The sequence below is a fragment of the Oncorhynchus mykiss genome, chromosome 7, assembly GCF_013265735.2.
Source record: "Oncorhynchus mykiss isolate Arlee chromosome 7, USDA_OmykA_1.1, whole genome shotgun sequence".
In the NCBI taxonomy this organism is placed as follows: domain Eukaryota; kingdom Metazoa; phylum Chordata; class Actinopteri; order Salmoniformes; family Salmonidae; genus Oncorhynchus; species Oncorhynchus mykiss.
Window position 1 is genome coordinate 4,882,810 of NC_048571.1, and position 125,037 is coordinate 5,007,846.

The window sequence follows — 125,037 nt, forward strand, 5'->3', positions numbered from 1 at the left end:
AGTAGTTTTAGTTGCGAAACATTTTCCGTTTGCCCAAGGTTTTGCTATGGTCCAAAACCTTATGCTACGGTGTGCTTTAAGGACTCTGATCTTTAGCACAGTTATTGGAGAAAAAAACCTGACCTGGTTGGTTTAAAAGACTAATTACTGAAAAAAAGAATACACCCAGGATCTGCTTTGACTGCCATTTACCAGGAACCACTGCTTTGACTGCCATTTACCAGGAACCACTGCATTGACTGCTATTTACCAGGAACCACTGCATTGACTGCTATTTACCTCATGGAACCTGGTAACCACTACGTTACCAGGTTCCAGGAGGTAACAACACATTCTTAGAAGCAACAACCATGAAACCACAGGTCCCTCAACCCCCAAAAAAATATATATACAAGGTGTCAAGTTACTGGAGAAGCGCCCTAACGCCTACAAAACAGTCCCTCTGTCCTGGGTGTCTGTGTGTCTGTCTAACAGTGTCTGTGTGTCTGTCCCAGTCCCACTCTGGGCTGGCATGGCCTTGTGGAGGGATCTCCAGAACCGCGATCCAGAGCTAGTTATCATCCTTCCCTGGTCCTGGGGGGTCCAGTGCAGAGCAGGCAGGACTCTGATGGCCCTCCGAACTAGTGGGGGCATCGGTGAGGCTGGAGTCACCATGCCCAGGGTGTGAGACAGGGGTAGAGATAGAGGCCTGCTGGTGGTGCTGGGGCTAGGACTGAGGTTGGGGCTGGTGGGGCTAGGACTGGGGCTGGTGGGGCTGGGGCTGGTGGGGCTAGGACTGGTGCTGGGGCTGGTGGTGCTGGGGCTAGGAATGAGGTTGGGGCTGGTGGGGCTAGGACTGGTGCTGGGGCTGGTGGTGCTGGGGTTGGGGTTGGGGCTGGTGGTGCTAGGGTTGGGGCTGGTGGTGCTGGGGTTGGGGCTGGTGGTGCTGGGGTTGGGGCTGGTCCAGATGAGGATGAGTCTGAAGTGTGGGTCTTGTTGTAAGGCTCTGATGCCTGTCTCCAGTTCAAACAGACAGGTACTGGCCAGGTAGTCAGGACTCAGGACACACACCAGTCGCCTGCTGCTGCGGATCGCACACACCACATCCTCTGTATACGCTAAAGCACAGAACACACAAACACAAACACCACACAAGTGTCATGCTTGGCAGGCTGACATGATAGCTATGCAGACTGTCCCAATCTGACAGTAGAACAGTGACTCTGAACCACACATTCTTCAGAATACATTTCATTTCAAAGCTGCCATCTCTAGGCCAACTGTCAACGGTAATGTTTTACAGTCTACTCTGGTAATGTGACTGTTTCTATTCACATGGCCTGCTCAACTGTAACCTGAACCTAGATCAGTTTGTGCAGTATAGCCAACTCCTATGGGCGTTGGCTGGCTCTACAGCACAAACTGGTCTGGGATCAGACTAATATGCGTCCTAAATGGCAGCCTTTCTCTATATGGTACCCTACGTTTTAGTAGTACACTAAATAAGGAATAGGATGCAACCTAGAACCCACCTCCGCCCGGCAGCAGGTCTCTCTCTAGCAGAAAGAGGTGGTAGCCCCACTGCCCCTCCAGAACCTTGGGCAGGAGCACCTCCAGCGCCTCCTCTCTTCCTCCTCTCCCCGCCTCCTCAGAGGAAGAGCTGGGCACGTAGGACACAAAGGCATCATATTCCTTGTCATCTACAGAGTCAATACAGGGAAGGAGAGAGAAGAGACATTCATCTACAGAGTCAATACAGGGAAGGAGAGAGAAGAGACATTAATCTACAGAGTCAATACAGGGAAGGAGAGAGAAGAGACATTCATCTACAGAGTCAATACAGGGAAGGAGACAGAAGAGACATTCATCTACAGAGTCAATACAGGGAAGGAGACAGAAGAGACATTCATCTACAGAGTCAATACAGGGAAGGAGACAGAAGAGACATTCATCTACAGGGTCAATACAGGGAAGGAGACAGAAGAGACATTCATCTACAGAGTCAATACAGGGAAGGAGAGAGAAGAGACATTCATCTACAGAGTCAATACAGGGAAGGAGACAGAAGAGACATTCATCTACAGAGTCAATACAGGGAAGGAGACAGAAGAGACATTCATCTACAGAGTCAATACAGGGAAGGAGACAGAAGAGACATTCATCTACAGAGTCAATACAGGGAAGGAGAGATAAGAGACATTCATCTACAGGGTCAATACAGGGAAGGAGACAGAAGAGACATTCATCTACAGAGTCAATACAGGGAAGGAGAGAGAAGAGACATTCATCTACAGAGTCAATACAGGGAAGGAGACAGAAGAGACATTCATCTACAGAGCCAATACAGGGAAGGAGACAGAAGAGACATTCATCTACAGAGCCAATACAGGGAAGGAGACAGAAGAGACATTCATCTACAGAGTCAATACAGGGAAGGAGAGAGAAGAGACATTCATCTACAGAGTCAATACAGGGAAGGAGAGAGAAGAGACATTCATCTACAGAGTCAATACAGGGAAGGAGAGAGAAGAGACATTCATCTACAGAGTCAATACAGGGAAGGAGACAGAAGAGGCATTCATCTACAGAGTCAATACAGGGAAGGAGAGAGAAGAGACATTCATCTACAGAGTCAATACAGGGAAGGAGAGAGAAGAGACATTAATCTACAGAGTCAATACAGGGAAGGAGAGAGAAGAGACATTCATCTACAGAGTCAATACAGGGAAGGAGACAGAAGAGACATTCATCTACAGAGTCAATACAGGGAAGGAGACAGAAGAGACATTCATCTACAGAGTCAATACAGGGAAGGAGACAGAAGAGACAGTCATCTACAGAGTCAATACAGGGAAGGAGAGATAAGAGACATTCATCTACAGGGTCAATACAGGGAAGGAGACAGAAGAGACATTCATCTACAGAGTCAATACAGGGAAGGAGAGAGAAGAGACATTCATCTACAGAGTCAATACAGGGAAGGAGACAGAAGAGACATTCATCTACAGAGCCAATACAGGGAAGGAGACAGAAGAGACATTCATCTACAGAGCCAATACAGGGAAGGAGACAGAAGAGACATTCATCTACAGAGTCAATACAGGGAAGGAGAGAGAAGAGACATTCATCTACAGAGTCAATACAGGGAAGGAGAGAGAAGAGACATTCATCTACAGAGTCAATACAGGAAAGGAGAGAGAAGAGACATTCATCTACAGAGTCAATACAGGGAAGGAGACAGAAGAGGCATTCATCTACAGAGTCAATACAGGGAAGGAGAGAGAAGAGACATTCATCTACAGAGTCAATACAGGGAAGGAGAGAGAAGAGACATTCATCTACAGAGTCAATACAGGGAAGGAGAGAGAAGAGACATTCATCTACAGAGTCAATACAGGGAAGGAGACAGAAGAGACATTCATCTACAGAGCCAATACAGGGAAGGAGACAGAAGAGACATTCATCTACAGAGCCAATACAGGGAAGGAGACAGAAGAGACATTCATCTACAGAGTCAATACAGGGAAGGAGACAGAAGAGACATTCATCTACAGAGTCAATACAGGGAAGGAGAGAGAAGAGACATTCATCTACAGGGTCAATACAGTTTATTGATGAATCATTGAAAATAGGTGTTCTTTTTACAATTTCAGGATACTTCCCGAATTGACTGATTTAGGACAGTGATGACCGTTAGGACAGTGATGACAGTGATCACAGTGATGACAGTTAGGACAGTGATCACAGTTAGGACAGTGATGACAGTTAGGACAGTGATCACAGTTAGAACAGTTATGACAGTGATCACAGTTAGAACAGTTAGGACAGTGATCACAGTTAGGACAGTGATCACAGTTAGGGCAGTGATGACAGGACAGTGATCACAGTTAGGACAGTGATCACAGTTAGGGCAGTGATGACAGGACAGTGATCACAGTTAGGACAGTGATGACAGTTAGGACAGTGATCACAGTTAGGACAGTGATGACAGTTAGGACAGTGATCACAGTTAGGACAGTGATGACAGTTATGACAGTGATCACAGTTGGGACAGTGATCACAGTTAGAACAGTGATCACAGTTAGAACAGTTATGACAGTGATCACAGTTAGAACAGTTAGGACAGTTATGACAGTGATCACAGTTATGACAGGGCAGTGATGACAGTTAGGACAGTGATCACAGTTATGACAGGGCAGTGATGACAGTTAGGACAGTGATCACAGTTAGGACAGTGATGACAGTTAGGACAGTGATGACAGTTAGGACAGTGATCACAGTTAGGACAGTGATCACAGTTGGGACAGTGATCACAGTTAGAACAGTGATCACAGTTAGAACAGTTATGACAGTGATCACAGTTAGAACAGTTAGGACAGTTATGACAGTGATCACAGTGATGACAGTTAGGACAGTGATGACAGTTATGACAGTGATCACAGTTAGGACAGTGATGACAGTGATCACAGTTAGGACAGTGATGACAGTTATGACAGTGATCACAGGACAGTGATCACAGTTAGGACAGTGATGACAGTGATCACAGTTAGGACAGTGATCACAGTTAGGACAGTGATGACAGTGATCACAGTTAGGATAGTGATCACAGTTATGACAGTGATCACAGTTAGAACAGTTAGGACAGTGATGACAATTAAGACAGTGATGACAGTTAGGGCAGTGATGACAGGACAGTGATCACAGTTATGACAGTGATGACAGTTAGGACAGTGATCACAGTTATGACAGGACAGTGATGACAGTTAGGACAGTGATCACAGTAAGGACAGTGATCACAGTTAGGACAGTGATGACAGTTAGGACAGTGATGACAGTTAGGGCAGTGATGACAGTTAGGACAGTGATCACAGTTAGGACAGTGATGACAGTTAGGACAGTGATCACAGTTAGGACAGTGATCACAGTTAGGACAGTGATGACAGTTATGACAGTGATCACAGTTGGGACAGTGATCACAGTTAGGACAGTGATCACAGTTAGAACAGTTATGACAGTGATCACAGTTAGAACAGTGAGGACAGTGATGACAGTGATCACAGTTAGGACAGTTATGACAGTGATCACAGTGATGACAGTTAGGACAGTGATGACAGTTATGACAGTGATCACAGTTAGGACAGTGATGACAGTGATCACAGGACAGTGATCACAGTTAGGACAGTGATGACAGTGATCACAGTTAGGACAGTGATCACAGTTAGGACAGTGATGACAGTGATCACAGTTAGGACAGTGATCACAGTTAGGATAGTGATTACAGTTATGACAGTGATCACAGTTAGAACAGTTAGGACAGTGATGACAATTAGGACAGTGATGACAGTTAGAACAGTGATGACAGTTATGACAGTGATCACAGTTGGGACAGTGATCACAGTTAGGACAGTGATCACAGTTAGAACAGTTATGACAGTGATCACAGTTAGAACAGTTATGACAGTGATGACAGTGATCACAGTTAGGACAGTTATGACAGTGATCACAGTGATGACAGTTAGGACAGTGATGACAGTTATGACAGTGATCACAGTTAGGACAGTGATGACAGTGATCACAGTTAGGACAGTGATGACAGTTATGACAGTGATCACAGGACAGTGATCACAGTTAGGACAGTGATGACAGTGATCACAGTTAGGACAGTGATCACAGTTAGGATAGTGATCACAGTTAGAACAGTGATGACAATTAGGACAGTGATGACAGTTAGGACAGTGATGACAGTTAGGACAGTGATGATAGTTAGGACAGTTATGACAGTGATCACAGTTAGAACAGTTAGGACAGTGATCACAGTTAGGGCAGTGATGACAATTAGGACAGTGATCACAGTGATGACAGTTAGGACAGTGATGACAGTTAGGACAGTGATCACAGTTAGAACAGTTAGGACAGTTATGACAGTTATGACGTAATTTCAAAGAACTGACAACAACTGGCTTTTTTTTTCCAGAACACCCAGCCATCTTTCTGTGTGGTTTGAGGTTGTAACTAGTCAAGTTGAAACAGTCATTTCCTGATGGCTAGATTTGAGGTTTGCCTAGATGCTAGATAGCTTTTATCTGACAGTGTGTGTTTTCATGTGTGTGTAAGATTGGGAGTGGAGGAGATGGACACCATATATCAACCATTAGATACTTGGTAAGAATGGGAGGAGAAAACCCTAAATTAAGATATCCTGTGATTTGTTTTCCTTATATCTTATCTTATCTTATCTTGTCTTGTCTTGTCTGTCTGCCTGTCTGTCTGTCTGTCTGTCTGTCTGTCTGTCTGTCTGACTGTCTGTCTGTCTGTCTGTCTGTCTGTCTGTCTGTCTGTCTGTCTGTCTGTGTGAGAGAGATGTGTTTCTGACCTGTGGTGGTCTGTTTGTATGGGAGGTAGATTCTGTAGAGAATAGAGATCTCTAGCCAGTAGACGTGCACTGTAATGCCCATCCCAGCTACAAACAGCAGAGACACCACCGGACACACTATCACCAGCACACGGGAAACTGAAACAACATTACAAAATACACATTATAAACGGGGTGGTTCCAGTCCTGAATGCTGATTGGCTGACAGCCGTATACCACGGGTATGACAAAACATTTATTTTTACTGCTCTAACTACGTTGGTAACCAGTTTGTAATAGCAATAAGGCACCTTGGGGGTTTGTGATATACTGCCAATATACCACGGCTAAAGGCTGTGTCCAGGCACTCCACATTGCGTCGTGGATAAGAACAGCCGATAGCCGTGGTATATTGGCCACATACCACACCCCCTCGGGCATTATTGTTTAATTCTAACACATAGGAGCGTTGTTGTCTCAGATAACAGTATGACAAGATATGGTTATTAAGTTAAAAAAAATACATTGCTAGTGTTCTCTGAAAAATGGATCTGACTCGTGGTAGGCTAACCTTGGTACCCAGAACCAAATCAGATGCAATGAGAGACTAGGGCTGCGTTCCAACAATCTCTACTTCCTCTAGATGTGTGAACTTGTCCGTTACTCCCAACCAATTGAAAAGCATTGGATTGGACCAGGCAGGTGCCAGAGGGAGTTGTCATAAAACAGTCATTTCATTCAAAATCCATAAAGGGAAGTGGATTGGACCAGGCAGGTGCCAGAGGGAGTTGTCATAAAACAGTAATTTCATTCAAAATCCATGAAGGGAAGTGAACAAGTGCACACTTGGGGAGAAAGGAGAGATGATTGAGATGCACCCCATCAGTATTCTTCTGGTACCTGCAGATTTCCTTGTCAGCCTGATGGTGGCGCTGCTGTTGCCTACAGAGTTCTGGGCCAGACAGGTGAAGGTGGAGTCCAGGTGTAGCTGGGTCACCTCCGGGATTTGAGCTGTCCTGGTGACCGTGAACTCAAACTCTTCAATACTCCTTTCCCACACCTGCCTGGAGAGGAAACAGAAGGTGACCCTCTGGTCGACCAAGAAAGCCAACTGACATTTACTCCTGAGGTGCTGACCTGTTGCACCCTCGACAACTAATGTGATTATTATTATTGGACCATGCTGGTCATTTATGAACATTTGAACATCTTGGCCATGTTCTGTTATAATCTCCACCCAGCACAGCCAGAAGAGGACTGGCCACCCCTCATAGCCTGGTTCCTCTCTAGGTTTCTTCCTAGGTTTTGGCCTTTCTAGGGAGTTTTTCCTAGCCACCGTGCTTCTACACCTGCATTGCTTGCTGTTTGGGGTTTTAGGCTGGGTTTCTGTACAGCACTTTGAGATATCAGCTGATGTACGAAGGGCTATATAAATACATTTGATTTGATTTGGTTGTTGCCCAAATGGCATCATGTTCCCTATAAAGTACACTGTGCACTATGTAGGGACTAGGGTGCCATTTTGGGACATAAGTGCCTGACAAAAACAAGTTTAATGAATGAATCATTCATTCATTAATGTTCATTAATGTTCATGCTTAATATACAATGATACATGACGAGCATCAACAACAAAAATGAGATCCAACTCACTGTGCTTCCATCTCCATCAGTTTCCTCATGCCTTCATGGTTGCTATGGGAACTGATCCACCACTGGACCACTGGGTCAAAGGTCCTCTGGAACCCAAAATGCACCTGACAGCTCAGATTATGAGGCTCCCCTGGGGAATAGAGGGTTGATATAAGGACTAGGATGCATCCCCATTACCTATATAGTGCACTACCTCATAGGGCTCTAGTCTAAAGTAGTGCACTACCCCATAGGGCTCTGGTCTAAAGTAGTGCACTACCCCATAGGGCTCTGGTCTAAAGTAGTGCACTACCCCATAGGGATCTGGTCTAAAGTAGTGCACTACCCCATAGGGATCTGGTCTAAAGTAGTGCACTACCCATAGGGCTCTGGTCTAAAGTAGTGCACTACCCCATAGGGCTCTGGTCTAAAGTAGTGCACTACCCCATAGGGCTCTGGTCTAAAGTAGTGCACTACCCCATAGGGCTCTGGTCTAAAGTAGTGCACTACCCCATAGGGATCTGGTCTAAAGTAGTGCACTACCCCATAGGGCTTGGGTTTAAAGTAGTGCACTACCCCATAGGGCTCTGGTCTAAAGTAGTGCACTACCACATAGGGCTCTGGTCTAAAGTAGTGCACTACCACATAGGGCTCTGGTCTAAAGTAGTGCACTACCCCATAGGGCTCTGGTCTAAAGTAGTGCACTACCACATAGGGCTCTGGTCTAAAGTAGTGCACTACCACATAGGTCTCTGGTCTAAAGTAGTGCACTACCACATAGGGCTCTGATCTAAAGTAGTGCACTACCACATAGGTCTCTGGTCTAAAGTAGTGCACTACCCCATAGGGCTCTGGTCTAAAGTAGTGCACTACCCCATAGGGCTCTGGTCTAAAGTAGTGCACTACCCCATAGGGCTCTGGTCTAAAGTAGTGCACTACCCCATAGGGCTCTGGTCTAAAGTAGTGCACTACCCCATAGGTCTCTGGTCTAAAGTAGTGCACTACCCCATAGGGCTCTGGTCTAAAGTAGTGCACTACCCCATAGGGCTCTGGTCTAAAGTAGTGCACTACCCCATAGGGCTCTGGTCTAAAGTAGTGCACTACCCCATAGGGCTCTGGTCTAAAGTAGTGCACTACCCCATAGGGCTCTGGTCTAAAGTAGTGCACTACCCCATAGGGATCTGGTCTAAAGTAGTGCACTACCCCATAGGGCTCTGGTCTAAAGTAGTGCACTATATAGGGAATAAGATGCCATTTAGGACGAAGCCATAAACTGGTGAAACACAGTGATCCTACTCTATACACCTGCCATCATCAAATCAATCATTCAACCTCAGGCTCTGCACTCACCCAGCTCCACGCCCTCCTCGTTGCCATGGGGATAAGTAATCTGTGGAGGGTCTTTGGTGTCAGCGGCTGTGGAGGTAAAAGTGACATTTACTAGAATGTGTGTGTACAGTATGTGTACGATCATGTGATCGTGCTTGTGCGGTGTGTGTGCGATTCGTAAGTGCGTGCATGTGATCGTGCTTGTGTGGTGTGTGTATGGGTGTGCGTTCATCTGAACGCTCTTGTGTGGTGTGTGTATGGGCGTGCGTTCATCTGAACGCTCTTGTGTGGTGTGTGTGCGATTCGTAAGTGCGTGCATGTGATCGTGCTTGTGTGGTGTGTGTATGGGTGTGCGTTCATCTGAACGCTCTTGTGTGGTGTGTGTATGGGTGTGCGTTCATCTGAACGCTCTTGTGTGGTGTGTGTATGGGCGTGCGTTCATCTTGGCGTGTGTGTTGGGAGACAGAGCCTGCAGCGACAGTACTTACGTATGACCGAGACGTTAACAGATCTCCTGACTGTCCAGGGGATCCCGTTTTCTTCGTAGGTGTAGTCACAGAAATACACTGTAGCATCACTCACATAGACAGTGCCCAGCAGAAGAGTATACCTGTCTACCACAGAGATAGTCCTCTTATCCTGTATCTCACACACAGGCCTGGCATCCTGCAGAGAAACCCATGATGTAAAAGCCATTATTCACTTGTTTGCCTGTTCAGTCGTTTGTTCATTTCTTTGTACGTTCGTCTATTTATTCCATGCATGTGTTGACCTGTCACAGGTGAGCAGGTGTGTAACCGGTCACATGGGTGTGTAAGGCTTGTACTTGTGTTTACTAAAGGTTAGGAGTTTGTGTAAAGTCTTAGATGCAGTGGAATGATACCATAATTACATTCTGAAGAGAAACAAACATCAGGTAAAACCTGCAGTCCATCAATATACCACCCACCTACCCACCTACACACCTACCTACCCAACCACCCACCTACACACCTACCCACCTACCCAACCAACCAACCAACCAACCAACCACCCACCTACCCACCTACCCAACCAACCAACCAACCACCCACCCACCTACCCAACCAACCAACCAACCAACCACCTACCCACCTACCCACCTACACACCTACCTACCCAACCACCCACCTACACACCTACCCACCTACCCAACCAACCAACCAACCACCCACCTACCCACCTACCCAACCAACCAACCAACCACCCACCCACCTACCCAACCAACCAACCAACCAACCACCTACCCACCTACCCAACCAACCAACCAACCACCCACCCACCTACCTACCCACCCACCTACCCAACCAACCACCCACCTACCCAACCAACCAACCACCTACCCACCTACCCAACCAACCAACCAACCACCCACCCACCTACCTACCCACCCACCTACCCGACCAACCACCCACCTACACACCTACCCAACCAACCAACCACCCACCTACCCACCTACCTACCTACCCACCCACCCACCCACCCACCCACCTACACACCTACCCACCTACCCACCTACACACCTACCTACCCACCTACCTACCCACCTACACACCCACCCAACCAACCACCCACCTACCCACCTACACACCCACCCAACCAACCACCCACCTACACACCCACTCAACCAACCACCCACCCAACCAACCACCCACCTACCCACCCACCCACCCATCCAACCACCCACCTACACCCACCCACCCACCCAACCTCCCACCCATCCAACCACCCACCTACACCCACCCAACCTCCCACCCACCCACCCATCCACCCACCCACCCACCCACCCACCCACCCACCCACCCACCCACCTACACACCCACCCACCCATCCACTCACCAACCCACCCACCCACAAACCCATCCAACCATCCATCCAACCATCCAACCAACCATCCATCCACCCACCCACCCACCCAACCATCCATCGATCCACCCAACCATCCAACCATCCATCCATTCATCCATCCAAAAATCTGCTGGAATAATCACCTTGTACCATGTGACCTCTGACCTCTGTGTCCGACATTTGATCCCAGGGCATGGGATCCTGCCACCTTTGCCCAGAACCAGAGTGACTCTGTTCTCCTCTGTGTCCCTGCACCCCAGGCTGGCCCTCTCCAGCACCTCCACATAGACGTGGATCACCATACCACTGTGATAATAACAACACACATTCAAATTCACACATTGTTACTTGGAAAGGTCAAATATAGGCAAACTGTTTTTCAAAATCAAACCCAGGCAAACGGTTCAAAGTAAGTAACCGCATTTGTACTGTCTTTGTGAAGGCGTTTTGGTCCTGAAGAGAATTCATGTAATGACGTGGCATGTTTTGGAGAGTTACACTACTTCACTTCATCCGTCCATTCCACCAAAGCTTCTCTCACTTCTTCTGATCAAAGGGCAGGAAACAGAGAGAGGGGCCTACCCAAACAGAGTCAATACAGACTACCTACCCTGTGGAAACAGAGAGAGGGGCCTACCCAAACAGAGTCAATACAGACTACCTACCCTGTGGAAACAGAGAGAGGGGCCTACCCAAACAGAGTCAATACAGACTACCTACCCTGTGGAAACAGAGAGAGGGGCCTACCCAAACAGAGTCAATACAGACCACCTACCCTGTGGAAACAGAGAGAGGGGTCTACCCAAACAGAGTCAATACAGACTACCTACCCTGTGGAAACAGAGAGAGGGGCCTACCCAAACAGAGTCAACACAGACTACCTACCCTGTGAAAGAGAGAGAGGGGCCTACCCAAACAGAGTAAAAACGGACTACCTACCCTGTGAAACAGAGAGAGGGGCCTACCCAAACAGAGTGAAAACGGACTACCTACCCTCTGAAACAGAGAGAGGGGCCTACCTAAACAGAGTCAATACAGACTACCTACCCTGTGAAACAGAGAGAGGGGCCTACCCAAACAGAGTCAATACAGGTGACCTATCCTGTGAAAGAGAAGGGCCTACCCAAAGACCGTCAACAGACTACCTACCCTGTGTGGCATGTGTACTTCCCAGAGTCCTTTGCAGTAACGGTAGAGAACCAGAGCGCGTTCCCCCTTCCTGTCACGGCCCCGTCATCTCTGTCTCTGTTGGTTTCCCCCTCGGCCTGTTGGTTTCCCCCTCGTTTCCCCCTCGGCCTTCGGTCTAGTCGCATTAATATTTTTAATGACCGGTATACGCCCACACTATTCTGTTGCTGGGGTAAGCACACACCATTATGTTGCTGAGGTAAGCCCACACCATTCTGTTGCTGGGGTAAGCCCACACCATTCTGATGCTGGGGTAAGCCCACACCATTCTGTTGCTGGGGTAAGCCCACACCATTCTGTTGCAGGGGTAAGCCCACACCATTCTGTTGCTGGGGTAAGCCCACACCATTATGTTGCTGGGGTAAGCCCACACCATTCTGTTGCTGGGGTAATCCCACACCATTCTGTTGCAGGGGTAAGCCCACACCATTCTGTTGCTGGGGTAATCCCACACCATTCTGTTGCAGGGGTAAGCCCACACCATTCTGTTGCTGGGGTAAGCCCACACCATTCTGTTGCTGGGGTAAGCCCACACCATTCTGTTGCAGGGGTAAGCCCACACCATTCTGTTGCTGGGGTAAGCCCACACCATTCTGTTGCAGGGGTAAGCCCACACCATTCTGTTGCAGGGGTAAGCCCACACCATTCTGTTGCTGGAGTAAGCCCACACCATTCTGTTGCAGGGGTAAACCCACACCATTCTGTTGCTGGGGTAAGCCCACACCATTCTGATGCTGGGGTAATCCCACACCATTCTGTTGCAGGGGTAAGCCCACACCATTCTGTTGCTGGGGTAAGCCCACACCATTCTGATGCTGGGGTAATCCCACACCATTCTGATGCTGGGGTAAGCCCACACCATTCTGATGCTGGGGTAAGCCCACACCATTCTGATGCTGGGGTAAGCCCACACCATTCTGATGCTGGGGTAAGCCCACACCATTCTGATGCTGGGGTAAGCCCACACCATTCTGATGCTGGGGTAAGCCCACACCATTCTGATGCTGGGGTAAGCCCACACCATTCTGATGCTGGGGTAAGCCCACACCATTCTGATGCTGGGGTAATCCCACACCATTCTGATGCTGGGGTAAGCCCACACCATTCTGATGCTGGGGTAAGCCCACACCATTCTGATGCTGGGGTAAGCCCACACCATTCTGATGCTGGGGTAAGCCCACACCATTCTGATGCTGGGGTAAGCCCACACCATTCTGATGCTGGGGTAAGCCCACACCATTCTGATGCTGGGGTAAGCCCACACCATTCTGATGCTGGGGTAAGCCCACACCATTCTGATGCTGGGGTAATCCCACACCATTCTGATGCTGGGGTAAGCCCACACCATTCTGATGCTGGGGTAAGCCCACACCATTCTGATGCTGGGGTAAGCCCACACCATTCTGATGCTGGGGTAAGCCCACACCATTCCAACACAGAAAAGCTGCTTTTTAACTTAATTTTTAAAAAACATTGGAAGGAAAACTATTTCACTCTTACAGTTAAAAATGCCACATTAATCACATTAGATGCATTTATTTCACTCATCTTCACCCCGGAGCAGGGTTGGGGTGAAGATAATTGAAAATAGATGCCATTATATCATTTGAATTTGAGTTTACTTTGTGAATTGACTGAACCCAAACCCTGCCCTGGAGCCTATATAATCACAGAATGGTCCTCTCGTCCTTCGGGGGGCGCCGTCTGGTCGTGGCAGGCATACGGTAGCGCAGCTCCTTCCAGAAGGCTGAGGACAGGGGTTTGGAGTGGGAGCCCCTCCAGGTGACGGTGTGTCCTGACTGGGCCAGCAGCCGCAGGGCCTCAGGGAGGGAGTCCAGCTTCAGATCCACCTAAAACGTTTACAGAATAATGTAGTGAATCTTTGGGGGGGGGGGGGGGGGGGGGTAGCTCCGACCGGGACTTGAACGGAGGTCCACCGACTACCAACCCAACACCTTAGTTGTTACACCAAGAGATCCAAACCCCTTGAACAAGATCACTAGGTGTTGTGTTAAGGTTACAATTACTAATTGAACTTATGTAGCGCTTTTCATTACAAAATAGAATCTCGAAAAAGCACTGAAGACAAACATGCACAACCAATTGCAAAAGTGGAAAAATAATGTTTCTAGTCAGCTTTGGAAAGCAGTTCGAAAATAAGTAGAAGCAGTTGTGCGTTTTAAAGGAAATGGAGTTGAAGCAGAAAGACAGCATGGCATCAGCTCCAGGTCTACCTGTTTATTTAGTTAGATAGACAGCATGGCATCAGCTCCAGGTCTACCTGTTTATTTAGTTAGAAAGACAGCATGGCATCAGCTCCAGGTCTACCTGTTTATTTAGTTAGATAGACAGCATGGCATCAGCTCCAGGTCTACCTGTTTATTTAGTTAGATAGACAGCATGGCATCAGCTCCAGGTCTACCTGTTTATTTAGTTAGATAGACAGCATGGCATCAGCTCCAGGTCTACCTGTTTATTTAGTTAGATAGACAGCATGGCATCAGCTCCAGGTCTACCTGTTTATTTAGTTAGATAGACAGCATGGCATCAGCTCCAGGTCTACCTGTTTATTTAGTTAGTAAGACAGCATGGCATCAGCTCCAGGTCTACCTGTTTATTTAGTTAGATAGACAGCATGGCATCAGCTCCAGGTCTACCTGTTTATTTAGTTAGAAAGACAGCATGGCATCAGCTCCAGGTCTACCTGTTTATTTAGTTAGATAGACAGCATGGCATCAGCTCCAGGTCTACCTGTTTATTTAGTTAGATAGACAGCATGGCATCAGCTCCAGGTCTACCTGTTTATTTAGTTAGATAGACAGCATGGCATCAGCTCCAGGTCTACCTGTTTATTTGGGAAATTGATTTGACAGGGACAGCGCACATTCACCAACGAATCATCCCAAATGGCACCCTATTCCCTTTATAGTGCACTACATTAGACCAGGGCCCAAAACACTATATAGGGAATAGGGTGCCATTTGGGACACACACACAAAGCTAACTGTCGTCCATAGGCAGAACTCGTCCTTAGGCATAACTACCTGGCTGTCTGGGGCTGACTCTGTCTGGATGAGGATTAGCCAGGTCTGCCGTTCCACCAGTGCAGCATGGAGCCCAGTGAGCAGACTATACTGGCTGTCCTGCCCTGGGTTCAGCCCCAGACTGCTGGGCACCAGGATCAGTCTCCGGCTCTGCTCTATACACCCCAGCACCGCCTCAGCCACCGCTGGAAACACAGAGCACATACTTTACTGATACAGATACAGGAACAGAGGCACAGGAACAGATACAGGAACAGGAACAGATACAGGTACAGGAACAGGAACGGGTACAGGAACAGATACAGGTACAGGAACAGATACAGATACAGGAACAGGTACAGGAACAGGAACATATACAGGAACAGGAACAGATACAGGTACAGATACAGGAACAGGAACAGATACAGGTACAGGAACAGATACAGGTACAAGAACAGGAACAGGAACAGGAACAGATACAGGAACAGATACAGGAACAGGTACAGGAACAGGAACAGGAACAGATACAGGAACAGGAACAGATACAGGTACAGGAACAGTAACAGATACAGGTACAGGAACAGATACAGGAACGGGTACAGGAACAGATACAGGAACAGATACAGGAACAGGTACAGGAACAGATACAGGTACAGGAACAGATACAGGAACAGATACAGGAACAGATACAGGAACAGAAACAGGAACGGGTACAGGAACAGATACAGGAACAGGAACAGATACAGGTACAGGAACAGATACAGGAACAGGTACAGGAACGGGAAAAGGAACAGATACAGGAACAGATATAGGAACAGGTACAGGTACAGGAACAGATACAGGAACAGGAACAGGAACAGGAACAGATACAGGAACAGGTACAGAAAAAGGAACAGATACAGGAACAGGAACAGATACAGGAACAGATACAGGAACAGGTACAGGAACAGATACAGAAACAGGTGCGGGAAAAGGTACAGGAACAGGTACAGGAACAGATACAGGAACAGGTACAGGAACAGGAACAGGTACAGGAACAGGTACAGGAACAGGTACAGGAACAGGTACAGGAACAGGAACAGATACAGGAACGGGAACAGGTTCAGGAACGGGAACAAAAATGGGAATGGGAACGGGTACAGGAACGGGTACAGGAACAGGTACAGGAACAGGAATGGGTACAGGAACAGGTACAGGAACAGATACAGGAACCTGTACAGGAACGGGAACGGGTACAGGAACAGGTACAGGAACAGATACAGGAACAGGAACCTGTACAGGAACCTGAACAGGTACAGGAATGGGTACAGGAACAGGAACGGGTACAGGAACAGGAACAGGTACAGGAACAGATACAGGAACAGGAACCTGTACAGGAACAGGAACCTGAACAGGAATAAGAACATGTACAGGAACAGGTACGGATACAGGAATAGGAAGAAAAACGGGTACGGGTACACGTACAGGAACTGGAACGGGAACAGGTACGGGAATGGATATGGGAACTGGTACAGGAACAGGAGTGCAGGAACAGATACAGAAACAAGAAGAGGAACAGGAACAGGAGTGCATACAGGAAAATGTATAAGAACAAGAACAAGAACAGGTACAGGAACGAGAACGGATACAGGAACAGATACAGAAACAAGAACAGGAACGGATACAAGAACAAGAACAGGTACAGGAACAGGTACAAGAATAAGAACAGGAACGGATACAGGAACAGGTGTAAGAATAAGAACAGGAACGGATACAGGAACAAGAACAGGAACAGGAACAGGTACAGGAAGAAGAACAGGTACAGGTACAGGAACAAGAACAGGTACAGGTAGAGGAACATGTAGAGGTGGAGGAACAAGTTCAGGAACAGGAAAAGGAACGAATACAGGTAGAGGTAGAGGTAGAGGAACATGTAGAGGTAGATGAACAGGTATAGGTATAGGTAGATGAACAGGTAGAGGTAGATGAACAGGTAGAGGTAGAGGAACAGGTAGAGGTAGAGGAACAGGTAGAGGTAGAGGAACAGGTAGAGGAACAGGTAGAGGTAGAAGAACAGGTAGAGGTATAGGCACAGGTAGAGGTAGGAGAACAGTGCATACACAAACACACACACACACACACACACACACACACACCAGTATGAGGAGAAATGTGAGGACAGTGGACTGACTCACCGTCCCCAGGGAGCACATCACGGTCGTAGAGACACAGGCTGTAACCATACTCCTCCTCCAGCACCTCCTCCACCTGACGCCTGTCCTCCTCACTGACACCTGACTCTGTGTCACTCTTATAACACAACACAAAGGCATCGTAACGCTTCCCATCTGAAACACACCATTCAGGCAAGTTATAACACAGAACATAGGCATTATAACACAGCACATAGGCATTATAACACAGCAGATAGGCATTATAACACAGGACATAGGCATTATAACACAGCACATAGGCATTATAACACAGTACATAGGCATTATAACACAGCACATATGCATTATAACACAGGACATAGGCATTATAACACACCATTCAGGCAAGTTATAACACAGAACATAGGCATTATAACACAGCCGATAGGCATTATAACACAGAACATAGGCATTATAACACAGCAGATAGGCATTATAACACAGCACATAGGCATTATAACACAGCACATAGGCATTATAACACAGGACATAGGCATTATAACACAGCACATAGGCATTATAACACAGCAGATAGGCATTATAACACAGCAGATAGGCATTATAACACAGCAGATAGGCATTATAACACAGCAGATAGGCATTATAACACAGGACATAGGCATTATAACACAGCACATAGGCATTATAACACAGTACATAGGCATTATAACACAGCACATATGCATTATAACACAGTACATAGGCATTATAACACAGCACATAGGCATTATAACACAGTACATAGGCATTATAACACAGCACATATGCATTATAACACAGCACATAGGCATTATAACACAGCACATAGGCATTATAACACAGCACATAGGGATTATAACACAGTACATAGGCATTATAACACAGTACATAGGCATTATAACACAGCAGATAGGCATTATAACACAGCACAGGCATTATAACACAGCACATAGGGATTATAACACAGTACATAGGCATTATAACAGAGCACATAGGTATTATAACACAGCAGATAGGCATTATGACACAGGACATAGGCATTATAACACAGTACATAGGTGTTGTTACACATCCCATTTGAAACTAACACAATTTATCCAAATCATGTGGTGAAACACGATCTACAACGAGACTGTTTGCATGAGACATTGGCATGTTTGGTGTTAGGTGTTATTCTCACCAGAGACGTTGTGATGATGCCAACCCAGATAATCTCTGAGAAATAGAATGATGTCCACCTTCAGCTTGACATAGACAACAGTCACCACCACCACCGTTACGACAAAGACCCCCACTATACCCAGCACCAGGAAGTGGAACTGCGGTGGACCTAAAGGGTGACATGAAATACACACACACACACACACACACACACACACACACACACACACACACACACACATACATAAACCTGGTTATATCAAACCGCTGTTACTGTACAGCAGAGAGAGAAACTGGAGAGAAAAAAATATCACAGAAAATCATCATCATTTCACACAGAAGTGATCATAATATATTATTGATTAAATGTAATGGAAACCTAAGAGCAGAAGAGATAATATCTTCTTGATTAAATGTCATGGTAACCTAAGAGCAGAATAGATAATAATATATTCTTGATTAAATGTCATGGTAACCTAAGAGCAGAATAGATAATAATATATTCTTGATTAAATGTCATGGTAACCTAAGAGCAGAATAGATAATAATATATTCTTGATTAAATGTCATGGTAACCTAAGAGCAGGAGAGATAATAATATCTTCTTGATTAAATGTCATGGTAACCTAAGAGCAGAATAGATAATAATATATTCTTGATTAAATTTCATGTCAACCTAAGAGCAGAAGAGATAATATATTCTTGATTAAATGTCATGGTAACCTAAGAGCAGAATAGATAATAATATATTCTTGATTAAATTTCATGTCAACCTAAGAGCAGAAGAGATAATATATTCTTGATTAAATGTCATGGTAACCTAAGAGCAGAATAGATAATAATATCTTCTTGATTAAATGTCATCGTAACCTAAGAGCAGGAGAGATAATATCTTCTTGCTTAAATGTCATGGTAACCTAAGAGCAGAAGAGATAATATCTTCTTGATTAAATGTCATGGTAACCTAAGAGCAGAAGAGATAATATCTTCTTGGTTAAATGTCATGGTAACCTAAGAGCAGGAGAGATAATATCTTCTTGATTAAATGTCATGGTAACCTAAGAGCAGAAGAGAGGGTTCTGTGAAATGACCAGTAGAGTTTGATAAAGGAAGACTCTGTAATATTTTAGATGATTGGAAAGCTAAGATGTCCCTTTAAGAGGCTGCTTGACTTACTCTTCTGTTTGAAGGTGATGGAGACCTTGTCGTTCCATGATGAAGATTCCAGTTGACAGGTGTATGTGTACCTCAGCTGCTCCTCTGACACCTGACTGATCACCAGTGATGCCTGGTCATTCTCTCTGGAGAAACAGTCAAGTGTGTTATGTTAAGTGATTTTAAAAAGTATTTGAACCCAGGTCTGTTCTGTAGTGAGTGTACTCACTGTGAAACGTTATAAAATACTGGTAGGGTCTTCTGGTTCTTCTCCACAAAAGATCTGTTTTCCATCCAGTATACATTGTCAAATTCAGAGGACAGGACAGCCCTGCAGACCACCACCACAGTAGATCCTGGAGAAAACACATAACATTCACTAACACTTTGCTAGCTAACTCTCATAGAGTGCCATGTATAAAGTCAGACAGCCTCAGCCACTCCCTGTCACCAAAGGAGTACCCCAAGGCTCAATCCTAGGCCCCACGCTCTTTACATCAACAAATATATGATAGCTGGCAATAAATATGATAGCTGGCCACTACTGTCCTATTTCACTGTAGAGCCTCTAGCCCTGCTCAATATCCCTTAACCAACCATGTTGTTCCACCTAATACATATGCGATGACATCACCTGGTTTAAACGTCTCTAGAGACTATATCTCTCTCATCATTACTCAATCCCTAGGTTTACCTCCAATGTACTCAAATCCTACCTTACCTTTGTCTGTACACTATGCCTTGAATCTATGTTATCGTGCCCAGGCACCTGCTCCTTTTCCTCTCTGTTCCGAACGTGCTAGACGGCCAGTTCTTATAGCATTTAGCCGTACCCTTATCCTACTTTTCCTCTGTTCCTCTGGTGATGTAGAGGTTAATCCAGGACCTGCAGTGCCTAGCTCCACTCCCACTCCCCAGGTGCTCTCATTTGTTGATTTCTGTAACCGTAATAGCCTTGATTGCATGCATGTTAACATTAGAAGCCTACTCCCTAAATCTGATTACTCACTGCTTTAGCACACTCTGCCAACCCGGATGTCTTAGTCGTGTCTGAATCCTGGCTTAGGAAAACCATCAAAAACCCTGAAATCTCCAAAGCTAACTATAACATTTTCCACCAAGATAGAACTGCCAAAGGGGGCGGTGTTGCAATCTACTGCAAAGATAGCCTGCAGAGTTCTGTATTACTATCCAAGTCTGTACCCAAACAATTCGAGCTTTAACTAAAAATTCACCTTTCCAGAAACAAGTCTCTCACTGTTGCCACTTTCTATAGACCTCCCTCTGCCCCCAGCTGTGCCACTAGGTGACCTAAACTGGGACATGCTTAACACCCCGGCCATCCTACAATCCAAGCTTGATGCCCTCTCACACAAATGATCAATGAACCTACCAGGTACAACTACAAACCCGTAAACACGGGCACCCTCATAGATGTCATCCTAACTAACTCACCCTCTAAATACACCTCTGCTGTTTTCGATCAAGATCTCAGCGATCACTGCCTCATTGCCTGCATCCGTAATGGGTCTGCAACCAAACGACCACCCCTCATCACTGTCAAACGCTCCCTAAAACACTTCTGCGAGTAGGCCTTTCTAATCGACCTGGCCAGGATATCCCGGAATGACATTGACCTCATCCCGTCAGTAGATGATGGCTATTCTTTAAATGTGTCTTCCTCACCATCTTAAATAAGCATGCCCCATTCAAAAAATGTAGAACTAGGAATAGATATAGTCCTTGGTTCACTCCAGACCTGTCTGCCCTTGACCAGCACAAAAACATCCTCTGCATTAGCATCGACTAGCCCCTGTGATATGCAACTTTTCAGGGAAGTTAGGAACAAATATACACAGGAAGTTAGAAAAGCTAAGGCTAGCTTTTTCAGACAGAAATTTGCATCCTGTAGTACTAACTCAAAAAATTCTGGGACACTGTAAAGTCCATGGAAAATAAGAGCAACTCCTCCCAGCTGCCCACTGCTCTGAGGCTAGGACACACTGTCACCACCGATATATCCACTATAATTGAGAATTTCAATAAGCATTACTCTATGGCTGGCCATGCTTTCCACCTGGCTACCACTACCCCGGTCAACTACCCGGCACCCTCCACAGCAACCCGCCAAAGCCCCCACAATTTCTTCTTCACCCAAATCCAGTCAGCTGATGTTCTGAAAGAGCTGCAAAATCTGGACCCCTACAAATCAGCCGGGCTAGACAATCTGGACCCTCTCTTTCTACAATTATCTGCCGAAATTGTTGCAACCCCTATTACTAGCCTGTTCAACCTCTCTTTTGTATCGTCTTGAGATCCCCAAAGATTGGAAAGCTGCCACGGTCATCCCCCTCTTTAAAGGGGGTGACACTGTAGACCCAAACTGCTACAGACTATCTATCCTACCCTGTCTTTCTAAGGTCTTCGAAAGCCAAGTCAACAAACAGATTACTGACCATTTAGAATCCCACCGTACATTCTCCCCTATGCAATCTGGTTTCAGAGCTGGTCATGGGTGCACCTCAGCCACGCTCAAGGTTCTAAATGACATCATAACCGCCATCGATAAGAGACATTACTGTGCAGCCGTATTCATCGACCTGGCCAAGGCTTTCGACTCTGTCAATCACCACATTCTTATTGGCAGACTCGACAGCCTTGGTTTCTGAAATGATTGCCTCGCCTGGTTTACCAACTACTTCTCAGACAGAGTTCAGTGTGTCACCCTTATTGGAATGTATAGGCCACCTTCCACCAAAAGTGTGTTTTTTGATCAGTTTAATAACATGCTTAGGGAATGTGATTTTGGGAAAGAGGTCATCTTAATGGGAGATTTTAAAATTATTTATGAAGACAAGTCTTGTCGGAAAACCCTCAAACAGGTCACTAATACCTTTGACCTTACACAGCTAGTTAAAGGGCCAACCAGGGTGACTTGTTGCTCTAAAACACAGATTGATTTGGTGCTCAGTAATAAACCAGAGAGAGTGACTAAATACTGGGCTATCTGATCATAATCTGACACTTATAGCCAGAAAGCTGTCTAAGAGCAGGTTTAACCTCTCTACTGTTAGAAAGCCGGATCAACTAAGAATACCTAAGAGTGAATTAAACTATTTTGAAAACGCAATTATGTTCAGCCTGTACATTAATGATCTGCCTTCTGTCTGTACTGGGTCTGAAGTTCAAATGTATAGAGATGATACAGTGATATATGTGCATGTAAAGAGCAAACAACAAGCTGCACAAGAACTCACTACTGTAATGGTCCAGGTTACAAAGTGGCTCAGTGACTCGTGTTTCCATCTCAATGTGAAAAAAACTGTTTGCATGTCCTTTACAAAGAGGTCAGGGGAGAAGCTCCAGGTGGTATCTGATTTTAAGTACCTTGGCATCATACTTGATTCCAACCTCTCTTTTAAAAAGCATGTGAAAAAGGTTATTCAGATAACCAAATTCAACCTAGCTAATATCCGATTTATACTAAATTGTTTGACTACAGAGGTAGCAAAACTGTACTTAAAATCTATGATACTCCCCCACTTAACATACTGCTTGACTAGTTGGGCCCAAGCTTGCTGTACAACATTAAAGCCTATTCAGCCTGTCTGCAAACAGGCTCTCAAAGTGCTTGAGAGGAAGCCCAATAGCCATCATCACTGTTACATCCTCAGAAAGCATGAGCTCCTGAGTTGGGAAAATCTTGTGCAGTACACTGACGCATGTCTTGTATTCAAGAGCCTAAATGGCCTGGCTCCCCTCCACTCAGTATTTTTGTTAAACAGAAAACCCAAACAAATGGCAGCAGATCCACAAAGTCTGCCATGAGAGGTGACTGTATAGTTCCGTTAAGGAAAAGCACCTTTAGTAAATCTGCTTTCTCTGTGAGAGCTTCTCATGTCTGGAATACACTGCCATCAGACACACATAACTGCACCACCTATCACACTTTCACAAAATGTATGAATACATGGCTAAAAGTCAATCAGATTTGTGAACATAATCCCTAGCTGTGTGTTGCCGCATCCATGTTGTCTGTTGTCTGTAGCTTGTGAAGTGTGGAAACACTTTGTTGCTTTTATGAATATTGTAATTGTTTTTAATAACCTGCCCAGGGACTGCGGTTGAAAATTAGCCGGCTGGCTAAAACTGGCACTTTTACTGAAACGTTGATTAATGTGCCCTGTAAAAATAAAATAAACTCAAACTCAAATCGGAGCGCCTGTTGTCCAGACCTCTGGCAGTCTCTATGGGGGTGCCACAGGGTTCAATCCTCGGGCCGACTCTCTTCTCTGTATACATCAATGATGTTGCTCTTGCTGCTGGTGATTCTCTGATACACCTCTACGCAGACGACATCATTCTGTATACTTCTGGCCCCTCTTTGGACACTGTGTTAACAACCCTCCAGATGAGCTTCAATGCCATACAACTCTCCTTCCGTGGCCTCCAACTGCTCTTAAATGCAAGTAAAACTAAATGCATGCTCTTCAACCGATCGCTGCCCGCACCTGCTCGCCCGTCCAGCATCACTACTCTGGACGGCTCTGACTTAGAATACGTGGACAACTACAAATACCTAGGTGTCTGGTTAGACTGTAAACTCTCCTTCCAAACTCACATTAAGCATCTCCAATCCAAAATTAAATCTAGAATCGGCTTCCTATATCGCAACAAAGCATCCTTCACTCATGCTGCCAAACATACCCTCGTAAAACTGACATCCTACCGATCCTCGACTTCGGTGATGTCATCTATAAAATAGCCTCCAACACTCTACTCAACAAACTGGATGCAGTCTATCACAGTGCCATCCGTTTTGTCACCAAAGCCCCATACACTACCCACCATTGCGACCTTGGTTGGCCCTCGCTTCATACTCGCCAAACCCACTGGCTACAGGTTATCTACAAGTCTCTGCAAGGTAAAGCCCCGCCTTATCTCAGCTCACCATAGCTGCACCCACTCATAGCACGCGCTCCAGGAGGTATATCTCACTGGTCACCCCCAAAGCCAGTTCCTCCTTTGGTTGTCTTTCCTTCCAGTTCTCTGCTGCCCATGACTGGAATGAATTGCAAAAATCCCTGAAGCTGGAGACTCACATCTCCTTCACTAGCTTTAAGCACCAGCTGTCAGAGCAGCTCACAGATCACTGCACCTGTACATAGCTCATCTGTAAACAGCCCATCTATCTACCTACCTCCTCCCCATACTGGTATTTATTTATTTGGCTCCTTTGCACCCCAGTATCTCTACTTGCACATTCATCTTCTGCACATCTACCATTCCAGTGTTTAATTGCTATAATGTAATTACTTCGCCACCATGGCCTATTTATTTCCTTAACTTACCTCATTTGCACTCATTGTATATAGACTTTTTGTTTTCTTTTGTTCTACTGTATTATTGACTGTATGTTTTGTTTACTCCATGTGTAACTCTGTGTTGTTGTATGTGTCGAACTGCTTTGCTTTATCTTGTCCAGGTCGCAGTTGTAAATGAGAACTTGTTCTCAACTAGCCTACCTGGTTAAATAAAGGTGAAATAAAATAAATAAATAAATAAAATATTTGTTTTCGCAAACATCCTTTCTGAATTTAAAAGTAATCCTCGAAGTAATCATCTAGTTTTTCAAAAGTATCTGTAATCTGATTACAATATTGTTTTGCTGGTAAAGTAATAGATTACAGTTACAATGTTTTTTTGTAATCTCTTCCATGTAATCTGTTACTCCCCAACCCTGCACACACATTCACACACACGTGACAGTAAAGACACTAATTGACACCCATACAGATAGGTAGAGAGGAACTCACCCATATCTACTTCAATAACCTCCCCATCCCGAGGTTCGATGATCTTTGGCATAACCGGGGAACTTCCTGTACAATACAATAATATCACTGTATTCAAAACTCAAATATCACTGTAGTCAAAACTCAAATATTACTGTAGTTAAAACTCAAATATCACTGTAGCTGAAACAGAAATATCACTGTAGTCAAAACTCAAATATTACTGTAGTTAAAACTCAAATATCACTGTAGCTGAAACAGAAATATCACTGTAGCTGAAACAGAAATATCACTGTACCTAATACCAAATATCACTGTAGCTGAAACAGAAATATCACTGTACCTAATACCAAATATCACTGTAGCTGAAACATAAATATCACTGTAGCTGAAACATAAATATCACTGCACCTAATACCAAATATCACTGTAGCTGAAACAGAAATATCACTGTAGCTGAAACATAAATATCACTGCACCTAATACCAAATATCACTGTAGCTGAAACAGAAATATCACTGTAGCTGAAACATAAATATCACTGCACCTAATACCAAATATCACTGTAGCTGAAACAGAAATATCACTGTAGCTGAAACATAAATATCACTGCACCTAATACCAAATATCACTGTAGTCAAAACTCAAATATTACTGTAGTTAAAACTCAAATATCACTGTAGTTAAAACTCAAATATCACTGTAGCTGAAACAGAAATATCACTGTAGCTGAAACAGAAATATCACTGTACCTAATACCAAATATCACTGTAGCTGAAACATAAATATCACTGTAGCTGAAACAGAAATATCACTGTAGCTGAAACATAAATATCACTGCACCTAATACCAAATATCACTGTAGCTGAAACATAAATATCACTGTAGCTGAAACATAAATATCACTGCACCTAATACCAAATATCACTGTAGCTGAAACATAAATATCACTGTAGCTGAAACATAAATATCACTGCACCTAATACCAAATATCACTGTAGCTGAAACAGAAATATCACTGTAGCTGAAACATAAATATCACTGCACCTAATACCAAATATCACTGTAGCTGAAACAGAAATATCACTGTAGCTGAAACATAAATATCACTGCACCTAATACCAAATATCACTGTAGCTGAAACAGAAATATCACTGTAGCTGAAACATAAATATCACTGCACCTAATACCAAATATCACTGTAGCTGAAACAGAAATATCACTGTAGCTGAAACATAAATATCACTGCACCTAATACCAAATATCACTGTAGCTGAAACAGAAATATCACTGTAGCTGAAACAGAAATATCACTGTACCTAATACCAAATATCACTGTAGCTGAAACAGAAATATCACTGTAGCTGAAACATAAATATCACTGTACCTAATACCAAATATCACTGTAGCTGAAACATAAATATCACTGTAGCTGAAACATAAATATCACTGTACCTAATACCAAATATCACTGTAGCTGAAACAGAAATATCACTGCACCTAATACCAAATATCACTGTAGCTGAAACAGAAATATGAATGTAGCTGAAACACAAACATGAAGGTAGTTAAAAGGAAACTATTTCTATAAATAGTTTTGAACAGAATAAAGCATCAACATGGACATAAGTTACAGATCCTTGTTCTTGCATTGTCTTTAGCCTTCCCCTGTAACCCAGGTTCAGATCCACCAAACATGAAATACATCTTAATTGACAAATACATTTCAAGGTATCTTTGCAAAAGGTCAGAAGCTCCAAAACCATACAGCAGGATTGGGGTCAATTCTATTTCAATTCCAGTCGATTCAGGAAGTACACTGAAATTCTAATTCTCTTCAATTCTTTTCAATTAATAAACATTTCAAATTTGAATTGGATTTACTTTCTGAATTTGACTGAAATGTAAAAATGTATCCCAACCCTGATATCCAGTAATGTCCAGTAACTTCTTACCTTCTTCAACTGTCCGCCCCGTGGTTCTGGACAAGGTAAACACCTGTCCATCATGGAGGTTTGAGTTGTATGTGTAGTATGAAGTGCAGGTATAGTAACCATTGTCAATTTCAGAAGCACTCGTCAGGTATCCATCGCCAAAGTCAGAGGGTAACTCTGTGTCACAGTTCTACAATGCATTAATCAAGACACAGTTAATACACAGGTAATACACAGGGAATACACAGACAATAACAGGTATGACACAGATAATACACAGGCAATAACAGGTAATAACAGATAATAACAGGTAATAACAGGTAAGACACATATAATACACAGGTAATAACAGGTAATAACAGGTAATATCAGGTAAGACACATATAATACACAGGTAATAACAGGTAATATCAGGTAAGACACATATAATACACAGGTAATAAACAGGCAATAACAGGTAAGACACATAATACACAGGCAATAACAGGTAAGACACAGATAATATACAGGTAATAACAGGCAATAACAGGCAATAATAGGCAATAACACATAATAACAGGTAATAACAGGCAATAACAGGTAATAAACAGGTAATAACAGGTAATAACAGGCAATAACAGGCAATAACACATAATAAGAGGTAATAACAGGTAATAACAGGTAATAACAGGCAATAACAGGTAAGACACAGATAATATACAGGTAATAACAGGCAATAACAGGCAATAACAGGCAATAACACGTAATAACAGGTAATAACAGGCAATAACAGGTAATAAACAGGTAATAACAGGTAATAACAGGCAATAACAGGCAATAACGCGTAATAACAGGTAATAACAGGCAATAACAGGTAATAACAGGTAATAAACAGGCAATAACTGGTAATAACAGGTAATAAACAGGCAATAACAGGTAATAACAGGTAATATCAGGTAATAAACAGGCAATAACAGGCAATAACAGGCAATAAACAGGCAATATCAGGTAAGACACATAATAAACAGGCAATAACAGGTAATAACAGGTAATATCAGGTAAGACACATATAATACACAGGCAATAACAGGTAATAAACAGGCAATAACTGGCAATAGCAGGTAATAACAGGTAATATCAGGTAAGACACATATAATACACAGGTAATAAACAGGTAATATCAGGTAAGACACATAATACACAGGCAATAACAGGTAATAACAGGTAATACACAGATAATAAACAGGCAATAACAGGTAATATCAGGTAAGACACATATAATACACAGGTAATAAACAGGTAATATCAGGTAAGACACATATAATACACAGGTAATAAACAGGCAATAACAGGTAAGACACAGATAATATACAGGCAATAACAGGCAATAACAGGTAATAACAGGCAATAACAGGCAATAACAGGTAATAACAGGTAATAAACAGGCAATAACTGGTAATAACAGGTAATAAACAGGCAATAACAGGCAATAACAGGTAATAAACAGGCAATAACTGGCAATAGCAGGTAATAAACAGGCAATATCAGGTAAGACACATAATACACAGGCAATAACAGGTAATAACAGGTAATATCAGGTAAGACACATATAATACACAGGTAATAAACAGGCAATAACAGGTAAGACACAGATAATATACAGGCAATAACAAGCAATAACAGGTAATAACAGGTAATATCAGGTAAGACACATATAATACACAGGTAATAAACAGGCAATAACAGGTAAGACACAGATAATATACAGGCAATAACAGGTAATAACAGGTAAGACACAGATAATATACAGGCAATAACAGGCAATAACAGGTAATAACAGGCAATAACAGGTAATAACAGGTAATAACAGGCAATAACAGGTAAGACACAGATAATATACAGGTAATAACAGGCAATAACAGGCAATAACACGTAATAACAGGTAATAACAGGCAATAACAGGTAATAAACAGGTAATAACAGGTAATAACAGGCAATAACAGGCAATAACGCGTAATAACAGGTAATAACAGGCAATAACAGGTAATAACAGGTAATAAACAGGCAATAACTGGTAATAACAGGTAATAAACAGGCAATAACAGGTAATAACAGGTAATATCAGGTAATAAACAGGCAATAACAGGCAATAACAGGCAATAAACAGGCAATATCAGGTAAGACACATAATAAACAGGCAATAACAGGTAATAACAGGTAATATCAGGTAAGACACATATAATACACAGGCAATAACAGGTAATAAACAGGCAATAACTGGCAATAGCAGGTAATAACAGGTAATATCAGGTAAGACACATATAATACACAGGTAATAAACAGGTAATATCAGGTAAGACACATAATACACAGGCAATAACAGGTAATAACAGGTAATACACAGATAATAAACAGGCAATAACAGGTAATATCAGGTAAGACACATATAATACACAGGTAATAAACAGGTAATATCAGGTAAGACACATATAATACACAGGTAATAAACAGGCAATAACAGGTAAGACACAGATAATATACAGGCAATAACAGGCAATAACAGGTAATAACAGGCAATAACAGGCAATAACAGGTAATAACAGGTAATAAACAGGCAATAACTGGTAATAACAGGTAATAAACAGGCAATAACAGGCAATAACAGGTAATAAACAGGCAATAACTGGCAATAGCAGGTAATAAACAGGCAATATCAGGTAAGACACATAATACACAGGCAATAACAGGTAATAACAGGTAATATCAGGTAAGACACATATAATACACAGGTAATAAACAGGCAATAACAGGTAAGACACAGATAATATACAGGCAATAACAAGCAATAACAGGTAATAACAGGTAATATCAGGTAAGACACATATAATACACAGGTAATAAACAGGCAATAACAGGTAAGACACAGATAATATACAGGCAATAACAGGTAATAACAGGTAAGACACAGATAATATACAGGCAATAACAGGCAATAACAGGTAATAACAGGCAATAACAGGTAATAACAGGCAATAACAGGTAATAACAGGCAATAACAGGTAATAAACAGGCAGTAACAGGTAATAACAGGCAATAACAGGTAATAACAGGCAATAACAGGTAATAACAGGCAATAACAGGTAATAAACAGGCAATAACAGGTAAGACACAGATAATATACAGGTAATAACAGGCAATAACAGGTAATAACAGGCAATAACAGGTAATAACAGGCAATAAACAGGCAATATCAGGTCATAAACAGACAATAACAGGTAAGACACAGATAATATACAGGCAATAACAGGTAATAACAGGTAAGACACAGATAATATACAGGCAATAAGAGGCAATAACAGGTAATACAGGCAATAACAGGTAATAACAGGCAATAACAGGTAATAACAGGCAATAACAGGTAATAAACAGGCAATAACAGGTAATAAACAGGCAATAGCAGGTAATAAACAGACACTAACAGGTAATAACAGACAATAACAGGTAATAACAGGCAATAACAGGTAATAACAGGTAATAAACAGGCAATAACAGGTAATAAACAGGCAATACCAGGTAAGACACATAATACACAGGGAGTTTTTCCTAGCCACCATGCTTCTACATTTGCATTGCTTGCTGCTTGGGGTTTTAGACTCGGTTTCTGTATAAGCACTTTGTCACATCTGCTGATGTAAAAAGGACTTTATAAATAAATGTGATTAATAAACAGGTAATCAATCACCTGGTAATCACCTGGTAATCAACTGGTAATAAACAGGTAATACAATGCCAGTGTCTATTGATGCTAATCACAAAACAGAGAGTTGTGAGAGTTTTGCTGCACCATCCATTACTGGTGAACTAAAACGTTGATGCTGGTCCCTGTGCTAGCTAGGACACCCACTCAGGCATGGGGAAAAACATGATATAACAGGGAAATACCCTGTGGCTTTTGGTCTCGTGGAAAAAAAATCTACAGACTATTCAATAGCACCTTGCCAACGGCTAGAGGGAAAACTCACCTCTTCAAGCACATGTAATGACGCATGTCTTTAGTTTTAGCCAAAGGCAAGTAAGAAGAACTAGAACTAGTGGAAACTCAACATCAGTGGATATTTACAACTACTTTGTCATCTGCTGGGGGGGGGGGGGGGGGGGGGGGGGAGGGGGGGTAAAGAAAAGAAGAGGTCATACCTTGTACCACGTATAATTATGTTTTGTGAAGTTTTGTGGGACGCTGACTGACGTGCAGGTTAACTTTTCACAGGACTGTCTCAGATAGCACGTGACTGGATACACAGTCATATCTGTGTAACACTGGCCAGAGAACACTGTGATGTTAAACCACGCTGTACTCAGGGGCTGGCCACTGGCGTTGCTGAAACAGTCCAGAGAGAGAGATATGACCATTAATCAACCAATCAATCAATCAATCACATCATCAACCATTCAATCAGTCAATGAATCAACGCATCAACAGAATGATGCATAAAATACATCAGAGGGAAGGAGAAAACAATTAAAGAACAAAAGTATGATTGATAAAACGGACAATAAAAGGCCAACTAGATTTGTAAGAGACAGACACTTACAGTAGTGAGCAGGAGTAGGACCCCTGATGGTTGGGAGAGACCCTCAGGATGACGAGAGTGTCGTCAGACATCCACACCGCAGGCTCCTGAAGCTCCCCAGGCCCAGAGTGGTTGCTCCATGCCAGGGTCAGGTTCCCCTCCATGTGCCCTGCCATGGTGGTCCGCAGTGGGCACTGTAGCACTGCCATCTCTCCCTCCCGGACACCAACAGGCTTATGTGAAGGAGAGTCACATAACGCACAGCCTCCTCTGAACAGCTCTGTGGGAAGAACATCCAAGATAGACCGTCTCAGTGGAGGACGGAGGGCACCTTATTCCCTATATAGTGCACTACTTTTGACCAGGGTCCATGGCACCCTATTCCCTATATATAGTTCACTAGACCAGGGTCCATGGCACCCTATTCCCTATATATATAGTGCACTACTTTAGATCGGGGCTCCCCGTTGGACTATGGTCAAGAGTAGTGCACTATGTAGGGTAGCCTAAATGTACTGTACAAATATTTTATATGGTACAAATAAACATTTTACACCAACATTAAAATTGCTATGGGGGTGCTCAATAGTACAACAATTAGCGATAAAAGGTTTGTTGTATGAATGGTCTTTTTGGTTGGTTATCAGCAGTTTCTAGAGCAGGATACTCATCATGTGTTACTTATAATACATGTTGTGACCTGCTCATTCTAACAGACCTTTGGTTGCAGAGAGTACGAGGAACATAAACAGTGGGGTCATCTTCACCATGTTCTTAATTCACACACAGACAAACACACAGACAAACACACAGAGAGAGAAAGTCAATTGGTGAAAAGCCCCCAGAACCGCAAGTCTTAAAAAATATATTGAAAAAAATGACAGCAGAGAAACTTAAGCGAACATTTCATGAAAGTTAAATTATAAACAGGTACTAACAGATCAGCATAATTGTATTATGTTATAGAAAGCTGCACGACTATAGATAGAATAAGAATAACCTACAATACAATAACATTCAGTAAAGGAATTAATAACTTACTCAGCTGTGAGTGTAGAGGTAAATTCCAAGATTATATTGTGTATTTTCGCAGACCATTAAACAGAAACTGAGGTAATGCTTTATGTTCTAGGCTACTTCCCTTTAAACTTTAGAATAGCAGTTTCGTTCTCGGTATGAACTGGAATGTCCATTTTCATATATTATATTTCACATGACTCCTCCTATAATCTATAGTGAAATGGACCGAGTGAATAAAGCTCGTGACTCCGTTGAGTGGCCTAGTTGCATGCTATCTATCCACTGATGAAGACTTTTGACTGGAAGATGTCAAAGTGAAACTTTGTGATTCTAGTGCCATTGCAGGTGCTATATAAAGACTTGACACGGCGTTACATAATACTTGTGGTTTGCCAGAAAATCCCGGCGTATCTAGGATATTGGCGCCACCTTCTTTCTGTGTGTGAGGAGAGCAGACCGCGACACTAGCTAGGTGTACGTCTAATTGGCGACAGATTTTCATGATAATATTGAAAAAATCCGGATAAAGAAAATATGCGCACTTCCCCACCAGTGGTGTTTCCACTAAACTGACTTGTTTAGGATAAAAAAAATCTGCATGTGATGACGTAGTGCACACAAAAATGTTGTTTTTCCTTCAAATGTGCAGGTACCGAATACAATCTAGAGTTCAATGTGTTTGCATCGCATTTTCAACTCTACCAGCAGTTTCGCCAAAACTTGCATAAAATAGCAAATGTGCCTACTCCGTTCTTGGCACAAGGCTGTGCAGGCAGGTTAGTGAGTCTACATGAGATAGTTATGATTAAGACACAGAGTATTGTTATTTGTCAAACAGCAGTCGAGGATCGATCATCATGTTTTGTTAGACTTCAGTGCCGTTCTGGACATTAGCATCATAGTCTGCAGCTGAAAAAGGTGTATTTGTTATGGCATAACATCCTACCGTGGATCGAGTCACCTTTAATTAGCGTAATAAAACAAATCCCCATAAAAATCCAGACTTTTTAAACTAGAGATACAGAATGAAAATTACCCCACCAGTGGTGTTTCCACCAACATGACTTGTGGGTGAAAATCTGTGCCTTTTCATGTATCTAATAAAAAACCTAAAGTTCAATGTGTTTCCATCCCATTTTCAACTCAACATATAGTTTTGTCACAAACACTGGAGTTAAATAGCATTCAGTATGCGCATACTCGGGTCTTGGCCCGTGCGCTCTAGCCAACAGCTCGGGCTGGCTAGGCAGGTAGGCTACATGATGACATTGTTGTGGATGAACGCAAGAATATTTGTATTTGTCAAACGGAAGCCGAACTGAATCAGACCCTGTGAAATGAATCGTAATTGATTTCATCTGTAGCCTAATAAACTGCGTGCTTTCTCTACTACGGCATAATGGGAGGACAACACAAGTCATAGTTGGCACCATTTACTTTAATATGATGGTTATTATATCAGTATTGGCTCATAAAAGTGTTTCCATAACATTTCTCGCATAATTAATTTTACTGACAGGAAAAGATCCCACCTTGTCTAGCATTTTTTTTGTGGACATTTGGAAAGTTTACAAAAAAAAGTTTCCATCACGTCTGTAATTTTTTTAGTGTAGTATACTTAATTCTCATAAAAAGTTTGGATGGAAAACTGGTTAGTGATAGTAAACTAATACAATAGATGACCAAAAGTATGTGGACACCTGCTCATTCCAAAATCATGGGCATTAATATGGAGTTGGTTCCCCCTTTGCTGCTATAACTGCCTCCACTCTAATGGGAAGGCTTTCCACTAGATGTTGGAACATTGCTGAGGGGACTTGCTTCCATTCAGTCACAAGAGCATTACTGAGGACGGCCACTGGTGTTGGGTGATTAGGACTGGCTCACAGTCGGCATTCCAACTAATCTCAAAAGTGGTCAATGGGGTTGAGGTCAGGGCGCTGTGCAGGCCAGTCAAGTTCTTCCACACCGATCTCGAAAAAACTATTTCTGTATGGACCTCGCTTTGTGCATGGGGGCATTGTCATGCTGACACAGGAAAGGGCCTTCCCCAAACTGTTGCCACAAAGATGGAAGCACATCCGTTATTCCTCTCCCACTAAACTTTACAGCCAAACCCAGATTTGTCCGTCGGACTGCCAGATTCATCAGTCCAGAGAACGTGTTTCCATTGCTCCAGTCCAATGGCGGCGAACTTTATATTTTTTATACATCTGTCAGCAACGGGTGTGGCTGAAATAGCCAAATCCACTACATTGTAAGGGGCGTCCACATACTTTTGTATATATAGTGTACATCAATGATGCTACCTGAAATCCATTGTCTGTGACAGTAGCCTATAGCAGTCTGTGACAGTAGGCTATAGCAGTCTGTGACAGTAGGCTATAGCAGTCTGTGACAGTAGGCTATAGCAGTCTGTGACAGTAGGCTATAGCAGTCTGTGACAGTAGGCTATAGCAGTCTGTGACAGTAGGCTATAGCAGTCTGTGACAGTAGGCTATAGCAGTCTGTGACAGTAGGCTATAGCAGTCTGTGACAGTAGGCTATAGCAGTCTGTGACAGTAGGCTACAGCAGTCTGTGACAGTAGGCTATAGCAGTCTGTGACAGTAGGCTATAGCAGTCTGTGACAGTAGGCTATAGCAGTCTGTGACAGTAGGCTATAGCAGTCTGTGACAGTAGGCGATAGCAGTCTGTGACAGTAGGCTATAGCAGTCTGTGACAGTAGGCTATAGCAGTCTGTGACAGTAGGCTATAGCAGTCTGTGACAGTAGGCTATAGCAGTCTGTGACAGTAGGCTATAGCAGTCTGTGAACAGAATATTACTATTGTGATATTATCACCCCAGCATTAAGCAGTGATAAACAGGCATAAATAATGACTCATCAAGTTATAGGGTGACATTCTCTGGACGCATTTATTGTTGCTCATTGGAACTTCATAATGATGATGATACCTTTTCGGGTCGTTGGACTCAATGGAGTTGGAACGTGGTCACCTCTCCGAAGCTGGACGGGTTCCGCCGGAGGTTGGGCGTGTTGCGCCGAAACCCAAACCGCCCGTTGTAGCCTATCAGCGACTTGATGTCCGACATGAGACCACTGTGGTTGCTCACCTGCTCTCGGGAGTGACCTGTCCGGTGCAGAGACAAGATACCAGTGACTCTGAGCAATGATGATGATAATGTAAAACCTGTATAGATGATGAATCCCATGTAGGCCTACTGATGTAAAACCTGTATTGATTATGAATTCCATGTAGGCCTACTGATGTAAAACCTGTATTGATTATGAATCCCATGTAGGCCTACTGATGTAAAACCTGTATAGATGATGAATCCCATGTAGGCCTACTGATGTAACACCTGTATAGATGATGAATCCCATGTAGGCCTACTGATGTAAAACCTGTATAGATGATGAATCCCATGTAGGCCTACTGATGTAAAACCTGTATTGATTATGAATCCCACTGCTACTGCTAAATAAAAGTAACTTGATTTATTGAATAGAATAGAAGAGCATGTCAGCAGGGTATAGAATAGTTTCTTCAGAATAGAACTGTAGCCTATTCTTCAGTCTCCTCCAAACTGTTTGTCACTTCACATAGCCTATAGGCCTATCTCCCCCATCCTTAATTCGATAGGTCAAAGCAATGGCATGCCTTGATTATTTCCACCTGGTGGCCAGAAAAGCCACCACCTGTAAAAAAGTAGCTGTGGATAAGAGTCAGCTAAATGACCAAATGATACAATGTAAATGTAAACTTATTTCTCTGATTCTGTGGACCTAATTTGATGTCAAACAGGACATATTATGAATCCCGTTTAATGCAAATAAATAAATAAAAAATAGAATAGAACAGCCTATATAATAGAATAGAATATCCTATAGAATAGAACAGCCTATATAATATAATAGAATATCCTAGAATAGAATAGAACAGCCTATATAATAGAATAGAATATCCTAGAATATAATAGAACAGCCTATATAATAGAATATAATATCCTAGAATATAATAGAACAGCCTATATAATAGAATAGAATATCCTGGAATAGAATAGAACAGCCTATATAATAGAATAGAATATCCTAGAATATAATAGAACAGCCTATATAATATAATAGAATATCCTAGAATAGAATAGAACAGCCTATATAATACAATAGAATATCCTAGAATATAATAGAACAGCCTATATAATAGAATAGAATATCCTAGAATAGAATAGAACAGCCTATATAATAGAATAGAATATCCTAGAATATAATAGAACAGCCTATATAATAGAATAGAATATCCTGGAATATAATAGAACAGCCTATATAATAGAATAGAATATCCTAGAATATAATAGAACAGCCTATATAATATAATAGAATATCCTAGAATATAATAGAACAGCCTATATAATAGAATAGAATATCCTGGAATAGAATAGAACAGCCTATATAATATAATAGAATATCCTGGAATATAATAGAACAGCCTATATAATAGAATAGAATATCCTAGAATAGAATAGAACAGCCTATATAATAGAATAGAATATCCTAGAATAGAATAGAACAGCCTATATAATATAATAGAATATCCTAGAATAGAATAGAACAGCCTATATAATAGAATAGAATATCCTAGAATATAATAGAACAGCCTATATAATAGAATATAATATCCTAGAATAGAATAGAACAGCCTATATAATAGAATAGAATATCCTAGAATATAATAGAACAGCCTATATAATATAATAGAATATCCTAGAATATAATAGAACAGCCTATATAATAAAATAGAATATCCTAGAATAGAATAGAACAGCCTATATAATATAATAGAATATCCTAGAATAGAATAGAACAGCCTATATAATAAAATAGAATATCCTAGAATATAATAGAACAGCCTATATAATAGAATATAATATCCTAAAATAGAATAGAACAGCCTATATAATAAAATAGAATATCCTAGAATATAATAGAACAGCCTATATAATATAATATAATATCCTAAAATAGAATAGAACAGCCTATATAATAGAATAGAATATCCTAGAATATAATAGAACAGCCTATATAATAGAATAGAATATCCTGGAATAGAATAGAACAGCCTATATAATAGAATAGAATATCCTAGAATATAATAGAACAGCCTATATAATAGAATATAATATCCTGGAATAGAATAGAACAGCCTATATAATAGAATAGAATATCCTAGAATATAATAGAACAGCCTATATAATAGAATATAATATCCTAGAATAGAATAGAACAGCCTATATAATAGAATAGAATATCCTAGAATAGAATAGAACAGCCTATATAATATAATAGAATATCCTAGAATAGAATAGAACAGCCTATATAATAGAATAGAATATCATAGAATATAATAGAACAGCCTATATAATAGAATATAATATCCTAGAATAGAATAGAACAGCCTATATAATAGAATAGAATATCCTAGAATATAATAGAACAGCCTATATAATAGAATAGAATATCCTAGAATAGAATAGAACAGCCTATATAATAGAATAGAATATCCTAGAATATAATAGAACAGCCTATATAATAGAATAGAATATCCTAGAATAGAATAGAACAGCCTATATAATAGAATATAATATCCTAGAATATAATAGAACAGCCTATATAATAGAATATAATATCCTAGAATATAATAGAACAGCCTATATAATAGAATAGAATATCCTAGAATAGAATAGAACAGCCTATATAATAGAATATAATATCCTAGAATATAATAGAACAGCCTATATAATAGAATATAATATCCTAGAATAGAATAGAACAGCCTATATAATAGAATAGAATATCCTAGAATATAATAGAACAGCCTATATAATAGAATAGAATATCCTAGAATAGAATAGAACAGCCTATATAATAGAATATAATATCCTAGAATATAATAGAACAGCCTATATAATAGAATATAATATCCTAGAATAGAATAGAACAGCCTATATAATAGAATAGAATATCCTAGAATATAATAGAACAGCCTACCTGCTCCGGAAGTGTTCCTCAGGTCTAGGGACTTTTGGGCAGCGGCGCTCTTCAGTTCCTTGTTCTCGGTCTTCTGCGGGACCCTCCGCACCGACGGGGTGGTCTTCTGTGGGACTCTCTGCACCGACGGGGTGGTCTTCTGTGGGACCCTCTGCACCGATGGGGTGGTCGTGTAGCCCGCAGCGTGGGGGTCATTGCGTGCGTCGTACCCGGGGAGCACCGACCAGAGCCGGGGGCGCATGTGTTCATACCCGAGCGCAACCGAACTGACAGCGATGCAGTCGAGCACGAACTTCTGCTCGCGCTTCTCAGGCCCAGAGTGATTCATTTTAGGCAATGCAACTCTGAAATGACAAAATATATAAAATCAGTCCACATTCAATATATACAAATTAGGCACAAAGCCTTTTAAAATTAGACTTGGCTACTAAAATTAAATCATTTAAAAAGCGGGTCAGATTCGGGCCAAAGTGTGCAGTTTTTTAAAAGTTGTTTTTATTTCACCTTTATTTAACCATGTAGGCTAGTTGAGAACAAGTTCTCATTTGCAACTGCGACCTGACCAAGATAAAGCATAGCAATTTGACACATACACCAACACAGAGTTACACATTACACAGCAGTGTGTGTTATTATACTTATGACCCAAATTCCAAAAATGTACGGAGGACATGAATAGCCAAAAACACTCACATGAACAATCACAGCAAAAGCACGTAAAATCAACCCTCACTCCCCGGTCAGTTGTGCACCTGCCAATGTGCTCGTTTACACTTTACTTCAAAAGCCTGCTGAATGACGCACATTTAAGTCTTTATTACGTTTCAGCAGATATAGCTGGGAAAATTGCTTCACAAGAGGGATGCCAATGCACAATTGCTCATCTACCATTTTTGGTTAAATCGGTCTCAGAAATACAGGGACAATTTTCATGACATGAGCTATCTGGATTCAACTCGGAAGGGATCCTTAAAGTCATTATACAGGCCTATTTGCTTTTAGAAGACATGCTAAAGTTAAAATAAACGAAGTTTCTAAACTTTGGCCCCAGCGCCTGTCGCTGCGGGGGGTGCAAGTGGCTATTGTGACGTCGCTCGTAGCAACAAGGTCAGTGTTGGAGTTGCGCGCCCGGGTGCATTTCGCATCGAGATTTATCACCCGAGGAGACGCACTGTAATGGGCTATCTGCAGGGGAGAATCTGGAAGGCGGGGGAGAATCTGGAAATCGGTGAATTGAGCCGAATCTGGAAGTCCGTGGATTGAGCTGAAACAACTCTGGGTTTCTTTTATTATTTTTTTTAAGAGATTTTGCTCTAATTGTCATGATGACCGACTTGCTGTCCGTGGTGTCGGAGGCGGAGAGGAAGTCCTTTCCAACCCTCTCTCAGCTCTCAGAAAACGGTCAGGACAGGACACACTTTCTAGTCTATTATATTGTACAGTTGAAAAGATCTAGCCCACCTTGCCGCATCGTAAAAACACATAGGCTATACCATTTGTTTGCAAACTTTGCACAATTTAGAATCAAGGTGTGCATGTCATTTTTTTTAAAGCATTTAGCTATACGAGCAATTTTTATTTTCTGAAAATTGTTCTGAAAATGTTCTCCTTTATTTCAGACGTTGACAGCATTTGGTCGAACGTGTCATCTTTCGTGGAGCGACAGATGACCTTGCAAAAGGTAAGAGCACTTCAGAAAGTCGATATTGCCATAGTCAGTTGTCAGTCAGTTCAGCTGAACCGAGGGTATAGCAAAGGAGGAGGTTTTTAGGAGGTTGAAGTTCATTTATTCCATTTCTACACCATTTTAAAACTCTAAAATGCTATTTGATGAAGAGCAAAATCAAACAAAATGTCATCAGGCATTAATCATCACCGCGTGTAGGCTACAATCAGTAGTGGAAAAAGTACCCAATTGTCATACTTGAGTAAAAGTAAAGATACCTTAATAGAAAATGACTCAAGTAATAGTGATAGTCACCCAGTAAAAGTCTAAAAGTATTTGCTTTTAAATATACTTAAGTATCAAAGTAAATTTAATGGCAAAAATAAACAAGTTTCAAAAGTAAAAGCATAAATCATTATCCTTATATAAAGCAAACCAGATGCCACCATTATCTTGTTGTTGTTTTTTTTCACGGCCAGACGGGCGAACTCCAAAACTCAGATTTAATTTACAAACGAAGCATTTGTGTTTAGTGAGTCCGTGTGAATTGTACATTTTTTTTCTGTCCTGGTGAGCATTCGAAATGTAACGAGTACTTTTGGGTGTCGGGAGGGAAAATGTATGGAGTAAAAAAGTACATTATTTTCTTTGAGAATGCAGTGGACTAAAAGTAAAAGTTGTCAAAAAATATAAATAGAAAAGTAAAGTACAGCTACGCCAAAAAACGACTTAAGTTGTATTTTAAAGTATTTTTACTTAAGTACTTTACACCCCTGGCTACAATGTCAACCACTACTCAACCTCGTCATGAATTGACTCATTTACTTGTGGAACAGTACATACAGTGAACATGAAATAGATGCATAATACAGGCTATCAAGTCACAACAAGGCCCGACATCAAATGCTGGCATCAGTGTGAAACGATCTGGCCTTAATGGCCATGTACTCTTATAATCTCCATCCGGCACAGCCAGAAGAGGACTGGCCACCCTTCAGAGCCTGGTTTCTCTCTACCCAGTACAGCCAGAAGAGGACTGGCCACCCCTCAGAGCCTGGTTCCTCTCTACCCAGTACAGCCAGAAGAGGACTGGCCACCCCTCAGAGCCTGGTTCCTCTCTACCCAGTACAGCCAGAAGAGGACTGGCCACCCTTCAGAGCCTGGTTCTTCTCTAGGTTTCTTCCTATGTTCCTGCCTTTCCAGAGAGTTTTTCCTAGCCACCGTGCTTCTACATCTGCATTGCTTGCTGTTTGGGCTTTTAGGCTGGGTTTCTGTATGAGCACTTTATGACATCTGCTGATGTAAAAAGGACTTTTGATTGTTCGAGTAACCAGAGCATAAAACAGCTGACTGCGAATGCAAATGATGCCAGATAAATCCTACACATGCATTGAAATAAAAGGCAGAGCCTACAATCGACAAGGACGCATGAAGACAAACAAACTCGACTAAAGAATGACGAATATCAGGAAATACAAAAGGAAAATCTACTTTTGAAAAAGTGATAAAACCACACCCGTGATTCAGCACCTCTGATTGGACAGCGCCTCGGTACAGGAATAGGGTGGAGCTCCGTGACGTGGTGCTGAATGGACTACTCTGTCGAGTAGTCAGCTACAGGGCATTCAGAAAGCATTTAGACACCTTCCCCTTTTCCACATTTTGTTACGTTACAGCCTTTATCTAAAATTGATTTTTTTCTAAAATAAATGTTGATTTTTTTTCTCACAAATTAATACAAATAAAAAACAGAAATACCTTACTTACATAAGTATTCAGACCCTTTGCTATGAGACTCAAAATTGAGCTCAGGTGCATCTTGTTTCGATTGATCCTCCTTGAGATGTTTCTACAACTTGATTGGAGTCCACCTGTGGTAAATTTCATTGATTAGACATGATTTGGAAAGGCACACACCTGTCTATATAAGGTCCCACAGTTGACAGTGCATGTCAGAGCAAAAACCAGGCCATGAGGTTGAAGGAATTGTCCATAGAGCTCCGAGACCGGATTGTGTTGATGCACAGATCTGGGGAAGTGTACCAAAACATTTCTGCAGCATTGAAGGTCCCCAAGATCACTGGTTGCCTGGCCAAACTGAGCAATCGGGGGAGAAGGGCCTTGGTCAGGGAGGTGACCAAGAACCCGATGGTCACTCTGATAGAGCTCCAGAGTTCCTCTGTGGAGATGGGAGAAACTTCCAGAAGGACAACCATCTCTGCAGCACTCCACCAATCTGGCCTTTATGATAGAGTGGCCAGATGGAAGCCACTCCTCAGTAAAAGGCACATGACAGCTCGCTTGGAGTTTGCCAAAAGACATCTAAAGGAATACTCAGACCATGAGAAACTCTTTGGCCTGAATGCCAAGCATCATGTCTGGAGGATGCCTGGCACCATCCCTGCAGTGAAGCATGGTGGTGGCAGCATCATGCTGTGGGTATGTTTTTCAGCGGCAGGGACTGTGAGACTAGTCAGGATCGAAGGAAAGATGAAAGGAGCAAGTACAGAAAGAACCTTGATGAAAACCTGCTCCAGAGTGCTCAGGACCTCAGACTGGGGCGAAGATTCACCTTCCAACAGGACAATGACCCTCAGCACACAGTCAAGAGAATGCAGGAGTGGCTTCGGGACAAGTGTCTGAATGTCCTTGAGAGGCCCAGCCAGAGAGAAAAGGGCGCAGGCTGCTGCTCTCTGCTTTCTACAAGTGAGAGAAAAGGGCGCAGGCAGCTGCTCTCTACTTTCTACAAGTGAGAGAAAAGGGCGCAGGCTGCTGCTCTCTGCTTTCTACAAGTGAGAGAAAAGGGCGCAGGCTGCTGCTCTCTGCTTTCTACAAGTGAGAGAAAAGGGCGCAGGCTGCTGCTCTCTGCTTTCTACAAGTGAGAGAAAAGGGCGCAGGCTGCTGCTCTCTGCTTTCTACAAGTGGGAGAAAAGGGCGCAGGCTGCTGCTCTCTACTTTCTACAAGTGAGAGAAAAGGGCGCAGGCTGCTGCTCTCTACTTTCTACAAGTGAGAGAAAAGGGCGCAGGCTGCTGCTCTCTACTTTCTACAAGTGAGAGAAAAGGGCGCAGGCTGCTGCTCTCTACTTTCTACAAGTGAGAGAAAAGGGCGCAGGCAGCTGCTCTCTGCTTTCTACAAGTGAGAGAAAAGGACGCAGGCTGCTGCTCTCTGCTTTCTACAAGTGAGAGAAAAGGACGCAGGCTGCTGCTCTCTGCTTTCTACAAGGGAGAGAAAAGGGCGCAGGCTGCTGCTCTCTGAGCGATGCCAGTCAGCCAATAAAACCAGCTGTTGTATTTTAATTGGGATTGGAATTAATTTAATTTAACTTTACTTTTTTGGTCTGTGTATGAATATAAATTCTGAAATTGGACTATTTTGCATGTAACAGATTTGAAACTGGCAACTATTTTATTGCCCAATTTTCAGTGAGATTAAGAAATCTTTTAGCTTTGAGGACAGTCAGGAGACATTAGAGAATTATATATGACATATCATAAATAGTAGAGGCATAAATAGTCATGTCTTTCAGCTATATTCATCATCAGGTCTAGGAGAACTGGTTGACAACTTGTTGTGTCTGTCTGTCTGTCTGTCTGTCTGTCTGTCTGCCTGCCTGCCTGTCTGCCTGCCTGCCTGCCTGTCTGTCTGTCTGTCTGTCTGTCTGTCTGTCTGTCTGTCTGTCTGTCTGTCTGTCTGTCTGTCCAGGGGGTCTACATTGCAGGCCTGGGATCCTTCACCTTCTCTCAGCAGAAGCTGGACGTAGGCAACAAGTTTGTTTTGATCCAGCGACCCATCTTCCTGCTCTCTGAGAAGCTGTCCCAGTCACACGGCCTCAAGCAGGTCAAACCGCTGTCTGCAGGTGAGTGGTGATGGGCCAAGAACACACACACACACACGCGCGTACGCACGCACGCACACAGACAGACACACACATGAGACATCTTCTGTTAACGCTGGCGCGTTTATGTGAACGATCGCAGATATCAAGCCTGAGTTGTGTGTCTGTGCGCTATACAAAATTGTGCTGATAGCCCGCTGAGCTAAAGCCTGGGCAGTAGCTTGGGGAACTAGTACAATTCTTCAGGTGCCAGGAAAGATGATTAATCAACCCTCTTCCATTATGTTACACTGATACCAGCAATGTGTCCCATAGAAACACTATGTTACACTGATACCAGCAATGTGTCCCATAGAAACACTATGTTACACTGATACCAGCAATGTGTCCCATAGAAACACTATGTTACACTGATACCAGCAATGTGTCCCATAGAAACACTATGATGAAAGAGAATGAATGAGAAAACCCAGTGCACAGCTTTTAGCAGGAGCAAAAAGTCAGTTCTAGTCATTGTATTTCTATGCGTGTGCCTGTGCCACCCGTCTGTCCGTCCGTCGTCACAGCAGGGGATGTGCCACTGGTCCAGCTCAACTTCCCAGCCCTGTCTGTGGAGAGCATGTTGGGGGTGGGATAGAGAGAGCCATCTTGGTGTGTTCATATGTCTGTCTGTGGAGAGCATGTTGGGGGTGGGATAGAGAGAGCCATCTTGGTGTGTTAATATGTCTGTCTGTGGAGAGCATGTTGGGGTGGGATAGAGAGAGCCATCTTGGTGGGTTTAATATGTCTGTCTGTGGAGAGCATGTTGGGAGTGGGATAGAGAGAGCCATCTCTGTCTGTGGAGAGCATGTTGGGGGTGGGATAGAGAGAGCCATCTTGGTGTGTTGATATGTCTGTCTGTGGAGAGCATGTTGGGAATGCGATAGAGAGAGCCATCTCTGTCTGTGGAGAGCATGTTGGGGTGGGATAGAGAGAGCCATCTCTGTCTGTGGAGAGCATGTTGGAAGTGGGATAGAGAGAGCCATCTCTGTCTGTGGAGAGCATGTTGGAAGTGGGATAGAGAGAGCCATCTCTGTCTGTGGAGAGCATGTTGGGGTGGGATAGAGAGAGCCATCTCTGTCTGTGGAGAGCATGTTGGAAGTGGGATAGAGAGAGCCATCTCTGTCTGTGGAGAGCATGTTGGGGGTGGGATAGAGAGAGCCATCTCTGTCTGTGGAGAGCATGTTGGGGGTGGGATAGAGAGAGCCATCTCTGTCTGTGGAGAGCATGTTGGGGGTGGGATAGAGAGAGCCATCTCTGTCTGTGGAGAGCATGTTGGAAGTGGGATAGAGAGAGCCATCTCTGTCTGTGGAGAGCATGTTGGGGGTGGGATAGAGAGAGCCATCTCTGTCTGTGGAGAGCATGTTGGGGGTGGGATAGAGAGAGCCATCTTGGTGTGTTCATATGTCTGTCTGTGGAGAGCATGTTGGGAGTGGGATAGAGAGAGCCATCTTGGTGTGGCTGAATCTTATCCAACCCAGGTTGTCTGTCTATACACGACTGCTGAGCTAAAGCCTATAGCTTTAACCTGGATAACTAAGTCTTCAGGTCTTAAGACAAGCTGGTTAATCATCACAGGAGACCAGTACACTAACACTAGGAATGTGTGTAATCCATCTGTCATCACAGCAGGGGATGTGCCACTAGTCCAGCTCAACTTCACAGCCCTGTCTGTGGAGAGCCCGTTTGAGCGTCACGTGGTGGAGGGCTGTGTGAGAGAGACTCTGCTGGTGTTGCTGAGAGCCGTGGCCGCCGGACGCTCAGTCCTCTTCACCTTCCACGCCATCGGAGAGCTGTTGTTCTGCCAGAGCAAAGTCAAGATGAAGTTCTACCACGACTTTGTCACCGCCTTGGACGGCAGCGGGAAGCTGCTCTTGGCACTCTCCAATGTCAGTAGGGTGGATTAGATATGTCATGTAGGTAGTGTGTGTATGGGGGTTGGGTAGGGTGTGTGTGTGTGTGTGTGTGTGTGTGTGTGTGTGTGTGTGTGTGTGTGTGTGTGTGTCAGACAGAGAGAGAGAGAGTGAGCAGGTGTGTATGATTGTACAAGTGCGTTTGTATTTGTGTTGATGACAATTCCCCTACTCCACTCTCTATCCCAGAGACCTGGCACCAGCAACTCTGTCCTGTTTGAGAGATCCAGCATAACAGGGACCAGCAACACCATCATCCTCCCCAGGATCTCTTCCGAACAGGGGGGGAAGGACTGGGGAGAGGAGGCCCTGGCCCAGGTCCAGACAGACTCAGACAGGAAGGAGAAGAATAGAGGTGAGGGAGAGACAGTGGTGTAATCTAGTCCTCTAAAAACAAGGGTTTTTATGGCCAAATTCAACTTATGACCATATTCAACTGATGACCATATTCAATTGATGACTATATTCAACTGATGACCATATTCAACTGATGACCATATTCACCTGATGACCATATTCAACTGATGACCATATTCACCTGATGACCATATTCAACTGATGACTATATTCAACTGATGACCATATTCAACTGATGACCATATTCAACTGATGACCATATTCAACTGATGACCATATTCAACTGATGACCATATTCACCTGATGACCATATTCAACTGATGACCATATTCAATTGATTTGGATTAACTCAGTTAATATCTCGATCAGATTGAGGGGTTTTAATGGGTGTAACGTCTCTGGTGAGAGATATGTGTTGGGGCTCACTTAACCTTGATAACCCCAGTGTTGGAGAGAAAGGTAAGCTAATATAACATTATGTAGACTTGGGCGTATCCCAGAACATGTATGTCTCTTCATCTGCCGAGTCTTTCTCACCTGTAGTTATGTTACCATGTTTACCCAGAATCCCTGGGGACTCCGCAGTCCAGATCCAGACACACCCTGCACCCAGCCAAGGTCAACGGGATCAGTCTCACTGATGACCTGGAGCCTAGACCTCCAGCGGAGACCAAAACTGACAGGTACTGTCGGCTAACACTGCTAACCCCAGCTGTTGTCGGCCTCACTGCTAACCCCAGCTGTTGTCGGCTAACACTGCTAACCCCAGCTGTTGTCGGCTAACACTGCTAACCCCAGCTGTTGTCGGCTAACACTGCTAACCCCAGCTATTGTCGGCCTCACTGCTAACCCCAGCTGTTGTCGGCTAACACTGCTAACCCCAGCTGTTGTCGGCTAACACTGCTAACCCCAGCTGTTGTCGGCTAACACTGCTAACCCCAGCTATTGTCGGCCTCACTGCTAACCCCAGCTGTTGTCGGTCTCACTGCTAACCCCAGCTATTGTCGGCCTCACTGCTAACCCCAGCTGTTGTCGGCTAACACTGCTAACCCCAGCTGTTGTCGGCCTCACTGCTAACCCCAGCTGTTGTCGGCTAACACTGCTAACCCCAGCTATTGTCGGCCTCACTGCTAACCCCAGCTGTTGTCGGCCTCACTGCTAACCCCAGCTATTGTCGGCTAACACTGCTAACCCCAGCTATTGTCGGCCTCACTGCTAACCCCAGCTATTGTCGGCCTCACTGCTAACCCCAGCTGTTGTCGGCTAACACTGCTAACCCCAGCTGTTGTCGGCTAACACTGCTAACCCCAGCTATTGTCGGCCTCACTGCTAACCCCAGCTGTTGTCGGCCTCACTGCTAACCCCAGCTATTGTCGGCCTCACTGCTATCCCCAGCTGTTGTCTGCCTCACTGCTAACCCCAGCTATTGTCGGCTAACACTGCTAACCCCAGCTGTTGTCGGCTAACACTGCTAACCCCAGCTATTGTCGGCCTCACTGCTAACCCCAGCTATTGTCAGCCTCACTGCTAACCCCAGCTATTGTCGGCCTCACTGCTAACCCCAACTATTGTCGGCCTCACTGCTAACCCCAGCTATTGTCGGCCTCACTGCTAACCCCAGCTGTTGTCGGTCTCACTGCTAACCCCAGCTATTGTTGGCCTCACTGCTAACCCTAGCTATTGTCGGCCTCCCTGCTAACCCTTGCTATTGTCGGCCTCACTGCTAACCCCAGCTATTGTCGGCTAACACTGCTAACCCCAGCTATTGTCGGCCTCACTGCTAACCCCAGCTATTGTCGGCCTCACTGCTAACCCTAGCTATTGTCGGCCTCACTGCTAACCCCAGCTGTTGTCGGCCTCACTGCTAACCCCAGCTATTGTCGGCCTCACTGCTAACCCTAGCTATTGTCGGCCACACTGCTAACCCCAGCTGTTGTCGGCCTCACTGCTAACCCCAGCTATTGTCGGCCTCACTGCTAACCCCAGCTATTGTCGGCCTCACTGCTAACCCCAGCTGTTGTCTGCCTCACTGCTAACCCCAGCTATTGTCGGCTAACACTGTTAACCCCAGCTATTGTCGGCTAACACTGTTAACCCCAGCTATTGTCGGTCTCACTGCTAACCCCAGCTGTTGTCGGCTAACACTGTTAACCCCAGCTATTGTCGGCTAACACTGTTAACCCCAGCTATTGTCGGTCTCACTGCTAACCCCAGCTGTTGTCGGCTAACACTGTTAACCCCAGCTATTGTCGGCTAACACTGTTAACCCCAGCTATTGTCGGCTAACACTGTTAACCCCAGCTATTGTCGGCTAACACTGCTAACCTCATCTCCTACTGACCAGGCTGCATCCCACATGGCACCATATTCCATATGTTAAGTAGTGCACTACTTCATAGGGCTTTGATCAAAGGGAGTGCACTGCATAAGGAATAGGGTGCCATTTGGGACATTCCCACACACTGCCACAGGATAGTGAGTGACGCTTGACCCTGGTTGGTCTCTCCTTTAAACCTGTTAATCCAGGACAGAGACACAAGACCCTGGTTGGTCTCTCCTCTAACCCTGTTACTCCAGGACTGTAACACAAGACCCTGGTTGGTCTCTCCTTTAAGCCTGTTAATCCAGGACTGTAACACAAGACCCTGGTTGGTCTCTCCTCTAACCCTGTTAATCCAGGACAGAGACACAAGACCCTGGTTGGTCTCTCCTCTAACCCTGTTAATCCAAGACAGAGACACAAGACCCTGTTTGGTCTCTCCTCTAACCCTGTTAATCCAGGACTGTAACACAGGAGGGAACTTGTGAGAGGGTACTTGTGTCAAATCAAATCAAATGTTATTTGTCACATACACATGGTTAGCAGATGTTAATGCGAGTGTAGCGAAATGCTTGTGCTTCTAGTTCCGACAATGCAGTAATAACCAACGAGTAATCTAGCTAACAATTCCAAAACTACTGTCTTATACACAGTGTAAGGGGATAAAGAATATGTACATAAGGATATATGAATGAGTGATGGTACAGAGCGGCATAGGCAAGATGCAGTAGATGGTATAGAGTACAGTATATACATATGAGATGAGTATGTAAACAAAGTGGCATAGTTTAAAGTGGCTAGTGATACATGTATTACATAAAGATGCAGTAGATGATATAGAGTACAGTATATACGTATACATATGAGATAAATAATGTAGGGTATGTAAACATTATATTAAGTAGCATTGTTTAAAGTGGCTAGTGATATATTTTACATCAATTCTCATCAATTCCCATTATTAAAGTGGCTGGAGTTGAGTCAGTGTGTTGGCAGCAGCCACTCAATGTTAGTGGTGGCTGTTTAACGGTCTGATGGCCTTGAGATAGAAGCTGTTTTTCAGTCTCTCGGTCCCAGCTTTGATGCACTGTTACTGTCCTGTCCTGGGGTAGTGGCTCCATGAATGATGCAGCTCTCCCTGTGTGGGACAGTTCCTCACCTGTCACCACCTGATCATTCAGACAGTGCCCTGAGGTTTAGTCTGCCCTGTACCCCCCACAGTGGTCCTGTGGCCCTGGGCTCTGAAACTAGACCCCTCTGGACTTTCCTCTGTCCATACAGACACTGTCTGCGTCCCAAATGACACCCTATTCCCTATATAGTGCACTACTTTTGACACATCAGGAAACCCTGAATATATATATATATATCAGTAGAGAGAGTTGGGTCAATGCTGTTGAACGGTCTGAGAGCGTCTCTTTCTCCTGCACAGCCGGAGCCAAGTGATAATTGAAGTCTTCCACATTGTGCTGTTTATTAATGCTAGTTTGGTAAACTTATGAAGATGTGAAAGCAGATATGCAGTTTGTTGACACTACAGCACACTACAGACTTGGATACACATTATCCAACATTTTGATCAATAAAAACGTCTGTTAAATCCGCTGCTCTGTTTTGCTTGTTTACAGCGGGTCATTTCACAGGGAACTGTCGCAGGCGCTCACGTATTGTTACATGTTGAGAATAACGGCGTGAAACCTCTTAGGGCTAGGGGGCAGTGTTCGGAAGTTCGGATAAATGACGTGCCCAAAGTAAATTGCCTGTTACTCAGGCCCAGAAGCTAGGATATGCATATAATTGGTAGCATTGGATAGAAACGTTTCTAAAACTGTTAAAATAATGTCTGTGAGTATAACAGAACTGATATTGCAGGCGAAAACCCGATGAAAATCCATCCAGATTTTTTTTTTTGAGGTGACTGCCCATTCAAATGCTTGTTTATGGGAAAATCAAAGGAAATCCTCCCAGATTGCAGTTGGCTTCCACTAGATGTCAACAGTCTTTAGAAAGGGTTTCAGGCTTTTTTTGTTGAAAAATTAGCTAGAATTTGTAGTTTTTCAAGGTGGCTCTCATTTGGACTGTAGTCTTGAGGGCGAGAACTTCATTATTTATCTCCGGGATTGAACACACTATTCTCCGTCTTAAATTTGATAGTTTATTTACATATTAGGGTACCTGTGGATTGATTAGAAACGTTGTTTGACTTGTTTAGACGAGGTTTATTGGTAACTTTTGGGATTCCTTTGTATGCATGTTGAACTAGTGGAACGGGTGGATTACTGAATGAAACACGCCAACTAAACATACTTTTTTGGGATATAAAGAAGGACTTTATCGAACAAAACAACCATTTGTTGTGTAGCTGGGACCCTTGGGATTGCAAACAGAGGAAGATCTTCAAAAGTAAGTGATTTATTTTATCGCTATTCCTGACTTTTGTGACATCTCTGCTGGTTTGTAAAATGTTTTTAATGCTTTTGTGTGTGGGGCTCTGTCCTCAGATAATCACATTGTATGCTTTCGCCGTAAGGCCTTTTTGAAATCTGACAAAGCATCTGGATTAACAAGAAATTAAGCTTTTAAATTATGTAGGACACTTGTATGTTCATGAATGTTTAATATTACGATTTTGTAATTGGAATTTGGCGCACTTCAGCTTCGCTCTCGATTTTGATCCCGGTAACGGGATCCGTGCGCTAAGAGGTTTTAACATGGTGTCCGTTATAAAACCTGGCCCAACTCTCTTAATGTATGACTCTGAGGAAACCCATAGGGCTCTGGGCAAAAGCAGTGCATTATATAGGGATTAGGGTGCCATGGGCCCTGGTCAAAAGTAGTGCACTATATAGGGAATAGGGTGCCATTCGAGACGCATTGTAGGCAACTGCCTGTATTCAGTGTTTGTCACCAGTTAAAGTGGAAAGTACTGCTGGTCACTATTGACTATCCAGAGAGTCCTCTCCCTGATTAAAATAAATACCGCTGGTCAACATTGATTGGCCAGAGAGTCCACTCTTTGATTAACAGGAAAGAAAGGAAACCAATCCTTCGTCCCACATGGCACCCAATTCCCTACACACTGCACTTCTTTTGGTCAAACGAAGTGCACTATGGGAATAGGGTGCCATTTGGGGTATATAACCAGATGTATTTTGGTCTCCCAGGACTGTGGTTGAATAGCCCCTGATCTGAAAGATAACCCAGGACTGTGGCTGAATAGCCCCTGAGCTGAAAGATAACCCAGGACTGCTATCTGTTTCCAACCTGCTGTCCTGTAGGTCCACAGTGTCTATCTTACCACTGGAGGGCGCTGCTCTGAAGGAGGGGAAGGTGAAGAGGGGGGACTCTCATCTGGACATGCCCTGTGTCAACCACAACAGGGCTGGACAGGTGTGTGTGTGTGTGTGTGTGTGTGCCGGACACTCTGCCTTTGTGGGTGTGTATGAGGTGTATCAATCAATGAATAACTGTGTGTTTCCCTATAGGAGTTGTGTTACCTGTGTATATAACATCACCTATCCTTCTCTATAGGAGTTGTGTTACCTGTGTATATAACATCACCTATCCTTCCCTATAGGAGTTGTGTTACCTGTATATATAATATCACCTACCCTTCCCTATAGGAGTTGTGTTACCTGTATATATAACATCACCTATGCTTCCCTATAGGAGCTGTGTTACCTGTGTATATAACATCACCTATCCTTCCCTATAGGAGTTGTGTTACCTGTGCATGCAGCGGGCCCAGCGTAACATCCCCCACTACCTGGCAGAGGAGAGGCTGACAGAACAGCAGGAGGAGGAGAGGGTGTTACAGTTCAACGAGCAGCGCAGAGACCAGTACTACCTACAGAGGGAGCAGGTGAGGCCAACGCCACTCTGATGATGAGATGAGGAACATGTTCCCTTTTGTCTTTTACTCTTTGTCTTGGAGTGATGAATAGACAGAATACTACTAGACTGAAAGCCAGGGGGAGAGTCTGCATTAGTACTTCTGTTTTAGTCCTGGAGTCACATTAAACTCAGTAGTCAGATTAAACTCAGTCGTCAGATTAAACTCGGTAGTCAGATTAAACTCGGTAGTCAGATTAAACTCAGTAGTCAGATTCAACTCGGTAGGTAGTCAGATTAAACTAAGTAGTCAGATTAAACTCGGTAGTCAGATTAAACTCGGTAGTCAGATTAAACTCAGTAGTCACATTAAACTCAGTAGTCACATTAAACTCAGTGGTCAGACTAAACTCAGTAGCGAGGTGACACTGAGCCTGTGTGTATTTGTGGTGTGGTGGTATGTGTGTGTATTTTTGATGTGGTGTGTGTGTGTGTGTGTGTATTTGTGATGTGGTGTGTGTGTGTGTGTGTGTGTGTGTGTGTGTGTGTGTGTGTGTGTGTGTGTGTGTATTTGTGACGTGGTGGTGTGTGTGTGTGTATTTGTGATGTGGTGTGGTTGTGTGTGTGTATTTGTGATGTGGTGTGGTGTGTGTGTATTTGTGATGTGGTGTGGAAGTGTGTATTTGTGTTGTGGTGTGTGTGTGTGTGTGTGTGTGTGTGTGTGTGTGTGTGTGTGTATTTGTGATGTGGTGGTGTGTGTGTGATGTGGTGTGTGTGTGTGTGTTAGGCGGACCGTCTGGAGATACGTGAGAACAACCAGAAGGTGGCAGCGTTCAACCTGGCAGTGTCTGAAGCCATGAAGGAGAAGAAGGTTGCTCGCTCCTCCCACTTCCATGTGAGCCCTGGCCTTGTCCAATCAGCACACTGATCTTCAGGGGGTTTAAGTGTTCTAGAGTTCAAATGGTCCACGGCTTTTCAGTTGCTGCATTCAGCATGCATTGGTCTATGCACAGTTACTATTGCAACACTTAGCCAATGGTCTAAACTTATCAATGAATGATGTCGTGATGATATTGAACCCCCTCCCCCCACAGGGTTCGTACATCTTCAGGGGCCGTCCCCTCACCCCTCCCAGGGTCCATAAGCAGCGCGGCTACATGCGGGATCTGCGGGCCCAGGCGGAGTGGAGGAAGGGCCAGGTCAGCCAGACTCAGCAGGACCAGGAGCTCATCGACCTGCTACAACAGGTCCAGCTGGCACAGGAGTAGGTGATGCACCTGAGTCCCATATGGCACCCCATTCCCTATGTAGTGCACTACTTAGTTTTGACCAGGGCTCTTCAGTGCACTATAAAGGGAGTAGGGTACCACGTCAATATGTTTGTCTAAGAGGAAGTGCACCTGCTGCCATGAACCCATGTCAACAGGCCTGTGGTCTCTACTGTACATACAGAATGCTGTGGTCATTGTACAGTCTGTTGCTCACTTTCGACAGTGTGTGAATAGCTATTGTGTGTGTCTCAGAATCGCCTTGCAAAAGTCCCAGCAGCTCCACCTGAGACAGAAGAACACTAGCTGCTACAAGAAAGCCCTGGATACACAGGTAAGAGTCTGTCCTACCATATATTATATAGCATACTTACCAGACTCTACCTACCAGACCCTACCTACCAGACCATACCTACCTGGCCAGACCTACCAGACCAGACCATACCTTCCAGACCCTACCTACCAGACCCTACCTACCAGACCATACCTACCTGGCCAGACCTACCAGACCAGACCAGACCATACCTTCCAGACCCTACCTACCAGACCCTACCTACCAGACCATACCTACCTGGCCAGACCTACCAGACCAGACCAGACCATACCTTCCAGACCCTACCTACCAGACCATACCTACCTGGCCAGACCTACCAGACCACACCTACCAGACCAGACCATACCTTCCAGACCAGACTTACCAGACCAGACCATACCTACCATACCTACCAGATCAGACCATACCTACCATACCTAACAGACCATACCTACCAGGCCATACCTACCAGGCCATACCTACCTGGCCAGACCTACCAGACCATACCTACCAGAACATACCTACCAGGCCATACCTACCTGGCCATACCTACCAGACCATACCTAACAGACCATACCTACCAGACCAGACCTACATACCTACCAGACCATACCTACCAGGCCATACCTACAAGACCATACCTACCAGACCATACCTATCAGGCCATACCTACCAGACCCTACCTACCTGGCCAGACCTACCAGACCATACCTACCTGGCCAGACCTACCAGACCAGACCTAACAGACCATACCTACCAGACCAGACCTACATACCTACCAGACCATACCTACCAGACAAGACCTACCAGGCCATACCTACAAGACCATACCTACCAGACCCTACCTACCAGACCATACCTACCAGACCCTACCTACCTGGCCAGACCTACCAGACCATACCTACCTGGCCAGACCTACCAGACCAGACCTACCAGGCAATCCTTACCAGACCATACCTTACAGGACATACCTACCAGACCTACCATACCTACCAGACCATACCTACCAGACCATACCTACCAGGCCATACCTACCAGACCAGACCTACCAGACCATACCTACCTGGCCAGACCTACCAGACCAGACCTACCAGGCAATCCTTACCAGACCATACCTTACAGGACATACCTACCAGACCTACCATACCTACCAGACCAGACCTACCAGACCATACCTACCTGGCCAGACCTACCAGACCATACCTAACAGACCATACCTACCAGACCAGACCTACATACCTACCAGACAAGACCTACCATACCTACCAGACCATACCTACCAGGCCATACCTACAAGACCATACCTACCAGACCATACCTACCAGACCCTACCTACCAGACCATACCTACCAGACCCTACCTACCTGGCCAGACCTACCAGACCATACCTACCTGGCCAGACCTACCAGACCAGACCTACCAGGCAATCCTTACCAGACCATACCTTACAGGACATACCTACCATACCTACCAGACCATACCTACCAGACCATACCTACCAGACCATACCTACCAGGCCATACCTACCAGACCAGACCTACCAGACCATACCTACCTGGCCAGACCTACCAGACCAGACCTACCAGGCAATCCTTACCAGACCATACCTTACAGGACATACCTACCAGACCTACCATACCTACCAGACCAGACCTACCAGACCATACCTACCTGGCCAGACCTACCAGACCATACCTAACAGACCATACCTACCAGACCAGACCTACATACCTACCAGACAAGACCTACCATACCTACCAGACCATACCTACCAGGCCATACCTACAAGACCATACCTACCAGACCATACCTACCAGGCCATACCTACAAGACCATACCTACCAGACCATACCTACCAGGCCATACCTACAAGACCATACCTACCAGACCATACCTACCAGACCCTACCTACCAGACCATACCTACCAGACCCTACCTACCTGGCCAGACCTACCAGACCATACCTACCTGGCCAGACCTACCAGACCAGACCTACCAGGCAATCCTTACCAGACCATACCTTACAGGACATACCTACCAGACCTACCATACCTACCAGACCAGACCTACCAGACCATACCTACCTGGCCAGACCTACCAGACCATACCTAACAGACCAGACCTACATACCTACCAGACCATACCTACCAGACAAGACCTACCATACCTACCAGACCATACCTACCAGGCCATACCTACAAGACCATACCTACCAGACCATACCTACCAGGCCATACCTACAAGACCATACCTACCAGACCCTACCTACCAGACCATACCTACCTGGCCAGACCTACCAGACCATACCTACCAGAACATACCTACCAGGCCATACCTACCTGGCCATACCTACCAGACCATACCTAACAGACCATACCTACCAGACCAGACCTACATACCTACCAGACCATACCTACCAGGCCATACCTACAAGACCATACCTACCAGACCATACCTATCAGGCCATACCTACCAGACCCTACCTACCTGGCCAGACCTACCAGACCATACCTACCTGGCCAGACCTACCAGACCAGACCTAACAGACCATACCTACCAGACCAGACCTACATACCTACCAGACCATACCTACCAGACAAGACCTACCAGGCCATACCTACAAGACCATACCTACCAGACCCTACCTACCAGACCATACCTACCAGACCCTACCTACCTGGCCAGACCTACCAGACCATACCTACCTGGCCAGACCTACCAGACCAGACCTACCAGGCAATCCTTACCAGACCATACCTTACAGGACATACCTACCAGACCTACCATACCTACCAGACCATACCTACCAGACCATACCTACCAGGCCATACCTACCAGACCAGACCTACCAGACCATACCTACCTGGCCAGACCTACCAGACCAGACCTACCAGGCAATCCTTACCAGACCATACCTTACAGGACATACCTACCAGACCTACCATACCTACCAGACCAGACCTACCAGACCATACCTACCTGGCCAGACCTACCAGACCATACCTAACAGACCATACCTACCAGACCAGACCTACATACCTACCAGACAAGACCTACCATACCTACCAGACCATACCTACCAGGCCATACCTACAAGACCATACCTACCAGACCATACCTACCAGACCCTACCTACCAGACCATACCTACCAGACCCTACCTACCTGGCCAGACCTACCAGACCATACCTACCTGGCCAGACCTACCAGACCAGACCTACCAGGCAATCCTTACCAGACCATACCTTACAGGACATACCTACCATACCTACCAGACCATACCTACCAGACCATACCTACCAGACCATACCTACCAGGCCATACCTACCAGACCAGACCTACCAGACCATACCTACCTGGCCAGACCTACCAGACCAGACCTACCAGGCAATCCTTACCAGACCATACCTTACAGGACATACCTACCAGACCTACCATACCTACCAGACCAGACCTACCAGACCATACCTACCTGGCCAGACCTACCAGACCATACCTAACAGACCATACCTACCAGACCAGACCTACATACCTACCAGACAAGACCTACCATACCTACCAGACCATACCTACCAGGCCATACCTACAAGACCATACCTACCAGACCATACCTACCAGGCCATACCTACAAGACCATACCTACCAGACCATACCTACCAGGCCATACCTACAAGACCATACCTACCAGACCATACCTACCAGACCCTACCTACCAGACCATACCTACCAGACCCTACCTACCTGGCCAGACCTACCAGACCATACCTACCTGGCCAGACCTACCAGACCAGACCTACCAGGCAATCCTTACCAGACCATACCTTACAGGACATACCTACCAGACCTACCATACCTACCAGACCAGACCTACCAGACCATACCTACCTGGCCAGACCTACCAGACCATACCTAACAGACCAGACCTACATACCTACCAGACCATACCTACCAGACAAGACCTACCATACCTACCAGACCATACCTACCAGGCCATACCTACAAGACCATACCTACCAGACCATACCTACCAGGCCATACCTACAAGACCATACCTACCAGACCCTACCTACCAGACCATACCTACCAGACCCTACCTACCTGGCCAGACCTACCAGACCATACCTACCTGGCCAGACCTACCAGACCAGACCTACCAGGCAATCCTTACCAGACCATACCTTACAGGACATACCTACCAGACCTACCATACCTACCAGACCATACCTACCAGACCCTACCTACCAGGCCATACCTACCAGACCAGACCTACCAGACCAGACCTACCAGGCCATACCTACCAGACCATACCTACCAGACCAGACCAGACCTACCGGACCAGACCTACCAGACCAGACCATACCTACCAGACCATACCTACCAGACCATACCTACCAGATCAGACTACCAGACCATATCTACCAGACCAGACCATATCTACCATACCAACCGGACCATATCTACCAGACCATACCTACCAGGCCAGACCTACCAGACCATACCTACCAGACCCTACCTACCAGACCATACCTACCAGGCCAGACCTACCAGACCATACCTACCAGACCCTACCTACCAGACCCTACCTACCAGGCCAGACCTACCAGACCATACCTACCAGACCATATCTACCAGATCAGATCTACCAGACCACACCTACCAGACCACACCTACCAGACCACACCTACCAGACAATACCTACCAGACCAGACCTACCAGACCAGACCATACCTACCAGACCCTACCTACCATACCTACCAGCCCCTTCCTACCAGGCCAGACCTACCAGGCCAGACCTACCTGACCAAACCTACCATACCAGACCTACCAAAGACATGCCTCCCACCATGTTACACAAGTGCAGGTTGAAGTGGAGGGATATTTATTATGTTGATGGATTGAATAACTGACTCCCAGGTGTGCTGCACAGGTTAAGGCTGAACAAGGCAGAGGTGACCACTACAGATTGATGTTTACCTGACCACCTGTCTTGTTGTACAGGTGGAAACAGGGAAGGGCAAGCAGAAGGCCAAGGGAGATAGGAGAGTGATGTTCCCGCCCATCCAGGGACAGACAGCACCAGGAGACGACTCAGAGCAGGCAGGAAACATAATATAGACAAGTCTCTATGGAGAGGAGAGGAGAGGGGGAGACAGATGGAGAGGTTTAAGAAAAAGAAGGGAAGGGATAGAGAGGGAAGGAAAGAGGCAGTAGAAATGGGGAGGAAGAGGAGGAAAAATTAATGGTAAAGAAGGACAGTTGGACATGAAGTACTTAAAGAAGGACAGTTGAACCAGACTTGAAGTACTTAAAGAAGGACAGTTGAACCAGACTTGAAGAACTTAAAGAAGGACAGTTGAACCAGACATGAAGAACTTAAAGAAGGACAGTTGAACCAGACATGAAGAACTTAAAGAAGGACAGTTGAGCCAGACATAAAGAACTTAAAGAAGGACAGTTGAGCCAGACTTGAAGAACTTAAAGAAGGACAGTTGAACCAGACTTGAAGAACTTAAAGAAGGACAGTTGAGGAAGGAAATGCAGTAGATAAGGGAATTGAACAGTAGTCCAGCTCCTCTGTGGTGTCTGTCTAGTCCAGGTTGAACAGTAGTCCAGCTCCTCTGTGGTGTCTATGTTTAGTCCAGGTTGAACAGTAGTCCAGCTCCTCTGTGGTGTCTATGTCTAGTCCAGGTTGAACAGTAGTCTAGCTCCTCTGTGGTGTCTATGTCTAGTCCAGGTTGAACAGTAGTCTAGCTCCTCTGTGGTGTCTATGTCTAGTCCAGGTTGAACAGTAGTCCAGCTCCTCTGTGGTGTCTGTCTAGTCCAGGTTGAACAGTAGTCCAGCTCCTCTGTGGTGTCTATGTCTAGTCCAGGTTGAACAGTAGTCCAGCTCCTCTGTGGTGTCTATGTTTAGTCCAGGTTGAACAGTAGTCCAGCTCCTCTGTGGTGTCTATGTCTAGTCCAGGTTGAACAGTAGTCCAGCTCCTCTGTTGTGTCTATGTCTAGTCCAGGTTGAACAGTAGTCCAGCTCCTCTGTGGTGTCTGTCTAGTCCAGGTTGAACAGTAGTCCAGCTCCTCTGTGGTGTCTGTCTAGTCCAGGTTGAACAGTAGTCCAGCTCCTCTGTGGTGTCTATGTCTAGTCCAGGTTGAACAGTAGTCCAGCTCCTCTGTGGTGTCTATGTTTAGTCCAGGTTGAACAGTAGTCCAGCTCCTCTGTGGTGTCTATGTTTAGTCCAGGTTGAACAGTAGTCCAGCTCCTCTGTGGTGTCTATGTCTAGTCCAGGTTGAACAGTAGTCTAGCTCCTCTGTGATGTCTATGTCTAGTCCAGGTTGAACAGTAGTCCAGCTCCTCTGTGGTGTCTATGTCTAGTCCAGGTTGAACAGTAGTCTAGCTCCTCTGTGGTGTCTATGTCTAGTCCAGGTTGAACAGTAGTCTAGCTCCTCTGTGATGTCTAGTCCAGGTTGAACAGTAGTCTAGCTCCTCTGTGATGTCTATGTCTAGTCCAGGTTGAACAGTAGTCTAGCTCCTCTGTGGTGTCTATGTCTAGTCCAGGTTGAACAGTAGTCTAGCTCCTCTGTGGTGTCTGTCTAGTCCAGGTTGAACAGTAGTCCAGCTCCTCTGTGGTGTCTATGTCTAGTCCAGGTTGAACAGTAGTCTAGCTCCTCTGTGGTGTCTATGTTTAGTCCAGGTTGAACAGTAGTCTAGCTCCTCTGTGGTGTCTATGTCTAGTCCAGGTTGAACAGTAGTCCAGCTCCTCTGTGGTGTCTATGTTTAGTCCAGGTTGAACAGTAGTCTAGCTCCTCTGTGGTGTCTGTTTAGTCCAGGTTGAACAGTAGTCCAGCTCCTCTGTGGTGTCTATGTCTAGTCCAGGTTGAACAGTAGTCCAGCTCCTCTGTGGTGTCTATGTCTAGTCCAGGTTGAACAGTAGTCTAGCTCCTCTGTGGTGTCTATGTTTAGTCCAGGTTGAACAGTAGTCCAGCTCCTCTGTGGTGTCTATGTCTAGTCCAGGTTGAACAGTAGTCCAGCTCCTCTGTGGTGTCTATGTCTAGTCCAGGTTGAACAGTAGTCTAGCTCCTCTGTGGTGTCTATGTTTAGTCCAGGTTGAACAGTAGTCCAGCTCCTCTGTGGTGTCTATGTCTAGTCCAGGTTGAACAGTAGTCCAGCTCCTCTGTGGTGTCTATGTTTAGTCCAGGTTGAACAGTAGTCTAGCTCCTCTGTGGTGTCTATGTCTAGTCCAGGTTGAACAGTAGTCCAGCTCCTCTGTGGTGTCTATTTTTAGTCCAGGTTGAGTAGAAAACAATCTCAGCACACTGGTGATCTTCATGCTCTGCCAATCAAATGGCTCTTCTTTAACCGAGAACAGGAAGTCATAGTTGAGAGATTCCAGTACTTATAGATGACAGATGAGTTTCCAGTAGTTGTGAGCTCCTCTGTGATTGTAATCTTCACCCAGGTTGAGTAGACAAATAATTTGAGGATCTTGATGCTCCACAAATCTAATGGATGTTATTTAATTAACGTATCTACCAGGTGGAGTACCAGGGCTCGGGCCTCCCAGCGCGCCTGCCCGACTCGGACGGCCCTGTGTTTGGCCAGCTGGACTGTACCCCTGCTGGGCTGTCAGAGCAGAGGCAGCGGGCGGAGAAGGTCTACCAGGAACAACTGACCACGGCTAATAACAAGAGAAAAGAGCTGCTCCTTAACCGCAGCACCAAACAGAAGAACGAGAGAGAGATGCTCAACAGGAACAGGAAGGAGTGAGTGGAAGGGGGAAGGCAGGGGGGGGGGGGGGGGGGGGGGGGGGGAGGGAGCGAGAGGGAGTCATGGAGAGACGGGGGAGTGGGGAGGGTGAAATTCTCCACTTGAAATTCAGAAAGTGAGTGAATAAAATGAGAATGCAGAAAAAAAATGGTATATGGAATGGTTCAAGGTTAAAGGCCATTTTATATGCGATGTCTTGTCTATATGTTCTGTTTCTATATTTTCCTCTCCCTCTCTCTCCTGGCAGACTGATAAACGACCACATCAACCGCTTTGAGAAGCTGCATAACCTGAGGGCCTCGTTGGAGGACACCTGGAGACGCAGCGCCGACCTGAAACGCCACCGAGACAGAGAGGAGAAGGAATTCATCAAGTAATATACTCAAATCACAACTTGAATTGGCCCTAACCCTTCTATGTTTACAGATCTGTAAGATGGAAACAATATGATGGAAGCTTTCCCACTACATTGCTTATACCTATCCATACCCTTCAGATCTACCACTACACTGTTTATACCTATCCAGACCCTTCAGATCTACCACTACACTGTTTATACCTATCCAGACCCTTCAGATACACCACTACACTGTTTATACCTATCCATACCCTTCAGATCTACCACTACACTGTTTATACCTATCCAGACCCTTCAGATCTACCACTACATTGTTTATACCTATCCAGACCCTTCAGATTTACCACTACACTGTTTATACCTATCCAGACCCTTCAGATCTACCACTACACTGTTTATACCTATCCATACCCTTCAGATCTACCACTACACTGTTTATCCCTATCCAGACCCTTCAGATACACCACTACACTGTTTATACCTATCCAGACCCTTCAGATCCACCACTACACTGTTTATACCTATCCAGGCCCTTCAGATCTACCACTACACTGTTTATACCTATCCAGACCCTTCAGATCTACCACTACACTGTTTATCCAGACCCTTCAGATACACCACTACACTGTTTATACCTATCCAGACCCTTCAGATCTACCACTACACTGTTTATACCTATCCAGACCCTTCAGATCTACCACTACACTGTTTATACCTATCCAGACCCTTCAGATCTACCACTACACTGTTTATCCAGACCCTTCAGATACACCACTACACTGTTTATACCTATCCAGGCCCTTCAGATCTACCACTACACTGTTTATACCTATCCAGACCCTTCAGATCTACCACTACACTGTTTATACCTATCCAGACCCTTCAGATACACCACTACACTGTTTATACCTATCCAGACCCTTTAGATCTACCACTACACTGTTTATACCTATCCAGACCCTTCAGCTCTACCACTACACTGTTTATACCTATCCAGACCCTTCAGATCTACCACTACACTGTTTATACCTATCCAGACCCTTCAGATCTACCACTACACTGTTTATACCTATCCAGACCCTTCAGATCTACCACTACACTGTTTATACCTATCCAGACCCTTCAGATCTACCACTACACTGTTTATACCTATCCAGACACTTCAGATACACTAGCATCGGGTGTTAGGGTTAAGAAGGAGAAAAAGGTAGTGATTTGGGACCGGCTGATTGAGTCGATCACTGTCATGATAGTTGACATCTGCTTTCTGTACCATCACATTCTGACGTTGATCTCTGATGTCTATGACAGGTCTGGGAGCAGTCTGCTGATTGACCACATTATGACGTTGATCTCTGATGTCTATGACAGGTCTGGGAGCAGTCTGCTGATTGATTGACCACATTCTGACGTTGATCTCTGATGTCTATGACAGGTCTGGGAGCAGTCTGCTTATTGACCACATTCTGACGTTGATCTCTGATGTCTATGACAGGTCTGGGAACAGTCTTCTGATTGATTGACCACATTCTGACGTTGATCTCTGATGTCTATGTCAGGTCTGGGAGCAGTCTTCTGATTGACCACATTCTGACGTTGATCTCTGATGTCTATGACAGGTCTGGGAGCAGTCTTCTGATTGACCACATTCTGACGTTGATCTCTGATGTCTATGACAGGTCTGGGAGCAGTCTTCTGACTGATTGACCACATTCTGACGTTGATCTCTGATGTCTATGACAGGTCTGGGAGCAGTCTGCTGATTGATTGACCACATTCTGACGTTGATCTCTGATGTCTATGACAGGTCTGGGAGCAGTCTTCTGATTGACCACATTCTGACGTTGATCTCTGATGTCTATGACAGGTCTGGGAGCAGTCTTCTGATTGACCACATTCTGACGTTGATCTCTGATGTCTATGACAGGTCTGGGAGCAGTCTGCTGATTGATTGACCACATTCTGACATTGATCTCTGATGTCTATGACAGGTCTGGGAGCAGTCTGCTGATTGACCACATTCTGACGTTGATCTCTGATGTCTATGTCAGGTCTGGGAGCAGTCTTCTGATTGACCACATTCTGACGTTGATCTCTGATGTCTATGACAGGTCTGGGAGCAGTCTTCTGATTGACCACATTCTGACGTTGATCTCTGATGTCTATGACAGGTCTGGGAGCAGTCTTCTGATTGATTGACCACATTCTGACGTTGATCTCTGATGTCTATGACAGGTCTGGGAGCAGTCTGCTGACTGATTGACCACATTCTGACGTTGATCTCTGATGTCTATGACAGGTCTGGGAGCAGTCTTCTGATTGATTGACCACATTCTGACGTTGATCTCTGATGTCTATGACAGGTCTGGGAGCAGTCTGCTGACTGATTGACCACATTCTGACGTTGATCTCTGATGTCTATGACAGGTCTGGGAGCAGTCTGCTGATTGATTGACCACATTCTGACGTTGATCTCTGATGTCTATGACAGGTCTGGGAGCAGTCTGCTGACTGATTGACCACATTCTGACGTTGATCTCTGATGTCTATGACAGGTCTGGGAGCAGTCTTCTGATTGACCACATTCTGACGTTGATCTCTGATGTCTATGACAGGTCTGGGAGCAGTCTGCTGACTGATTGACCACATTCTGACGTTGATCTCTGATGTCTATGACAGGTCTGGGAGCAGTCTTCTGATTGACCACATTCTGACGTTGATCTCTGATGTCTATGACAGGTCTGGGAGCAGTCTGCTGATTGATTGACCACATTCTGACGTTGATCTCTGATGTCTATGACAGGTCTGGGAGCAGTCTGCTGACTGATTGACCACATTCTGACGTTGATCTCTGATGTCTATGACAGGTCTGGGAGCAGTCTGCTGATTGACCACATTCTGACGTTGATCTCTGATGTCTATGACAGGTCTGGGAGCAGTCTGCTGATTGACCACATTCTGACGTTGATCTCTAATGTCTCTGACAGGTCTGGGAGCAGTCTGCTGATTGATTGACCACATTCTGACGTTGATCTCTGATGTCTATGACAGGTCTGGGAGCAGTCTGCTGATTGATTGACCACATTCTGACGTTGATCTCTGATGTTTCTGACAGGTCTGGGAGCAGTCTGCTGATTGATTGACCACATTCTGACGTTGATCTCTGATGTCTCTGTCAGGTCTGGGAGCAGTCTGCTGATTGATTGACCACATTCTGACGTTGATCTCTGATGTCTATGACAGGTCTGGGAGCAGTCTGCTGATTGATTGACCACATTCTGACGTTGATCTCTGATGTCTATGACAGGTCTGGGAGCAGTCTGCTGATTGATTGACCACATTCTGACGTTGATCTCTGATGTCTATGACAGGTCTGGGAGCAGTCTTCTGATTGACCAGTGTGAGCAGTACCGCCGCTGTTACCAGTGCAAGAGGAAGACAGAGAACTGTGGAGAGACAAACATCTGGAAAGAGTCTCACTACATCCCTGGCTCTCGTCTCATGGTGTAGACCGCTGAAACCTGGGCTCAGAGCAAGCGTAGCCATGCCACTCCATTTAGTATGATATGTTACTTTACATTAGATTACATTACATTGGCTTACCAACGTAATAGCGGTCGTACAATATAATACGAATTGTAGGACGTATCCTACGTCTTGATCGCACCAGTATCGTTTAGTATGATATATCACGCTCAACTGCTTTAGTTTGATATATCACGCTCAACTGCTTTAGTATGATATATCACACTCAACTGCTTTAGTGTGATATATCACACTCAACTGCTTTAGTATGATATATCACACTCAACTGCTTTAGTGTGATATATCACACTCAACTGCTTTAGTGTGATATATCACACTCAACTGCTTCAGTATGATATATCACACTCAACTGCTTCAGTATGATATATCACACTCAACTGTTTTAGTTTGATATATCACACTCAACTGCTTTAGTATGATATATCACACTCAACTGCTTTAGTGTGATATATCACACTCAACTGCTTTAGTGTGATATATCACACTCAACTGCTTCAGTATGATATATCACACTCAACTGCTTCAGTATGATATATCACACTCAACTGTTTTAGTTTGATATATCACACTCAACTGCTTTAGTATGATATATCACACTCAACTGCTTTAGTGTGATATATCATACTCGACTGCTTTAGTATGATATATCACACTCAACTGCTTTAGTGTGATATATCACACTCAACTGCTTTAGTATGATATATCACACTCAACTGCTTTAGTGTGATATATCACACTCAACTGCTTTAGTTTGATATATCACACTCAACTGCTTTAGTATGATATATCACACTCAACTGCTTTAGTTTGATATCACACTCAACTGCTTTAGTATGATATATCACACTCAACTGCTTTAGTGTGATATATCACACTCAACTGCTTCAGTATGATATATCACACTCAACTGTTTTAGTTTGATATATCACACTCAACTGCTTTAGTATGATATATCACACTCAACTGCTTTAGTATGATATATCACACTCAACTGCTTTAGTTTGATATCACACTCAACTGCTTTAGTATGATATATCACACTCAACTGCTTTAGTTTGATATCACACTCAACTGCTTTAGTATGATATATCACACTCAACTGCTTTAGTGTGATATATCACACTCAACTGCTTCAGTATGATATATCACACTCAACTGTTTTAGTTTGATATATCACACTCAACTGCTTTAGTATGATATATCACACTCAACTGCTTTAGTGTGATATATCATACTCGACTGCTTTAGTATGATATATCACACTCAACTGCTATCACACTCAACTGCTTTAGTATGATATATCACACTCAACTGCTTTAGTGTGATATATCATACTCGACTGCTTTAGTGTGATATATCACACTCAACTGCTTCAGTATAATATATCACACTCAACTGCTATCACACTCAACTGCTTTAGTATGATATATCACACTCAACTGCTTTAGTATGATATATCACACTCAACTGCTTTAGTGTGAAATGTCACACTCAACTGTTTCAGTATGATATATCACACTCAACTGCTTTAGTTTGATATATCACACTCAACTGCTTTAGTGTGATATATCACACTCAACTGCTTTAGTGTGATATATCACACTCAACTGCTTTAGTGTGATATATCACACTCAACTGCTTTAGTATGATATATCACACTCAACTGCTTTAGTGTGATATATCACACTCAACTGCTTTAGTGTGATATATCACACTCAACTGCTTTAGTGTGATATATCACACTCAACTGCTTTAGTGTGATATATCACACTCAACTGCTTTAGTGTGATATATCACACTCAACTGCTTTAGTGTGATATATCACACTCAACTGCTTTAGTATGATATATCACACTCAACTGCTTTAGTATGATATATCACACTCAACTGCTATCACACTCAACTGCTTTAGTATGATATATCACACTCGACTGCTTTAGTATGATATATCACACTCAACTGCTTTAGTATGATTAGGTTAGGAGTTAAGGTTTGGAGTTAAGTTAAAAGGTTAGGGGAAGGGTTAGCTAGCATGCTAAGTAGTTGCAAAGTACCTAAAAAGTAGTAAGTAGCTGCAAAGCTGCTAAAATGCTAAAGTTGTCTGTGATTAGATTGAAATATGTATTCTTTGGCTTGCTAAACGTTTGCTCTGCCTTAAGTAACCTACTGTCATACCAACGTAACATATCATACTCATTTGAGTGTCCCTGGATTTACATATGCCAAAAAGGAGATGTTCTATTGGAGTGGCACGGATTTTAGTAAAATATAAAATATGTTCTGAGACCAGTCTGGTAGCATGATGTGTAACCGCAACAGAGCTGGAGTCAATTCCATTTCAATTCCCTTTCAATTCCATTTCAATTCCAGTCAATTCCATTTCAATTCCATTTCAATTCCAGTCAATTCCATTTCAATTCCAGTCAATTCCATTTCAATTCCAGTCAATTCCATTTCAATTTCAGTCAATTCCATTTCAATTCCAGTCAATTCCATTTAAATTCCATTTCAATTCCATTTAAATTCCATTTCAATTCCAGTCAATTCCATTTCAATTCCAGTCAATTCCATTTCAATTCCAGTCAATTCCATTTCAATTCCAGTCAATTCCATTTCAATTCCCTTTCAATTCCATTTCAATTCCAGTCAATTCCATTTCAATTCCCTTTCAATTCCATTTCAATTCCAGTCAATTCCATTTCAATTCCATTTCAATTCCAGTCAATTCCATTTCAATTCCAGTCAATTCCATTTCAATTCCAGTCAATTCCATTTCAATTCCAGTCAATTCCATTTCAATTTCAGTCAATTCCATTTAAATTCCAGTCAATTCCATTTAAATTCCATTTCAATTCCAGTCAATTCCATTTCAATTCCAGTCAATTCCATTTCAATTCCAGTCAATTCCATTTCAATTTCAGTCAATTTCGGAAAGTAAATCAAATTCCAAATTTTCCTCATTGAAAAGCATCGTAGTTAATTGGAGTTGGAATTTCAGTGTACCTGAATTGACTGGAATTTAAATAGAATTGACTCCAACCCTGAACAATCCTCAGAAGACTACAAATCTTAGACTTAATCCTATAAATAAACACCAGTCTGTGAAGGATAATACTTGAAAATGTTTGTGCTTGTAGGCTAATTGAGTGTGTGTGTTAAACATCATGGTGTGTACAATACCTGTAGCCTTCATGAGGGTTTGTTTCTGCTCTTCTGTATTTTTTCCCCCCGATCATGTGTGTGTGTGTGTGGCTGTGTGTGTGTGGCTGTGTGTGTGTGGCTGTGTGTGTGTGTGTGGCTGTGTGTGTGTTTTGTCACCTTTGATTGATTGTAAAACAGCTTGACCAATCCTGTCGGTCAACATAATGACCCATTGGCTGTGGACTCATCCCTTACCTAGTCAGCATTCTCTCCAGTGCACAAACTGGCCAACTAGTCTGTGATGACGTATAACAAACAGTAGGGGGCGGGATAGAGCAGAAGGTCTAGAGGAGGGAGAGAAGGATGACTGTCTGTTAATCAGAGATAATAGAAGATATATGGAGGGATGGAGAACAGTCAAGGAGGAGAGGTGCAGAAGGGAGAGAGGATGGATGAAAGACTGCAGGGAGTGAATGAGGGGTAGAAGTGCAGGTGTAGGCTTCATTACACAGAGTATGGTCTGCATCCAAAATGGAACCCTATTCCCGACATAGTGCACTATGCTCTATGGGCTCTGGTCTAAAGTAGTGCACTATGCTCTATGGGCTCTGGTCTAAAGTAGTGCACTATGCTCTATGGGCTCTGGTCTAAAGTAGTGCACTATAAAGGGAATAGGGTGCCATTTGGGATACAAACTATGATGGATGTTCTGCTGAAGTTCAAGAAGAGGTTATTTTAGCTTGTTAGTTAGTGGACTCTCTGTATCAGTGTCTTCTTTCCAGTCCTCTCACACTGACACTTATCTGTACACATACAGTGGCAAGAAAAAGTATGTGAACCCTTTGGAATTATCTGGATTTCTGAATAAATTGGTCATAAAATTAGATCTGATCTTCATCTTAGTCACAACAACAGATAACATAGTGTCGGCAGGGTAGCCTAGTGGTTAGAGCGTTGGACTAGTAACCAGCAGGTAGCCTAGTGGTTAGAGCGTTGGACTAGTAACTGGAAAGTTGCAAGTTTAAATCCCCGAGCTGACAAGGTACAAATCTGTCGTTCTGCCCCTGAACAGGCAGTTAACCCACTGTTCCTAGGCCGTCATTGAAAATAAGAATTTGTTCTTAACTGACTTGCCTAGTTAAATAAAGGTTAAAAAAATAACACACAAATTATTGTATTTTTCTTGTCTATATTGATTACATCATTTAAACATTCACAGTGTAGGTTGGAAAAAGTATGTGAACCCCTAGGCTAATGACTTCTCCAAAAGATAATTGGAGTCAGGAGTCAGCTAACCTGGAGTCCAATCAATGAGATGAGATTGGAGATGTTGGTTAGAGCTGCCCTGCCCTATAAAAACACTCACAAAATGTGAGTTTGCTATTCACAAGAAGCATTGCCTGATGGGAACCATGTCTCGAACAAGAGAGATCTCAGAAGATCTAATTGTTACAAAAGTATCTCTAAAAGCCTTGATGTTCATCAGTTCATAGTAAGACACATTTTCTATAAATGGAGAAAGTTCAGCACTGTTGCTACTCTTCCTAGGAGTGGCCGTCCTGCAAAGATGACTGCAAGAGCACAGCGCAGAATACTCAATGAGGTTAAGAAGAATCCTAGAGTCAGCTAAAGACTTACAGAAATCTCTGGAACATGCTAACATCTCTGTTGACGAGTCTACGATACATAAAACACTAAACAAGATGGTGTTCATGGGAGGACACAACAGAAATAGCCACTGCTGTCCAAAAAAACACATTGCTCCACATCTGAAGTTCACTAAGGAGCATCTGGATGTTCCACAGCGCTTCTGGCAAAATATTCTGTGGACAGATTAAACTACAGTTGAGTTGTTTGGATGGAACACACACCACTATGTGTGGAGAAAAAAAGGCACAGCACAATAACACCAAAACCTCATCCCAACTGTAAAGTTTGGTGGAGGGAGTATCATGGTTTGGGGCTGCTTTGCTGTCTCAGGGCCTGGACAGCTTGCTATCATCAACAGAAAAATGTATTCCCAAGTTCATCGGGAGAATATAAAGCTATCTGTCCGACAATTGAAGCTTAACAGAAGTTGGGTGATGCAACAGGACCCAAAATGAACGACCCAAAACACAGAAGTAAATCAACAACAGAATGGCTTCAACAGAATAAAATACGCCTTCTGGAGTGGCCCAGTCAGAGTCCTGACCTCAACCCGATTGAGATGCTGTGGCATGACCTCAAGAGAGCGGTTCAAAATCAAATCAAATCAAATTTGTTTATATAGCCCTTCGTACATCAGCTGATATCTCAAAGTGCTGTACAGAAACCCAGCCTAAAACCCCAAACAGCAAGCAATGCAGGTGTAGAATTACGGTGGCTAGGAAAAACTCCCTAGAAAGGCCAAAACCTAGGAAGAAACCTAGAGAGGAACCAGGCTATGTGGGGTGGCCAGTCCTCTTCTGGCTGTGCCGGGTGGAGATTATAACAGAACATGGCCAAGATGTTCAAATGTTCATAAATTACCAGCATGGTCCAATAATAATAAGGCAGAACAGTTGAAACTGGAGCAGCAGCACGGCCAGGTGGACTGGGGACAGCAAGGAGTCATCATGTCATGTAGTCCTGATGCATGGTCCTAGGGCTCAGGTCCTCCGAGAGAGAGAAAGAAAGAGAGAAAGAGAGAATTAGAGAGAGCACACTTAAATTCACACAGGACATCGAATAGGACAGGATAAGTACTCCAGATATAACAAACTGACCCTAGCCCCCCGACACATAAACTACTGCAGCATAAATACTGGAGGCTGAGACAGGAGGGGTCAGGAGACACTGTGGCCCACTCCGAGGACACCCCCGGACAGGGCCAAACAGGAAGGATATAACCCCACCCACTTTGCCAAAGCACAGCCCCCACACCACTAGAGGGATATCTTCAACCACCAACTTACCATCCAGAGACAAGGCTGAGTATAGCCCACAAAGATCTCCGCCACGGCACAACCCAAGGGGGGGGGGGGGGGGGGGGGGGGGGGGTGCCAACCCAGACAGGATGATCACATCAGTGACTCAACCCACTCAGGTGACGCACCCCCTCCAGGGACGGTATGAGAGAGCCCCAGTAAGCCAGTGACTCAGCCCCTGTAATAGGGTTAGAGGCAGAGAATCCCAGTGGAAAGAGGGGAACCGGCCAGGCAGAGACAGGCAAGGGCGGTTCGTTGATCCAGAGCCTTTCCGTTCACCATCCCACTCCTGGGCCAGACTACACTTAATCATATGACCCACTGAAGAGATGAGTCTTCAGTAAAGACTTAAAGGTTGAGACCGAGTTTGCGTCTCTGACATGGGTAGGCAGACCGTTCCATAAAAATTGAGCTCTATAGGAGAAAGCCCTGCCTCCAGCTGTTTGCTTAGAAATTCTAGGGACAATGAGGAGGCCTGCGGTTCACACCAGACATCGCAAGAATATTGCTGAACTGAAACAGTTTTTTAAAGATGAATGGTCCAAATTTCCTCCTGACCATTGTGCAGGTCTGATCCGCAACTACAGAAAATGTTTGGTTGAGGTTATTGCTGCCAAAGGAGGGGCAACCAGTTATTAAATCCAAGGGTTCACATACTTTTTCCACCCTGCACTGTGAATGTTCACACGATGTGTTCAATAAAGACATGAAAATGTATCATTGTGTTTTATTAGTTTAAGCAGACTGTGTTTGTCTGTTGTTGTGACCTAGATGAAGAGCAGATCACATTTTATGACCAATTTATGCAGAAATCCGGGTATTTCCAAAGGGTTCACAAACTTTTTCTTGCCTCTGTACCAGGAGTTGTGTGGAACCTATAGTATGTAAATAAACAGAAATGATGTGTGCGCTTGTGGTCTGTATAGTTGATTGATTGCGTACACGTGTTTGCTTCCTGCCTCCTCCCCTAGAATTATTAGAACAAGATGGACATCCTCCCTGAAACATGTGTCTCTGGTCCCAGACCTATGACTCTCACCACAACTACAGCTAGCTACACTGAGACATCCAGACCTATGACTCTCACCACGACTATAGCTAGCTACACAAAGACATCCAGACCTATGACTCTCACCACGACTACAGCTAGCTACACTGAGACATCCAGACCTATGACTCTCACCACGACTACAGCTAGCTACACAAAGACATCCAGACCTATGACTCTCACCACGACTACAGCTAGCTACACTGAGACATCCAGACCTATGACTCTCACCACGACTACAGATAGCTACACTGAGACATCCAGACCTATGACTCTTACCACAACTATAGCTAGCTACACTGAGACATCCAGACCTATGACTCTCACCACGACTACAGCTAGCTACACTGAGACATCCAGACCTATGACTCTCACCACGACTACAGATAGCTACACTGAGACATCCAGACCTATGACTCTCACCACGACTACAGCTAGCTACACTGAGACATCCAGACCTATGACTCTTACCACAACTACAGCTAGCTACACTGAGACATCCAGACCTATGACTCTCACCACGACTACAGATAGCTACACTGAGACATCCAGACCTATGACTCTCACCACGACTACAGATAGCTACACTGAGACATCCAGACCTATGACTCTCACCACGACTACAGATAGCTACACTGAGACATCCAGACCTATGACTCTCACCACGACTACAGATAGCTACACTGAGACATCCAGACCTATGACTCTCACCACAACTATAGCTAGCTACACTGAGACATACCATTAGTTCATACGGGATGGAAATGTGTGTTCTTCTTTTTTCCCCAACAGCTCCGATACACACTGACAGATATACAAACATTAGGTTGGACAGCCTGGAGCAGAGGGCGTCCGCAGAGCCGCGCCCTATCTACAGATGTAGGATCTTTATTTGATCACTATTTTTGTTGCTGAGAATTTTCCTGCATTGCAGGAACTTCTAGTGTATTTGAGTGTTAAAAAGTCTTATAAAGTTTGTAATTTCCACTTTGACATTTCAGACTTGATTCGCCCAAATGAAAAATCTATTAACCCTGACAAAAACACCCATGAATTATCATCTATATAATAATTCACATTTCCTGTTTCTGCAGGATTGTTTTTCTGCTGTAGCAAACTGGCTCAAATGAAGATCCTAGATCTGTATGACACCTTCTCCCCCCTCTTACATCACTGATCTCTTCTCCTGTGTGCTCTGAGACCAATAAATCCCAATCATTACTCATACGATCCAGTCCTGTCTTAGACCTATGGACTTGTTATCCTGACTGCACTGTAACAGCCCTCTGAAACCCTGCTGAAGACAGCCCTCTGAAACCCTGTTGAAGGCAGCCCTCTGAAACCCTGTTGAAGGCAGCCCTCTGAAACCCTGTTGAATGCAGCCCTCTGAAACACTGTTGAAGGCAGCCCTCTGAAACCCTGTTGAAGGCAGCCCTCTGAAACCCTGTTGAATGCAGCCCTCTGAAACCCTGTTGAATGCAGCCCTCTGAAACACTGTTGAAGGCAGCCCTCTGAAACCCTGTTGAAGGCAGCCCTCTGAAACCCTGTTGAAGGCAGCCCTCTGAAACCCTGTTGAAAGCAGCCCTCTGAAACCCTGTTGAAGGCAGCCCTCTGAAACCCTGTTGAAGGCAGCCCTCTGAAACCCTGTTGAATGCAGCCCTCTGAAACCATGTTGAAGGCAGCCCTCTGAAACCCTGTTGAAGGCAGCCCTCTGAAACCCTGTTGAAGGCAGCCCTCTGAAACCTTGTTGAAGGCAGCCCTCTGAAACCCTGTTGAAGGCAGCCCTCTGAAACCCTGTTGAAGACAGCCCTCTGAAACCCTGTTGAAGACAGCCCTCTGAAACCCTGTTGAAAGCAGCCCTCTGAAACCCTGTTGAAGGCAGCCCTCTGAAACCCTGTTGAAGACAGCCCTCTGAAACCCTGTTGAAAGCAGCCCTCTGAAACCCTGTTGAAGGCAGCCCTCTGAAACCTTGTTGAAGGCAGCCCTCTGAAACCCTGTTGAAGGCAGCCCTCTGAAACCCTGTTGAATGCAGCCCTCTGAAACCCTGTTGAAGGCAGGCCTCTGAAACCTTGTTGAAGGCAGCCCTCTGAAACCCTGTTGAAGGCAGCCCTCTGAAACCATGTTGAAGGCAGCCCTCTGAAACCCTGTTGAAGGCAGCCCTCTGAAACCCTGTTGAAGGCAACCCTCTGCAACCATGTTGAAGGCAACCCTCTGCAACCATGTTGAAGCCAACCCTCTGAAACCCTGTTGAAGTCAACCCTCTGCAACCATGTTGAAGGCAACCCTCTGCAACCCTACCCTGTTGAATGCAGCCCTCTGAAACCCTGTTGAATGCAGCCCTCTGAAACCCTGTTGAAGGCAGCCCTCTGAAACCCTGTTGAAGGCAGCCCTCTGAAACCCTGTTGAAGGCAACCCTCTGAAACCCTATTGAAGGCAACCCTCTGCAACCATGTTGAAGGCAACCCTCTGCAACCCTACCCTGTTGAATGCAGCCCTCTGAAACCCTGTTGAATGCAGCCCTCTGAAACCCTGTTGAAGGCAGCCCTCTGAAACCCTGTTGAAGGCAGCCCTCTGAAACCCTGTTGAAGGCAACCCTCTGAAACCCTATTGAAGGCAGCCCTCTGAAACCCTGTTGAATGCAGCCCTCTGAAACCCTGTTGAAGGCAGCCCTCTGAAACCCTGTTGAAGGCAGCCCTCTGAAACCCTGTTGAAGGCAGCCCTCTGAAACCCTGTTGAATGCAGCCCTCTGAAACCCTGTTGAAGGCAGCCCTCTGAAACCCTGTTGAATGCAGCCCTCTGAAACCCTGTTGAAGGCAGCCCTCTGAAACCCTGTTGAAGGCAGCCCTCTGAAACCCTGTTGAATGCAGCCCTCTGAAACCCTGTTGAAGGCAGCCCTCTGAAACCCTGTTGAAGGTGATGTATGCTATACATTGTATATATCATATTTCCCAGATGCTCATATCTCTACACCGTATATGAGGAACAGTACAAGGATACAGTATATCATTAGTGGAATAACTTTAGCCCTCCTGAAGCAGGAGGTGTGAGTTGGTGAGTGAGTGCGTGCGTGGGCGAGGGTCATCAGAATAAGGAGGAAGTTCCAATTAAGCCACCTCATTATGCCCTGGCTGGTGAATAAACAAACACAGACAACCGCAATATGAAGTCACACTGGAAACACACCATACGAGTTCATACTGAAAACACACCATATGAGGTCACACTGAAAACACACCATACGAGTTCATACTGGAAACACACCATATGAAGTCACACTGAAAACACACCATATGAAGTCACACTGAAAACACACCATATGAAGTCACACTGGAAACACACCATATGAAGTCACACTGAAAACACACCATATGAAGTCACACTGGAAACACACCATATGAAGTCACACTGGAAACACACCATACGAGTTCATACTGGAAACACACCATATGAAGTCACACTGGAAACACACCATACGAGTTCATACTGGAAACACACCATATGAAGTCACACTGAAAACACACCATACGAGTTCATACTGGAAACACACCATATGAGGTCACACTGAAAACACACCATATGAAGTCACACCATCAAACGCCACACTCTCCACTAACTCTCCAGTGACTTTGTATAGACAGTGACAGTTACCCTACATGGCCAAACACAACAATTATTGACAAGTCAGGGAAAGTCTGGCAGTAGGGCTCTCTCTCTCCCTCTCTCTCTCTCCCCCCCCCCCCCCCCCCCCCCCCCCCCCCCCCCCCCCCCCACCCCCCCCCCCCCTCTCTCTCTCATTGCATCAGGTGAAAGTGAGGGAGTATGAGGGCCAGAGAGGAGGAGCAGGGAGAATATGGGTGATAGAGAAGGAGGTTATGAGGGCGAGTCAGGAGGGATATAAGAGGGGGAGGTGGGAGGGAGTTACGAGAGAGAGAAAGAGAGAGAGAGGTGTGTGCAGTTCCAGTTTCCCAGGGCAGCAGATCAAATCGATATCCCAACTTTACTGGCAGTACAGACTTTGGCAGTACAGACTAGTTTATTAGTGACTCCAGATGTTTCACTACACACACGCCATACAACACCCACCATCAGCCCACCAGCATCCTTCACCCCTGTCCTACCCTGCCCTGGACATGCCCAAGGGTAACGGAAGTGGTTTGGTGAACCCACTCTCGCCTGATGAGTAACCTTGTCTGAGTCCTAAAGACTTGTGTTAACCACCTGAGATAATTCCTAGGCTTTAGCTCAGTGGGTGGAGATAGTTTTGTAGCATGCTGATGAACCGGGTTCGATACCCGGTCAGGTACTCAAGCAGCAGGGGTCAGAGGCATCCTTCTAACCCACTTGACTAGAGCTGAGCACGACGTGACACAGACACAATAAGATACCATGTAAAAAATATGACAGACTGTAAACAATATGACAGACTGTAATCAATATGACAGACTGTAAACAATATGACAGACCATAAACAATATGACAGACTGTAATGAATATGACAGACTGTAAAGAATATGACAGACTGTAAACAATATGACAGACTGTAAACAATTTGACAGACAGTAAACAATATGGCAGACAGTAAACAATATGACAGACTGTAAACAATTTGACAGACAGTAAACAATATGGCAGACAGTAAACAATATGATATAATGTAAACAATATGACAGACTGTAAACAATTTGACAGACAGTAAACAATATGACAGACTGTAAACAATATGATATAATGTAAACAATATGACAGACTGTAAAGAATATGACAGACTGTAAACAATATGACAGACTGTAAACAATATGACAGACTGTAAAGAATATGACAGATTGCAAACTGCACTAAGTGTAACAGCAAATCACTCCGAACTATGCAAACACCAATCACTGATGCACTTCTCCTCTAAACATTAAAAGAATAACAGCAAACTATTGTCTCAACTTTAGAAAACTCTACTTTGGCATCTTTCCCAACAACAACTTCTTGTCTCAGTTTATAAAAGGTCTGCTTTGTCTCAGCTTAAGTTCTCAAAGCTTATAAAAGCTCCACTCTGACATATTTCTCCTTGGTTGACCTTTAGGGTAGAACGCTGGGAAGAAGTCCTTATAGGGATTATTTTGACATCAGTAGACAAACAACAGTCATTCAATCAGAGGATACCATGTTGGAAGCTTTGGGCTCATCATTTATTACAGTAACGAACACACTGTGTTCCATTCCATGGATTCCAAGTTCCAAGTTCTGAAGAAATGGCCTGATATGAAACAGAACCAACGGTGTATCAGGCCAACACGTTATCTTCCCAATCATAATACAGTGTCATCTGTGTTCCATTAGTGTTGTGAACACAGTTCTGAGAACAGCTGTTACAGATCCGTGAGCTGTCAGGTCACTGTAGTATCACTCAGAGATGTGTGTGTGTGTGTCAGGTCCCTGTAGTCTCACAGATCTGAGAGCCTAGTGCCAGGGACCGGAGTCGGGGTCCAAAAGGAACCGCTCCCTGTTCCCAGAGTTCCCTAACGGTGTGCCTCAACACTCCCCCTGGTTACTACAGTGTCAGAATCTGCGTTCCAAATGACACCCGATTCCCTATATAGTGCACTACTTTAGACCACGGGCACAGGGCTCTGGTAAAAAGTAGTGCACTATATAGGGAATAGGATGCCATTTGGGATGTAGTGTCAGTTACAGAAACACACACTTCCAGTTCCACATGGAGATAGACTTCCTGAGATCCTGATGGTGGGATATACAGAACACCCTGACGGAGACACACTTCCAAACAGACAACACCTTTCCTGTCTGTGGCCCCCGCTCTAGTCCTCAACCTACCTTTCAAAACACACACACACACACACACATATTATGATTGCACATACATACTGTAGGCACACAAGTGCATGCAGATAGGAGCTCATACAGCTACTGTACCGTGGTTCTACATGATGTGTTCTGCCTTGGACTGGCTGAAATGTCTTCCTCAGCCAAATCTATGCTCCACATATTCTAATCTGGACCAGTCCATGACAATACTCCTCCGTCAACCCATCCATCCATTCAAATTATACCTCCTTCATCCTCACTTTTCTGTTCCCTGTGAGGGGTGAGCTTGGCCTCCTTTCCTCTCCTCCTCCTCCTCCTCCTCCTCCGTTCAGTGTATCAGGGAGTTCCTGCTAATGGGCTTACTTCCCACGTCTTAAATACAAACAGACAGGACAGCAGCTGAACCCAGGGTAGATCACATCAGATTATTTAAACAGACAGGACAACAGCTGAACCCAGGGGAGATCACATCAGGTCATTTAAACAGACAGGACTACAGCTGAACCCAGGGTAGATCACATCAGATCATTTAAACAGACAGGACAACAGCTGATCCCAGGGGAGATCACATCAGATCATTTAAACAGACAGGACAACAGCTGAACCCAGGGGAGATCACATCAGATCATTTAAACAGACAGGACAACAGCTGAACCCAGGGGAGATCACATCAGATCATTTAAACAGACAGGACTATTGTGTGTCTTTAGTCCAGTTATTGAAGGGCACCTCTGAAAATAAAGACCACATAAAGAGGCCATAAACAAGTGAGTGAGACATGAGGGATGATTAAAGAGAATAGCAACGTCTGGGTCTCCTGATGAAGAGGATGGTGATGCATATCATGCCTGTTTATGGACAAACTATGCTGGAAGCCTAGCTGTGCCAGAGAGAGCTCTGAGACTGAGCACACAGATAAACACACACACACGCACGCGCACGCACACACACACACACACACACACACACACACACACACACACTCCTTATGAGTCATGATGATGTTTAGCTAGGTTAAAACACAGACCTGTTCCCATGTCAACACCTCCTAATCAATGGGTGGATATCCCTGTCCAATCCCCCCAGCCCTGCTACAGCCCTGTCCAATCCCCCCAGCCCTGCTACAGCCCTGTCCAATCCCCCCAGCCCTGCTCCGTGTTTTAGCCCATCTGGAGTCAGGAAGTAAAAGAAGACATCTGTGACATCATGTGTTCTATTGAAACAATGTCTATTTTACTTTGAATGAACAGGAATGGAACCGGCCAGAACCGCTTAATAACATCTATGACCTCATGTGTGTAAACCTGTAAGTACTTGCATGTAGGGCAGTCTATAAAATAAGTTGTCCTGGCAGGACCTTGGTACAATATGTTGTCCTGGCAGGACCTTGGTACAATATGTTGTCCTGGCAGGACCTTGGTACAATATGTTGTCCTGGCAGGACCTTGGTACAATATGTTGTCCTGGCAGGACCTTGGTACAATATGTTGTCCTGGCAGGACCTTGGTACAATATGTTGTCCTGGCAGGACCTTGGTACAATATGTTGTCCTGGCAGGACCTTGGTACAATATGTTGTCCTGGCAGGACCTTGGTACAATATGTTGTCCTGGCAGGACCTTGGTACAATATGTTGTCCTGGCAGGACCTTGGTACAATATGTTGTCCTGGCAGGACCTTGGTACAATATGTTCTGGCAAGGTGCTAAATTGGTGCTTGGACAGTAGGACTGACTGCTCTGAGCAGCAAGACACACACACACACACACACACACACACACACACACACACACACACACACAATCATATTATGATTGCACATACAAACTGTATGCACACAAGAGGATGGATGAACGAGAGGAGGGAAGAACAAGAGGTGGGATGAACGAGAGGAGGGATGAACGAGAGGAGGGATGAACGAGAGGAGGGATAAACGAGAGGATGGATGAACGAGAGGAGGGAAGAACGAGAGAAGGGATGAACGAGAGGAGGGATGAACGAGAGGTGGGATGAACGAGAGGAGGGATGAACGAGAGGAGGGAAGAACGAGAGGAGGGATGAACGAGAGGAGGGAAGAACGAGAGGAGGGATGAACGAGAGGAGGGATGAACGAGAGGTGGGATGAACGAGAGGAGGGATGAACGAGAGGAGGGAAGAACGAGAGAAGGGATGAACGAGAGGAGGGATGAACGAGAGGTGGGATGAACGAGAGGAGGGATGAACGAGAGGAGGGATGAACGAGAGGAGGGATGAACGAGAGGAGGGATGAACGAGAGAAGGGATGAACGAGAGGAGGGATGAACGAGAGGAGGGATGAACGAGAGGAGGGATGAACGAGAGGAGGGATGAACGAGAGGAGGGATGAACGAGAGAAGGGATGAACGAGAGGAGGGATGAACGAGAGGTGGGATGAACGAGAGGTGGGATGAACGAGAGGAGGGATGAACGAGAGGAGGGAAGAACGAGAGGAGGGATGAACGAGAGGAGGGAAGAACGAGAGGAGGGATGAACGAGAGGAGGGATGAACGAGAGGAGGGAAGAACGAGAGAAGGGATGAACGAGAGGAGGGATGAACGAGAGGTGGGATGAACGAGAGGAGGGATGAACGAGAGGAGGGATAAACGAGAGGATGGATGAACGAGAGGAGGGAAGAACGAGAGAAGGGATGAACGAGAGGAGGGATGAACGAGAGGAGGGATGAACGAGAGGAGGGATGAACGAGAGGAGGGATGAACGAGAGGAGGGATGAACGAGAGAAGGGATGAACGAGAGGAGGGATGAACGAGAGGTGGGATGAACGAGAGGAGGGATGAACGAGAGGAGGGAAGAGCGAGAGGAGGGATGAACGAGAGGAGGGATGAACGAAAGGCGGGAAGGAGAGGAGGGGTGGAGCCCCTTGATGATCTGCCAAAACCAACAAGGGGGTCTGTGTTTGTTCAGTGTATCAGCCCGCTGGGGCCCTCTGCATTGACAGAACAGGGAGGTGACCAGTTTGCTGAACATCAGCCCTGACCAAATCTGCTTCCCAAATGGCCCCCTATTCCCTACATAGTGCACTACTTTTGACCAGAATCCTATGGGGCTCCTGATGGACCCTGGTCAAAAGTAGTGCACTATGTAGGGAATAGGGTGCCATTTGGAATGCAATCCATAACTTAAGAACTGACCTGTGAGCAGTGTTGCTGGCTCCAAAACACTCACCAGCAGCACGCACTGCCATTGTTCACTGATCTGGAGTCTAGCCAAACAGCCAGAGAGCTGCGTGAGACCAAGCCCAGAGATTTAGGACAACAAAGACTCCATGCAGTTCCTTTTCTCTGGCTGACTGCTGTCACTACAAGTTTTATATCTCACCATAATCCAGACTCCAGCCTTGTCAGACGTGTGTGTGTGTGTGTGTGTGTGTGTGTGTGTGTGTGTGTGTGTGTGTGTGTGTGTGTGTGTGTGTGTGTGTGTGTGTGTGTGTGTGTGTGTGTGTGTGTGTGAAAACACAACACCTGTGACAACTATCACGCTATTACACACACACACACACACACACACACACAAACACACACACACACACACACACACACACACACACACACACACACACACACACACACACACACACACACACACACACACACACACACACACACACACACACACACAAAGAGAGGAAAACATAAAACATATCCGCAGCCGGAAAAATAGAACAAATATAACACTGCTCTGATTATCTGGGACATAATGACTGTTAAAATAATAAGCTCCCTAAAAAGAATTGTTGACGTGTCAGAAGATGGAAAACCCCTGTGATGGGGTCAGAATGACGCAGCAGGAACAAAGGGTCTTTCCCAATTCCCTCTGGCAACACGGAAGCTCTCATTAACCCCTCGCAGCACAACACTTCCTGTTGGGAGCAGGACCTCTGCGGTCGTCACGGTAACTCTGTATGGAGGCGTTGGCACGTTTACAGTCAATCTCACAGCCTCTCTGATGATTGTGGAGATAATGAAGAAGTCCTTCATGTTAAGACCATAGGAGTTACAGTACATTAACTATTACACAGATGCATAGCCGTGGAAAGTAGGGGTGCTGAGGGTGCTGCAACACCCTGTGATTAAAAATATATATAGAGTACCAGTCACAAGTTTGGACACACCGACTCATTCAAGGGTTTTTCTTTATTTTTAATTTTTTTACATAGTAGAATAATAGTGAAGACATCAAAACTATGAAATAACACATATGGAATCATATAGTAACCAAAAAAAGTGTTAAACAAATCTAAATATATTTTATATTTGAGGTTCTTCAAAGTAGCCACCCTTTGCCTTGATGACAGCTTTGCACACTCTTGGCATTCTCTCAACCAGCTTAATGAGGTAGTCACCTGGAATGCATTTCAATTAGAGGGTGTGCCTCATTAAAAGTTCATTTGTGGAATTTCTTTCCTTCTTAGAGCCAATCAGTTGTGTTGTGACAAGGTAGGTGGGGTATACATTTGGTAAAAGACCAAGTTCATATTATGGCAAGAACAGCTCAAATAAGCAAAGAGAAACGACAGTCCATCATTACTTTAATTAAGACATGAAGGAAGGTCAGTCAATATGAGAAATGTCAAGAACTTTTAAAGTTTCTTCAAGTCTAGTCGCAAAAACCATCAAGCGCTATGATGAAACTGGATCTCATGAGGACCGCCACAGGAAAGGAAGACCCAGAGGTACCTCTGCTGCAGAGGATAAGTTCATTAGAGTTACCAGCTTCAGAAATTGCAGCCTAAATAAATGCTTCACAGAGTTCAAGTAACAGACACATCTCAACATCAACTGTTCAGAGGACAGAATCAGGCCTTCATGGTCGAATTGCTGCAAAGAAACCATTACTAAAGGAACCACTACCAAAGAAACCACTACTAAAGGAACCACTACCAAAGAAACCACTACTAAAGGAACCACTACTAAAGGAACCACTACTAAAGGAACCACTACTAAAGGAACCACTACTAAAGGAACCACTACTAAAGGAACCACTACTAAAGGAACCACTACTAAAGAAACCACTACTAAAGGAACCACTACCAAAGAAACCACTACTAAAGGAACCACTACCAAAGAAACCACTACTAAAGGAACCACTACCAAAGAAACCACTACTAAAGGAACCACTACCAAAGAAACCACTACTAAAGGAACCACTACTAAAGGAACCACTACTAAAGGAACCACTACTAAAGGAACCACTACCAAAGAAACCACTACTAAAGGAACCACTACCAAAGAAACCACTACTAAAGGAACCACTACCAAAGAAACCACTACTAAAGGAACCACTACTAAAGAAACCACTACTAAAGGAACCACTACTAAAGGAACCACTACTAAAGAAACCACTACTAAAGGAACCACTACTAAAGGAACCACTACTAAAGGAACCACTACTAAAGAAACCACTACTAAAGGAACCACTACTAAAGGAACCACTACTAAAGGACACCAATAAGAAGAAAATATTTGCTTGGGCCAAGAAACACGAGCAATGGACATTAGACCGGTGAAAATCTGTCCTTTAGTCTGATGAGTCCAAATTTGAGATTTTTGGTTCCAACCGATGTGTCATTGTGAGAGGCAGAGTAGGTGAATGGATGATCTCCGCATGTGTGGTTCCCACCGTGAAGCATGGAGGAGGAGGTGTGATGGTGTGGCGGTGCTTTGCTGGTGACACCGTCAGTGATTTAATTAGAATTCAAGGCACACTTCACCAGCATGGCTACCACAGCATTCTGCAGCGATACGCCATCCCATCTGGTTTGCGCTTAGTGGGACTATCATTTGTTTTTCAACAGGACAATGACCCAACACACCTCCAGGATGTGTAAGGGCTATTTGACTAAGAATGAGAGTGATGGACTGCTGCATCAGATGACTTCCACAATCACCCAACCTCAATCCAATTGAGATGGTTTGGGATGAATTGGACCGCAGAGTGAAGGAAAAGCAGCCAACAAGTGCTCGGCATATGTGGGAACTCCTTCAAGACTGTTGGAAAAGCATTCCAGGTGAAGCTGGTTGAGAGAATGCCAAGAGTGTGCAAAGCTGTCATCAAGACAAAGGGTGGCTACTTTGAAGAATCTCAAATCTAAAATCTATTTTGATTTGTTTAACACTTTTTTGGTTACTACATGATTGGATTCCATGTGTTTTTTCATAGTTTTGATGTCTTCACTATTATTCTACATTTTTATGTAGAAAATAGTTTACAATTTTTTTTTCAAGCCCTTGAATGAGTATATCCTGTATATATATTAAAAAGATTATAATAATTGTTGACGTGTCAGAAGATGGAAAACGCCTGTGATGGGGTCAGAATGACGCAGCAGGAACAAAGGGTCTTTCAACACTTCCTGTTGGGAGCAGGACCTCTGCGGTCGTCACGGTAACTCTGTATGGAGGCGTTGGCACGTTTACAGTAAATCTCACAGCCTCTCTGATGATTGTGGAGATAATGAAGAAGTCCTTCATGTTAAGACCATGGGAGTTACAGTACATTAACGATTACACAGATGCATAGCCGTGGGAAGTAGGGTGCTGAGGTTGCTGCAACAACCTGTGATTAAAAAAATATATATACAGTACATATATATATATATATATATATATATATGCAGTGGGCCTTTACTAGTCCTGTATTAGCCGTCTGTAGCACAGACAAAAAAAATCCCAGCAGCCCCAAACTACTTCCTGCTATGCACATGTTTCCTGTACATCTGGATACAACATAACATCAACTACTGTACTCTGGTTCCCAGCAGGTCATGAGTGTTATTGATCATTATTATGGCTGATTGATGGATGCTGTATTGGAGGTTGTCTGGGGGTTGTATGATGACCACCTAACTAATGCCCAGGCTTCACCCAGCAGGCTAACACGGTCTTGGCTGTGCTTATGACCTGGGTTCAACACAGACCCGACCTCATCCCCTGTCCTCCCTTCTCTGTCCTATCCTCTCCAGACCTCACCCTCTGTCCCCTGTCCCCAACCCTGGCTCTGCTGTCACAAGAGGAGCAACGTCTGGGTGCCAAACAAACTGACATTACTGGTGAGAGAGAGCCTACTGCCAGCCTACTGCCTGGTGAGAGAGCTCTGCTCCTTCCAGCTACTAGCTACTGCCTACTGCCTACTGTCTACTGTCTACTGTCTACTGTCTACTGCCTACTGCCTACTGCCTACTGTCTACTGCCTACTGCCTACTGCCTAATGTCTACTGTCTACTGTCTACTGTCTACTGCCTACTGTCTACTGTCTACTGCCTACTGTCTACTGCCTACTATCTACTGTCTACTGCCTAATGTCTACAGTCTACTGTCTAATATCTACTGTCTACTGCCTACTGCCGAATGTCTACTGTCTACTGTCTACTGCCTATTGCCTAATGTCTACTGTCTACTGCCGAATGTCTACTGTCTACTGTCTACTGCCTAATGTCTACTGTCTACTGCCTAATGTCTACTGCCTACTGCCTAATGTCTACTGTCTACTGTCTACTGTCTAATATCTACTGTCTACTGTCTACTGTCTACTGCCTACTGCCGAATGTCTACTGTCTACTGTCTACTGCCTACTGCCTAATGTCTACTGTCTACTGCCTAATGTCTACTGTCTACTGTCTACTGTCTACTGTCTAATGTCTACTGTCTACTGCCTACTGTCTACTGTCTACTGCCTACTGCCTAATGTCTACTGTCTACTGTCTACTGTCTACTGCCTAATGTCTACTGTCTACTGTCTACTGCCTAATATCTACTGTCTACTGCCTACTGCCTACTGCCTAATGTCTACTGCCTACTGTCTACTGCCTAATGTCTACTGTCTACTGTCTACTGCCTAATGTCTACTGCCTAATGTCTACTGCCTACTGTCTACTGCCTACTGCCTAATGTCTACTGTCTACTGCCTAATGTCTACTGCCTAATGTCTACTGTCTACTGCCTACTGTCTACTGTCTACTGTCTACTGTCTAATGTCTACTGTCTACTGTCTACTGTCTACTGTCTACTGCCTACCTCCTGTGTACTGTCTACTGTCTACTGCCTACCTCCTGTCTACTGTCTACTGTCTAATGTCTACCTCCCGTCTGTCCTGAGCCGCCAGAGTCTCCCGTCTGTCCTGAGCCGCCAGAGTCTCCCGTCTGTCCTGAGCCGCCAGAGTCTCCCGTCTGTCCTGAGCCGCCAGAGTCTCCCGTCTGTCCTGAGCCGCCAGAGTCTCCCGTCTGTCCTGAGCCGCCAGAGTCTCCCGTCTGTCCTGAGCCGCCAGAGTCTCCCGTCTGTCCTGAGCCGGCAGAGTCTCCCGTCTGTCCTGAGCCGGCAGAGTCTCCCGTCTGTCCTGAGCCGCCAGAGTCTCCCGTCTGTCCTGAGCCGCCAGAGTCTCCCGTCTGTCCTGAGCCGCCAGAGTCTCCCGTCTGTCCTGAGCCTGAGTACTGTCACGTTCTGACCTTTATTTCCTTTGTTTTGTCTTTATTTAGTATGGTCAGGGTGTGAGTTGGGGTGGGCAGTCTATGTTTGTGTTTCTATGTTTTTTCTATTTCTGTGTTTGGCCTGATATGGTTCTCAATCAGAGGCAGCTGTTTATCGTTGTCCCTGATTGAGAACCATATTTAGGTAGCCTGGGTTTCACTGTTGGTTTGTGGGTGTTTGTTTCCGTGTGTGTGTTTGTTGCCACACGGTACTGTTTCGGTTTGGTTATTTCAGATATTAGTTTATTGTTTTTATATTTAATAGTGTTCAGTGCTTTTCTTATTAAAATCGTCATGAACACTTACCACGCCGCATCTTGGTCCGATCCTTACTCCTCTTCAGACGAAGAGGAGGAAATCTACCGTTACAACTGCCTACTGTCTTCTGTCTACTATCTACTGCCTACTGTCTTCTGTCTACTATCTACTGCCTACTGTCTTCTGTCTACTATCTACTGCCTACTGTCTTCTGTCTACTATCTACTGCCTACTGTCTTCTGTCTACTATCTACTGCCTACTGTCTTCTGTCTACTATCTACTGCCTACTGTCTTCTGTCTACTATCTACTGCCTACTGTCTTCTGTCTACTATCTACTGTCTACTGTCTTCTGTCTACTATCTACTGCCTACTGTCTTCTGTCTACTATCTACTGCCTACTGTCTTCTGTCTACTATCTACTGCCTACTGTCTTCTGTCTACTATCTACTGCCTACTGTCTTCTGTCTACTATCTACTACCTACTGTCTTCTGTCTACTATCTACTGCCTACTGTCTTCTGTCTACTATCTACTACCTACTGTCTTCTGTCTACTATCTACTACCTACTGTCTTCTGTCTACTATCTACTGCCTACTGTCTTCTGTCTACTATCTACTGCCTACTGTCTTCTGTCTACTATCTACTACCTACTGTCTTCTGTCTACTATCTACTGTCTACTGTCTTCTGTCTACTATCTACTGTCTACTGTCTACTGTCTACTGTCTACTGTCTACTGCCTACTGTCTTCTGTCTACTATCTACTGCCTACTGTCTTCTGTCTACTATCTACTGTCTACTGTCTTCTGTCTACTATCTACTGTCTACTGTCTACTATCTACTGTCTACTGTCTACTGTCTACTGTCTACTGTCTACTATCTACTGTCTTCTGTCTACTGTCTACTGTCTACTGTCTACTGTCTACTGTCTACTATCTACTGTCTTCTGTCTACTATCTACTGTCTACTGTCTACTGTCTACTGTCTACTGTCTACTATCTACTGTCTACTGTCTACTATCTACTGTCTACTGTCTACTGTCTACTGTCTACTGTCTACTATCTACTGTCTTCTGTCTACTGTCTACTATCTACTGTCTACTATCTACTGTCTACTATCTACTGTCTACTGTCTTCTGTCTACTATCTACTGTCTACTATCTACTGTCTACTGTCTACTGTCTACTGTCTACTGTCTACTATCTACTGTCTTCTGTCTACTGTCTACTGTCTACTGTCTACTATCTACTGTCTTCTGTCTACTATCTACTGTCTACTATCTACTGTCTACTGTCTACTGTCTACTATCTACTGTCTTCTGTCTACTGTCTACTGTCTACTGTCTACTGTCTTCTGTCTACTATCTACTGCCTACTGTCTTCTGTCTACTATCTACTACCTACTGTCTTCTGTCTACTATCTACTACCTACTGTCTTCTGTCTACTGCCAGCCTACTGCCTACTGTCTTCTGTCTACTATCTACTACCTACTGTCTTCTGTCTACTATCTACTACCTACTGTCTTCTGTCTACTATCTACTACCTACTGTCTTCTGTCTACTATCTACTACCTACTGTCTTCTGTCTACTATCTACTGTCTACTGTCTTCTGTCTACTATCTACTGCCTACTGTCTTCTGTCTACTATCTACTGCCTACTGTCTTCTGTCTACTATCTACTACCTACTGTCTTCTGTCTACTATCTACTGCCTACTGTCTTCTGTCTACTATCTACTGCCTACTGTCTTCTATCTACTGCCTACTGTCTTCTGTCTACTATCTACTACCTACTGTCTTCTGTCTACTATCTACTGCCTACTGTCTTCTGTCTACTATCTACTGTCTACTGTCTTCTGTCTACTATCTACTGCCTACTGTCTTCTGTCTACTATCTACTGCCTACTGTCTTCTGTCTACTATCTACTACCTACTGTCTTCTGTCTACTATCTACTGTCTACTGTCTTCTGTCTACTATCTACTGCCTACTGTCTTCTGTCTACTATCTACTGTCTACTGTCTTCTGTCTACTATCTACTGCCTACTGTCTTCTGTCTACTATCTACTGCCTACTGTCTTCTGTCTACTATCTACTACCTACTGTCTTCTGTCTACTATCTACTACCTACTGTCTTCTGTCTACTATCTACTGTCTACTGTCTTCTGTCTACTATCTACTGCCTACTGTCTTCTGTCTACTATCTACTGTCTACTGTCTTCTGTCTACTATCTACTGCCTACTGTCTTCTGTCTACTATCTACTGCCTACTGTCTTCTGTCTACTATCTACTACCTACTGTCTTCTGTCTACTATCTACTACCTACTGTCTTCTGTCTACTATCTACTGCCTACTGTCTTCTGTCTACTATCTACTACCTACTGTCTTCTGTCTACTATCTACTGTCTACTGTCTTCTGTCTACTATCTACTGCCTACTGTCTTCTGTCTACTATCTACTGCCTACTGTCTTCTGTCTACTATCTACTGCCTACTGTCTTCTGTCTACTATCTACTGCCTACTGTCTTCTGTCTACTATCTACTGCCTACTGTCTTCTGTCTACTATCTACTGCCTACTGTCTTCTGTCTACTATCTACTGCCTACTGTCTTCTGTCTACTATCTACTGCCTACTGTCTTCTGTCTACTATCTACTGCCTACTGTCTTCTGTCTACTATCTACTGCCTACTGTCTTCTGTCTACTATCTACTACCTACTGTCTTCTGCCTACTGCCAGCCTACTGCCTACTGTCTACCTCCTGTCTTCTGCCTACTGCCATCTGCTGCCTACTGTTTAATGCCTACTGCCTACTGTATACTGCCTACCTCCTGTCTTCTGCCTACTGTCTTCTGTCTACTATCTACTGCCTACTGTCTTCTGTCTACTATCTACTGCCTACTGTCTTCTGTCTACTATCTACTGCCTACTGTCTTCTGTCTACTATCTACTACCTACTGTCTTCTGTCTACTATCTACTGCCTACTGTCTTCTGTCTACTATCTACTGTCTACTGTCTTCTGTCTAATATCTACTACCTACTGTCTTCTGTCTACTATCTACTGCCTACTGTCTTCTGTCTACTATCTACTACCTACTGTCTTCTGTCTACTATCTACTGCCTACTGTCTTCTGTCTACTATCTACTACCTACTGTCTTCTGTCTACTATCTACTGTCTACTGTCTTCTGTCTACTATCTACTACCTACTGTCTTCTGTCTACTATCTACTACCTACTGTCTTCTGTCTACTATCTACTGCCTACTGTCTTCTGTCTACTATCTACTGCCTACTGTCTTCTGTCTACTATCTACTGCCTACTGTCTTCTGTCTACTATCTACTGCCTACTGTCTTCTGTCTACTATCTACTGTCTACTGTCTTCTGTCTACTATCTACTACCTACTGTCTTCTGTCTACTATCTACTGCCTACTGTCTTCTGTCTACTATCTACTGCCTACTGTCTTCTGTCTACTATCTACTGCCTACTGTCTTCTGTCTACTATCTACTACCTACTGTCTTCTGCCTACTGCCAGCCTACTGCCTACTGTCTACCTCCTGTCTTCTGCCTACTGCCATCTGCTGCCTACTGTTTAATGCCTACTGCATACAGTATACTGCCTACCTCCTGTCTTCTGCCTACTGCCATCTGCTGCCTACTGTTTAATGCCTACTGCCTACTGCCTACTGTCTTCTGTCTACTATCTACTGCCTACTGTCTTCTGTCTACTATCTACTGCCTACTGTCTTCTGTCTACTATCTACTGCCTACTGTCTTCTGTCTACTATCTACTACCTACTGTCTTCTGCCTACTGCCAGCCTACTGCCTACTGTCTACCTCCTGTCTTCTGCCTACTGCCATCTGCTGCCTACTGTTTAATGCCTACTGTCTACTGCCTACTGCCTACCTCCTGTCTTCTGCCTACTGCCATCTGCTGCCTACTGTTTAATGCCTACTGCCTACAGTCTACTGTCTACTGTCAACTGTCTACTGTCTCTGTTAGACTATGCCGTGTGTTTGTGTTCAGAAGTTACAATCCAAGCTGTGAATTGACCTTATCCCTGTTGTTGCTGACTCTCTCACTCTTTCCACCATCATCTCTCTCTCTCTCTCTGTCTCTCGGTCTCTCTCTTTCTCTCTCGGTCTCCTCTCTCTCTCTCTGTCTCAAATTCAAATGGCTTTATTGGCATGGACCGTGTTACCACATGCATTGCCAAAGCAAACATGATGATGATTTGATATCTTACTCTTTTCTCTCCTCTCTCTCTTTCTCTTTTCTCTCCTCTCTCTCTTTCTTCTCTCTCTCTTTATCTCTCTCTCTCTCATTAAAGGAAGCTTCATTCTGATCAAAACTTCTGTTGCTTCTGTCTGTGTAATGATGATGGCTCTGGTGTTTCTGTCATGTTGTCTGTGTGTGTGCGCATGTGTGTGCGTCTGTGTGTGTGCGTCTGTCTGTGTGTGTGTGTGTGTGTGCGCATGTGTGTGCGTCTGTGTGTGTGTGTGTGTGCGCATGTGTGTGCGTCTGTGTGTGTGTGTGTGTGTGTGTGCGTCTGTCTGTGCGTGTGTGTGCGAATCTATTGTGCTGATGTTGTTCTGGGTGATTCGACTCACGCCACGGTGATATCATCTGGGATAACAGTGACACGCGCTGCACAGGGTCACTGTCCCCCAAGATGAGAATTACATGGGTTGTATCCCAAATAGCACCCTATTTCCTATGTAGTGCACTACGTTTGACCATAGGGAATACACACTTAGAAAAAAGGGTTCCAAAAGTTTTGGGGGGTTGTCCCTTTAGGAGAATGCTTTTTGGTTCCAGTTAGAACCTCTTTGGGTTTCATGTAGAACCCTCTGTGGAAAGGGTTCTACATGAAACCCAAAAGGGTTTAATCTGGAACCAAAAAGCGTTCTCCTACAGGAACAGCCCAATAGCCCTTTTCTAGGTTTTTTAGGTTCTAGCTTGTTTTCTAAGAGTGTAGGACAGGAATGTAGGATTCTATTTGGGACACAGGCTCTTTGATATCTTAGTTGGATTTTCTGAGTCAGACTTTATCTTCAGAGACTTCGGGGGAACTCAACGCAGGACATCTGATTCAATAAAAAAAAGCTAATATGATCATCTTGTATAAGCTAGTCAGTATGTTTATATGGACTAGTCAGTATGTTTATATGGACTAGTCAGTATGTTTATATGGACTAGTCAGTATGGACTAGTCAGTATGTTTATATGGACTAGTCAGTATGTTAATATGGACTAGTCAGTATGGACTAGTCAGTATACACTAGTCAGTATGTTTATATGGACTAGTCAGTATGTTAATATGGACTAGTCAGTATGTTTATATGGACTAGTCAGTATGTTTATATGGACTAGTCAGTATGTTAATATGGACTAGTCAGTATGTTAATATGGACTAGTCAGTATGTTTATATGGACTAGTCAGTATGTTAATATGGACTAGTCAGTATGTTTATATGGACTAGTCAGTATGTTTATATGGACTAGTCAGTATGTTTATATGGACTAGTCAGTATGTTTATATGGACTCGTCAGTATGTTTATATGGACTAGTCAGTATGTTAATATGGACTAGTCAGTATGTTTATATGGACTAGTCAGTATGTTTATATGGACTAGTCAGTATGTTTATATGGACTAGTCAGTATGTTAATATGGACTAGTCAGTATGTTTATATGGACTAGTCAGTATGTTAATATGGACTAGTCAGTATGTTTATATGGACTAGTCAGTATGTTAATATGGACTAGTCAGTATGTTTATATGGACTAGTCAGTATGTTTATATGGACTAGTCAGTATGTTAATATGGACTAGTCAGTATGTTAATATGGACTAGTCAGTATGTTTATATGGACTAGTCTGTATGTTTATATGGACTAGTCAGTATGTTTATATGGACTAGTCAGTATGTTTATATGGACTAGTCAGTATGTTAATATGGACTAGTCAGTATGTTTATATGGACCAGTCAGTATGTTTATATGGACTAGTCAGTATGTTTATATGGACTCGTCAGTATGTTTATATGGACTAGTCAGTATGTTAATATGGACTAGTCAGTATGTTAATATGGACTAGTCAGTATGTTTATATGGACTAGTCAGTATGTTTATATGGACTAGTCAGTATGTTTATATGGACTAGTCAGTATGTTTATATGGACTAGTCAGTATGTTTATATGGACTAGTCAGTATGTTTATATGGACTAGTCAGTATGTTTATATGGACTAGTCAGTATGTTAATATGGACTAGTCAGTATGTTAATATGGACTAGTCAGTATGTTAATATGGACTAGTCAGTATGTTTATATGGACTAGTCAGTATGTTAACATGGACCAGTCAGTATGTTTATATGGACTAGTCAGTATGTTAATATGGACTAGTCAGTATGTTTATATGGACTAGTCAGTATGTTTATATGGACTAGTCAGTATGTTTATATGGACTAGTCAGTATGTTAATATGGACTAGTCAGTATGTTTATATGGACTAGTCAGTATGTTTATATGGACTAGTCAGTATGTTTATATGGACTAGTCAGTATGGACTAGTCAGTAGGTTTATATGGACTAGTCAGTATGTCAATATGGACTAGTCAGTGTGTTTATATGGACTAGTCAGTATGTTAATATGGACTAGTCAGTATGTTTATATGGACTAGTCAGTATGTTAATATGGACTAGTCAGCATGTTTATATGGACTAGTCAGTATGTTTATATGGACTAGTCAGTATGTTAATATGGACTAGTCAGTATGTTAATATGGACTAGTCAGTATGTTTATATGGACTAGTCAGTATGTTAATATGGACTAGTCAGTATGTTTATATGGACTAGTCAGTATGTTTATATGGACTAGTCAGTATGTTAATATGGACTAGTCAGTATGTTTATATGGACTAGTCAGTATGTTAATATGGACTAGTCAGTATGTTTATATGGACTAGTCAGTATGTTAATATGGACTAGTCAGTATGTTTATATGGACTAGTCAGTATGTTTATATGGACTAGTCAGTATGTTTATATGGACTAGTCAGTATGTTTATATGGACTAGTCAGTATGTTTATATGGACTAGTCAGTATGTTTATATGGACTAGTCAGTATGTTTATATGGACTAGTCAGTATGTTAATATGGACTAGTCAGTATGGACTAGTCAGTATACACTAGTCAGTATGTTTATATGGACTAGTCAGTATGGACTAGTCAGTATACACTAGTCAGTATGTTTATATGGACTAGTCAGTATGTTAATATGGACTAGTCAGTATGTTTATATGGACTAGTCAGTATGTTAATATGGACTAGTCAGTATGTTAATATGGACTAGTCAGTATGTTAATATGGACTAGTCAGTATGTTTATATGGACTAGTCAGTATGTTAATATGGACTAGTCAGTATGTTTATATGGACTAGTCAGTATGTTTATATGGACTAGTCAGTATGTTAATATGGACTAGTCAGTATGTTTATATGGACTAGTCAGTATGTTAATATGGACTAGTCAGTATGTTTATATGGACTAGTCAGTATGTTTATATGGACTAGTCAGTATGTTAATATGGACTAGTCAGTATGTTTATATGGACTAGTCAGTATGTTAATATGGACTAGTCAGTATGTTTATATGGACTAGTCAGTATGTTTATATGGACTAGTCAGTATGTTAATATGGACTAGTCAGTATGTTTATATGGACTAGTCAGTATGTTTATATGGACTAGTCAGTATGTTTATATGGACTAGTCAGTATGTTTATATGGACTAGTCAGTATGTTAATATGGACTAGTCAGTATGTTTATATGGACTAGTCAGTATGTTTATATGGACTAGTCAGTATGTTTATATGGACTAGTCAGTATGTTTATATGGACTAGTCAGTATGTTTATATGGACTAGTCAGTATGTTTATATGGACTAGTCAGTATGTTTATATGGACTAGTCAGTATGTTTATATGGACTAGTCAGTATGTTTATATGGACTAGTCAGTATGTTTATATGGACTAGTCAGTATGTTAATATGGACTAGTCAGTATGTTTATATGGACTAGTCAGTATGTTTATATTGACTAGTCAGTATGTTTATATGGACTAGTCAGTATGTTAATATGGACTAGTCAGTATGTTTATATGGACTAGTCAGTATGTTTATATGGACTAGTCAGTATGTTTATATGGACTAGTCAGTATGTTTATATGGACTAGTCAGTATGTTTATATGGACTAGTCAGTATGTTTATATGTACTAGTCAGTATGTTTATATGGACTAGTCAGTATGTTTATATGGACTAGTCAGTATGTTAATATGGACTAGTCAGTATGTTTATATGGACTAGTCAGTATGTTTATATGGACTAGTCAGTATGTTAATATGGACTAGTCAGTATGTTTATATGGACTAGTCAGTATGTTTATATGGACTAGTCAGTATGTTTATATGGACTAGTCAGTATGGACTAGTCAGTATGTTTATATGGACTAGTCAGTATGTTAATATGGACTAGTCAGTATGTTAATATGGACTAGTCAGTATGTTTATATGGACTAGTCAGTATGTTAATATGGACTAGTCAGTATGTTTATATGGACTAGTCAGTATGTTTATATGGACTAGTCAGTATGTTAATATGGACTAGTCAGTATGTTAATATGGACTAGTCAGTATGTTTATATGGACTAGTCAGTATGTTAATATGGACTAGTCAGTATGTTTATATGGACTAGTCAGTATGTTTATATGGACTAGTCAGTATGTTTATATGGACTAGTCAGTATGTTTATATGGACTCGTCAGTATGTTTATATGGACTAGTCAGTATGTTAATATGGACTAGTCAGTATGTTTATATGGACTAGTCAGTATGTTTATATGGACTAGTCAGTATGTTTATATGGACTAGTCAGTATGTTAATATGGACTAGTCAGTATGTTTATATGGACTAGTCAGTATGTTTATATGGACTAGTCAGTATGTTTATATGGACTAGTCAGTATGGACTAGTCAGTATGTTTATATGGACTAGTCAGTATGTTAATATGGACTAGTCAGTATGTTTATATGGACTAGTCAGTATGTTAATATGGACTAGTCAGTATGTTTATATGGACTAGTCAGTATGTTAATATGGACTAGTCAGCATGTTTATATGGACTAGTCAGTATGTTTATATGGACTAGTCAGTATGTTAATATGGACTAGTCAGTATGTTAATATGGACTAGTCAGTATGTTTATATGGACTAGTCAGTATGTTAATATGGACTAGTCAGTATGTTTATATGGACTAGTCAGTATGTTTATATGGACTAGTCAGTATGTTAATATGGACTAGTCAGTATGTTTATATGGACTAGTCAGTATGTTAATATGGACTAGTCAGTATGTTTATATGGACTAGTCAGTATGTTAATATGGACTAGTCAGTATGTTTATATGGACTAGTCAGTATGTTAATATGGACTAGTCAGTATGTTTATATGGACTAGTCAGTATGTTTACATGGACTAGTCAGTATGTTTATATGGACTAGTCAGTATGTTTATATGGACTAGTCAGTATGTTTATATGGACTAGTCAGTATGTTTATATGGACTAGTCAGTATGTTTATATGGACTAGTCAGTATGTTAATATGGACTAGTCAGTATGTTAATATGGACTAGTCAGTATGTTTATATGGACTAGTCAGTATGTTTATATGGACTAGTCAGTATGTTTATATGGACTAGTCAGTATGTTTATATGGACTAGTCAGTATGTTTATATGGACTAGTCAGTATGTTTATATGTACTAGTCAGTATGTTTATATGGACTAGTCAGTATGTTTATATGGACTAGTCAGTATGTTAATATGGACTAGTCAGTATGTTTATATGGACTAGTCAGTATGTTTATATGGACTAGTCAGTATGTTAATATGGACTAGTCAGTATGTTAATATGGACTAGTCAGTATGTTTATATAGACTAGTCAGTATGTTTATATGGACTAGTCAGTATGTTTATATGGACTAGTCAGTATGGACTAGTCAGTATGTTTATATGGACTAGTCAGTATGTTAATATGGACTAGTCAGTATGTTTATATGGACTAGTCAGTATGGACTAGTCAGTATGTTTATATGGACTAGTCAGTATGTTAATATGGACTAGTCAGTATGTTTATATGGACTAGTCAGTATGTTTATATGGACTAGTCAGTATGTTTATATGGACTAGTCAGTATGTTAATATGGACTAGTCAGTATGTTTATATGGACTAGTCAGTATGTTAATATGGACTAGTCAGTATGTTTATATGGACTAGTCAGTATGTTTATATGGACTAGTCAGTATGTTAATATGGACTAGTCAGTATGTTAATATGGACTAGTCAGTATGTTTATATGGACTAGTCAGTATGTTAATATGGACTAGTCAGTATGTTAATATGGACTAGTCAGTATGTTTATATGGACTAGTCAGTATGTTTATATGGACTAGTCAGTATGTTTATATGGACTAGTCAGTATGTTTATATGGACTAGTCAGTATGTTTATATGGACTAGTCAGTATGTTTATATGTACTAGTCAGTATGTTTATATGTACTCGTCAGTATGTTTATATGGACTAGTCAGTATGTTTATATGGACTAGTCAGTATGTTAATATGGACTAGTCAGTATGTTTATATGGACTAGTCAGTATGTTTATATGGACTAGTCAGTATGTTAATATGGACTAGTCAGTATGTTTATATGGACTAGTCAGTATGTTTATATGGACTAGTCAGTATGGACTAGTCAGTATGTTTATATGGACTAGTCAGTATGTTAATATGGACTAGTCAGTATGTTTATATGGACTAGTCAGTATGTTAATATGGACTAGTCAGTATGTTTATATGGACTAGTCAGTATGTTAATATGGACTAGTCAGTATGTTTATATGGACTAGTCAGTATGTTTATATGGACTAGTCAGTATGTTAATATGGACTAGTCAGTATGTTAATATGGACTAGTCAGTATGTTAATATGGACTAGTCAGTATGTTTATATGGACTAGTCAGTATGTTAATATGGACTAGTCAGTATGTTTATATGGACTAGTCAGTATGTTTATATGGACTAGTCAGTATGTTTATATGGACTAGTCAGTATGTTTATATGGACTCGTCAGTATGTTTATATGGACTAGTCAGTATGTTAATATGGACTAGTCAGTATGTTTATATGGACTAGTCAGTATGTTTATATGGACTAGTCAGTATGTTTATATGGACTAGTCAGTATGTTAATATGGACTAGTCAGTATGTTTATATGGACTAGTCAGTATGTTAATATGGACTAGTCAGTATGTTTATATGGACTAGTCAGTATGTTAATATGGACTAGTCAGTATGTTTATATGGACTAGTCAGTATGTTTATATGGACTAGTCAGTATGTTAATATGGACTAGTCAGTATGTTAATATGGACTAGTCAGTATGTTTATATGGACTAGTCAGTATGTTAATATGGACTAGTCAGTATGTTTATATGGACTAGTCAGTATGTTTATATGGACCAGTCAGTATGTTTATATGGACTAGTCAGTATGTTTATATGGACTCGTCAGTATGTTTATATGGACTAGTCAGTATGTTTATATGGACTAGTCAGTATGTTTATATGGACTAGTCAGTATGTTTATATGGACTAGTCAGTATGTTAATATGGACTAGTCAGTATGTTTATATGGACTAGTCAGTATGTTTATATGGACTAGTCAGTATGTTTATATGGACTAGTCAGTATGGACTAGTCAGTAGGTTTATATGGACTAGTCAGTATGTTAATATGGACTAGTCAGTATGTTTATATGGACTAGTCAGTATGTTAATATGGACTAGTCAGTATGTTTATATGGACTAGTCAGTATGTTAATATGGACTAGTCAGCATGTTTATATGGACTAGTCAGTATGTTTATATGGACTAGTCAGTATGTTAATATGGACTAGTCAGTATGTTAATATGGACTAGTCAGTATGTTTATATGGACTAGTCAGTATGTTAATATGGACTCGTCAGTATGTTTATATGGACTAGTCAGTATGTTTATATGGACTAGTCAGTATGTTAATATGGACTAGTCAGTATGTTTATATGGACTAGTCAGTATGTTAATATGGACTAGTCAGTATGTTTATATGGACTAGTCAGTATGTTAATATGGACTAGTCAGTATGTTTATATGGACTAGTCAGTATGTTAATATGGACTAGTCAGTATGTTTATATGGACTAGTCAGTATGTTTATATGGACTAGTCAGTATGTTTATATGGACTAGTCAGTATGTTTATATGGACTAGTCAGTATGTTTATATGGACTAGTCAGTATGTTTATATGGACTAGTCAGTATGTTTATATGGACTAGTCAGTATGTTTATATGGACTAGTCAGTATGTTAATATGGACTAGTCAGTATGTTAATATGGACTAGTCAGTATGTTTATATGGACTAGTCAGTATGTTTATATGGACTAGTCAGTATGTTAATATGGACTAGTCAGTATGTTTATATGGACTAGTCAGTATGTTAATATGGACTAGTCAGTATGTTAATATGGACTAGTCAGTATGTTTATATGGACTAGTCAGTATGTTTATATGGACTAGTCAGTATGTTTATATGGACTAGTCAGTATGTTTATATGGACTAGTCAGTATGTTTATATGGACTAGTCAGTATGTTTATATGGACTAGTCAGTATGTTAATATGGACTAGTCAGTATGTTTATATGGACTAGTCAGTATGTTTATATGGACTAGTCAGTATGTTTATATGGACTAGTCAGTGTGTTTATATGGACTAGTCAGTATGTTTATATGGACTAGTCAGTATGTTTATATGGACTAGTCAGTATGTTAATATGGACTAGTCAGTATGTTTATATGGACTAGTCAGTATGTTTATATGGACTAGTCAGTATGTTTATATGGACTAGTCAGTATGTTTATATGGACTCGTCAGTATGTTTACATGGACTAGTCAGTATGTTAATATGGACTAGTCAGTATGTTTATATGGACTAGTCAGTATGTTTATATGGACTAGTCAGTATGTTTATATGGACTAGTCAGTATGTTAATATGGACTAGTCAGTATGTTTATATGGACTAGTCAGTATGTTAATATGGACTAGTCAGTATGTTTATATGGACTAGTCAGTATGTTAATATGGACTAGTCAGTATGTTTATATGGACTAGTCAGTATGTTTATATGGACTAGTCAGTATGTTAATATGGACTAGTCAGTATGTTAATATGGACTAGTCAGTATGTTTATATGGACTAGTCAGTATGTTAATATGGACTAGTCAGTATGTTTATATGGACTAGTCAGTATGTTTATATGGACCAGTCAGTATGTTTATATGGACTAGTCAGTATGTTTATATGGACTCGTCAGTATGTTTATATGGACTAGTCAGTATGTTTATATGGACTAGTCAGTATGTTTATATGGACTAGTCAGTATGTTTATATGGACTAGTCAGTATGTTTATATGGACTAGTCAGTATGGACTAGTCAGTATACACTAGTCAGTGTGTTTATATGGACTAGTCAGTATGTTTATATGGACTAGTCAGTATGTTTATATGGACTAGTCAGTATGTTTATATGGACTAGTCAGTATTTTAATATGGACTAGTCAGTATGTTTATATGGACTAGTCAGTATGTTTATATGGACTAGTCAGTATGTTTATATGCACTAGTTTATATGGACTAGTCAGTATGTTTATATGGACTAGTCAGTATGTTAATATGGACTAGTCAGTATGTTTATATGGACTAGTCAGTATGTTTATATGGACTAGTCAGTATGTTTATATGCACTAGTTTATATGGACTAGTCAGTATGTTTATATGGACTAGTCAGTATGTTTATATGGACTAGTCAGTATGTTTATATGGACTAGTCAGTATGTTTATATGGACTAGTCAGTATGTTTATATGGACTAGTCAGTATTTTAATATGGACTAGTCAGTATGTTTATATGGACTAGTCAGTATGTTTATATGGACTAGTCAGTATGTTTATATGGACTAGTCAGTATGGACTAGTCAGTATACACTAGTCAGTGTGTTTATATGGACTAGTCAGTATGTTTATATGGACTAGTCAGTATGTTTATATGGACTAGTCAGTATGTTTATATGGACTAGTCAGTATTTTAATATGGACTAGTCAGTATGTTTATATGGACTAGTCAGTATGTTTATATGGACTAGTCAGTATGTTTATATGCACTAGTTTATATGGACTAGTCAGTATGTTTATATGGACTAGTCAGTATGTTAATATGGACTAGTCAGTATGTTTATATGGACTAGTCAGTATGTTTATATGGACTAGTCAGTATGTTTATATGCACTAGTTTATATGGACTAGTCAGTATGTTTATATGGACTAGTCAGTATGTTTATATGGACTAGTCAGTATGTTTATATGGACTAGTCAGTATGTTTATATGGACTAGTCAGTATGTTTATATGGACTAGTCAGTATTTTAATATGGACTAGTCAGTATGTTTATATGGACTAGTCAGTATGTTTATATGGACTAGTCAGTATGTTTATATGCACTAGTTTATATGGACTAGTCAGTATGTTAATATGGACTAGTCAGTATGTTTATATGGACTAGTCAGTATGTTAATATGGACTAGTCAGTATGTTTATATGGACTAGTCAGTATGTTTATATGGACTAGTCAGTATGTTAATATGGACTAGTCAGTATGTTAATATGGACTAGTCAGTATGTTTATATGGACTAGTCAGTATGTTAATATGGACTAGTCAGTTTGTTTATATGGACTAGTCAGTATGTTTATATGGACCAGTCAGTATGTTTATATGGACTAGTCAGTATGTTAATATGGACTAGTCAGTATGGACTAGTCAGTATGTTTATATGGACTCGTCAGTATGTTTATATGGACTAGTCAGTATGTTTATATGGACTCGTCAGTATGTTTATATGGACTAGTCAGTATGTTTATATGGACTAGTCAGTATGTTTATATGGACTAGTCAGTATGTTTATATGGACTAGTCAGTATGTTTATATGGACTAGTCAGTATGGACTAGTCAGTATACACTAGTCAGTGTGTTTATATGGACTAGTCAGTATGTTTATATGGACTAGTCAGTATGTTAATATGGACTAGTCAGTATGTTTATATGGACTAGTCAGTATGTTTATATGGACTAGTCAGTATGTTTATATGGACTAGTCAGTATGTTTATATGGACTCGTCAGTATGTTTATATGGACTAGTCAGTATGTTAATATGGACTAGTCAGTATGTTTATATGGACTAGTCAGTATGTTTATATGGACTAGTCAGTATGTTAATATGGACTAGTCAGTATGTTAATATGGACTAGTCAGTATGTTTATATGGACTAGTCAGTATGTTAATATGGACTAGTCAGTATGTTTATATGGACTAGTCAGTATGTTTATATGGACTAGTCAGTATGTTAATATGGACTAGTCAGTATGTTAATATGGACTAGTCAGTATGTTTATATGGACTAGTCAGTATGTTAATATGGACTAGTCAGTATGTTTATATGGACTAGTCAGTATGTTTATATGGACCAGTCAGTATGTTTATATGGACTAGTCAGTATGTTTATATGGACTCGTCAGTATGTTTATATGGACTAGTCAGTATGTTTATATGGACTAGTCAGTATGTTTATATGGACTAGTCAGTATGTTTATATGGACTAGTCAGTATGTTTATATGGACTAGTCAGTATGGACTAGTCAGTATACACTAGTCAGTGTGTTTATATGGACTAGTCAGTATGTTTATATGGACTAGTCAGTATGTTTATATGGACTAGTCAGTATGTTTATATGGACTAGTCAGTATTTTAATATGGACTAGTCAGTATGTTTATATGGACTAGTCAGTATGTTTATATGGACTAGTCAGTATGTTTATATGCACTAGTTTATATGGACTAGTCAGTATGTTTATATGGACTAGTCAGTATGTTTATATGGACTAGTCAGTATGTTTATATGGACTAGTCAGTATGTTTATATGGACTAGTCAGTATGTTAATATGGACTAGTCAGTATGTTAATATGGACTAGTCAGTATGTTTATATGGACTAGTCAGTATGTTAGTATGGACTAGTCAGCATGTTTATATGGACTAGTCAGTATGTTTATATGGACTAGTCAGTATGTTAATATGGACTAGTCAGTATGTTAATATGGACTAGTCAGTATGTTTATATGGACTAGTCAGTATGTTAATATGGACTAGTCAGTATGTTTATATGGACTAGTCAGTATGTTTATATGGACTAGTCAGTATGTTTATATGGACTAGTCAGTATGTTTATATGGACTAGTCAGTATGTTTATATGGACTAGTCAGTATGTTTATATGGACTAGTCAGTATGTTTATATGGACTAGTCAGTGTGTTTATATGGACTAGTCAGTATGTTTATATGGACTAGTCAGTATGTTTATATGGACTAGTCAGTATGTTTATATGGAGTAGTCAGTGTGTTTATATGGACTAGTCAGTATGTTTATATGGACTAGTCAGTATGTTTATATGGACTAGTCAGTATATTTATATGGACTAGTCAGTGTGTTTATATGGACTAGTCAGTGTGTTTATATGGACTAGTCAGTATACACTAGTCAGTATGTTAATATGGACTAGTCAGTATGGACTAGTCAGTATGGACTAGTCAGTATGGACTAGTCAGTATACACTAGTCAGTATGTTAATATGGACTAGTCAGTATGGACTAGTCAGTATGTTTATATGGACTAGTCAGTATGTTAATATGGACTAGTCAGTATGTTTATATGGACTAGTCAGTATGTTTATATGGACTAGTCAGTATGTTTATATGGACTAGTCAGTATGTTTATATGGACTAGTCAGTATACACTAGTCAGTATGTTTATATGGACTAGTCAGTATGTTTATATGGACTAGTCAGTATGTTTATATGGACTAGTCAGTATGTTTATATGGACTAGTCAGTATGTTTATATGGACTAGTCAGTATACACTAGTCAGTATGTTAATATGGACTAGTCAGTATGGACTAGTCAGTATGGACTAGTCAGTATGGACTAGTCAGTATACACTAGTCAGTATGTTAATATGGACTAGTCAGTATGGACTAGTCAGTATGTTTATATGGACTAGTCAGTATGTTAATATGGACTAGTCAGTATGTTTATATGGACTAGTCAGTATGTTTATATGGACTAGTCAGTATGTTTATATGGACTAGTCAGTATGTTTATATGGACTAGTCAGTATGTTTATATGGACTAGTCAGTATGTTTATATGGACTAGTCAGTATGTTTATATGGACTAGTCAGTATGGACTAGTCAGTATACACTAGTCAGTGTGTTTATATGGACTAGTCAGTATGTTTATATGGACTAGTCAGTATGTTTATATGGACTAGTCAGTATGTTTATATGGACTAGTCAGTATGTTTATATGGACTAGTCAGTATTTTAATATGGACTAGTCAGTATGTTTATATGGACTAGTCAGTATGTTTATATGGACTAGTCAGTATGTTTATATGCACTAGTTTATATGGACTAGTCAGTATGTTTATATGGACTAGTCAGTATGTTTATATGGACTAGTCAGTGTGTTTATATGGACTAGTCAGTATACACTAGTCAGTGTGTTTATATGGACTAGTCAGTGTGTTTATATGGACTAGTCAGTATACACTAGTCAGTGTGTTTATATGGACTAGTCAGTATGTTTATATGGACTAGTCAGTATGTTAATATGGACTAGTCAGTATGTTAATATGGACTAGTCAGTATGTTTATATGGACTAGTCAGTATGTTTATATGGACTAGTCAGTATGTTTATATGGACTAGTCAGTATGTTTATATGGACTAGTCAGTATGTTTATATGGACTAGTCAGTATGTTTATATGGACTAGTCAGTATACACTAGTCAGTATGTTAATATGGACTAGTCAGTATGGACTAGTCAGTATGGACTAGTCAGTATGGACTAGTCAGTATACACTAGTCAGTATGTTAATATGGACTAGTCAGTATGGACTAGTCAGTATGTTTATATGGACTAGTCAGTATGTTAATATGGACTAGTCAGTATGTTTATATGGACTAGTCAGTATGTTTATATGGACTAGTCAGTATGTTTATATGGACTAGTCAGTATGTTTATATGGACTAGTCAGTATGTTTATATGGACTAGTCAGTATGTTTATATGGACTAGTCAGTATGTTTATATGGACTAGTCAGTATGTTTATATGGACTAGTCAGTATGGACTAGTCAGTATACACTAGTCAGTGTGTTTATATGGACTAGTCAGTATGTTTATATGGACTAGTCAGTATGTTTATATGGACTAGTCAGTATTTTAATATGGACTAGTCAGTATGTTTATATGGACTAGTCAGTATGTTTATATGGACTAGTCAGTATGTTTATATGCACTAGTTTATATGGACTAGTCAGTATGTTTATATGGACTAGTCAGTATGTTTATATGGACTAGTCAGTATGGACTAGTCAGTATACACTAGTCAGTGTGTTTATATGGACTAGTCAGTATGTTTATATGGACTAGTCAGTGTGTTTATATGGACTAGTCAGTATGTTTATATGGACTAGTCAGTATGTTTATATGGACTAGTCAGTATTTTAATATGGACTAGTCAGTATTTTAATATGGACTAGTCAGTATGTTTATATGGACTAGTCAGTATGTTTATATGGACTAGTCAGTATGTTTATATGGACTAGTCTGTATGTTTATATGGACTAGTCAGTATGTTTATATGGACTAGTCAGTATGTTTATATGGACTAGTCAGTATGTTTATATGGACTAGTCAGTATGTTTATATGGACTAGTCAGTATGTTTATATGGACTAGTCAGTATGTTTATATGGACTAGTCAGTATGTTAATATGGACTAGTCAGTATGTTTATATGGACTAGTCAGTATGTTTATATGGACTAGTCAGTATGTTTATATGGACTAGTCAGTATGTATATATGGACTAGTCAGTATGTTTATATGGACTAGTCAGTATGTTTATATGGACTAGTCAGTATGTTTATATGGACTAGTCAGTATGTTTATATGCACTAGTTTATATGGACTAGTCAGTATGTTTATATGGACTAGTCAGTATGTTTATATGGACTAGTCAGTATGTTAATATGGACTAGTCAGTATGTTTATATGGACTAGTCAGTATGTTTATATGGACTAGTCAGTATGTTTATATGGACTAGTCAGTATGTTTATATGGACTAGTCAGTATGTTTATATGGACTAGTCAGTATTTTAATATGGACTAGTCAGTATGTTTATATGGACTAGTCAGTATGTTTATATGGACTAGTCAGTATGTTTATATGCACTAGTTTATATGGACTAGTCAGTATGTTTATATGGACTAGTCAGTATGTTTATATGGACTAGTCAGTATGTTTATATGGACTAGTCAGTATTTTAATATGGACTAGTCAGTATGTTTATATGGACTAGTCAGTATGTTTATATGGACTAGTCAGTATGTTTATATGGACTAGTCAGTATGTTTATATGGACTAGTCAGTATGTTAATATGGACTAGTCAGTATGTTTATATGGACTAGTCAGTATGTTTATATGGACTAGTCAGTATGTTTATATGGACTAGTCAGTATGTTAATATGGACTAGTCAGTATGTTTATATGGACTAGTCAGTATGTTAATATGGACTAGTCAGTATGTTTATATGGACTAGTCAGTATGTTAATGTGGACTAGTCAGTATGTTAATATGGACTAGTCAGTATGTTAATATGGACTAGTCAGTATGTTTATATGGACTAGTCAGTATGTTAATATGGACTAGTCAGTATGTTTATATGGACTAGTCAGTATGTTAATGTGGACTAGTCAGTATGTTAATATGGACTAGTCAGTATGTTAATATGGACTAGTCAGTATGTTTATATGGACTAGTCAGTATGTTAATATGGACTAGTCAGTATGTTTCTATGGACTAGTCAGTATGTTAATATGGACTAGTCAGTATGTTTATATGGACTAGTCAGTATGTTTATATGGACTAGTCAGTATGTTAATATGGACTAGTCAGTATGTTTATATGGACTAGTCAGTATGTTAATATGGACTAGTCAGTATGTTAATATGGACTAGTCAGTATGTTTATATGGACTAGTCAGTATGTTTATATGGACTAGTCAGTATGTTTATATGGACTAGTCAGTATGTTTATATGGACTAGTCAGTATGTTTATATGGACTAGTCAGTATACACTAGTCAGTGTGGACTAGTCAGTATACACTAGTCAGTATACACTAGTCAGTATACACTAGTCAGTATGCTTTGAGAGTCTGATATATGACAGTGAGAGAGACCCAGAAAAGTGTTCATTAATCATCCAAGGAGAATCTGTTTTGTATTTGCAGCCGACTCAGCTCTTGGTTTTGCTTGATTTCTCCCAGGATAGGGAGGATCCTGAATCTATCTTCAGTTGGACACAGAGACTGAACAACTCAATGTGCTATTTTGACTGTCTGCTGAGTAGCTGTGTGTGTATTTTCTTTAGCCTGGCAGCAGGTTGTTAACCTTTGACCCTCTAGTGGCAGCAGGTGGGTTATCTCAGCACCATCATGTCCTTGTCTGTCAGATCCATCATACACTTTAGGTACAAAGGTATGTGGACATTATCCCTTCAAATGTAGTGGATTTGGCTGTCAGCCGCACCCGTTGCTGACAGGTGTATAAAATCGAACACACAGCCATGCAATCTCCATAGACAAACATTGGTAGTTGAATGGCCTTACTGCAGAGCTCAGTGACTTTAAAAGTGGCACCGTCATAGGATGACACCTTTCCAACAAGTCAGATCATAAAATGTTGTGCTGTTATTGTGAAGTGAAAACATCTGGGAGCAACAACGGTTCAGCCGCGAAGTGGTAGAACACACAAGCTCACAGAATGGGACCGCCTAGTCCTGAAGCGCGTAAACACTCACTACCGAGTTCCAAGCTTTCTCTGGAAGCAACGTCAGCAACAGACCCGTTCACCGAGAGCTTCATGAAATGGGTTTCCATGGCTGAGCAGCCACACACAAGCCTTTGTTCCCCATACCCAATGCCAAGCGTCGTAAGCAAATTCCTAACATATTGTACGAATTGTAATTCGTAACATATCATACGAAATGGATGATGGACATTTTATTTGTGTATTTGTGTAACATATCACACTGTTCTCGGATTTACATACAGAATAATATGAAATGCTCTGAGACCAGGTTGCACCATCATCACCTCACCTCGTCTGTCATATCCATCATCTATTGTTTCTATTACAATGCCAGCATAACTGGTAAACTAATCATCAAGTTAGTTTAAATCCTTGATTAGTGCTGGAATAGAACTAATATGTGTCACGGTCTAACTGGGTGTCCCAATGGATCAGAACAGTGAGCTCTGTCTGTCTGTCATAGGGGGAAAACACAACAGACATGCCAGCCCAGCCCGGGCAGTGAGCCGCCGTGTAAAGCCAAGCCCACTTCCTGTTACAGGGCCTCACAAGCACTGAGCCCACAGCTGTCTCTCTTGATCTATGACACAGACAGAACTCATCCAGGCAGCTCTGCTCTGTTCTGTTCTGTTCTGTTCGTCTCTGTTCTGCTCAGTTCTTCTCTGCTCTGTTCTGTTCGTCTCTGTTATGTTCTGTTTGTCTCTGTTATGCTCAGTTCTGTTTGTCTCTGTTATGCTCAGTTCTGTTCGTCTCTGTTATGCTCAGTTCTGTTCGTCTCTGTTATGCTCAGTTCTGTTCGTCTCTGTTCTGCTCAGTTCTTCTCTGCTCTGTTCTGTTTGTCTCTGTTATGCTCAGTTCTGTTCGTCTCTGTTATGCTCAGTTCTGTTCGTCTCTGTTCTGCTCAGTTCTGTTCGTCTCTGTTCTGCTCAGTTCTGTTCGTCTCTGTTATGCTCAGTTCTGTTCGTCTCTGTTATGCTCAGTTATTCTCTGCTCTGTTCTCTGTTCTGTTCTGTTAGTCTCTGTTCTGCTCAGTTCTTCTCTGCTCTGTTCTGTTCGTCTCTGTTATGCTCAGTTCTGTTCGTCTCTGTTCTGCTCAGTTCTGTTCGTCTCTGTTATGCTCAGTTCTTCTCTGCTCTGTTCTCTGTTCTGTTCGTCTCTGTTCTGCTCAGTTCTTCTCTGCTCTGTTCTGTTCGTCTCTGTTATGTTCTGTTCTGTTCGTCTCTGTTCTGCTCAGTTCTGTTCGTCTCTGTTATGCTCAGTTCTTCTCTGCTCTGTTCTCTGCTCTGTTCTGCTCTGTCCAACGCCTCTGACTCACCACCCACACCGCACCACACCCAACCCATGTCCTGAAGGCTGGGAGGCTAGATATGCGTCCCAAATGGCACCATGTTTCCTATTTAGTGCACTACTTTTGACCGGGGCACTATAAAGGGAATAGGTTGCCAACCCTGGTCTAAAGCAGTGCACTATATAGGAAACAGGGTGTTTTTAATGCAGAATCGGGACTAGCCCAGGTCCACAAGACAACGAGTTCAGGAAAACAATGAAGCTTCTTGTTCTTTGACAGTAAAATATAGTAGTGTACTGGGTAAATGGATTCCTGCATGAATACCAGGTACATGTTCAGTATGTCAGTGGCTCTGACTCCCCGCCCGGCGCCAACGCCATGTATCTCCTCCTGCCGACGAGGCTGGGACCGTCACAGGACCACATGACAAACCAACGTGTTCAGGACAGCTGCAAGCACAACGCCTCACACAATAAATAACTTCTCTTCTTGTTCTCGCTCCCAGTAACATAAAGTAGCCTACTGGGTGACTCTAGTCCTGCATCAATACTCCTGGGTGGTGTGCTGAAGGCTCTCCTTGCCCTTCGTGACATCACAGTCTTACCAGAGACACATACTAACACTGAAATACACTTATGTAGCTCTGAGTCTTACACCTCTGCACAATGATCCTCACAAAGTCCCTCATAAAACGCATACATCTTGACTAAACATTAACTTGAGGAAACGCCTATCTAGTGTATATGTTACCAGAGCCAGGACTGGTGCCTATCCTGTACTGGCTGTTGTTGTTTCTGTTACTATGCCCTCAGGGCAGGAAGGATTCAAGACGCTCCAGCGAAATCTTCAGCTGCATAAACAAACTGCTGTTCTGCTTTTATCTGAGCTATGTAGCTACGTCTGTGTCACAAATGGTACCCAACGCCCTATTTAGTGCACTATACAGGGAATAGGGATACATTCTGGGACGAAGCCACTCGGGACAACCAGAACGGAGCTTGTTGAAGAGGAGCAGAGAGAGAAGTGATGGCCGCTCTAAATGCCAAGGTCAGGTGATGATACGGCAGAGACAGGACAGCATCGGACGGACAGGTCATAACTCAATTAAATGTTATGATCAAATTATGTTTAGTGGATTTACTCGTTATGACTCATTATGACGTCACTGTCCAGCAGAGCTCCCGAGTGGAGCAGAGGTCTAAGGCACTGCATCTCAGAGCTAGAGGCGTCACTACAGACCCTGGTTCAGAGGTCTAAGGCACTGCATCTCAGAGCTAGAGGCGTCACTACAGACCCTGGTTCAGAGGTCTAAGGCACTGCATCTCAGAGCTAGAGGCGTCACTACAGACCCTGGTTCAGAGGTCTAAGGCACTGCATCTCAGAGCTAGAGGCGTCACTACAGACCCTGGTTCAGAGGTCTAAGGCACTGCATCTCAGAGCTAGAGGCGTCACTACAGACCCTGGTTCAGAGGTCTAAGGCACTGCATCTCAGAGCTAGAGGCGTCACTACAGACCCTGGTTCAGAGGTCTAAGGCACTGCATCTCAGAGCTAGAGGCGTCATTACAGACCCTTGTTCAGAGGTCTAAGGCACTGCATCTCAGTGCCAGAGCCGTCACTACAGACCCTGGTTCAGAGGTCTAAGGCACTGCATCTCAGTGCCAGAGGCGTCACTGCAGACCCTGGTTCGATTTCCATGATGTATCACAACCGGACGTGATTGGACTCCCATAGGGCGTCGCACAATTGACTCAGCGTTGTCCCGGTTAGGGTTTGGCCGGGGTAGGCTGTCTTTGTAAATAAGAATTTGTTCTTAACTGATTTGCCCAGTTAAATAAAGGTTAAATATAAAGAGGAGAAGAGGGAATAAATGAAGAGAGGAGAGGAGAGGAGAGGAGAGGAGAGGAGAGGAGAGGAGAGGAGAGGAGAGGAGAGGAGAGGGAGAGAGGAAGAAAGAAAAGAAGGGAGACATGTTCACTGCCCTTCATGGATTTGAAAAGAAATTACTGGAATTTGTAAACTCCCTCTCCAAGCCAACACCAATTTGTTTCTTTTAAATTCGTGTGGAGTAGTGAACTAGTGCACACTTCAGGAAGAAGGAGAGATATTCGTGTGGAGTAGTGAACTAGTGCTTCAGGAAGAAGGAGAGATATTCGTGTGGAGTAGTGAACTAGTGCACACTTCAGGAATAAGGAGAGATGATTATGACCCACACCAACTCTGGTCCCTGGAATGTTGCTGACCGGTCCTCAAATGGCACCAGATTCCCTACATAGTACACTACATTGGACCAGGACCCATAGGGCTCTCGTCAAAAGCAGTGTACAACATGGGGAACAGGGTGCCATTGCGGATACACCCTCTATCTACTCAGTCAGTTCTCAAGTGTCTGTTTTAATATCAACTCTTATTCAGCAAGGACTAGACAGCACCGCTTCTCAGTCTGGGGTCCAGATTCAGCAAGGACTAGACAGCACCGCTTCTCAGTCTGGGGTCCAGAATCACCAAGGACTAGACAGCACCGCTTCTCAGTCTGGGGTCCAGATTCAGCAAGGAGTAGACAGCACCGCTTCTCAGTCTGGGGTCCAGATTCACCAAGGACTAGACAGCACCGCTTCTCAGTCTGGGGTCCAGATTCAGCAAGGACTAGACAGCACCGCTTCTCAGTCTGGGGTCCAGAATCACCAAGGACTAGACAGCACCGCTTCTCAGTCTGGGGTCCAGATTCAGCAAGGACTAGACAACACCGCTTCTCAGTCTGGGGTCCAGATTCACCAAGGACTAGACAACACCGCTTCTCAGTCTGGGGTCCAGATTCAGCAAGGAGTAGACAGCACCGCTTCTCAGTCTGGGGTCCAGATTCAGCAAGGACTAGACAGCACCGCTTCTCAGTCTGGGGTCCAGAATCACCAAGGACTAGACAGCACCGCTTCTCAGTCTGGGGTCCAGATTCAGCAAGGACTAGACAACACCGCTTCTCAGTCTGGGGTCCAGATTCAGCAAGGAGTAGACAGCACCGCTTCTCAGTCTGGGGTCCAGATTCAGCAAGGACTAGACAACACCGCTTCTCAGTCTGGGGTCCAGATTCACCAAGGACTAGACAGCACCGCTTCTCAGTCTGGGATCCAGATTCAGCAAGGACTAGACAGCACCGCTTCTCAGTCTGGGGTCCAGATTCACCAAGGACTAGACAGCACCGCTTCTCAGTCTGGGGTCCAGATTCACCAAGGACTAGACAACACCGCTTCTCAGTCTGGGGTCCAGATTCACCAAGGACTAGACAACACCGCTTCTCAGTCTGGGGTCCAGATTCAGCAAGGACTAGACAACACCGATTCTCAGTCTGGGGTCCAGATTCACCAAGGACTAGACAGTACTGCTTCTCAGTCTGGGGTCCAGATTCACCAAGGAGTAGACAGCACCGCTTCTCAGTCTGGGGTCCAGATTCACCAAGGACTAGACAACACCGCTTCTCAGTCTGGGGTCCAGATTCACCAAGGACTAGACAACACCGCTTCTCAGTCTGGGGTCCAGATTCAGCAAGGACTAGACAACACCGATTCTCAGTCTGGGGTCCAGATTCACCAAGGACTAGACAGTACTGCTTCTCAGTCTGGGGTCCAGATTCACCAAGGACTAGACAGCACCGCTTCTCAGTCTGGGGTCCAGATTCACCAAGGACTAGACAACACCGCTTCTCAGTCTGGGGTCCAGATTCACCAAGGACTAGACAGCACCGCTTCTCAGTCTGGGGTCCAGATTCAGCAACACTGAACTGAAGGCTGTGAGACACTTAACAGGAACCCATAGGAACGACAACTAACCAAACACAACCACCTTAGTCAGATAGGATTACCCTACTAGTCACGCAGAGACTAACCAAACACAACCAACCACCTTAGTCAGATAGGATTACCCTGCTAGTCACGCAGAGAACAGACGTTTCCTTTCCCGTGACCCTCCAACCATTTGGACCAGCTCAGAGATCAACACCCCTGTGTGTCCCAAATGGCCCCCTACGCCCTCCTTTTGGTCTAAAGTAGTGCGCTAAATAGGAAATAGGGTGCCATTTGGTACGCAACCCCTTCAGATCAGACTAGCGGGGAAACAGCTTGCTCTCGACTTGGTGGACCTCCTCTCACACTCCATTGTTTTGGATAGTTAACCTCGTTTACAGTTATTCTCCCATTTCAACGTTTGTATTCCCCCTGATTTCACAGCCAATGTTCTACTTTTCCAACGGGTCTTGTGATTCTTGAACAGCTGTTTCCCTCGTTGCCAGGAGAGAACAAGAGGATGGAAGGATCAGTGGGAGGACACAGGAGGGGATGGACAAACAAGGGAGGAGAGAGGGAAGAAAGGAGTGAGGAGGGAGAGAGAGACGGAGAGAGAGAAAGAGGACAGATGATGGGATGGACAGACATGGAGGGATAGAGAGAGAGAGTGGGAGGGAGAAAGAGAGAGAGGGAGAGAGAGAGAGATAAAGAGAGAGAGGGAGGGAGAAAGAAAGAAAGAGGGAGGGAGGGAGAGAGAGAGGGAGAAAGAGCAGGAGGGGGGAGAGAGAGAGAGAGAGAGAGAGAGAGAGAGAGAGAGCAGGAGGGGGGGTGAGAAAGAGAGAGAAAGAGAGAGGGGGAGACAGAGAGAGGAAAAGAGAGAGAGGGAGAGAGATGGGGAGAGGAAGTGAGGGAAGAGTGAAGAGGAGGGAGGGAAAGGGGAGAGGGAGAGATACAGATACACAGAGAGGGGGATCAGCATTACACTTGTTTGATTGTGTCTGCTCAGTTCAGCTCTGTGGGGAGAACGAAGAGGAGGGGAAAAATGTACATGAACACCACTCTGGAGAATGTGTGTCCCCGTGGCAACGACAAGCCATTAGCTCAAACAAGATGGCCTCTTTCATAACAACTCAAAACAAACAGCATGTCTCACCATATCAGCCCACTCAAATAACCTTTCTCCCATTGACCAAATGAGGTTGTCTGTCTGTCTCCTGGTCTGTCTGTCTCCTGGTCTGTCTGTCTCCTGGTCTGTCTGTCTCCTAGTCTGCATGTATCCTAGTCTGCATGTATCCTAGTCTGCATGTATCCTAGTCCGCCTGTCTCCTAGTCCGCCTGTCTCCTAGTCCGCCTGTCTCCTAGTCTGCCTGTCTCCTAGTCTGCCTGTATCCTAGTCCGCCTGTCTCCTAGTCAAAATCAAATCAAATCAAATTTGTCACATACACATGGTTAGCAGATGTTAATGCGAGTGTAGTGAAATGCTTGTGCTTCTAGTTCCGACAATGCAGTAATAACCAACAAGTAATCTAACTAACAATTCCAAAACTACTGTCTTATACACACAAGTGTAAGGGGATAAAGAATATGTACATAAAGATATATGACCAATTCAGTTTGTCTGTGATGTGTATGCCGAGGAACTTAAAACTTGCTACCCTCTCCACTACTGTTCCATCGATGTGGATAGGGGGGTGTTCCCTCTGCTGATTCCTGAATTCCACAATCATCTCCTTAGTTTTGTTGACGTTGAGTGTGAGGTTATTTTCCTGACACCACACTCCGAGGGCCCTCACCTCCTCCCTGTAGACCGCCTGTATCCTAGTCCGCCTGTCTCCTAGTCTGCCTGTCTCCTAGTCTGCCTGTCTCCTAGTCCGCCTGTTTCCTAGTCTGTCTACTGATCCAGCTGCAGAGAATACTCGTTATAACTCAGGACATGTGATTGGCTGGAGGACAAACAACATCACAAACACACACACAATCAAATGAACAAACACACAGGCTGTGTCAGAGATACACACTCAACCCCTTTAGATTCAACCAAAAGTATCATGGAGATTTTTATCCAACATAGGGACCACTTATTGTGCATACTGTAGTCAACGTTGCTAACCAACGGAGGCCCAATTACACTTTCTATGATGCAGAAGTCCAACCATGGATGAATATTCTTGTGTATTTGAATACTTAATTCAAGGCCTCAAAGAGGTCAGCTCTGAACCAAGGCTGTAGAATTGGTGTTGGGAGTGAATGGAGGTTAGGCTCAGTTGGCAGGGCTGCTGACCCAGTTACACAGCAAACCGAGAGAGAGAGAGAGAGAGAGAGAGAGAGAGAGAGAGAGAGAGAGAGAGAGAGAGAGAGAGAGAGAGAGAGAGAGAGAGAGAGAGAAAGAGAGAGAGAGAGATAGAGAGAGAGAGAGAGCAGGAGGGGGGGAGAGAAAGAGAGAGAGAGAGAGAGAGAGAGAGAGAGAGAGAGAGAGAGAGAGAGGGAGAGAGAGAGAGGGAGAGAGAGAGAGAGAAAGCGAGAAAGAGAGAGAGGGGAAGAGAGAGAAAAAGAGCGAAGGGAGAGTGATAGATAGATGGAAAGGGAGAGGTGGGAGAGTGATAGATAGATGGAAAGGGAGAGGTGGGAGAGAGAGAGAGAGAGAGAGAGAGAGAGAGAGAGAGAGAGAGAGAGAGAGAGAGAGAGAGAGATAAAGAGGGGGAGCAGTGTAGGAAGTGTCATTGTTAGGTGATCCAGCGTGCGATGTAGAGTGGAACACACCCTGGACCTGGCCAACGACCTGATTACTAATCACTCACAGACAGAGCACAGTTCACCCAGCACCATGTCGCTGCATTGTTGTGTGGGTGTGTGTGTTCACAGAGCACAGTTCACCCAACTATCTCCATGCTCTCACATTGTTGTGTGGGTGTGTGTGTTCACAGAGCACAGTTCACCCAACTATCTCCATGCTCTCACATTGTTGTGTGGGTGTGTGTGTTCACAGAGCACAGTTCACCCAACTCTCTCCATGCTTTCACATTGTTGGATGGGTGTGTTTGTGCGGTGTGAACCTCTCTGGTGCTAGCTACCTCTCCAACAATATGACACCATGCTCTCTGGTGCTGACTACCTCTCCAACAATATGACACCATGCTCTCTGGTGCTGGCTACCTCTCCAACAATATGACACCATGCTCTCTGGTGCTGACTACCTCTCCAACAATATGAAAACATTCTCTCTGGTGCTGGCTACCTCTCCAACAATATGACACCATGCTCTCTGGTGCTGGCTACCTCTCCAACAATATGACAACATGCTCTCTGGTGCTGGCTACCTCTCCAACAATATGACACCATGCTCTCTGGTGCTGACTACCTCTCCAACAATATGACACCATGCTCTCTGGTGCTGGCTACCTCTCCAACAATATGACACCATGCTCTCTGGTGCTGACTACCTCTCCAACAATATGACACCATGCTCTCTGGTGCTGGCTACCTCTCCAACAATATGACACCATGCTCTCTGGTCCTAGCTACCTCTCCAACAATATGACACCATGCTCTCTGGTGGCCCTGAATCATGCCTGACTCATGGTCTTGACTGGGGGATGTGGCTCCACCTATTGTCCTCAACTTCTCTGATGCTTTAACTATAAACAATCATTGCATATTGGACTGAAACGACATGGTAGTTTTCCTGAGGCTCTGCAGCTATTCAACATCCTGTGCTTTAACAGCCTTCAGACATATTCATTGCATATTGAACTGATCAGAAACCGCAAGCCTTTAATGAGATAAACAGTTGGGTGCGTTTGATTAAAAAAAGATCCTAAGTAAATCAAAACGTATGTGTGGTTATGATTCATCTCAAACAGACAGCTGGTACGGGTTGACAAATTGTCTGTGTTACAGAATAAACACCACTAGATATGGATAACGACAGTAAGATACTGTATAAACACCACTAGATATGGGTAATGACAGTATGATACTGTATAAACAACACTAGATATGGGTAATGACAGTATGATACTGTATAAACAACACTAGATATGGGTAACGACAGTATGATACTGTATAAATACTAGATATGGATAACGACAGTAAGATACTGTATAAACACCACTAGATGTGGGTAATGACAGTATGATACTGTATGAACACTAGATATGGGTAACGACAGTATGATACTGTATAAATACTAGATATGGGTAACGACAGTATGATACTGTATAAACACCACTAGATATGGGTAACGACAGTAAGATACTGTATAAACAACACTAGATATGGGTAATGACAGTATGATACTGTATGAACACTAGATATGGGTAACGACAGTATGATACTGTATAAACACTAGATATGGGTAACGACAGTATGATACTGTATAAACAACACTAGATATGGGTAATGACAGTATGATACTGTATAAACAACACTAGATATGGGTAACGACAGTATGATACTGTATAAACACCACTAGATATGGGTAACGACAGTAAGATACTGTATAAACACCACTAGATATGGGTAATGACAGTATGATACTGTATAAACAACACTAGATATGGGTAACGACAGTATGATACTGTATGAATAAAAGATAAGGATAACGACAGTATGATACTGTATAAATACTAGATATGGATAACGACAGTAAGATACTGTATAAACACCACTAGATGTGGGTAATGACAGTATGATACTGTATGAACACTAGATATGGGTAACGACAGTATGATACTGTATAAATACTAGATATGGGTAACGACAGTATGATACTGTATAAACACCACTAGATATGGGTAACGACAGTAAGATACTGTATAAACAACACTAGATATGGGTAATGACAGTATGATACTGTATGAACACTAGATATGGGTAACGACAGTATGATACTGTATAAACACTAGATATGGGTAACGACAGTATGATACTGTATAAACAACACTAGATATGGGTAATGACAGTATGATACTGTATAAACACTAGATATGGGTAATGACAGTATGATACTGTATAAACACCACTAGATATGGGTAACGACAGTAAGATACTGTATAAACAACACTAGATATGGGTAATGACAGTATGATACTGTATAAACACTAGATATGGGTAACGACAGTATGATACAGTATAAACACCACTAGATATGGGTAATGACAGTATGATACTGTATAAACAACACTAGATATGGGTAATGACAGTATGATACTGTATAAACAACACTAGATATGGGTAACGACAGTATGATACTGTATAAACACCACTAGATATGGGTAACGACAGTAAGATACTGTATAAACAACACTAGATATGGGTAACGACAGTATGATACTGTATAAACAACACTAGATATGGGTAATGACAGTATGATACTGTATAAACACCACTAGATATGGGTAACGACAGTATGATACTGTATAAACACTAGATATGGGTAACGACAGTATGATACTGTATGAACACTAGATATGGGTAACGACAGTATGATACTGTATAAATACTAGATATGGGTAACGACAGTATGATACTGTATAAACACCACTAGATATGGGTAACGACAGTATGATACTGTATAAACACTAGATATGGGTAACGACAGTATGATACTGTATAAACAACACTAGATATGGGTAACAACAGTAAGATACTGTATAAACAACACTAGATGTGGGTAATGACAGTATGATACTGTATGAACACTAGATATGGGTAACGACAGTATGATACTGTATAAACACTAGATATGGGTAACGACAGTATGATACTGTATAAACAACACTAGATATGGGTAATGACAGTATGATACTGTATAAACACTAGATATGGGTAATGACAGTATGATACTGTATAAACACCACTAGATATGGGTAACGACAGTAAGATACTGTATAAACAACACTAGATATGGGTAATGACAGTATGATACTGTATAAACACTAGATATGGGTAACGACAGTATGATACAGTATAAACAACACTAGATATGGGTAATGACAGTATGATACTGTACAAACAACACTAGATATAGGTAATGACAGTATGATACTGTATAAACAACACTAGATATGGATAACGACAGTAAGATACTGTATGAACAACACTAGATATGGGTAACGACAGTATGATACTGTATAAACACTAGATATGGGAAACGACAGTATGATACAGTATAAACACTAGATATGGGTAACGACAGTATGATACTGTATAAACACTAGATATGGGTAACGACAGTATGATACTGTATAAACACTAGATATGGGTAACGACAGTATGATACAGTATAAACACTAGATATGGGTAATGACAGTATGATACTGTATAAACAACACTAGATATGGGTAATGACAGTATGATGCTGTATAAACAACACTAGATATGGGTAATGACAGTATGATACTGTATAAACACTAGATATGGGTAATGACAGTATGATACTGTATAAACAACACTAGGTATGGGTAACGACAGTATGATACTGTATAAACAACACTAGATATGGGTAACGACAGTATGATACTGTATAAACAACACTAGATATGGGTAATGACAGTATGATACTGTATAAACACTAGATATGGGTAATGACAGTATGATACTGTATAAACACCACTAGATATGGGTAACGACAGTAAGATACTGTATAAACAACACTAGATATGGGTAATGACAGTATGATACTGTATAAACACTAGATATGGGTAACGACAGTATGATACAGTATAAACAACACTAGATATGGGTAATGACAGTATGATACTGTAAAAACAACACTAGATATAGGTAATGACAGTATGATACTGTATAAACAACACTAGATATGGATAACGACAGTAAGATACTGTATGAACAACACTAGATATGTGTAACGACAGTATGATACTGTATAAACACTAGATATGGGAAACGACAGTATGATACAGTATAAACACTAGATATGGGTAACGACAGTATGATACTGTATAAACACTAGATATGGGTAACGACAGTATGATACTGTATAAACACTAGATATGGGTAACGACAGTATGATACAGTATAAACACTAGATATGGGTAATGACAGTATGATACTGTATAAACAACACTAGATATGGGTAATGACAGTATGATGCTGTATAAACAACACTAGATATGGGTAATGACAGTATGATACTGTATAAACACTAGATATGGGTAATGACAGTATGATACTGTATAAACAACACTAGGTATGGGTAACGACAGTATGATACTGTATAAACAACACTAGATATGGGTAACGACAGTATGATACTGTATAAACAACACTAGATATGGGTAACGACAGTATGATACTGTATAAACAACACTAGGTATGGGTAACGACAGTATGATACTGTATAAACACCACTAGATATGGGTAAAGACAGTATGATACTGTATAAACAACACTAGGTATGGGTAAAGACAGTATGATACTGTATAAACACTAGATATGGGTAACGACAGTAAGATACTGTATAAACACCACTAGATATGGGTAACGACAGTATGATACTGTATAAACAACACTAGATATGGGTAATGACAGTATGATACTGTATAAACACTAGATATGGGTAACGACAGTATGATACTGTATAAACACTAGATATTGGTAATGACAGTATGATACTGTATAAACAACACTAGGTATGGGTAACGACAGTATGATACTGTATAAATAACACTAGATATGGGTAACGACAGTATGATACTGTATAAACACCACTAGATATGGGTAACGACAGTAAGATACTGTATAAACAACACTAGATATGGGTAACGACAGTATGATACTGTATAAACAACACTAGATATGGGTAACGACAGTATGATACTGTATAAACAACACTAGATATGGGTAATGACAGTATGATACTGTATAAATACTAGATATGGGTAACGACTGTATGATACTGTATAAACACTAGATATGGGTAACGACAGTATGATACAGTATAAACACTAGATATGGGTAATGACAGTATGATACTGTATAAACAACACTAGATATGGGTAACGACAGTATGATACTGTATAAACACCAGATATGGGTAACGACAGTATGATACTGTATAAACAACACTAGATATGGGTAATGACAGTATGATACTGTATAAACACCACTAGATATGGGTAATGACAGTATGATACTGTATAAACACTAGGTATGGGTAACGACAGTATGATACTGTATAAACACCACTAGATATGGGTAATGACAGTATGATACTGTATAAACACCACTAGATATGGGTAATGACAGTATGATACTGTATAAACACCACTAGATATGGGTAATGACAGTATGATACTGTATAAACACCACTAGATATGGGTAACGACAGTATGATACTGTATAAACACTAGATATGGGTAATGACAGTATCATACTGTATAAACAACACTAGATATGGGTAACGACAGTATGATACTGTATAAACAACACTAGATATGGGTAACGACAGTATGATACTGTATAAACAACACTAGATATGGGTAACGACAGTATGATACTGTATAAACACTAGATATGGGTAATGACAGTATGATACTGTATAAACAACACTAGATATGGGTAACGACAGTATGATACTGTATAAACACTAGATACGGGTAATGACTGTATGATACTGTATAAACAACACTAGATATGGGTAACGACAGTATGATACTGTATAAACAACACTAGATATGGGTAATGACAGTATGATACTGTATAAACACCACTAGATATGGGTAATGACACTATGATACTGTATAAACACTAGATATGGGTAACGACAGTATGATACTGTATAAACAACACTAGATATGGGTAACGACAGTATGATACTGTATAAACAACACTAGATATGGGTAACGACAGTATGATACTGTATAAACACTAGATATGGGTAACGACAGTATGATACTGTATAAACACTAGATATGGGTAACGACAGTATGATACTGTATAAACAACACTAGATATGGGTAACGACAGTATGATACTGTATAAACAACACTAGATATGGGAAACGACAGTATGATACTGTATAAACAACACTAGATATGGGTAATGACAGTATGATACTGTATAAACAACACTAGATATGGGTAACGACAGTATGATACTGTATAAACAACACTAGATATGGGAAACGACAGTATGATACTGTATAAACAACACTAGATATGGGTAATGACAGTATGATACTGTATAAACACCACTAGATATGGGTAATGACAGTATGATACTGTATAAACACTAGATATGGGTAACGACAGTATGATACTGTATAAACAACACTAGATATGGGTAAAGACAGTATGATACTGTATAAACAACACTAGATATGGGTAACTACAGTATGATACTGTATAAACAACACTAGATATGGGTAACGACAGTATGATACTGTATAAACACTAGATACGGGTAATGACTGTATGATACTGTATAAACAACACTAGATACGGGTAACGACAGTATGATACTGTATAAACACTAGATACGGGTAATGACTGTATGATACTGTATAAACAACACTAGATACGGGTAACGACAGTATGATACTGTATAAACACTAGATACGGGTAATGACTGTATGATACTGTATAAACAACACTTTACACGTCTGTAAACTGTGATCAGTTTTATGACCTTGTTGTCATTGTAAATGTAGTTTGAGTTCTGGATTCAGGCCAGAAGGGCAACATGTGTAAGTTGGAGTGTGTACAGTTGGAGAAACCCTGCTGTGTGTTGACTGTGTTGACGGAGGCTAACACCTGAAACCAATAAAGTGTGCCTGCCGACCTTGGGCACACATACGCGCTCTGTTGCTGGTCGTAAAACAACATTTGTGTGTTTGTGTGTTGTGTATGTATAATATGCATCTGAAGGACTGCAGATTCTGGGTTGTGTGTGTGTGTGTGTGTGTGTGCGTGCTTCGGTCCGTGTGTGGGTGTCCTGCCAGAGTGTGTGTGCGTGTTGTGACAGAGCAGTAACTAGGAGTAGGTGGGTGACAATAGAAGCTTGGGATTGCAGTATGCAGTCTTCAGTGCTACCATGGAGACAGAGACAGTTCTAGAACACAGAGAAGTCTTTCATCTAATGTCTCTGCTGTGTACTCCTCCCTCCCTTCTCCTGCTAAGTATTCCTCCCTCCCTTCTACTGCTAAGTACTCCTCCCTCCCTTCTCCTGCTGTGTACTCCTCCCTCCCTTCTCCTGCTGTGTACTCCTCCCTCCCTTCTCCTGCTAAGTACTCCTCCCTCCCTTCTCCTGCTGTGTACTCCTCCCTCCCTTCTCCTGCTATGTACTCCTCCCTCCCTTCTCCTGCTATATACTCCTCCCTCCCTTCTCCTGCTATCTACTCCTCCCTCCATTATCCTGCTATATACTCCTCCCTCCCTTCTCCTGCTATGTACTCCTCCCTCCCTTCTCCTGCTATGTACTCCTCCCTCCCTTCTCCTGCTATGTACTCCTCCCTCCCTTCTCCTATGTACTCCTCCCTCCCTTCTCCTATGTACTCCTCCCTCCCTTCTCCTCCTCTTATTCTTCACTCTTCCTCACCTTTGCTCTCTCTATTCTTCTCTCATTGTCTTTCTCCATTCCTCCAGTCCACACCCTAATTGTTTTAACACTGCAGGGCACCACTACCTCCAGCTTCACATTCAGTATCACAAAATCATCATCTGAAAACACTAGCAGGTACAAAGAATTATGA

The 125,037-nt window shown here is 42.8% G+C and overlaps 4 protein-coding genes and 4 long non-coding RNA genes across 8 annotated transcripts; 1 reads left to right on the forward strand and 7 right to left on the reverse strand.

The window, feature by feature from the left end:
• Positions 1 to 426: 426 nt before the first annotated feature.
• LOC118965334 (interleukin-18 receptor accessory protein-like) lies at positions 427 to 12,471 on the reverse strand. Its single transcript, XM_036984388.1, has 9 exons — positions 12,308 to 12,471; positions 11,302 to 11,464; positions 9,781 to 9,958; positions 9,314 to 9,379; positions 7,985 to 8,114; positions 7,232 to 7,395; positions 6,353 to 6,490; positions 1,512 to 1,679; positions 427 to 1,097 (listed from the first exon to the last, which is right to left on the reverse strand). The coding sequence occupies exons 1-9, from the start codon at positions 12,469 to 12,471 to the stop codon at positions 427 to 429; spliced, it is 1,842 nt and encodes a 613-aa protein (XP_036840283.1).
• A 1,282-nt stretch (positions 12,472 to 13,753) lies between these two features.
• Positions 13,754 to 33,729, reverse strand: LOC110518831 (interleukin-18 receptor 1-like). Its single transcript, XM_036982125.1, has 12 exons — positions 33,177 to 33,729; positions 32,854 to 32,908; positions 32,157 to 32,415; positions 31,759 to 31,942; positions 27,607 to 27,775; positions 25,673 to 25,738; positions 20,086 to 20,212; positions 19,878 to 20,002; positions 18,721 to 18,870; positions 17,544 to 17,696; positions 15,391 to 15,575; positions 13,754 to 14,196 (listed from the first exon to the last, which is right to left on the reverse strand). Exons 2-12 carry the CDS (start codon positions 32,903 to 32,905, stop codon positions 14,014 to 14,016), a joined length of 1,653 nt encoding a protein of 550 aa, XP_036838020.1. The 5' UTR covers positions 32,906 to 32,908; positions 33,177 to 33,729; the 3' UTR covers positions 13,754 to 14,013.
• A 2,398-nt stretch (positions 33,730 to 36,127) lies between these two features.
• On the reverse strand, positions 36,128 to 39,531 carry LOC118965335 (uncharacterized protein C17orf98-like). Its single transcript, XM_036984389.1, has 2 exons — positions 39,204 to 39,531; positions 36,128 to 36,285 (listed from the first exon to the last, which is right to left on the reverse strand). Exons 1-2 carry the CDS (start codon positions 39,529 to 39,531, stop codon positions 36,128 to 36,130), a joined length of 486 nt encoding a protein of 161 aa, XP_036840284.1.
• Positions 39,532 to 40,368: 837 nt separating this feature from the next.
• On the forward strand, positions 40,369 to 68,154 carry LOC110518830 (coiled-coil domain-containing protein 81). The gene is made up of 14 exons (XM_036982126.1): positions 40,369 to 40,604; positions 40,823 to 40,884; positions 44,573 to 44,726; positions 46,374 to 46,633; positions 46,847 to 47,012; positions 47,580 to 47,697; positions 52,613 to 52,724; positions 53,050 to 53,196; positions 53,953 to 54,060; positions 54,260 to 54,429; positions 54,689 to 54,767; positions 62,274 to 62,500; positions 62,752 to 62,877; positions 66,234 to 68,154. Exons 1-14 carry the CDS (start codon positions 40,526 to 40,528, stop codon positions 66,370 to 66,372), a joined length of 1,947 nt encoding a protein of 648 aa, XP_036838021.1. The 5' UTR covers positions 40,369 to 40,525; the 3' UTR covers positions 66,373 to 68,154.
• On the reverse strand, positions 55,579 to 55,770 carry LOC118965213. Its single transcript, XR_005052481.1, has 3 exons — positions 55,754 to 55,770; positions 55,634 to 55,675; positions 55,579 to 55,591 (listed from the first exon to the last, which is right to left on the reverse strand). It is a non-coding gene; the product is annotated as an uncharacterized LOC118965213 (long non-coding RNA).
• On the reverse strand, positions 56,066 to 56,262 carry LOC118965214. The gene is made up of 3 exons (XR_005052482.1): positions 56,246 to 56,262; positions 56,121 to 56,162; positions 56,066 to 56,078 (listed from the first exon to the last, which is right to left on the reverse strand). It is a non-coding gene; the product is annotated as an uncharacterized LOC118965214 (long non-coding RNA).
• Positions 57,379 to 57,570, reverse strand: LOC118965215. The gene is made up of 3 exons (XR_005052483.1): positions 57,554 to 57,570; positions 57,434 to 57,475; positions 57,379 to 57,391 (listed from the first exon to the last, which is right to left on the reverse strand). It is a non-coding gene; the product is annotated as an uncharacterized LOC118965215 (long non-coding RNA).
• Positions 57,866 to 58,062, reverse strand: LOC118965216. The gene is made up of 3 exons (XR_005052484.1): positions 58,046 to 58,062; positions 57,921 to 57,962; positions 57,866 to 57,878 (listed from the first exon to the last, which is right to left on the reverse strand). It is a non-coding gene; the product is annotated as an uncharacterized LOC118965216 (long non-coding RNA).
• Positions 68,155 to 125,037: the final 56,883 nt, after the last annotated feature.

Coding starts and splice junctions, on each gene's coding strand:
- LOC110518831 (XM_036982125.1), bottom strand. CDS start 32,905: ATGGTGAAGATGACCCCACTGTTTATGTTCCTCGTACTCTCTGCAACC. Junction 15,576..17,543: donor TGATGTGCTCCCTGGGGACG/GTGAGTCAGTCC, acceptor CTGTGTTTCCAG/CGGTGGCTGAGGCGGTGCTG. Junction 14,197..15,390: donor AGTCAGCCCCAGACAGCCAG/GTAGTTATGCCT, acceptor TAAACGTTTTAG/GTGGATCTGAAGCTGGACTC.
- LOC118965335 (XM_036984389.1), bottom strand. CDS start 39,531: ATGAATCACTCTGGGCCTGAGAAGCGCGAGCAGAAGTTCGTGCTCGAC. Junction 36,286..39,203: donor GAGGAACACTTCCGGAGCAG/GTAGGCTGTTCT, acceptor TGCACCGGACAG/GTCACTCCCGAGAGCAGGTG.
- LOC118965334 (XM_036984388.1), bottom strand. CDS start 12,471: ATGCGACTAGACCGAAGGCCGAGGGGGAAACGAGGGGGAAACCAACAG. Junction 9,959..11,301: donor CAGAGGTCACATGGTACAAG/GTGATTATTCCA, acceptor GTTTCTCTGCAG/GATGCCAGGCCTGTGTGTGA. Junction 1,098..1,511: donor AGACCTGCTGCCGGGCGGAG/GTGGGTTCTAGG, acceptor TCTGTGCTTTAG/CGTATACAGAGGATGTGGTG.
- LOC110518830 (XM_036982126.1), top strand. CDS start 40,526: ATGATGACCGACTTGCTGTCCGTGGTGTCGGAGGCGGAGAGGAAGTCC. Junction 44,727..46,373: donor GGTCAAACCGCTGTCTGCAG/GTGAGTGGTGAT, acceptor CTGTCATCACAG/CAGGGGATGTGCCACTAGTC. Junction 47,013..47,579: donor CAGGAAGGAGAAGAATAGAG/GTGAGGGAGAGA, acceptor ATGTTTACCCAG/AATCCCTGGGGACTCCGCAG.